Source organism: Zonotrichia leucophrys, chromosome 1A (genome assembly GCF_028769735.1).
Source record: "Zonotrichia leucophrys gambelii isolate GWCS_2022_RI chromosome 1A, RI_Zleu_2.0, whole genome shotgun sequence".
Taxonomy (NCBI): Eukaryota; Metazoa; Chordata; class Aves; order Passeriformes; family Passerellidae; genus Zonotrichia; species Zonotrichia leucophrys.
The window spans coordinates 40,394,610-40,535,809 of NC_088170.1; the positions used below are offsets into that span (position 1 = coordinate 40,394,610).

The following is a 141,200-nucleotide window of genomic DNA, read 5'->3' on the forward strand; positions in this document are numbered from 1 at the left end:
GCAGAGCAGGCACAGGGGTAATTGTGGGACACTGGCAGGGGCTGAGAGACCTGCAGGACCCATTACTGCAGCTCTGCAGGGGCCGTGGCAGAAACACAGCCACAACACCAGGCTGCTGCCTCAGGCCCGTGCTGACCCTGCCCCCAGAGCCCCTCCTGACGCTGCCAGCTCGTGAGGAGGGCAGGATGCTCTCACAGACACCTGGAGTTTTGAGAACTTCAGTTTCTAGGGCAGGATGTGGCTGTTATTCCCACATCCACTTACACTTATTCCTGGAGATGATCCCCTCCATGGAGCAGCAACATCCCTCTCTTATTTTTACATCCAGGGAGCACTGTGAGGACAAAAGGTGCTGTTTTTTTTTCCTGAGAGGAAACAAAGGGGCCCTCTTTTGCCCCAGCACTGCTTGGGGCATCCAAGAAACACTGCAAGGTGCTTGGCACATGCAAAAACATGGGGCAATAAAATCACTGGAATGAGAGACCTATCCTGGCCTATTCTTTTGGGGTCTAGGCCAGCCTTCTCTTCCTTCTAGCCCTCCACAAAGGCTGTCCCTAACCAAAAAATGGGACAATGAAGAGCAGAAGGCTCTAATTTACAGCCAGTCTCTCCCATGCCAGCACCCAACCCCTCCAGACTTCCAACTCCACAACCACACACGGAGTGCACCATGTGCCTCTCAAACCCAGCAGCAGAGGGATGCTGTTGGACCCCAAGTGCTGCAGTGGGGCCCAGCCCTCCTGTGGCGCTGCCACACTGAGTGCACAGCACAGCCCATTGGGATCCCTTGGTTTTCCCTCTAGGAGAAGGAGGCAGCGCCACGAGCAGAGCCACAGTCTGGCATCCTCGAGGCTCTGGTACCCTCTGCTGGCCCTGAACGTTTCTGTTGCTGTTGAAACCTCTCCTGGGGTTTTTCAGCCTGAAAGCAGCCACAGGCACCAGCCTGTCCACCACGGGCAGCAGCTCTGCTCACCCAACACTGCTGCCTTCCAAGGCCCCCACCACTGTCCTCACAGGCTGCTGGGAGCAGGGCCCTACCAGCACCATACACCTTTGTGAGAACATCTGAGAGAGCCAGTACTGATTTGCTAGAAATAACAAAAATCTGCCAAGTTTTCAAGTGCAAGGTTGTGCTGCAAATGCAGAAGGGTGAGTAGCTGCACAGGGCACCCTGGGGCAGTGTCCAGGAGAGGCTTCTGGTGTGTGGGACAATCTTCCCCAAGGCCACTGGCATAAAGGAGGAGGTGGCAGGGACCACTTGGAGGGCAGCACACAGGTCATGGGGATTATCCTTCATCTCCATCCTCACTGGAGCAAGGAGGGAACTCTGCCCATGCCTCAAACAAGACTTTCACACAGCCCTTTAACACTCCAGGGTAAAGGGTGTCCCTGCTGCAGCCCTGGAAGAGAGCAAAGAGGGATTAGCAAAGAGCAGGGAACAAACAGCAAATAATTTCCTTCACTGCCACTGGCTGAGGGGGAAGGAAGCAGCAGACTGCACACAGGGAGTGGTAAAGTGCCTCCTGCACTGCTGAGCCCAACTGGACAGCTTGTGCCAACAGGCTTCATGCCTTAACAGACAAACCCTGAGTGAGAAATGAGTTTCTGCCTTCAGGGCTGCTGGTGCTGCCCATGAGACTGGAGCCTGAATGAGAGTAAGTGCATAAGGGAGGGAAGCAGGAGGGACACCTTTCTATCCAAAATCCTGCACCCCCTTCAAAGAAGGAAGGAGATCCATCCCCTCTGCCCCTCAGGAGCAAAGATCCCAAGTTACCAATATCAGGTTTTATTTTAATACAAACTAAAAGCTTTTAAAGTTCAAAGAAACACAGACATGACACAGCAACAGAGCACACAAGGGATGCCCTGACCACCACAAACCCTCAAGATGGAGGCCTGGGGCTTTTGGGCTCCCCGAGGAAAAGCTTCTTTCAGGAGCAGGCCCCAGCTCCCAGGGGCACTCTGCCTGCTCCTGGGCAGTGTCAGCAGCAGCAGTTCCCTCCTGGAGCTTGGGACAGGGAGGTCACTTGATGCGGTACAGGACCTTGCGCTGCATGCGGTGCTGGATCTCCCCCCGCCGCATCATCAGCTGCAGCACCTTGTAGATGGCGTGTTCTGGGTACTTCTGCAAAGGGGGACAGTGGGGGAAGGTGAGCCAGCACAGAATAGCCAACAGGAGCTCAGCAGGAACCTCTGCCAAAGCCTGGTTAGGACGCTCTAAAGCAGCAAGCCCAAGACACTGATGCTTCCTTCCCCTTTCCCTACTTCAGATCTGACTGCAGCCAGTGTCACAAATCAAACAGTTCTGGTTTCAAGGGTAGGACCCCAAACAGCCTCAGAGCTTTTGCAGAAACTTACCTCAGTCTCCTTAAACTCTGCAATCACATTGCACACCATTCCCTACACACAATTTCTAACGCATGACCAAAAGGTTAACCAGTCTGCCCTTGAGGAAGGGGTTTCATGCCCCCAGCAGCAGCCTGGGGTCCCTGGTTTCACAGCCCAGCCCTCCCTGGGTCCCTGACCCACCTGGCGCATGAAGTCCTGGACGATGCTGTGCTCGGACACCTGGGAGCCGATGGCGAAGCGGCGCTTGAGCTGCTTCTCAATGCGGGACAGCATCTCCTGGTCCTCCTGTGTCGTGAAGCCTTCTGCCCCTGCAGGGAGACACTGAGTGAGCTTTTGTGCTGCTCAGCTGTCACTGTCCAGGACACAGAGCCCAGCTCCTGTGTCTCCCACCACACCAGCACAGCTTACAGACTTTAGGGAACCCATGAACAACTCCACTGTAAAAGGCTGTGGAGCTCCAACCACAGAACTCAATGAGGACCTGGCTGCTGGAGCTTTCTTCAAACTCTCTGTTCCATGCTGCTGCCCAAGGAAACATTGTCTTCACGCCCATAGGAAAAGATCTTAGAGGATTAATAGGTTTGGGGAACCACACCTAGCACCAGATTCCGCCCTTGGGACCACAAGCGTCTAAACCAGCCCTCCCCTGAGCAGCACAGTGTCTGCCTTTGCTCTCCCTGTGAAGCACAGTCCCACGCTGGCCCCTTGCTGCCCAAAGCACTGCTTTGTCTTTGCTCAGGAAGGAGGTCCAGCACCTGCCCCTGAGAGCCAGGTCCTGAGAGAAGATCTCGTCTCTCCCTGCCCTGAGCAGCCAGGCCCAGCATGTCTCTCCTACCCCCAGCACAGAGCATCTCCTCCTCACCTGACAGGCTGCCTGACATGGCCGCATCCAGCGTGGACACGTGGAAGAGCCGCAGGGCCTCCTCCACGTCTGCCTCGGTGGCAAAGGGCTGGAGCCTCATCTTCGCCAAGGACTCGGCAATGCGCACAATGGCCTCCAGCTGCCTGCAGCCACCAGAGACATTCCCTGCTTTCTACTGCCGCTTCAAGGGCATTTTCTTCCCCCCAGCTCCTGCCATCCCCACCTACCCCACTCCATGCACCTCCTGCCTCCCCCCACAGCACTTTCAGGGCTCGGGCCACCCCCTCACAGCCCAGCCCCTTCCTGAGCCCAGTAACACAGCCCAGCTCCAGGGGCGCTGAGGCCGAGGAGGGGGTGCTGCCCACCGGACAGTGATGGGGATGCTGGAGCGGCGGTCGCTCTCCTGCTCGTGCTGGCGGGTGCCGCTGCGCATCAGGACATAGCGGTTCTTCAGCTTCTCCGCCGCCCCTGCCGACAGCCGAGGGCCACACTTCCTGCAAGGGGGACACAGCTGGAGCCAGCGCCCAAGGGGAGGGACCCCTGGGCAGCCCTCTCTTCCCTGGGCGCTGCAGCACCACTGAGAGCTCCTCCTGCAGCCTTTTCCCAAGGCAGGAGTTAAGACAAAGCGCACCCAGAGTGCCGGGTGCTTTGCCTCTCACCACTGCCTCCCAGGTGCCAAAGGCACACCCGACAGACACTCACGTCCGACAGAAGGAGATGAGCTTCTTCAGCTTGTTGAGCTCAATCTCGCCCTCCACGGCCTGGGTCTGCGTCAAGGCACTCACGTGCAAGGCCATCACGTGCTTGGCCAGCGTCTGGGAAAGCAGAGGCAGTCAGAGAGCAGGAAGGCCCCTGCCTCCTCCTCCTCCCAAAGAAGGGGCACCCTGAGTCCAGCTGCACCCGTGACTCCACGCACCATGTCTCGCTCCTCATTGTGCTCATCCTTAACGATGAAGATCATGTCAAATCGGGACAGGATGGTGGGCATAAAATCAATGTTCTCCTCGCCCTTGGTGTCATCCCAGCGCCCAAAGACGGAGTTGGCAGCTGCCAGAACTGAGCAGCGAGAGTTGAGCGTGGTTGTGATTCCTGCCTGTGGGTGAAGGCAAAAAAAAAAAAGAATTGTGTCAAGACCCCCTCCATGTCACAGCAAGTCATTATTCAGTGAAAGGTTGAAAGCCATTTTCAATGACTCACTGTCAATCACTTTCATTTATATAAAGCCCCAAAGTAGCACCCAGTTGCTCTGTAATGGTGGGACAGGACACACATGTCCTTCTGGAAGGGGACCGGCTTCAGCTGAGACTTGAGCACCGAGTAATTTCATTTAAAACCTTTTGTCGAGGCAGAGACAGGGGAGACCTCACCCCAGGTTTGTGATCTGAGACAAACACTGGGCAGACAGGGCTGAGTCCTCCTGGGCAGCTCTGGCACAAAGCATGGGTTTGCAGGTGCAGCCTGACAGCCAGCAGCAAGGAGAAGCCATGAAGTTCAGGCTGCCCAAAGCCTCCAGGCAGGGCTGACTGCTCTCAGTGACACCAGCAACAATCAATACCACTGCCTGGGCTCTAAAATGGGCAGTTCTGGCAAAAGATGTGTGGCCACTGGTTGCAGGGCTCTCAGATTCCCACCTCAGGGCAGCATGCTCAACCCACAGCTCACCTTGGCAATGGAGATGGTCTGCTGCTCCATCGCCTCATGGATGGCCACACGGTCATCCTCCCGCATCTTCACATCCCAGTGAGAGAAACCAGGCAAGGAGAAAAAGTCACCATCAGTCACCTCTGCCACACACTCACTGAAGTGAGCCCCAACATAAAGGTCTGAGGACCTCTGCCCAAGCAGGCGGGATGTAACTGCATTTCCTTGCAACCCCATCCCCAACCTTCCCTGGAAGGAAGCGAGGGAGTCTCAGAGGAGCTGCCCTTCCTCCTGCAGCTCTGGGCTCTGCTGGGACAGGCTGGCACCCCAAGGGCTCTCCTTCCCACTCCCACAGGCAGCCCCACAGGCACCTTGTCAAACTCATCGATGCACACCACTCCTCCGTCTGCCAGCACCATGGCTCCTCCCTCCATGAAGAAATTCCTGGAGACAGGGTCACGGATCACTGAGGCTGTCAAGCCAGCAGCGCTGCTGCCTTTTCCTGAGGTGTACACCTAGGATGTGGAACAAGGAAAGGGACAGGACATCAGCTGCAGCAGCACCCAGGAGGCCACTGCTCCAGCTGAGAGACAAAACATCCCTGGCACCACAAAACCCGGAGCTCCCGAGGGAAGAACCTCCAAGAAAAGCCCTCAGCACATGTAAAAAGCAGATGTGCTGGGGGAAGAGCAGGGCTATTGCCTCATCCCAAGCCTCAGACTAAGCAGCTGTGACACACCGGAGGGCATGCAGACACAAACACAGATATTAAGTACAGAAGTGGGAGTGATTCATTGTTTGGTGGGCTGCTGCATTAGCTCTGTTTGCCCCTGGAGGGAACAATACAGTCAGAGGCTGAGTTTAATAGAGACTACAAAAAAACACAGCTGAAAACATAATTCTATGTCTGGGCTCAAGCTGGAGGTCCGTGCCTGAGATGCAGTCAACTTAATTTGTGCTGACCAGCCAGCCCCTCTGCTGATCAGGTCTCAACAATAAACAGCAGCACCAGGCACGTCTTTGGACATTTGCTAACAGCCTGGCTCACAGCATAATAAAAGGCATGACCTTCTTCACCTTCCCTCCCTCACTGCCCATCCCTTCTAGGCTGGTACTGGAAATGGCAGCTCGTGCTCTGCCAGCCTGTCTGCCTGCGGATGCACAGGCAGGTGTCTGCCATGACCACAGTCCTGACTCTGGGGCTAGACATGGAGCAGAAGGGAGAAAAGGGGTGCGCTACACGTGGGCACCTCAAGCCACGTACCCCAATGGGCGAACACTTCTCAACAAACTTCAGCAGCTGGGATTTGGCCGTGCCAGGGTCCCCCAGCATCAGCAAGTTGATGTCCCCTCTGCGGGTCAGGCCATCCGGGAGCCTGGAGAGACGGGGTTGGGAGGAGAGAGGGAGGAGAGACGGTGAGCGTTTATTTTGGTAACAAAACAGTGCCTCTGGAAACCAGGGCTGACCCTTCCCCACCTCTTGCGGGAGCCCCCAAACAAGAGGCAGGCGATGGCCTTCTTGATGTCAGTGCTGCCGTAGATGGAGGGCGCGATGCTCTTGGCAATGGTCTCGTAGATGTTGGGCATGGCAGCAAGGCGACGAAGTTCCTCCTCTTCTTGAGGGGTCACCGAGCCACTGAAGCTGTGTCCTGTACAGGGATGAGGGGAAGGATGCAACAGTGAACAAACAGAGGTCTTAGAGGAAACTGTATCACTCCCCCCATGCACACTGCAACCAAAATCCCCTCTTGAAAATCACGCCAAGTGCCACCAGGTAGAAAGGGTAAGCAAGGGCAAGCATCTGCTAACCCAGCTAGGCAGGCTGTGTCCTTAGAACCTGGTAAGAAAAAGCAAGGATCTTGGGCAAAGCAGCTCTGCAGGAACCAGAGGGAGAATTAAGTCAGGACCACGTTTTAAATACAGTCTTAACCATGGACTTCAGCTGGGATCCTCAGGGATTGCTTAGCCCTGGAGGACCCAGGCTGAGACCTCCTCATTTAACATGACTGGGAACAAGCCTTACAGGACATGACTTTAGAGAGCCCAGGACAAGTCAGACCCTGGAATGGCTTGAACCTTCTGCTACATAAACAGCAGAGAAGGATGAAGGCTGTGATTTCAAACAGTTCTTGCTGAGGGATCACTTCCTTGTTCAGGAACAGGGTGGGAAGTGTCTCCCAACACCAGGCTACCAACACAGATCAAATGCACACCAAAAGCAGCCCTCACCTGAGCCCTCTGTGTCCACCTGGATGCCCACCACACGGATGTAAGCGCTCCGGATGCCCACCCCCACATTGTAATGGCTTTTGTTCTTGCTCTGTGCAGATTTCTTGATGGAGTAGATCCCCATGATAGTGACTCTGTTCCCTGGGACAACTTTGTCACACAGGTACCTAAGGGGAGACAGGCAGAGCATGGTGGTGGGAAAGGATGGCAGCAGCGCCAGCCAGCAGGGGCAGGGTGGCAGGGCTGTGCCAGTACCTGTCACAGTAGAGCTGCAAGTGCCGGGGCATCTCCCCGTGTGGCACGGCATCTGGAGACTCCTGCAGCTTCAGGACCTGGAAATCCACGCACTTGCACTTATCTGGCATGATAAAGTAAGGGTCCAGAGGGCACCTTGGGCGGCCAGCTTGTTCTCTGTGCAGAGAGATCAGTCAGGGGAGGCTGTTAGCACTGAGGAGCCACCCCTCGGAGCGCACCTGAGGAGGGGACAGCAAAGGACAGCTGCCCCTCCAAGCAGTGCCACATCAGCAGCTAAGGGCAGACACACAGGGCCAGACCAAAGACCAGCAAGCTCTCTGTCCTGTATTCTACAAGTGCCAAATGTGTACATGAGAGCAAGCCAGAGGCAGGGTGACACTTGTCTGAGCACTCTCCTGCCTCCCACCCCTCCCCTGCCAGCTCTAATTCATTAATTACACAGAGGGCAGCAGCACAGACTCGGTGACACTGCAGGGCGTTTTTCTTTACAACCTCATGCACAAAGCAAATGTTAAGTGCTTTCTGGTGAGAAAGCAATTAGCAATGTGACAAGGCTGGCATCCACCTCCCAGTCTCTCCAGCCATATCTGCCTAGCTAGATTACAAGTTATCTGAGACAAAGAGCAGCTCCACATTCTGCTGCTGTCTCAGAGTGGCACGACTGATGCCTGACTCCATGCAGGGCTTTCAAGTAGGGCAACACCAGAGAGCAGATGCACTCATGCAGTCAGGGATCAGGAACAAGGTGCTTTACAGACCACACACATTGGGAATGATCCCTAGCCCAAACTCCTCTCAAGCTGCATTAGAGTTCAGGTGCAGAAAATATATACTGGCAGGTATGAGCCCAAAGACACAACCCACTAGGACTGGTTGCCTCGAGAGCTGCAGCACAATGGCAGTCTAATGCTCACAGTTCTGAGAGGCACCAGGAGCTGTAAAGCAGGATAAAAAGGCCAGCAGAAAAGCATCCCTAAGGAAGGTAATACAAAACAGCCCCCTCAAGAGTGGGAATGTGCAAGCAAGGAGCTGGTTTGGAAAAGAGGAGAGCAACTTCACAACATTACGGGACAGCTGGAGGCAGGAATGATCCTTTAGGCACAACAGGTGAAACTCCCTATGAGTAAGAAGAACTCCCTGGACACGGTCACTCAACGCTGCACGCAGCACTGACCGTGCAGGGTCACAGCCCGCACGCCCACAGAGGGACAGCTGGAACCTGCCAGCCAGAACCGCACACTGGCTCAGGGGCAGCACGAAGGGCAGAGGCAGAGCTGTGCAGATGCTGCTGCCTTGTGGAACAGGGATTCTGCAATGCATGGGACGCAGCAGGAGCAGGAGGAGGGAATGCAGTCTTTCCTGGCCCTGCAGCCTGTCAGTGCTTACGTGTTGCACTTCCTGGGCAGGGCGTAGCCCTCCATGCCCGGGCGCACGGCGATGTTGCTGATGGTGTTGCGGCAGCTGCGGCACTGGATGGTGATTCTGGTGGCCTTGGCTCTCACGGGGGTTGCTGCAATTACAATCCCAGGGATCTTCACAAGGTGGGACATCTGGTCAGACTGAAAAGGCAAAAGTGAAGGGAAGGTAAGAAAACCATCAATGGAAGATGGATAGGAATCTACAAAGCACGAGAGCAAAGGACAGAACACTCTGTGCAGAGCACCACCAACAGCAATAACGTCCCTGCAGCAGGAACCAGCAATAACAGCCCTCTGCAGTCAGATCTGAGCTGCAGAGTAACACTCCTTGTAAATTAGTGAGTGACCTGCTGTGGTGCTACATTTTATTTAAATGGTACGATCAGTCTCACCTCTTGAAAATGTACAGTTTATTCCAAGCCTGTGATCCTCCCCTGAAGTATCATGTAAGTATCTGTAATCCCATTGGCCCAAGGCTTATTCTGTGCTCACTTTGAATCTCCCTGTAAAACTGTGCGAGGGAGACGAGGCTCTCTCTTGGCCCTTTTCTCCCTAGGCTCTCCCTCTCTTCCCCTTTCCCCATTCTCCTTCAGAAACCACGCTGCTCCTGGGGGTGGGACCCCCAATAAACCCTCATCTAATGAGCCCCCTCAGAATCTGTGTGGAGTCTCCTTGCCTGCCTGCTGCTACCAGGGAACTTACAGCTTAGGGGGCCCCTGGGGACTCCCTGGGAACCCTCAAAGGAACAGCAACAACCTGTCCTGAGCCATGAGACCAGATTCCCAAAGCTGCCCTGCAATCACACCACAGGCTTCACTTCACTCACCTTCAGGCTGCGGATGTTGGCTGCGTTGGCATCCGACCTCAGCATCACCTGGATGTCCTGGAGAGTCTCCTCCCCTGAGGGACGAGGACGAGTGACCTCATCTGCAACTTCTTTTGCTGCTTCTTCCAACTAGAGAGGGAGCAATGGGCTATCAGTGGGTCTGTCACAGCAGAACATCAGAGCTGCTCTCGTGACAATATTCTGGGTTGCCAACCCCCATCCTTACCAGCTGCAGGTGCTCTGTTGGCTGCTTGTACAAATAGTCTGCAAGATCTTCATCAAAGCTGGCCAAGTCTTCCATCTCCACCTCCACCCAGTACTGCCCCAGGTTGTAATGCCGCTTGAGCTCATCCCTGCAAGGCAGGAAACAGCAAAGCATTGCAGGGCAGAAAGCAGCAGTCAAGCAGGGATCAGAAAAGGCAGGCTCTGCAGGGAGTCCTTGGTTTGGAAAGCAAGCAGGGAAAATCAGGTGAGTTCCAGGAGAAGCACAGGGGAAGCTGGGCAGCCTTTCACCAAAGCCCACTTTGAAAGGTGACACAAGACCACAGGGACACCAGTGCTGCAGTGGCAATGTGAAGTATTTACTGGAGTTACATGACCAGATAAACAGGGAGAAAAAATTTGCACGTAGGATAATAATTACTATACATAAGATGTGGTTTAAAGCAAAGGAAGTAATAACAGAACAGGTAACATTTTCCTTAAAAATGCCAGGCTTAATGAAATTCAGAGGTGAAAGCCTGTCCTAACCCTTGATTATGACGTATCTCCATGTTTTCTCAACGTGTTGAGCTATGTCTCTAAACTGCATAAGCAAAAGGTAGCCAAAGGAACTTCATGGAGTTGGAAGGCATACGTGCAGAGTGGTGCACTGATTTAATGGACACAGACAATTCTCTAAACCAGAAAGCACTACAACATCAAACACAGACCTTGAATCTCAGAACTAAGTGCAAGCCTGGCAGTGTGGATCCCTCTATTGCTTCCTTTTCCACTGGCTGGCTGCCTAAAAATTTGTGACAACACCAGACCTCTGCTTTTCTGTCAGGTTAAACACAAGCATCTCTTAATACTGAGCTTTTTATGGCCTACGAGAAGAGACAGAACAGCTATTGTGTTTGTGCAGCGTGCACTGCAGGAGGGAGGTTAAGAGCGGACTAGATGCGCAGGTGGGGACGGGCAAGGTTCAGAAGGAGAAAAGGGGCCACAGCAGCACCTGTATTTGAAAGTGAAGCCCGTCCGGTCCGTGCCCACCCGGTACTGCCGCAGGAACTCCTTGAACCGCTTCTGCAGCTGCGACTTCCGAACCTGCCCCTCGTCCACGGACGCGTCTCCCCCGAAACTGTCGCTGTAGTAAATCCCGGGGTCGTCGAAGCCGGACATCGCGATCGCTGCTCCGCTGCGGGGCGGGAGCAATGCCTCAGCCCCGGCCGCCTCCCCCCGGGCGCACCCAACGCCCCGCGGGATCGCCCCAGCCGAGGGTCCCGCGCCGCAACCCACGCGCGGGGCGCGCTCCTTCCCCGCAGTGCCCCAGGGACAACCCGATCCCGATCCCGAATCCGACCCCCGACCGTCCGTACCTCGCTCCCCACCGGAATCCGCTCCCAAAACTTTTTCGCGGCAAAAGCGGCGCGCGGCGGAAACCAAACCGGGGCAGGGAGCGCGCGCTGCCTCCTCCGCCGCGCGCTGCGATTGGCCCGCCCGCCGCGCGCCGCCGCTGATTGGGCCTCAGCCGCCCCCTCGCCCCGCCCCTAGAGGGAGCGCGCGGCGCCGCTGCAACCGCTGATTGGCCGGAGCGCTCCGCCCCCTGTCCGCCCCCAGCGTTTGGCGCGAAATCTGGGAGCGAAGGGCGGGGGGGGGAGGCGAAATGGCGGGCGGGCCGCGCCATTGCGGCGGGGCGCGGAGGGGGAGCGGGCGCTACCATCGCATTAATCTCTGCTCAGGCTCCTGGAGCAGCCGGCGCCCCTCAGTGCTCCAGGGCCGCAGCACACGAGTTCCCCGGGATGGCTTCCTCATGGCTGTGTGTGAACCTGGGGGAAGGCCGGCTGGTCGCTGGGTGCGCAGTTCGGCCCTTCCAAAGCCTGGTAATGCGCGCCCGAATGCAGAGTGAGCCGGGAGTGCACGGCAGGGGAAGGTTCAGCCGCAGCCCGCGGGAAATGAAGAGAGGCCATTGCTGCACAGAAAGCAGGTGTACTCATACCGATCATAGACATGCACAAACAAAGCCTTGGTCTCCATTTCTGCGGGCTTGAGGCTCAGTCTGGAATCTCCTGTGCGTGACAGCAATGGCTGTGAGATATCCAAAGCGCCATCTCTCTCCTGGCGTGAGCAGGGAGGGTATGATGCCTGTCAGAACCTGTGAAAAATGCATGTATTTTATGATTGGCTTTTCGCAAAAATTAAAATGAATATTATATGTGTTGTGTTAGAAAGCAATGCTGTATTAATTTTCTTAAGTACTGTGTTATATGTTATAAAAATTGTTAAAATAGAAACTATGCTATGTAAGATGATTTGTTTAACAGAAAGGGCTTGCAGCGAGATAACAGCCACAGGACACCTAAATCTTTCAGAGAAAGGGAATTTATTGCCTTCTTATCGGAAAAAACTAACTTCTTCCCTCGAAGGTGCTAATAGGATTAGAGGGAAGAATTTGATGAAGACCAGATGGAATCCTGTGTTTGAATGGAATTTATGCATCCTGTATGAGGTGTATGAATATGCAACACGCTATTGTTTTTAAGGGTTAATCCTTTGTTAACGGGTGTCCTTTTTCGGGCTCGTGCTGCCCAGAAAAGGTATCCAGACGTCCATAACTCTTTGTGTTTATTGTCTCATATTGTCTTAATTCAATTTGTCCAAATTGTTATTACTCTAATTGTGTTACTATTTTTTTAACCACTTTATTACTATTAAACTTTTAAAAATTTTAAAAACAAGTGATTGGTGTTTTTCACAGAACCCATATTTCCCAGCTTTGAGGCTGCAGTCAGGCTCTCTGAGGAAAGGCAAGGGCTGAGTGTGGTGCAGTGTGTTTCTGAGCTCATGGGCATTTGTTTGTCTCTTTGGGATCTGAGCTTCCTGAGCATGCTTGAATGAACAAAATGGTTTAGTTGGGCTGGTTTAGAGTGGCTCAACAGGTAGAACTTAATTCAAATCTGAATAAACAAGTTCTTGTATTTAAATAGCTATCAAGCAATATTCCTGCTCTTCAAACACCCAACTATCTTTTTCAAGAATTAACTATTTTTTCTGGCAGGTGGATCCAAAGAGAGAACAATTAAAGAAGGGATGCAGAGTGGAAAAGAGCCTGAGAATGATGACAGTCCTGTTTCCCACTGCTCATTCTCAGCAGGACCTGCCTGCTGATTCTTGTTCTTTGAGCAGGTTCAGTGCTGATCATTAAAACAGATCAGTAGGAACACGTTTCTTTGGGATTAGGGTCACAGCCAGAACAGGCACATCATGGAGACAGGTTGATCACAGAGGCTTTCTGGAATAACGAGAGGACTCTGAGGTGATAACACGGTGCTTTTGTCAAGTACCTGCAGTGCCATACCCACCTGCAGCCTCTCCTGTGCTGGGAGAGCTCCTGGAGCAGGCAGGGCCTGTGGCTGGGCACAAACCCAGCCCTGCAGATGTGCCTCAGCAGAAGGCAAGGAGAGCCAGCAGTGTGCACGGGCTGCTGCAGCAGTGCTGTGTGTTTGGGGTGCCTTTAGCAAGGCCACCTGTGTGCCAAGGCCTGGGACTGAGCGTGAGGGCAGTGGTTGTGGGCTTGATGCCTCCCTTTCAGCCACCTTGACCTTGACCTGGGGTCCCTTTATCTTCTGGGAGGTGAAAACATGCCTGGCAATTCTGATTCCCTCCGAAGCTGTTGCAGAGGCTGCCTGGTAATGCAGCCCTTTGCTGGCAGCTCAGGGACAGATTCCTGGTTTCAACCAGCTGAGGGTCCCATCACCTTTTGCTTGTGACAGAATAGCAACCAGCTCTTATGGGCCACTTCCACCCCTTAAAAATACTCTGCACGCTCACTGAATTTCGTGCTGTTTCTAGAAATAGACAGAGCAGTGTGTAGGAGCTGAAGGAACCTGCCCCAGCTTAGAACAGTTTATTGTTAGCGCTGAGTGGGAGCAGAGTCTGGCTCCCACTTCTGTCTATTGTTGTGTCTGTGCAGGCAGCAGCTCCAAAAGACACAAAGCCAGGAGGAAGAAAGACACCTTCTTTTTCCCCAGGTAAGGCTTTAATAATAGCAAACGCCAGGCTCAAAGACTTTACATTGAAATTTATTATGTGTATAAATTATACAACCAGACAAGAATGACACTGTATGCCCAACAGCTGTCTTTTGTTTTTCAAAGACAAAAATGATGGGAAAAAAAATAACAAAGACCTAGTAATGTCATGTAAAACGAACCCATGGGAGCATGTGGCTCCACAGGGAGAGTGATCACAGTATTATCTAGCAGTATAAAAAATCTGAGCAAACAGAGCTCCGAGGAGCTCCATCTTTCTGAGGAAAGACAGATGCCAAACCTGTGTTTCTGATCCTGTAGGGTTTTTGTAGGCACTCTGTAAAGCAATGACAATTCCTGGCCATTGTTTTTAGCCTTTTGCACCCTTGGTTTTTGATGATAAAGTTAGTCTCTGGGAAGAGCTCACACCAAGCACAGGAGAAACGTTGCCTGAACCCCCTTACAGCACTCTTTGATTTCCAGGAAGAAAAGTCTCCGAGTATTAGTGGCAGAACCAAGATCACAGTACCCAGTCAGGGGTAATTTCTCTCACGAGGACTGGGGAGGGTGGATTAGTTCAGGGTGAGGGAAGTCACGAAGAGAGGCGAAGGTCCTGTTTTCACATGGCAAACAAGCCCACGGCGACGGTCATGGCGAGGCAGCTGAGCGCCACGAGCCAGCGCAGCAGGGAGGGCGCGCCCGTGTCTGTGCTCCTCGGCCGTGTCCTCTCGCTCTCCTTCCCCTCTGCTGCCCCTGCGCCGCATTGGGAGAAAAACCAAATAAAGACAAGTGAGAAGAGGCTGGGGCAAGGAGCTGCTAAGGAGCAGCGTGTGCTCTACCCAGTGCCAGAGCACAGCCTGCTGGGTTTGTCCAGGGGAGAGGGAGAAAGGCCAGAGCGCAGCTGGGAGAAACAGTGGCAGCAGGTTCTGCTCTCCCAGTGCAGAGGGGAAGCAGCAGACTTGACCTGGGAATCACAAAGGCCACAGCCCCTCTGCCTGGAGGTGACCACCAGCCGCTTCCCTTGTCTCCTTACGGGCTTACACATGCACTGCCCAGCTCCATCGAACCCCTGATATGTGCAGAGGACAGACAAATACTGAAACTAGGATTTTAAAAGGCATTTTGTGTCCTACTTCTCACTGATTTAATTAGTTAAGCTTCTAAAGACCTTGAACAGTCTTCAGCACTCCAAGCAATTTCTGCAGTACAACTTTAGGATGGGATTCCTCATCCAACACCAAATTTTTCTGAAAATCTTACTCGTATGCATGTATTGGGAAAGGAATGGCAACGTTTCACAGACAACCTTTAATGCCTTTCCCACAGAAGCTGCTTTAAGCTTCACTATCCAGAGATGCTTAAGGCAAGGTTTGCTTTTCATCTTTGCCATGGAAAAACTGTGGTTCAATCCAGGATGCACTGAAAACAAATCTCCATTTTAGCTTCAGAATGGGTAGGCCATGAAGGGTTTTTATTTGAATTGTGTGTCCTCATGGAAACCATTCTGCTCTGCAAACATCTGAGCTCACTCCTCACTCAGGCACAGGCCTGATTACGTTCCACCATCCACAGCAGTGCTCACTGTGAACACAGCACACTCTCTGCAGTGTTTTCAGCAATACTTCTGGGAGGCAGGAAAATGATCAGAGGGAGATCCAGTCCAAAAGGACAGGCTGCTGGATAGGACTCTGTCCAGAAGAGCCTTCTGTCAGCATCACAGCACCACAGCTGATCTGCAGCACCCAAAACTGATGCCTTTGCCTCTGTGAACTCCAGGTCAGTTTTCTCTGTGGTGAATGAACCTTACATTTGTTAAAGCCCTAGAGGTGGAGAGAGGAGTCTCTTTTTGTAAAGCTTCCTCCCCGACACACTTTCTGAAAAGCCCACATGTGTTATCCTTGCTCTGCCATGTCTAGAAGAAGTTCTGCACACAGCAGTGCCTCTCCTTGCACTGCCTGCTGATGGCTGGAGAGGAGATGGGGCAAGTACCTCATGCTAGTTTCCCAATAGCTTTTACAAACAAGGGCAGAGGAGGGGAGGAGCAGGGGAGGGAGGAGCACTGTGAAGCACCTGCCCCTGGAAGTGCCTTACCGTGCTGGTGTGGTTTGTTGACGCTCCTCGTGCGAAGCTGCTCTGCCTGTGGCTGCACAGGGCGACCATTCTCCTGGCCCTTGGACACCAGCTCCTGCAGTGCCTCGAACACCTGGGGACGAGGAACCCTGTCTCGTTATGTGGCCTCCTCTTGCTCTTTCCCTGGACCCCCTGCCCCTTCCCCAGGCACTTTAGGAACTAGAAGAAAACACGAGGCTTCAGTCTAAGTCTCCTGGCACATTTTGCATGGAACAAAAGTTGCCCGTGAGCTCAAGAGGATGTCTTTCAAACTCCTTGTTCTCTTTGCAGGTTCTCCCTGAAGCTTTCAGCTAAGGAGAAGGCTGTTGCCCACCTTCTGTTGGGAAGGAAAGCGAGGTGCCTGTCACCTAGTCAGAGTGCACAGTGGATCTGTGTAAAGTCACCACAGAGGCAGGACAGATACTATGTAGTATTAACCCTCATTCATATCTGAATAGTGGCACATGGAATGACTGAATTCAAGCACCAAGGGAGGGAGAAGAGCTTTACAGAGACCATTGTTTTATTTGGCTGCCAGGTTGGAGAAGCATGGCCATCCAACTCTGACCAGCTCGCCCTGATCCACAACTTCTCCTAAGCTGCCCAGTGCAAATACTGGCCTTGCATTTCCCCTGTAGCTATTTTCTTGTTTGAGAGAGGATGTGGGCTGGCAGGGCTGGCTGGTTCTTACTCACCCGTATATTTAACAGGAATGCTTTCTTGGCCTCCTCCGTGACTCTTTTCTTAGTGGCAAGGTCCATCTCGAGAGCATTCATGCGGGAGCGATAGAGCTGCTTGAACTTGGTGGCATTGGAGACCCCATCAAAGGTGAAGAAAGCCAGCCCCTCCCCAGTGCTGGGCAGCTGGAGAGCCTTCTGGGCAATTTTCTTCAGCACCTGCCCCCCAGACAGGTCTCCCAAATAGCGAGTGTAGGCATGGGCCACCAGGAGCTCTGGCTCGTTCTTGCCTATGTAGTGGAGCCTCTCGACGTATTCCTGAGTAGCCTCAGGACAGGGGAGCTCTTCCCTCCAGTTTCTGCCATAGAAGTACTTCAAGTCTTCCTCCAGGGCAGCTTTGCGGTGCAGCTCGGCCGGAAAATACAGCGGGGCATAAACGGGATTGTTCTTGTTGCGTTCAATCTCTTCCTCCAGAGCAGAGTAGATGAAGTACAGGGATGCTGTAACCAGCTGAAAGAGAAGAAAGAGGGTGAGCTATAGGTGCATCTGTTTGTTGCTTTCAAGTCTGTGGGACAAACTGTACTAACAATAAAGGTACTCGTGGGCACACCCACTGTGAGTCACAAACATCTGTGATGTTGCAGATTTCCCACGTGGAAAACAGTGCAAGGTACAGGGAGACACTGTTTAGCCCTTCCCTTCTGCTTGAGATAGCAATCAGGTGAGCCCTTTCCAGCAGGTATTGGTCTTACTTGCTCTGAAGTCACTGCCTTGCCTTCCAGTTAAAGTCTGGCAGCTTGATGTGATGTAAACTGGAGCCCTGTTTAAGCATTCCTGGTCCCTTCCCGTTCCCTCAGTCAATAGGAGGGTATTCCCAAAGGTATCCTTTCTGGTACATTGTTCAAATTTGAATGCTCCAAAATGTGGCTTCCCTTTGTGGGGCCTTGTGAGATGATGACACACCCTGGTTATTTTTCAACATTTTCATCCTGTCAGCATCCCACCGTCCTGGGAACCGAGGCACCACCACTCTGCTCACACTGGCATGCAAGTGGGGTTGCCTCCTTGGTTGCCCCAGGGAGACAAGATAAAAGGGATCTGGAAGCACAGCCTGCCTCTGAAAGATGCCTTTGTGAAGGAGTGCTGAGAGGCTGTGTTCTCCCCTCTATTTTGAAACCATTGTTATTGTTGTTTTTCCCAGCTTATGTGATACTTTCTTCTATCTGCCAACTTTTCCACGTGATCTGAGACAATATAGCTGTGTTCTTTCCTTCCCCAGGCATTCTGTTTTCAGAGGCTCTTACACCTTCACCACCCCTTCCTTACCCTGGGACCCCTTGTGAGCAGCACATGGTGAAAAATGAAGGTGTTGCAGCAGAGCTGAGTGAGGTTTGGGTAGGGGGGATTATGTTGCTCACAGGAGAGAAAGCTGTTTACTTTCTCACAAAGCAGTCAGTTCTGCAATGAGAGAGTTCCTGTTTCAACCTTGCCCCAGTGTGCCAGAAAATAGGACTTTGATAAGCACATGGGCAATGACTGGTTGTGGAAACAAATATCCACCATCTGGGGGGTCATGTAGCAGGCCAGATATATAGGTCTGCCAAGAGAGTAAGCAAAAACAGTTTTTTAAACAGTAACCTGTTACCCAGCTTACCGGAAAAGAAACAAAACATGGCAACACTGCCTTCCAAATTAAGCAAAAATGTAGCTCAGCTGATTGTTTTCAGAGGCAGGTAGTGGTTTAATGAGAAACACGGCTTTTAAACACTTGTTAATTTTTAAAATCCATGTCCCATCTCATTCACCTGACAGCATGTAAAAATCATCTAAGAAACCAAGATCTATTCCTGCAGGTCTTTTTACAGCTTGCCTGTCTCAAAGATCACTGCCTAACCAATGCCATATTTTGTACAGCAGGAAGTCAGCACCTGAGATTGAATTTATGCATGGCTAAGTATTCTGAATGTCACCTATCAGAAATAAGCAGTCTCTTTCTTACTTCTGTGGATTTATTTGCCAAGGAACAATCCAACAACAAAGTAATTAAGCCACAGGTTGAATCGGTAGCTGTTGTTTGCAAGTCCATGTGTCACTTCCTATAGCCTCTCAGGAATTTCTGGCCCAGGTGTTTGTTTTGGTTTTGCTCTTTGTTATGTGGCTCAGATCCCAGGAATTGTATCTAGCCAGGTCAGGTTAATATGTGGAAATGTTCCTCTTTTATCTTGAAGAAAGCAACAGGCTCCTGCTTGTTAGCAGCAGACACAGATTGCTCAAACTCAGTCTGGTTTTGAGTTATTGTTCATGATCTCAGCTGTGGTATAACTTAAGTGACAATGCAAAGTTCAGCGCCAGCAATGATCCCACATCCTCACTTTCTCACCATCCCATCATTATTTCTAGCTGCAGCTGCCTGGAGTGTTGTAAATACAGAATTCTCCCTCTTTTGGGCATTTCAGCTGCTCAAATATCTGAACATAGTTCTATCTCCATTAACTATGAGTGGCAATAATAACATGCAGGCATTTTTGAAGCAAGAGAAAAGCAATAGCATTAGTCCCATCAACCTCTTTGTCCTTTTTCTCCTATTTGAGCTCAGCTGCCCATTGTGATATTTCAGAGTCCTTCCCCACCTTCTGCAAGGGGAGCCAGTGACACCTCAGGCTGCAGAAGTTTCATGTTTTCCATAGGAGATGCTGACACATCATGTCCCCACACTCCTCACCTGTACTGGCCCCATCCTGCCCCCTTCAGTCCCCTCTCAGTCTCCATCAGATCTGTCTGGTGAGGAGTTCCCATCCCCAAGCAATGCTGCTGGAGTACCTTGAACTCCTGGAGCGACACCTGTCCCTTCTGGAAGTTCCTCATGAACGTCGTGTTCTCTGCCTGCTCGTGCACCTCCTTGGTGGCTTCCTTCAGCAGCTCTGACAGGTCTCTGGACATCCTGGGGAAGAACAGTGAAAGATGTAAGCGCTGGCTCCTCTGACAAAGCAGATCTTTGCTCTCTAGGACAAAAGGGGGAGCCTGGGATGGCAGAGAAAGGAGCAGAGCGTTCCCGGGAGATGGGGATGGGACCCAGAGGGCACCAGCTTTCCAAACAGTGTCCCGAGCAAGGAAGGCTGCCAGACTCCATCCAGAGGTGGAGGCAGCAGCGTGCCTTTCCCTGCAGAGCAGGAACAGGAACAGCATTCCTAAAAGCAAGGCGAGAAGCACAACGCTCCTCTGACAAAACTTCCCTCTCGCTCCCGTGCCGCTCTCACCTCTCGGAGCTGTGGGACTGGGAAGTTTCCATGTTTCTCCACTCCTGTGCTTCCCTGCTGGTGCTGGTGCTGGTGCTCTGCTCCTTGCCGTCAGCTCCAGGACAGCGAGGCTCTGAGCTGGGCTCTGTCCCAGCCCGGATTTATAGTGCCGGGCCACGTGAGCGCTGACCTCAGGCTGCACAAACTTTTCTTGCAACACAGCAGCGCTTCCCTCGCTGCCACCCCTGCCGGCCCCAGCCCCCCGAACCAGGAGGAAGTCACCAGATGCATCCTGATAACTCAGCAAAAACAAGAGAACGTCCAGAAACTTCTCTTTTGAGGGTGCCTGGCTCTGTAACCCTTTCAGTGCTGTGAAAAACTCCAATCATTTGTTTTTAAAATTTTAAAAGTTTAATAGTAATAAAATGGTTATAAAAATAGTGACACAATTAGAGTAATAACAATTTGGACAAATTGAATTAAGACAATATGAGACAATAAAAACAAAGAGTTAAGGATGTCCGGGTACCTTTTCTGGGCAGCACGAGCCCGAAAAAGGACACCCGTTAACAAAGGATTAACCCTTAAAAACAATAGCGTGTTGCATATTCATACACCTCATACAGGATGCATAAATTCCATTCAAACACAGGATTCCGTCTGGTCTTCATCAACTTCTCCCCTCTAATACTAATAGTGCCTTCGAGGCGGGAAGAAGTTAGTTTTTTCCGATAAGAAGGCCATAAATTCTTTTTCTCTGAAAGACTGAGGTGTCCTGTGGCTGTTATCTCGCTGCAAGTCCTTTCTGATAAACAAATCATCTTACATAGCATAGTTTCTATTTTGACAATTTTTATAACCTAAAACTATATTTAACACAGTACTTAAGAAAATTAATGCAGCATTGCTTTCTAACACAACACATATAATATTCATTTTAATATTTGCGAAAAGCCAATCATAAAATACATGCATTTTTCACAAGTGCCTTGCGCGTGGCAGGCAGAGCCCGGGTGTTGCCAGAGGCGCTCCTTGTCCTGGGCACGGCGGGTTGGACAAGGAGGGTGGATGTACAGAGCTGGTGCCTGGGGCACAGAGGGCAGCCTCTCGCCCTGCCTGGAGAGCTAACCCAGCCTGACCCTCCCCTGCTCGGGCACAGCTCAGCTACGGCCATCCCATCTCCCGTGGCTGTGCTCAGGCACCACCAGCTCTGGCCTGCAGGTGCCACACCTGCCCTTGTGCAGCTCCCCTTGCCCTGGGCAGTGAGCCCTGTCACTTTGCAAGGTGTGCCAGCACCCATGCACAGTGAAACCTTTCCATGCTCTCCTGCTCATGGAAACAATGGCATCAGATTTGTTTGATAGCTGGCTCCTGTCGTCACCACAGCAGCGTGCAGGGCAATTCAGGAAAATGGCACACCCATGTCCCAGATTCCCCAGGAGGCTGGGGTAGCTGAAAAGATATCATACAGGACTTGAGGGACACTGGGGAAATCTGCAGAGACTTTTAAAGGCAAATAATTCCTCTGATTTGGGAAAAGAGTTGGACATGCTGCTTCTGCCAGTAGCTGTTGCTCTGCTGGGCCTTTTTTTTTTTTTTTTTTAATAAAGTGGTCAGTGAAGCTGCCAGCAGATGAAGCTGGGCCCTTCTTTCCCACCTGTAGCTATGCTGGAAGCTGGGCTAGCCGGAGCAGGTGATGCACTGGCTGGCTGTACTTTGGAAAAGCACACATTTGTGCTCAGCCCAGAAGAGCAGGGCACCCAGAGCCACCATTCCCCTGCAGCTGTGGGTGCACCTCAGGGGTGCAGGGGCTGGTGGGGTGGTGCAGGGGCTGGTGGGGAGCAGAGCCCGGGTGGGAGGAGAAGGGCTGTGCCATCTGCTGTCCCTGTACTGCTGCCCCCTCTGTGGGTGCTGCCACCCGAGCCAGCACCTCGCCTGCCTCCCTGTCCCTGCACCCACACCAGCCCCAGCAGGGCTGGGGGCTGTAGGTTAAAAAGCTATTCTAGAAAAAGTATCCTTCCACTCTTCTTTTTTTTACTCCAGCAGACATCTGGCATGCAGTGTTCAGGAAGGATTACTCAGCATTTCCATCCTGACTCAGCCAGACTTTTCCTGTCTTGCTTTTGTCTTTTAAAGCAACAGTGCACGCTGGCAAAAGCTGATGTTCCATTCTTACCCCCATGCCACTGCAGACAACTTGCTTGCTTTTCTAGAGGGTAAAATAAATTTATCAGGATGTCTTGAATCTTCAAAGCAAATGTGACAAAGCCCCGATCATCTCCTGAGAGTGCAGAGTCCATGTGTAGAGCAGACAGCCCCAGGGCCAGTCCCTCCCAAAAACACTGAAACCACAGGAACAGCCCTAAAATGAATGCTTCCCTCTGGCATAACTCCTTAAAACTCTTGTTTTCTGTCATTTATCAGTGAGTCCTATTCTGACAGGGGAAACTGGAGCACAAATTGAACCTTTAGTTCTAGTGAAGTAGGGAATATATGGAAATTACATGAGAATAAGAATTATATTATGAGAGTCTATTATTCATTTTGTGAAATACTATGAAAAAAATCCAGTCCTCAAGCCCTACCCCTCCTTTCACCTGCAGCTTTGGCAATGCACCCAGTTCTTCCCAAGGACTTTATGGGTGCTTTCAAGCCAATGATTTTGTCCCCAGAGTGCCCACCTGCCTTCTTCCAAGAGTCTGCATGCTTGGAGGCCCTGTAGCAGATATATCCCAAAGTCCTTTCCCTTTGTGGTAGGTCTGAGTCAGACTGGGGGAAGAAAGGGAGGGTCTCTAATCATGTTGCTATCATTCCAGGTAGGTTTTCTGGCTTGTAGCCATTCTGTCCCAGGACGTGGAGCCCTACCTCCTCTGGCTCTTGGGGCTTTACCTTCCCCTGGGCAGGTCACAAGAGATGCAGCTCACCTCTGCCAGGAGATTTGCAAAGGTGAGACAAGCAAGCCATGCCCCCTAAGTGATTTATGCTGTCTGATTTCTCTCTGATTTGGGTTCCTTGCCATGGAGCAGTTGTGAGACTCAGCCTGGCTCTCTGGAAAGGCCCAAATGCCCTGCAGCAAGATGGAAGGAGAACTGAAAGTGGGGTGTCATCATCTTTGCAGTTGCTGGCCTGGAGCATTTCTGCCCCCCCCAGTGTTGTGCAGCAGGGGCTGGGATTGCTTCTGCTGTGCTTTTGCTTTGTGATGGGTGGGAGGTCAGTGTGCCAGCAGGGATTTGTGAGGGGCCATCTCTGCCTCAAGAAAACTCTGGGAGCTGGCACTAGAGAGCAATGAGCGGGGGGGGAGGGGAGTGCTTTTGGTGGAAAGAGCAAACTGCCCCCAGAGCACAGTGGGCCATGGGAAATCAGAAGCCAGCCCACATGCAGGTCACTAGGAAATTCGGCTTGAATATCACTAAAGTCTCAGAGCTGTGGTCTCCGCTGTGCCTGCCAGAAGCCCTGCTGTCTCCTGCCCTTCCAGGAGCTGTGCCTGGCTGCTGCCAGAGCTGCTCTCTGTGAGGACACCAACAAAACTGCCCAGGGGATTTCTAGCAAAGATGAATAAAGCAGCCTCAGGCAAGGTGTTTGTAAAAATTCTTGCTGGGCTTAAAAGCCTGTCTGCACATCCCAGCCCCTGAGAAAATGCTTAGTCACGAGATGGGAGATGAATGGTTAAAAACAACAGAAAGTTATTGAGGGGTCAGTGTTTCCACGTGGAACAGGGAAGTGAGGAATTTTCTCCTCTGTACATTAACAGCCTGTTTTGCCAGTAGATTTATGGCCAGAGATGTCTAGTTACACAGGTCACGGGATGCCAAGTCAGCTCTCGAGTCCCTTGTGGGCAGCGCTGTTCCGTGCTGGGCTCTGGCAGCGGCTCCCAGCGGCTCAGCTCAGGGCACAAACCGGCCCTGGCCAGCTCCGAGGGGATCACGGGCTCTCTCACACCGTGACACAGCAAAACGCAGCTGCCTCGGAATGCTGAGTGCAAACCAGGCAGCTGAATCAGCACTCCGGACCAGGATTTGCTGTGTAATGCTAGGGGGAAAAGGAGTCACAGTAACTGCTTAAAATGACTTGCTGGAGGAAGGAGTCTGTGCTGGAGTGTACAGGGATATCCTGTGTGTTAGTTGGTGTTTACCAAAGGGAGATTACCTCTCCCAGCCCCACCTCGGCAGAACTGACTGTGCTCCCTGCTCTCTCAGCATCTAAAAGTCCCAGTCTAGATCAAAGATACAGGTGGAGAAAAAGGAGGTCGAGAGTCCAGTGCACTGGAAATCCCTATGGAGAGCCCAGGCACTGTAGCTGTCCATGGGGCTGGCACTGCTGGTAGCTTTGAAGGGTTGTATAGACAGGCATGGCTGTGCTAGGCAACCCCCCACACAGGAGCCCTGGAAAACAGTGGGATGGGAGATGGAGGCACAGGCAAATTTCCCAGGATTAATGAACCAGCATGACAAAAATGGGACATGCAGATTACAATAAATATTTTGATAGATGTATGGGTATATGTGTACTGCAGCACACTGGTGTCTCCAGCACATAGCTGTGAGCAAGGAGAGAGCCTGGGCTGTCTGGAAACAGAGCAGGGAGAAGGAGGGAGAACAGAGCAAGTGCCCTGCAAGGCATGGGCCTGGCCAGAGTCAGGCAGTGACCTTAAGCACACAGCAGGTGATGGGTACACTGGGCTGGAATTTTGGGAGAGGGTGCATAGAGCCCACCATGCTTCCTAGAGTCTTGGTGGTCATGGGAATCAATCCTGTATCCAGCTAGGAGCTGCTTTGGCAGCCAAAGGGAGGTGTGGAAGGGAATGGGGCAGAGTTTGCAAATAAAAATCCCATTTGTGCAAATGTTTCGGTCGGTGCTGCTCCCTCCTTTGTTTCAGTGCCACAACCGTGGAAAACAAAGTGTGCCCTGACTGAGACAGAACCAACCATGAAACTTTGGATTTGAAAAATCACACATATGCAACAAAGAGGACCTTGTACCACACTGCTCACACCCTTTTCTCAGGAGAAGGAGGAACGGGAAGTCAAGTTTCGCACAGAAAGTGAGACCCAAGTCCCCCCTCCCCGCAAGGTTTCCAAAACACCTCTGCGTGGTTCCCTAGCCCAGGGTCCAGGGAAGGGCTGCGCCGCAGGAAGGGGCTGTTTCTGGAGATTTCTCCAGCGTTCCGGACCCTGGAGCGGGGCCAGGAGCAGCAGCTGCAATCTCAGCGCAGGGAGGCGCCGCCCGGCGCGAACATCCCGAGCGCAGCGCTCCGTGACTCAGCAGAGCCCCTCGCTCAGCTGACTCAGCACCGGCCCGGCCTGACCGTGACTCAGCAGCACGCCCAGCTGGGAAAAGGTGACTCAGCACCGGCGGGAGCCGGGTTTGGGGGCTCATGCCCTGGCTGAACGTGCGGCATCACTTGCAGCCACCGAGAGTTCCCCTTTCATCTGTCCTTCCCAGAGCTGCCCCGGGTGAGGCAGGAGGGTTGGAAAAGCTGCTGTTCCAGGCTGGGAAAGCTGGTGTTCCAGGCTGGGAAAGCTGCAGCCCTCTCTGATCTGGGGATGCATAGGATTGCCGTGTCCGCCTGCTGTGGGACCGGGACAGTCTCCGCTCCGTATGGGGGAATCAAGGCATGGGAACTCTGAGGTGCCGCATGGGCACCCGGCTTTCACCTGTGCTGGTGCAAAACAGCAAACCCAGGAACCATGTATGGGAATGAATCCATTTTAGAGACTGGCATTCGGGATGTGCCAAATTTAAGTGACTCGGGACACACACAGAGTGTCTGTGGCACAGACTGTGCTCCCTCCTTCACTCATTGTCAAAGGTCACTCCAGAGCAGGCAGGCAGGACCTTATTTACTCCACCGAGCTGCTCTTTGTCTTGGGAGGGTGACAGATACATGCTGAGGAAGAGAAATAAGCCAAAGAAGGGTTAGAAAGGGCGGATATTACTTCAAAGACCTTAGTTTAGGGCAGACTGGGCTCAGCATTGGAGAGCCCTGTGCACTGTGGAGCTTAGAGACTGCAGCTGGTACAGCAAGAGCCAGAACCCCCTTTGGGAGTTCTGAACCTTCCTTTTGGGGGGATGCATTTCCCAGCATCCCAGGCACCGAGGAATCAGGGCTTTGGGCTCAGCCCTTGCCCTGAGCAGTGCTGGGCGCAGCAGGACCTCGGGGCGGTGGCGGCAGCTCTTTAGCTAAATAATCATTAACAAGGCGACGTGGGATTTGAAATGAAGTGTTCGATTGCCGGGTGTGGTCTGGCAGAGGCCGAGAGGGACCAAAGGTACTCGGCAAGTGGTGAGACTGAAGGTGCCTGGTGTGGGGTGAGTCACCCCCTGACTGCCCGGCTGCAGCTGGTGGTTCATGGTGTGCATGCCAGCACTAAACGTGTCCCTGCCCAGGGGCAGTGGGGCGCTGCTGGCAGATCACCCACACCTCGACTTTTTAAATTTTCTTTTTTTTTTTTTTTCTTCTTATTTGGACTACGACTGCTAAAGTGCTGAGAGAAATTGCCACCTCCTTCTCACTGAGACTGATCTGGCATTTAAGCTTTTTTTTTTTTTTTTTTTTTTTTGTCAAGCAGCTAAAAATACCAGTGAAGTGCCTCGCAGCAACCTTTCTAAACACAGATTTTCCTACCACTCTATGCTGGTGAAAGAAACTCCCCATAAGCCACAGGAAAGCCGTGTCCTTGCCTCACCCTGCTGTCAAATGTGCTTCGTGCCTGATCCACGCTTTTCTGCCGAGACTGGCCAGGAGAACAAGCGCCTGGATACAGGCACACACAGCTTTTCTGTGCTGAGGGGGAATTCCTGATCCCCCAAGAAAATCTCTGCTGCAGAGCCCCAGGACTCTCCCTGGCAGGGCTGAGCCCCCAGTCTCTCTGTTGCACAGTGTAGCAACCCCTGCAGCCCCATCCAGCCCCTGGCAAGAGCCAATGTCCAGCCTTGCAGGAAGGCTGCTGGAGACAGCCCTGCAGCACACTCGGACTCATGGGGATCGATCCTGTCAGTGGCCATCTCTCTTCCCTTGCTCCTCAGCACTGCAGCACCTACTTTTCCTCTCATTTGTTTGTATCATCTTCATTCACCCTTAGCAGCACCAACAGTAATCTAAAGGAAAGGGGAAGTGGCTTTATTCTTATTTTGTGAAGGGAGGGAGATTTTGTTATTCAGAATAAGCTTTGAGGAAGTTTTGACACGGCAAAGCAACATGAAAGTCCTGTGAAATGGAGAACAGCTTTCCCAGTGAACTGGCTTGGGACACTTCTATGCTGACTTTGTGAGACAATGCTGTGGGAAATCAGGACATATTTTTGTTATCCCCCTTAAAAAAAAATTCATGTACTATTTGGAGGGGTAAAAGAGAAACATGTAATTTTTTGCCTGTATGAATGTGATGCTGGCGTGCCCAATATCATGCTACCCAAACATCATGGAAATTCTCATTAACTTTTAGTGTATATTTAGTTTTTAGAGATGTCAAGCAACTCTGACCCAGTACAAGGAAGTTATATCTTTCTTCATCTGGCATAGCAACAGCTGTTCTGGGTCATGCAAAATATCTGTCCAGGTCAGGATCCTGTTCCCAGAGTGGTTATTAATGGATGCCTAGGCAGAGCACAAACACCCCTTCCCATCCTCCGTGCAGTCACAACGTGTGGATGAATCCACGTTCTGGAGTGGTCGCTGTGCGGGGCTGCACAGGGCTGATGGCTGCAGCATAATATTAGACTACGGAAAAACTTTGTTTTGTTTCTGTCCCCGGAGGTGGCAGGGCCTTAAGCAGGTCACTGCCAAGGGAGGGGCTGTTCTCTGTAATCGGGAAGCCCGGGCTGGGTGTGCGAGGGACCACAGCCATCTGGTGGTCACAGAGAGCAGCGCTGTTCTTTCTAAAACAACATCAGAAAACTTAAAAAGGGAAAGGCATTTAAAAGAATTCCTTAGAGTGCTGTCATTTTTTTTTTCTTTTTCGCAATCATGAAGCAGTTTTTGCCAATGAGAAGTGCCCAGCCTCTAATTAAAATGACCCCTTGCAGAACTAGTAGGTTTTTGGGTTTTTTCCCCAAGTTCCTTCTCAAAAGAAACCTTGCAAAATTATTCAAGCTATTACTGGTATAATCTATAACAAGTATGACAGTATAATTTGTAATCTTTCCATGCCTTCATCCTTGAAAAAGAGCTACCTTGTCACTGTTGGATAAATCTCAGTGGAAAGCACTGTGACCATGGCTGGCTGCATGGTCGAGAGGTGACAGGCTCACCCCAGGAGCCACAAGCAGCAGCTCTGAATTTTCACCTGTTGGCCATCGATTCTAACTGACCTCACTTGGCAGACACCAAAAATGCTTTCCATCTGTTTGTCCCTTGACAAAAATAGCAGCAACCCCTTTCTGCTGCACTCAAGTCTTCCTTGGGGACAGCTCCCTCTTGCCTTTGCCAGGTCCTGTGCTGGCTGCTTGGGGAATTAAAAACAAGGTGAGGGTGAAGATGGGGTCTTTGTCCTGACCTGGGCTCAGGGCCTCCCAGAAGCAGTAAGGAGGAGTTGGAACTCCCCATACTCAGGATATTCATTCACTCAGGATGTCTTTGTTTCTCCTTTCAGGGAATTTGCAGGGAGTGCTCTGAGGGAGCTGGAGGCACTGAGAGGCATGAACCAGTGTTAAAGCATCACCAGTGTGAACAGGCTGGTACGGTGCACAAATGCTGACGGGGCACCAGGAGTCCTTCCTTCCCAGCTGAGGCAGGCAGCCCAAGGCCAGGAACTGGCCAAGGGGCTTGGCCTTGCTTGTTCTGGAGGTCCTTCTGGCCCCACACTTACAGAACCAGCCTGTGTTCCATCATGACCCTGCTCTTGCTTCCTCTCCTGCATGTGCTCCAGCAGGGGAAGATCAGCCCTTTTGCCTTTTTTCAGATGACATTTTCAAATCCACTCAGCTTCCTTTAAAGGATCCCTCCCACAGCTCCCACTCAGCTGGACACTGGAGAGGTGGTATAGGAACAACTGAGGATGACACTGGAGAGGTGGTATAGGGACAACTGAGGATGTCCTGTGGATACCAGAGGGCCTTTTAGTAGCAAATGTATTTCTTGCATGTCTTTATAAGTGACTTATGGGCTGCAAGGTGGGTATTCAGATGTGGTCACAAGACACAGAGGGAAAGGAGAGGAGCTAGCTCACCCTCTTGCTATTTTGAGACAGCCTGTAATCACCTCTCCACAAGACTGTAGTAAAAAGCAGGGAGCACCCTCAGCCCCCATGCTGTTCTCCTCTCAGCACCAGTGCCCTTTCCTTTTCATAGAAAGCAAATGTGGCTGCATGGTTTCATCCCTCTTCTCCCCACAGCAGCCTCCCCTCCCCATAGCAGCACTGACAGTACACACTGTGCCTTCAAGGGAGGCTCAAGTCTTTGCTCCTTTAATGTGCAGTAAAAAAAGACAACTCTCCCACGCTCAACAAGAAATCCCACGAGCAGGAGCCCTGAGCTTGGCACCCTCCTCCCTGCCTTTCATTTACAAGGGGGCAGCATGTGCAGTTTGCTCTGAAGGGTTTTTCTCCCCATGTGCAGATGAACTTCTGGCTGCTGCAGGGCTGTTCTACTGACATGAGATGACTGATGTCTCACTTCCCCTCTGTGCTCACTAGCTGAACAAGCTTCTGCAGCAACAGCACATTCCCAGTGGTGTAACAGTGCTGATGGAAGGGCCTCCTGCTTTAGGGGGAGGCAGCTCTGTGACCCTGGCACACACAGCCATCCCAAGGGAGTCTGTAGCATTGGCCTGGCTCAGAGGGACTCCCCACACCACTGCACAATGTGGTGGAAGGCATCAGTGAAAGGGAGAGAGGGAGGTAGGATCGCACTGGGATAAAAGTAGGATAATGGAGAATTAAATTAACTGCAAATAGTTTGCTGAAGGTACATCCTGCCCCGTGGGAGAGAGCCCCTTCAGCCTGGGGTACCGCTTGCAGTCCTGTGTGCTGCCAAGGGCTTGGACAACTGGCTGCTGTGCAATGGAAACATCTGGGCTGTGGGCAGGATTCTGGATAAACTGATGGGGAAAGGGAGGCGAGGAAGAGGAAGAGAAGGGGTTGTGAGTGGGAAGGTGTTGCATACCACAAGCACTTGTGCAAGAGAGGTTAGAGCAACAGGGTCCCTCTACCATTATTAGTGTTCCTCCTCGGCCACCAGTAATGCTTCACATCCCCGTGCTTTCCAGTCTAACACTGGCAGGAAGAGGGCTGGAGATACATTCTAGGGGAGGGGTGAAGAAAGAGGCAGGCAGGAATGATTTCAGTAGCAGACTGCAACCTCTCCTGTTTCTTGGGCAAGATCTCTTAACTACCTCACTGGAGAGTAGGATGGGGGAGCTTCTTCTGGAGCTTCTTCTGCTTTGCCCACTCTGTACCATAAAAAGAAAAGCCCACTGAACTCCCACATTCTCTAGCAGCTTTGAAACCCCCTTTACAAGTCTACTGTATGATATCCCTAAACACAACAAAGATTATCTGAAGTCTGAAAGCAGCTTAAAAATAAAAACAACTCAAAGGTAAAACAGGAAGAGAATGGAGGAAGGGGACAGAGTCCTTCCTCTGCTGGCCCCTGGCTGGAGGCAAGCAAAACAGCACACACAGCCTCTTGCTCCACAGCACACCAGTCCTTAGCATTCACAAGGCAAACATGGCATCATCTTCCTTTGCTTGCTTCGGATGATGGCTGGCAGCAGGAGGGGAGAGGGACGTCCCTGCTGAGGAGCTGGACAAAGTGGGGAGGCGGTCTGCAACTTTCGCTCGCTCTTCCAGAAATTTGTCAAACTCTGAGGGCAAGAGAAGAGCAGAGCATTAGCAAAGAGAGAGGTTTGTGGAAGAGTCAAGGTGCTGCCAGGAGCAATTAAAGACAAGGGCTGGCTGGCACATCTCACCTTCACTGGTGACACCTTTTGGATCCTCTGATTCTCCCTAGCAGAGAAGGAGAAGGGCATGTTAGAAGGAAGGTAGGTAAAGGCATCTCACAGATGTGATTCTTTGCACACAGAGAGACAGGACAGTGTTTCCCCCACTTCCACAGTACAGACATGTTGGAGGGGCTCTCAGTTCATTAGCTGTGGCTCCCAGAAGGCTGATGATGCTGTTGTGGTATCTCAAAGCCTGTGTCCCTGGCTTTTCTTTCCCTGGTCCCTCCCAGCAGTCTGTGCCACACATTCAGCAATGACAGTGCTGTTATACACTGCCTGAAGTCCAGCCCCACAGGAAACTCCAGCAGGACTGCTGGCTCCAAGAAGGCAGCCCCTCACTTACCACGTCAGTGGAGAGCCATTTTTCTATGTCTTCCATGAAATTGGCTTGAGGAACTGGTACCTGGGACAGATAGAAAAAGGGCAGTGAGGCCAAGAAAATAGAGGATGTTCCAGTAAATCCACTGGAATGGATTTGCAATGCAAAAAGAAAGCCCAACTCAGAAGCTCAGCCTCTCACTCCACTGTTCAGTCAGCTCAGGCCCATCCAAATCCAGCTGGTGCCAGCTATCAGTGCCATTGCTTACCTGCTTCCTCTGTCCCATCCATGCCAGACACACAGTTTCCAGGATACATGCCATCAAAAGCATCTGTGGTTTGGTGGTTGGCTTTGGGATTTTAGGACTGGACCAGACTTTGCTTTTTGGTGAGGACCCACTAGGTGGAAGTTATCTGCTTGTGTAGGCAGCCAGAGAACAAGAGACATGCATTTCTCTACACCTTCTCCCTCTACAAACCAGTGACAGTCTGATGTCAAAGTCAGCAATGCTGAAGATACTGGAGGTGCCAGGTCTGACAGCAATCAAAGGGGGAAAGACACCTGCCAAGAACTGATTCCCTGGTGTGATCATGGAGCACAGCAGGATTTGATGTCACACCAAACTACTGAAAAGGACCCATCAAAGAGGAAGTCATCTACAATTAAATTTTACTTCCAGTAGGGATGAGGCTAGCTCAGAAGAATTCATAGCCCTGGTCAATTTAAACAGCAAAGAGACATATTTCTAGCGGACAGAGGTAACCTTGAAAGAAACAAAGTCTGATTCAAAACCCCAGATCCTTTTCTTCAGTCATGAGCTCCTGAGCAAAGCTGAGCAAGAAGCAGTCCTTGCTAGAGGCTCCCCAAGCAGAAGAATGAGAGAGTATTTGTGGGAACTTATTTATTAGTTTTCTAATATATATAGCTCCCTTGCCCTCAGGAAACACCAAGACCAAGAAAAAGAGCAACACCTTCGTACCAAAGACAGATTTCCTCAAACCAGGGAACAAGCACAGATAGTTATCACAGCTGCCAGATGGATGAATGGGAACAGAAGAGGATGTGTGAGATTAGGGAAGTTCCAAAGCAACCTGGCTTTGCCTGCCCAGAGAGGATCTCTTTGGGGTACAAGTACATTCAAGCCAACTGTACAGCATGTGGGGAAACTTCCTAGAGCAGACATCAGCCTGGGCTGTGCCCATTACAGGAAGACAGGCTAACAAGCTTCAGACCCAGGAGCTGTCAAAGCCTCTGTGTGCCTGAGGGAATGTAATTGCAGGAATTTCTGCTGCCGAAAGACCAAATTCAAATGCCTGAAAGCTCAATCATTAGTTACAGGAGGAGGCCTTCAACAGGGTTAAACTCAGAATGTGCTTTCCTTCAAACAAGGCACCTTGTGTTAAGAAGGAGAGGCTGCAAGGAGAATGAATGGCAGCAGCCACCCTCATGATGCCACCAGCTATTGCCTCTGCCTCAGACACCCACCCCAAAACAGGCCATCCTCTAGCTCAGAGTGGCACATGCTCTCTTGGCCTCAGAGCTCCTAGGATTTTTTCCTACACATATGTTTACTTGAGGAAGGACTGGCACATTGCCTGCTTCCTTCCCAAGCCTAGTCTCCACTACTGGCCCAGCCCAGGGCTGCTCCATTTCAGTTAGCAGTATCTGCTGATGTCTGCTGTGCATCCTCACGTGCTGTGCCAGTGATGCTTCTGCTTCAGCAGCCCCAGCCTCCTCCCTCCCTGCTGGCCCTCCACCACCTCAGATCTCACCATTCCTTGACGCATCATCCACTTTGTCAGCTGGGCTCCATCACTAGAGGCACCAGACTCCCCCTGGATGACAGAGAGTCTGCATTGCAGTGTGAGGGAGAGGGGAGGCAGCGGGGTGAAGGTGAGGGAAAGAATTTACTCATACTGGTGGCCTACTTCTCTGATTGCGGAGAGAAGGTGACTGGACATGGAAATCTACTGAAGAGGAATAAAACATACTTTTCCAGGTGGAAGTTTCCCTGGGGAGGGACATCCTTCAACTGCCTGAGGCAACCCCAGATTTTCACAGTTCCTCACCTCAGGGCTTTAAAGAATGAGGTGTGCAGCCCAGCTAGGAAATGCAGGTTGGTGGAGACTGGGAGTTATCATCACTTGACTTTTTCCCAACAGACAGCATCCTTACTTCCTTGGTGAGCCAGGAGGTTACTCCCATTCCTGGTGATGCAGTAAAACCTGTGGCCACTTACCGCTCCCGTGTTCTGCTGCCGGGCATCCAGGGCACCAGCAAGGCCTTTGGTAGCTTGGGGGTCTTCATATTTTACCCTGGAATCAGAGAGGGGGAGAACAGGCTGATGAGATGCCTGAGAGTGAAGAGCAGGAACTCCTAAATGACTGCATAACTTTTCATACCTTGTCATTCTGCTACCAAGAGCTTCTAGAAAGGTATGCAAAGCCCTTGTTATAGGTGTAGCCCACCACAAAACAGACCAATCTACTCACTGGAACATCGTGGGATACAACAGGACAGCCCTGGCACAGTGACAGAAGGATGACAAGGACTTGTATGAAAATCAAGACACAGACTTACAGAGCTAGGTGCATTAACCACAACATTTACCTTCTTTGGGGTGGACTATAAAGAGAAAAAACTAACACAGACTGAACAGAATATTATAGATATTTCAGAAAGAATTTGAGCAACAGCTCCTCACCTACATACTCACCTATTTTCACACACACAAACAGCTCAAAACCAGCTCTTTAACTAATACCTCGTGAGAAGTGATGGTGGCAGAGGTTCACTGGCTATGCTACCCATAGGTGAGACTGGATGATCAGAAGAGCTTAGTGTTGCTTCCAAGTCTCCAAATGCACCATTACAGCAACCTCTTTCCACACACAGACATGTCTCACCCATAATTTCCCTCATCCCAATCCTGTGTCCCCTCTAGGCTGCTACTGCACATGACAATGCCACACGTCACCGTTTGATCCATGCCGAGTGGGGAAAACTCTTCATGCTAGCAAAATGAAGCCTTTCACAGAAACTCTCCACAAGTTTCCTCTCCAGCTGCTCCCAGGCCCAATCCCACAGATCCAGCAGATCATCAAGTGGAGCTGTTTTTGTTGGGGGCCAGGGGCTTGGGCCACCGCCGCTCAAACTTCTCAAAGAAGTGCTCATCGGTGAAGGGGCCGCTGTGGACAATGGCATCCAGGATGAAGTACAGTGCTGCTATCATGCCACTGATGAGGAAGAATGGCAGGAAAGGCTTGAAGTGCCTTAAGCACTCCCTCACTGAGACACACATGAAGCATGGGGGTCAAGAACAAACCCCAGAGGCTCTGCCAGCACGTCCTATTCGGGAGCTGTAGAGCAATGGGTCTGTTCAAGTGGAGGGAGACGCTGAGAGCAGAGGCTCTCAGTGAAATGTGAAGCCAGAGCCACTAGAGGTTACCTGGCAGGAGTGCAAGTGCAGGCAGGAATAAATAGAAGATGTCTTGTTACTTGTGCAGAGATCATAAGCCTTGGCCTGTTAAGGACTGTGCTGCAGCAGAGAGGATACAATTCCACCTCTGTCCAGAACTCCAGCACTGAGCACATACCAGTGGCTCTGGTTTCAGCCCCAGACTGGGTGCTGTGTTGATACAACTGTTTTTGTGCTGGACTGCCTCTGTCCTCAGGCAGCACAACCCACAGTAAAAGAGACGGGAAACCCAGGGACAAAACACATGAAGTCATGTGTGGGCCATGGGTTTCCCCACCACATTTACCAGAAGCAGTCTGAGGCAGAGGAATGGAAGCAAACATCATCAGGAGACCTTAACTTGCCACATGTAAGAGACCTTAACTTGCTATTGGCCAGCTGCAGAACAAGGGACTCCAGTGGCTGCAGGAGTGCAGGAGCACAGGCCTTGGAGGGCTGGAGGCAGTGATGGGCCTGTGGGCTCTACTGCTTGGTACTCTATGGAGAGCAGTGAATGGCTCTGCCAGGCAAAGCAGCGTGAGATCAGCCACAGTCTATAAACCCAGGGGATCCGGGGAGCACAGCTCTTGCCAGCTCCTTCAGAACAAGGATTCAGGAATCCACTCTGCAATGGAGAAGGCCTCTTTAATTCAGCCAGCACTATGGAGAGTAAAGCACCAGCTCTTAGTGCTTTACACCAGGAGCTCTCAAATGCACCATGGAAGAAGAAACATCAGTCCCACTTGCCAACAGGGAAGCTGAGGCACAGAACAGTGCCTTCCTGCAAGCCACAACTGACTGCACTCTTCCTGCACTCCAGCTCAATACTCTGTCTTTTAGGCTGAATCAGTACTCAGCAATTCCCAAATTCAACATCACCCCAGTCAGGACAGATGACTTCAGAGGCAAACAAGAAAACTGAGCCAGTCCCACTTCACACCTTCATTCCCAGACACTGAATCTCCCAGAACATGTGGGAGACCAATTCCTTCTCCCCATACCCAGAGGATGCCATGAAGGGGAGATGATGGAAGCAGGAAAAAGGACTGGGAGCACAGAGCTCATGCTACAAACACTGTGTGTGTGAAGAGCATTTCTGTTTCATCCTGCTGTCTCCCAGGAACTGCTGCTGGTTGGGGTGTAGCCCTATTTTCCCTGAGCCCTTGTCCTTTGCAAGAAGGCAGAAAGGACAGACTCACCCTTTGCGCTGTTCAGCCAGCGAGCTGCCACGGGTCAGGGCAAACATGTCAAAGTCTTCCTCCAGCTTGCCAGAAGTGTCGAGGGAGTGCAGCCCTGCACTCACACTGCTTGAGCCCAGGTCTGTGGGAGACAGAGCAGGGTGAGCAGGCAGTGCAGAACAGTAAAGGGAGGACTGTGGGCTTGGAGAGTGCTGGATGGAAAACTGTCATCAGAACAGGCTAAACTACCCTAGGCCCACTCCTCCATCCCGCTCCTCAGCTGCAGCACAGTCTATGCATGTGTGCAGTCGTGGGTGAAGTAACAGAAGCTATTTCTTTGCCCACTCAGTAGATATTTTTGGCTCAGTTTCAGACAGAAGCAGCAGCATCAATTTACTGATGCTGGAGGCTAGATGTTCCTGACCATTTTAGACAACTCTGGAGGGAATTGCTCCATAACCTCTGGAAGAAAATAACCTGTGCTTCTGGGTAAGCACCTCTGAGACAGATGAGTGGATTTTCATGACTCAGGCATCATCCAAAAAACACTTGACTTGAAAAATATCTCAGCTGGCTTGTCTGTAAAAAGAGTCTGGTGCCAATTTTCTGCAACTGCATCCAGGCAGTGCTACATAGGCTGTTGGTATGTCTTGAGGAACTCCCAGGACCCCTCAGGTTTTTAGAGTAAACAACCTGTCAGATCCTGGGTCCTGGGCCCAATATGCTCATGGCTGCCTTTGCAGCATAGCTTCAGCTGGTCTGCTTCGCCCATACCTTAGTGGTGAACCTGACACCACACACCAAGAAAGGCAAGTAGGCAATGCTGCCAGGCATTGCAGAAGGAGCAACTTTATCCCCAGTCTTGCCAAAGGCCAGGTCCTTAGCCACAGACTAAAGCTGAGATCCTTCTTAAGTCATGGCCACCTCCTGCACTATGTGAAGTGAGGATGCCAAGACAAATGCTTGAGTGCCTTGGGGCATATACAAGTTTCTTCATGAGCTTGTTAGTTGAAAACACATGGCATTTCTCTAGGTTACACTAGGAATCTGACTAAATAATTTTGGGAGATGATTCAAGGGCAGGAAAGGATTTTCAAAGCAGCACAGGAGAAAGACTGAGGGGAAAACCACATAGCAACACACTCATTCCAGCCAGCTGAGAGGAAAGGTTGCTGCTGACTTCAGGCTGTTTCAGTGCTGAAGGAGTATGGGGTCCCAGGTCAATCAAGCTGTTCTCTGCCTCATTTGGTGCCTTTGGAAGAAGAAAAAAGAAGGTGATGAAGAGTTTCTAAAGCTTGGAAACCCTGACCCTACAATCCTAGCTCATTGATACTGGAGAGGAAAGCCCTTCTGCACCCATTGAAAGATATCAGAAAGATATCAGTGAAGAGGGAGAAGAGGGACAGTGATCAGAGAACTGGCTAGGAATAGTGTCCCAGGGCAGCATATGCCTGGGTAGCCAGCCTCCCAGCTCTGCTGGATGTCAGTAAGTAGGGTGAATACTGGTTCAGAGGACAGGGTAGTGCTCAGAGTAGGCTCATACGGGAATTGGAATCTCATTATTCAATAACTATAACTGCCGCTGCTCTGCTCTTGCTCTTTGGGCAGGGCAGGAGAGGTTTGCAGTGGGAAATGGAGTGTCCTATGTACCAGGTGCTCTGGTGCAGCTTGGCTGGGAAAGCAAAGCCTGCCATTTCTAAATGGGGCAGACTGAACCTCCCTGCAAGTCAGCAGGGCACTGCTGGACCTGCAGGATGCAAACTAAGCTGCAGAGAGGGGCAGTTGCTCTGAGTTACCTTAACAGGCTGTCCTGTCCGAAGTCGCTCAAACCTGCAGGAAAGGTGACAGCATGCATTTCAGTAGTGTGGGCTCATTCACCCACAGCCCAAGAGATTTTTTGTAAGACTTGGCACAGTCTGTCCTTTCCTTCCCACTAGGAAAGGGGAACTATGGCTCAGTGACCAATTTCCCCTCAAAATACCATAGTAAGACCCATAGAATTGATGTCTCCTGAGAGGTGTGTGAGAAAGCTTCTTAGGATCTTCCACAGTTCCTTGTAACTAACAGCTCTCCTTTACAGTTCATCTGGGGATGAACTAGCAAAGATGTGTTTGTTGAAATGGAAGAAAAAAAAAGCAGTGCTGATCCCATCTGGGCAATTTCTTTCTGTCTCCATCTCTCTCAGAGCTAGAAAACCCAGCTCTTTCCATGCAGTTACCATGCAGTTATACCCCATCAGGAATTTACACAGCAGCTTTGAAGGGGCAGGACTCAGCAAAAATTGAGGACATTTGGCTTTGTTCTCAAAGATGGATGATACAGACTGATACATCTTGAGTATTACACTCTTGGGCAGATCAAAAGGGTGGGATAGGCAGCCTTCAAGGGCAGTAAAGTCTTGTGGGAGAGCAGGGAAGAGAGGGGAGGAGAGAGGTACCTTTCATGGCGCAGAAACACGTTATTGAGGTTGTCATTGATGAGAAGCAGCTCCTCAGTGAGTTGCTCATGGAGGACACGGGGAATCAGCTCCAGGACTCGCTGCTGCATGGCTCTGCATGTCCGATTCAGCTCCTGTACAAAGCAGGGCAAGTCACCACCCACAAAGGTCACACTACGGCTGAGCACTCACAAATTTGGAATTCTGACTGGAACACAGATTCCAGAGGCTACTGGGATCTATCAGGAACTGCTGATGGGCAACAAATATTTGGTGTGAGAGGTAAATTGAGTCTAAGCTTTACATGGAATAATTGTATGGTTTTTGTATTACACATCACCCAGAAAGAAAGGCCCTTGAGGACTGGACTACAAACTCCCTTGTGAAATAATTCCAGCCTTGGCAATGCAATTTTCATCCACCATTGAAACTCTGCTGTCCTTGTGTCTCCCTTACCCCTTCACTTCCTGATAAGCCCCACACTGAACTGTCCAGTTGTTCCCCACCCCTGGCATGCATTGGGCCTCAGTCCATCAAGTCACTGCTAAATTGTGCTGCCTGTGCCAGCCCTCCACCCTGCCCAGCATTCCTTACTTGCAGCAGCTCCAGGTCAGAAGGCTCGGCCTGGGATGGCACCAGCTCTGTTAACATCTCCGACATCACCTTTGTGTTCCCATTCACCACTTCCAGCTCACTGCGCAGCTTCCCGATCTGCAGAGGCAAAGTGGAGTGACAGCTCTGCCAGGGGAGGCTGGGGACATGGCTGAGGTAGCTCTGAAGGCAGGGAATGGCACCACATGTGCATGCCTGTTCACAGCCTCCAGGGAGTTCATTTGTCACCACTCATTTTAGCTCTCAGGAGCTCCCAGCAGGAAACCCCTCTATGACTTACCATCAAATTCATTTGCTGGTAGCAGATGCCAGGCCCTCACCTGGGATCTCAGCTGCCAGTCTAGCTTTGATTTTTAATGGCCAGCACAGGCTGCTGGTATGATTCAAATCTCTCCTCAGCTAACAGCTCCCATGTGGTAGCCATTTAAATGGTTTAATTTCCAAAGTGGTGTAAGATAGGGGAAAACAATTAATTCCTATTCAACAGGAGAGCCTCAGCTAAGTGTGCAGTTGAAGCTTTAGTCCTCTGGTTTACAAGCTGCCGCTGAGCCTATTTAGAACAGTTTCTACCCTCTGTTCTGCAAGGGAATGCAAAATACTGACAGCTAGGGGTTTGGTGCTGAACATGGTGTCATATGAAGTCAGGGTGAGGAAGGAGAAAAGAGGATGGGGAAACAAGTGAGGAAGCACAAGTCTTTGGAAACCACATAGCCAGATAGGCTTGATTCATATAAAGTAAGCAGTGAGGCAAGATAAACAAAGATTATAAGGAGGCATCAAGTCTCAGCACCCCACTTTCCTCTACCTGAAAGCAGCCCTGTCTTAGGCAAACGTTAGTTGCAGTATCCCAGTTCATCACTGTGACCACAATAGAGCTCTGGGGAGCTCTCAAAGGACTGTGCCTTAGAGGAACAGCTCCTTGAAGACAGAGGCTGGGGCAGGACCAGTACTGCAGTCCCAGAGCAGTGTCTGTGAAATAGCTTCAAACACAGGAAGGGTCAGCAACATCCTGGGACTTGTGTCCAGCTCACCTGCTCGGGTGTGGGTGTGATGGGCGCGTCGCTGGATGTGCCTCTCCCGGGGGGCAGGGTGACAGGGTGGAGGATGGACTCCATCTGCTGAGGGGAGTTGACTGCAGGTGAGGTCTGTCCAGATTGAGAGTTGGAGCTATACACAGTCTACAAAGGTGGGGAAAGTGACAGAGAGAAGGAAATGTTAGACACACACACTTGGCAGGACAGTGCAACTAGAGGAGAAATATTGATGGCAGCTCCCCAACTGGTCCCAACAGCTCTTGGCTGTCCTGCAGCTTCTCACATCTCACCACCCAAACACCCTCTAAATTCAAGACAGAGTTCCTAAAATCCCCTCATTGCTCCAGAATGGCAGCTGCCCAACATTCTTCTCTTCAGCAATGCTCCCATACCCTCTGTGGTGTGTGGATAGGTGACAGCATGTCCAGATCAGTCATGGGGAACTCCAAACCCTTCCGTCTCAGGTCTTCATAGACAGCAACGACACCAGTCAAGTCTGGAGAGCTGCGGAAGGCGTCCGCCCAGGACTGGGGAGGAAGAGACAGTACAGCCCATCAGCATGTACAACAGCCTTCTGTTCAAACACCTAAAGACACATACTGTCTGCATGGTGCAGGTGCTCACACTTCTTGGCTCACCTGGATGAGGGTCAGCACCTTGTCATGCACTATGGCAGGTGGATTGTTCTTTGGCAGGATTGTTCTCACCAGGACACCTTCTACAAAGTCCTGGCTGGACACAAGGACGTGGAAACGATGGCCACAGTTCTTGACGCAGGTCTCCAGGACCTTCAAAGGCAATAAAGCATTAGCTGTAGCCTTCTCTGTCCTCATGTGTTTGCCTTATTGGCTTTAGCTATATGAGTTTGTTCAGCATGTATGCTAAAGCCTGTGTTCAGCACTCAGCTTTACAGTAGGGTATCACAGAGCAGAGAAAGAGCCCTGACTGCTCACCGTCAAAGCCAGCATAACTTCATGGAAGTTCTTGTTCCCTACAATTCTCTTCTTAATGGCTCGGAATGCATCTTTGGGCCTGAAGGAGAAATGAGATGAAGAAAGATCATCAAAAGGTTGAGGCAAAGCAAAACAGCCACAGGTTCTGGTTCCACCTCATACTCAGCAGGTGTCCCTCTTCACCATGTTTTCGGCATGGCTTGAAGCAGTGATTGGTAAAGCAGCTTTTGCTTGTGGTTCTGCAAGAGGAGCGAGGTTGGCTGATCATAGAATCATTTAGGTTGGAAAAGACCTTTTAGGGTCATTGAGTCCAGCCATAAACCTAACACTGCAAAATCCACCAATCCTGTCCCTGAGTGCTATTACTGAAATCAGAGGCCTCTGTGCTGATGTCTGCAACAGGGTAAGGTGTTCAGGACACAAGAGAGAACAGAGTAAAAACAATGCTAGAAACACACTCCTGGGGGGTAGAGCAAAATCCCATGGCAGAGAGACTGGAGAGGGGGAGGTCACAGAAAAGCTTGGCACGGCTTAAAAACAGGAAGGAGAGACCAATCTGCAGCAATTCCTGTGTTACTCAAGGAGGACTTATTTAACATTTCCCTGGAGAGAAGGAGGCTCAAAAGCTGCAGGAGAGACACACTGGCAAAATCTTGCTTGTATGGCGCAGGTGGATAAGAGAGCACAGTATAGCAGGCCCTCATTAACCATTCTCAGAGGGGAGAAAAACCATGGTCTCAGTCCACTGTGGTCTTAAGGGAGCACAAACGAACCAGATTCCGAGCACAGGAAGAGAAGCTGAGCTGGAAGAGCAGCGGTGCTGGAGGAGAAAAGTGGGGTGGAGACACTGACTCAGTGAGGAGGGCAGAAGTGTATTGGCCTGTGGGGCAGCCTGGTGTCAGAGGATGGGCCTTAGCAGGACAATGGGAGAGCCTGTCCAGCTGTGTATCAGGTGCCCAGACCTGAAAGCAGCCACAGCTCAGGCCTGAGAACTGTGGACAGAGACAGATGTATTTGCACCGTGGGGATAGTGGAAAAGGAGTGGTGACAGATCTGTAAGTAGAGGTGTTTGACTGTTTCCATAGATGTGAAGCTGAAAACTGGGCTTGCTAATCCTCTGTCAACATCACTGTGGGGTAGGACAGCAGGAGTGAAACCTACATGTTTTATTCCATGTAGCACTTTCTTTTTTACATGCTGCTCCTGATATCTCCACTGTGAGAAGGAGCATTCTCCCTTGACTTCAGTGGCAAATCCCCAGCTCCTGAGTTAACAAGTCTGGCAGACTGATGAACATCTCCCTGTAGGGAGAGGGACACAAGAGCTCCCCCACCCACTTTGTGTGTTTTTGAGTGACTGTACATGAAAATACCTGAGAAGAAACCCAAGGACTGGCACACTAAGAGGACTGAATAGCAGCCTGAGATTTCCCTCTCTTCTCTCAGTCACCAGCCTTTAGATTTTTACATTCCCAGAGGAGAGAAAGAGAAGGTATGAAGGGGGAATAAATCAAAGTGGAAGAAATGCAAATATGCCTTCTGGAGATGGGAGGCAGCCTGACTTGAACAGAGGGTTGTCTGGGGACCCTGAAGGCCTGTTTGAATGGCTCCTGGCACTCACCAAGATTATAGAAAAGCATCTAATAAATGCTCTGACATCTTTGCTACATCTCTAGGTCTCCTAGCAGAGTCCTGTCTCAGAGATTGCTGGGAAGCCTAGCTTATTACCTCCAGCAGTGCATGCTACTACTGCAGCCCAGGGATGTGGTGTTCCAGGGAATTCAGGGACCTGCCACTGTCTATGGGCCCTTGCCAGCTCCCTTACCCTTCTTCAGTCTCATTAATGATGTCACAGATCTCCATGTTGAGAGCCCAGTCCTCACTCCGCAGGGACCCATCGGTGGCTCTCTCTGGAAAACAGAAACCAAGGTGAAGAGCAGCCCTGGCACTCTTAAGCTCCCACAAGACCCCAGCCCCCAGCCTGCTTCTCCCTCACTGCTGCTACAAAATACAGGGAGGCAAATTCATATGCAAATTGTGGGTCACCAAGTGCTCCCCACTAGGTGTCACCATGGCAGAGCACACTGCTGGGATGGTGGGTACCCAGCTTTGCCCACCAATGCTACTGACACTACAAACAGACTCTGTGTGACCTCTGGTGTCCTGTGCATGAAGGGAAGGGGCTCAGCATAACTTCAGCTCCACAGCTAAGGAAAAGGGGGTTTATTTGCTTTGTTCCTGCAAGGCCAGAAACTGTTGAGTTCAGCTCACTCACCCTGATACAGATCTAATGCCAATTGCTCCAATTCTTGGTTTATACCACATAAGGAGACAAAAGAATTAGTCCCCTTTTTTTTTGTACACCAGCTCTATAAAAACAAACAAGCAAACATAGAAAACCAAAGCAGGGTTTCTCTTGTTTAATATTTACACCTTTCCCCTGAACTTCTGGCCTCTAGGGAGTGTGGGCAGAAGCAAACTGCAGGCTGAAGTCAAAGCAATATTGTTCCAGCTTTGATTGTGTCCCCTTTAATTAGGAATTCCTCAGTCAGCCTTGATGTTATTTATTCAAGACAGAGATTTGGGAAATGAGCAGCTATTACTGGGAGGACCAATGCCTCCACCCTGTAATCATCCATGTCTCAGTCCTAGCCATGCCTTTGACAGATGCCTTCAGGAACACCACCAGTAGAGAATGGCCAGCGGGGCCAGAAGGACCCAGGCACTCCCAAGACCACAGGGAAACACAGACACAGCTAATGGCAAGCAGACGACAAGAACCATCCTTTCCAGCTCTCTCATCCTTCAAAACTCTTGACTTAGCACTGGGGCAAGAGAATTAAAACTGGCCAGACCTGTTCAGCACTTACCAGGTGCTCTTCAGGAGAGCTCAGTCCTAGTGAGGTACTTACAGAAATGCCTGCATTTTCAAAACTGCTGTCCCTGCAAAATCTGCGGCTCAACCTCGCTGCTGTGGGTCCTGTACCCCTTTAGAGGTCCTTCCTCTGCAGAGCTGTCTTTTTCTGCTTTTGACCCAGCAGCTAATGATCCCTGTGTAGGAATGAAATTAAATGCCCATTCACACAGTAATGAGATAAGGCCATAACACAGGAAGAAGATTTTTTAACTCTTGCCTGGGTAAGCACATCCATCATGTCCTGTTTAGGGTCAGGCACAGAGCTATTCACAGCACTGTGCAATGCAGCCTCTTACACGTGTCCCTCCCACAGATTGCACACCACACTGTGAAGCTATCTGCATCTTATCACAATCCAGCCACCACCTTTTCTGTTGGCTACAGAATGCATTGATTACACAGTGATTATGGTGATGACATTGTGGCCACAGCCAGAAGGAAGAGGGCAGACAAGGAAGGAGAGTGGCAGACTGTTCTGGATGCTCTTCCACCTTTCCAAAGGTCTGGCTGTTACTGAAATAACCTCAAGGCTCCTTGATTCAGGTAAACTTTTGTCACTTTGAGTATTAACTTTACATAGGGATCCTTATCTCTGGCAGATCCAAGCTTCCTCAGTGAGGCACAGGAGGGAGGATTGCACTGGGTGATCTGGTGGAGAATACATCCGGGGCAATAGGCATGTCTGGTGCACCAGGGCATGTACCAGCCAATGAGGGAAACTGTGATAACACATGAGGGAAAATATTTTCTACTGGTGTTCCTTTGGGATCAGGACACAGTACAGAGCTCCAGGGTTCTTCCTGCCCTGGGACAGCAGCTGGCAGGCTGATTCTAGCTCAGGTCAGTCTGACGGGTTTGGATCATGTGGTCACAAAGCCCCCCTCACTTGCACTCTCCTCCAGGATCCTCTGCTCATGACACATCATGGTTTGAACAAGTCAGAAGTTTCCCTGCACTGTTTGCTGCACTGGCAATGAATCACAGAAATCCACTACACATGGGTTGCTCTGCCAAAAGTGAAGTCTACATCCACTCTTCTCACTGCACATGGAAGGAAAAACCCATAACTTGGGAACAGGGCTGAGCCTGTATGGAAGCTCTGAGCTACAGAAAAAACAAAGGACAAAATAAAACCTGCATTTAACCATCAATCCTTGCTGTTCAAATCTCCCCAACCTTCCTTCGCATTGTACACAAACATGAATTTAATTTGCAAACTCCCTTTCCTCACTTCCCAATGTTTGGAGGCACGCTGTAATCTGCTCCCCACCACCCTTTCCCTCCAAATGCACCAATCCTGCCAAGGTCAAGCAGCGGGTTTGCTTTTCAGAAAGGAATGTAAATAAACCACGTGTGTTCCTTCACCTGCCTGGCCATTTAGGGGAAAACTGGGCTTCCTCAGAAGTGACACACCCTGCCCCTGTTACCCCACAATATCGTGGCCATCCTGCTGCCATCACCCCAGCTCATACACTCATCAAGGGAGAGCTGCAGGAAAGCCCCAAACCTGCCATAAACACAACACAGGGTCACAAAATGCAAAGCTGGAAGAACAGTATTAGAGCATATGGAAAACAGGAATCTGACCCTGAGGCAATTCCAAGGACAAAAGGCTTGAATTTACCCAGTACAAATTAAGGCCTGGCCTAGCTGGCATTGAGAAAACTGGAGCTAATGCCCTTCTAATCCTCCTTGCTCTCTTCCAAACTGTAAGGGGCTGTCCAAGCCTAGTAAGATATGGAGTTTTCTCCAAAATCCTGAACTTTGCCCTTCTGTAAAGCCTGCAGAAGGGAAGGAAACAAAGTTTAATTAGTCACATGAAGGATCAGGGTGGCTGGCCCCATTTCATGAGCTGTAATTAGCACATGAGCTGTCTGCTCCGAACGAAATCTGAGCCTGGGATGGCTGGGGACAGCGACAAGTCCCTAAAAAGAGCGAGCACAGGAGGCAGGGCACTGCCACACACCCAGCACTCTGCCTGGTGGTCATCAGGCAGCATCTACTTGTGTGTGTTACCAGCTGAGCCTGACCTGCAGCAGAGAATTCCCCTGGCCGAGGTTATTGTGAGCCTGGGAATGCCATTCCCCCTCCAAGGCCCAAAGCATTGGCTGCTGAACGTACAGGAGGCCCTACATGGGGCTGCTCCAAAGCCACATTGTTCTGGCAGCCGGTCCGGCTCCCCGGGTGTGACAGCATTGGGGTTTGTCTGATTCCAGTCTGCTGCCTCACAAATTGCTCAGATGGACCCAGAACCGCGCAGGACTGTGGTAGGGGTTGGACCAGAGCATGGGCTCTTTTCCTGCATGGCACTGGATGTGCTCCTGCTGACTGCAGCTAGGTGATAAAAGTTATTTGGAACCAGCAGATAACAAAGAACTCCAAACACTTGGCATAACTGGTGCAAAGGATCTGTACACTGCTTTGTGCTATGAGTACATTTCACAAGTTTGCTTCTTTTCAAGGTTGTTGTGTGTGCCCTGGTGGCAGGGGAGAGCGCACTGTGCAGCTGGGGATCCCACTCAGCTGTCCCTGCAGCAGCACACTGGCACTGCAGAAGTGTGGGGAAGTACAGGAGCCAGGGACAGAAGGTATTGTGCAGGCTCCTGTCCCCTTTGCTGCCCACCCCACACCTGAAGCACCCATAACCAGCCAGATGCTGCTCAGAAATCCCTTGCCTGTGATATGCTCTGCCTCTCCTTCAAGTGAAGCCTTCAAACAGTGCTCCCTGCAGTGTTCTTGCTGGCTCTAAGTTCCTCAGCAAAGCATCAAGCACATTCTCACCCATTTCAACAGGTGTTTGAGGACACCAGCAGTTCATGGCATGAGACAGCTTAGGCTCAGCAGAAAGCAATGCAAGATGTTCCTTCTTCCAACTTCATTTCAGTTCACAAACTCACAGGCCCAAATCAGCATCCTGTACAAGCCTCATGCTTTTACTTCCCTTGAGGGAACTTCAGCACCAGGTCTGTCAGGACTTCACCATTTAGCTGTACCCTTCCCCCAAAGCCTGAGAGCACAGCGTGCATTTTAGAGAGACCAGAGATACGGCTCCAAACCTAATTCAAGGATGGTGATGGACACAGCGGTGTGGGTATGTGTGTCTCTGAACTCCTGCTCCTGTCCTGTGAATCAGCTCAAATTCTCAGGGATCAAGTGACTCTTCAACTGCTGTGTTTACCCCTTTTCCTCCAGACAGAGGAGGCACAGAAGACAAGGCAATGCCTTTTTGAGAAGCACAACCTTGCAGGGACCCACAGAGCCCACAGAGGAGTGCAGCAAGGTGGGATCCAAAAGGTTGTGGTGATTTTTCTGGTACACTGTTTTGCATCTGCCTCTCTTCCTCACCCAGGAGCCTTACTTACTTGCTCCTTCTTTACAGCCTCGACTTTTCCTGGTCCTCATGCTTAAAATAACCCCCATCCATAAAAAACATCTGTGTCACCTCTGTGCTACACCGTTACGTCTATCCCTTGCCTGTCCTCACTCACTGAAATAACCTGCCTGTGTCCTGTCCTCACTCACTGAAATAACCTGCCTGTGTCCCTTTTGGTATTGCTATAATTACTAGTTATTTTAGACTTACAGGGTGAGGAGAGAGCTCACTTGGTGGTTTCTTCTCCATTCTCTCACTTAGAGACAATTCACCTACTTGGAATTAGATTTTCCATTTTGAAAATGGAAAAAAGCTTCTCTTAGCTCCTAGATGGAGGCATAGTGGATTTCCCTTTCCAGAGGGGAATCTGAACTATGATGCTTTATCACTCTTTGGAAATTTTCCCAATGGTGTTTAAAAAAGCCCACCACACAACAGAAGCAAATACAAAAAACCCCAAACAAGTGAGTCTGTATTCCTCCTGGGAAGAGACATCACAGTGCAAAAACAGGAGAGGCAACTTTTGTGACTAAATCTCAGAACTGTGAGTAAGAAACTAGAAAACCTACTCCTCTGCAACTGACTCATTCTGTGACAGATCACTGAGATTATCTGAGCATTGCTTTCCTAGTCAGCAAAATAAATGGGTCTTACTAGATTAACATTAATGAAGGAATTTGAGAACGTTGCTGCAGTGGCCACAGAGGACTTTTTTTTCCCCTTAGCCTTCATCTAAAGCTATTTTAGACTTTATAAGCTCTATCAAGCGTACGTGACTTTGCCCAAATAATTTGCAAGGACGCAGCATTATCTTTCTGCAGACAGCCCAGGGCAGCAGCACTGTGCAGGTAGGTGCTCAGGCTCAGCGGCTGGACACGCAGCTGACACAGACCTACCAAACGAGTTTGGGGAAGTCATGTTTGCGTCCCAAATTAAGCAGGGGAGATAGCATTGATCCACATCCCCAGGATGTTGATAGGCAATGTTCATATTCGTATTTTCAATCACCTCCCCTTTCAAGTCCTCCAGAGAGCTCCTTTCTCATACGTTGTAATTCCTCCACTTCTTTGGACTCCCGTAACCCCAGTAAACCCCCAGTCAGTAAGAACTCCCCAGAATCACACCTCTGCTTCTCACATCCTCTCAGACACTTTTGAAATATCTTTTCTTTTTCCCTCTTCTTTGCTGTTGGCCTGTTGCTTGGGAATCCCTTATTTAATTGAAACAAAGCCTAGAGGTATAACCCACTTACAATCTGGTTACTAAACTGACCAGAAGATCTGTGAGGCAACTTTCAGATTGCCTCTACCCAAACACAAGGGCATATCTGATACACTCACTGAGGGAACAAAGAGCATTCATTCAGGAAAGGGCAGGAGACGGCTTCTCCTAGAACATGGGATTAAACATGTGATGTTCTGGGGGTATGTTGAAGATCATCTGGAGGATTTTGACAACACAAAATCTTCCCTGATGATCCTTCCACCACCTGGCTGTAATGGATCTCACCTACCTGTCCCAACACCAGAGTGGCACATCACAATGCCCCTGACACACTTTGGGACAGTTTTAGGGTAGCCTCTAAAATCATTATAATAAAAGCATTAATTAAAGCAGCTGCTTGCTCTGTTCCCACCCCAGGCACAGCCTCCTATTCACTCATGCAAGGACACCAAAAAGACTGAATGTGGGACCAGATGTTCACAGCAAAAAAGCAAAGGTCTGACAAGAAGTGAACAGCAAGAATGAGCAAGTGTATAAACTCACAAATGAAGTTTAAATAGGCATCAGCCTTCAAGCACAACTTCAAGGCTCTTAGGCAATACAACACAGGAACAGAGAGTCTTCATTCTAAGCATTTTAAGAACTGCATCCCTGCTCTGACACCAGTGTGGCTGTTGACGGTCTTCTCTCTAACTGCGGCATCTCTGCTCCACTTTCTCAGGCCACATCCTTCTCCCATGTTCCCCATCTGCCCTGAGCACAGGGACTGCAGGACACCCACCATGTGCCCATGGGCCTGCCAGGGCACAGGGTGGGTGCTGTGTTCATTGCTGGAGCTGGTGCTCCACGCTGTGAGCCACAGCCAGATGGAAGAGCTCGTGCTGCAGGAGCCACAGCATGGCCCTGCCAGGCTCCACTTGTCCCACAGGTCAGTGCGGGGAGGCTCAGGGCAGGCAAACACCCCCAGCTGCCCAGCGCTTGAGTTCTTCGGGTAGGGGACACTGGTCCCACTGGGTGAGCCCAGCGTGAGGCTGCTGTTCCCACAGCTGTGTTGTCCCCACAGCCCTGGCTGATCCCATCCCACAGCCCCGCTGTCCCCGCAGCCCCGCTGTCCCTGCAGGCCTGGCTGACCCCGTCCCACAGCGCCACTGTCCCAGCAGCCCTCACTGACCCCGTCCCGCAGCCCCGCTGTCCCCACAGCCCTGCTGTCCCTGCAGCCCTCACTGACCCCGTCCCGCAGCCCCACTGTCCCTGTTGTCCCCACAGCCCCGCTGTCCCCGCAGCCCCGCTGTCCCCGCAGCCCCACTGTCCCTGCAGCCCTCACTGACCCCGTCCCACACCCCGGGGTCTCGAGGCCGCCCCTCGTGCCACCGCGGCTCACGCGCCCCGTTCCCGCCCGGCCGCGATAGGCTGCCCTGGCTGGAGCCCAGCCAATCAGCAGCTCCCCGAAGCCCCCGAAGAGGCGCGGGCGGGAATGGCCCCAAGCCAATCACGGGGCTCGGCGATGCAGGGGGGCGTGGCGCGGACCACCGGCCTGCGGCCCCTTTAAGTGAGCAAACTTCACCTCGCCACCCCGAGACCCCCTCGCGCCCGGATTGGCTGGCGGGGACCCCGACGGAGCCGCCTCGGGCTGCGAGCTTGCTATTGGTCCGCAGCACCCGTCAGTCAGAGCAGAACTCTCTTCTGATTGGCCAGCGCGCTGCTGGTCCCGCCGCGGAGGCGGGGGCCGGCGTTTCCCCGAGGAAGGGTCCGGCGGGCGCCCCCGGGGGCGCCAGGCCGGACGGGCGAGCCGGGGCGCGGGTAGGGTTGGGGGGCGCGGATGCGGCTCTCACCGATGCGCTGCCCCACGGGGGAGCTGAAGGGGTTCCCCAGCAGAAAGTCCATCGCCGCCGCCGCGCCGCGATCAGCTGACGCTGCCGCCGCCGCCGCTCACGTGACCGCGCGCTGGCCGGGGCGGGCCCCGCCGGGCCCCGCTGTGACGCCACCGGCCGCCGCCCGGAGCGGCCCCTCCGTGCCACGGGCTGAGGGAGGCGCGGGGCGGCCGCGGTGCCGGGGTAGGGCCGTGTGCAAGCCGACCGCTCCCTGGTCTCGCTGGCCCTTAGCCCCGGGCGCAGGAACCGAGGGGCTCCCGCCGAGAGCCGCCGCCGCTTTCTGCAAGCACGCCGAGCTCGGGCAGGACACCCGCGAGCCTGAGCGATGCCTAAAGCCCGGAGAGCCTGGGCGATGGGCTTTTAGTGTTCCATAGCCCGATGCGAGTAGGAAGGACTCCCGATACTCCCGGTAGGAGTTAGGAAGAAATTCTTTACTGTGAGGGCGGTGAGGCACTGGGACAGGTTGCCGAGTTGTGGATGTCCATCCTTGGAAGTCTTCCAGGCCAGGTTGGATGGGGCTTTGAACAAATTTTTTGTGGAAGGTGTCTCTGTGGCAGGGGTGTTAGAAATGATCTAAGGTCCCTTCCAACCCAAACCATCCTGTGACTCTACCCAGGTGGTTGGCACGTTCTGGGATGTGCTCCTGGCCTAAGCAACTGCCCTGCCCAAGCTAAGGCTGCAATCAACCAACACCCATACCTGGAAAATGGGGATGTGTTAATAACCAGCACAAATCCTGCTCTAACGCTGCCACGCCTGACTTCCTGCATCACACACCTGAGTCCCGTGTCACCTGAACGCCAGGAAGCTGAACTGAGGTGAGGCAGCAGGGAAGACAAATGCCCTGGTGTTACCCACACTGCTCCATGCTACATCTCCCTTCTGGGTGTCCCAAGCAGTCAGGAACCTGAGTGATAATTTGGGTGACTGGTGTTGCTGGAAACAGTACAGCTTGCCTGCCAAGTGAGTGAGTTTAGGAGGGTTAGGATTGGATATGTTTTGCTGAGAAACCGTAAATACAAGTAGTAACAACAGCTGTAGAAAACAGCACATGCCAGAAATAAATGACAATACTCCAGAAGTTTAAAAAAAAATTATATTGTAAGTACAGTACAAAAGTCTGTGTATAATTGTAATGTAATCTGGACCAAACAGCAAAGAAATAACAAAAATATAAAAACTGCTAAGTCTTGACAAAGTTTTCCTATAGTACCAAATACCACAAGATACAGATTATACAAAGTGTACAAATTTTAATAAAAATACAATACACCAGGGTGTGTGTTTTTCACTCTTCAAGAGTTTTCAGTTGTACAGAGGACAAAGCTAAGGTTGATCCCCTTCTGTTTCTTCAAAAGCAGACCTACCCCTTCACCACACTGCTCTCAACTGTGAAGGGCTGGAAAGAACCAGTTATTCTGTGCTGCTTGCAACAGCAGATGCTTTAATATGGGCCAGGATCTGAAGCAGGATTGGACTGCCTCCTTCCTGGCCCTTCCTATTTCCAGGCTCACTGGGATTTGTCCTAAGCTGTTAAAACATATGTTCTGGCCTGGTGGACTGAGAACCTTCTGTGCCTCCTCTGCTGAGAAAACCCCTGACTGCACTGAGGAAAGTTCTGTAAGAGACAGACTACCTTGTACAGGCACATCTGGGGAATACGTGGCAAAGAGGCATGGGGAGAAAAATCCTCCACACCCCAGGATTTCATTTACTTCTGATTTGGGACTCAGCCACAGTGAAGGACAGCTCACTTTCAACTGTCCTAAAAAACAAGCTAGACTTACTTGGAAGTAAAAAATGCCTCGTCTCTAATTTTAAAACTTTCCTGTTATAGAGTTGATAAGGCCTGAGTCAAATGATATTTCAGTTGTTCTGCCCACCTTCACAAGATAGCCTGTTTCTACAAACTCTTAGAATCTTCCTGGTGTTTCTTTACACAATGCCCATGCTTACTACTATGTATAGAGTTGATTCCTGCAGGAAGTGAGCTGAGACAAACTTGATTCACATTTTTCACACACTGTTGGCTGAGGGAGGGATGTTTGCTTTTAAATTATGTATATATATATAAATATATACACACACACAGAGAAATATACAGGATAAATTAAAATCTGTTACAGATATTGGTAAAAGTTAAATACATGTGATATGAACACCACATACACATACATACACACAGACAAAAGCCTAAACAGGAATCAAGTGTTCTCCTGCTGCTCCTCTTCCAGAGGAGCAGAAAACCAAACTCCAAGTATGTGGCTGGAAGGAAGGGGAACCAGTCCAATCAACCCACATGTGCCTTACTTGGCCATAACTGCCTCAAACTGGCCACTGGTCGCTGCCTTGCAGCAGCACCACAGCTCCTGCAATAGTGCTGGTGAGAGAGATGGTGGATGAGCCATTTCACAAACAGATGCAAGATGGGCAGAAGCAATCCAAGTTTTTCCCATCTGCTTCTCTACTCCTTTCCATCAAAGCAGGCTGACCATGCCGTGGAAAAATCAGCAGGAGGTTCATTCTCTCAAGCCAATGCAACGGGTTGATACATTGTGCTAATAATGATTTGAGTCCACAAGGAAAAAATAAACTTGTTGTCATCTACTTCACTTCAAATACCAGCTAGCAGACCAGCCAGCCAACACTGGCAAGTTTCAGTTAGTACTGACTGAGGCATGGGGGTTGCAGAAAGTGACCAAGAGGCAAAAAGCTATCCAGCTTTTCCCTCGCGTGTGTTTTAAACAGAAACAGTTACAAATAGGGCTGGTGAAGAATTCAGTTCTATTCCCTGGTCCAAAATGTATCATCTCTACCTGCTCATAGAATATCAGAACACTTTAGTTTAGGCATGGACAGCAGATCATCTGGTCCATCTCCCTTCTTAAAGCACGTCCAACTAGAGCAGGCTGCTCATTCAGTTTTTGAATATCACCAAGGAAGGAGAGTCAGGAACATCTCCGGGCCGCCTGTTTCAAAGACTCCTCTCACGGTGACAGCTTTCTTGTCTTTCTTTCTCTTGAACTTTATATTGAAAAGTTCATTCTCTGTTTGCTTCCCCCACTGAATCTGAATTTAAGGCAAATATCTCAAAAGCTTTCTGAATTCTTCATACAAAATACTTTCAGACTGGAGGACATTTCACCCACCAACACAAAAGGGTTTTTTCAGCTTAAGTTCACAACGTTTCATAAAACAGAAGTCAAATAGTTACAATCCTATGTATATACTATACACATATAAAACTTTAAAAGCCTCCCCATGGAGCCCCTCAGGAACGTTGGCGTAGTGCACATACACAAGTCAGTTACACAGAGGCTGAGTACGTCCCAGGATCTTTTCCCATCAAAGTCCAGGCATGATGTAGGCAATGTTGTCTAGTGTGTTTGACTGGGAAAAGAAATTCGGTGGTTTTAGTGTCAGGTAATAACTCAACATCTCTGAAAAATGGCACAGGTGAGGGTACTAAGCACAATTACTTGGGGTACAAGTTATCATAGGATGAGACAACCAAAGCTGCCCATTGATCACGTCTAACAGGGTGTCAGATGGCAAAAAGAAGAGTCCTTCAGTTTTTCTTGGAAACCACAACAGAATTCTGAGAGTAGGAATCCTTCTCATGCCCATCAGAAAAAAAGACCCAGCTGTATGTTTTTCAGATGCAGTGTTTCAGTAAGCTCAAGCCTGTGGCTGGACAGCTGAAGGAGGCCTTAGGAGCAGCACCTTTAAGCTGGAGAAGCTTGAAGAGAAGCTGGATCTGCACCAGTTGTGATTCTAGAATTTAGCAATGCCATCTACTGTCTCAAATACAAATTGCAACACAACTGCTGGGGTTTATCCGTGTCTCAGAACACCACTGTTGTTATGTACCTGACTGTGAAAATCAGATTTATTATCAGCTCCTGAACAGGGCTTTCCAGAAGTGAAGCATAGCTGCCATAATTCACCTAAAGCTCCATTGCTCCTTGTAACAATAAGTTGATCGAGTTTCTAAGAAACGCACCACTGCTCATGTGGCGTCACTGCTCTGAATAAACTTGGCAAGCAGGAAGGAAAAAAAGCATCAGGTTTTCCATGGCTTATGATGGGAACACCCCACTGACTCAGCTTTTGTGCATAGAGGCAGTTTGTGGGTGTTCACACACTAAATTTTCAACTTTGTTCCTGTTGTTGACAGTCCATTCTTGTAATGAATAAACGTTTGGGCTGCCCTATTATGACATGTCAATTCATATCACATTTTCGTTGCCCCTTCTGCCAGATTTGTTTTTAATCTCTTCAGTTTTGCAGACTGTTGTTTTTTATTTTTGCTCCTCTCCTTTGCTGCTTTATTCACGTCTCCTGTAGGAAGTATGACTCTTGGTGGCTGCTGCCATCTTAATCTATGTCCACACCAGGCTACACAGATGCCACGAGCTGTTGCTAAATCAGGGCTCAATATTAAGAGTAGCTTAAAGCAGAAAAGAAACTGTAGTTATGCAGCTCCCTAAGAGAGAGACTATTTTTCCTTTCTCAGAGAAGGTTTCAGGCACTTGTAAAAGGTCCTACACCATCACATTAGGAATCCTGAGATCACAAATTGGTTTTTATGCTACTGAAGGAAAACCAGCTTGTGTGATAAAGAGCAGCTTGAAGGTGATTTTATTTTTATGGAATATTAGAACTTTCAAAAATACTGGTTTACTTTTATTTGTTTTAGATTGATTGACTCCGTCATGACTAAAACAGGACCTACCCACACTGCAATCCATGCTACAAATATTAGGTCAGTTGCCCATGGGAGAAAAAAAGGTTGCACAGTGTTGTACATCAGTAATATCTGTAAGAATTTCAATAGATATTCCTCTATAAAAGCCCATGACCAAGACAGATTTTCTTACTGCATTGGAATTATAGTTATATTACACTGATTAATCAAAAAAGCTCTATTTGTAATCTACTGAAATTAACAGTGCTAGAAAGAAAATAACCACAAAGAACTCACCAAAACATGTTTTGGGCAGCCATTCAACTCAGGCAGTTGTGTGGTCAGACATGCCAACGGGCCCAAAGCACAGATGATTGAGTCTAGGAGTACTGACAAACTTCCAGAAACAGCCACCATTCCCTGGTAATGAGGAAGAAAAAGATTGGATAGCGATGAGGAGTGGAAATTGCACTTCTTTCTCAACTGTATCCACTCTCATGTAGATACTGTATCTTCAGCTCCTCCAGCCCACTTTCGATATTTACACAGTAACAAAACTGTGCCTCATTCTTTAGAGAGACCGCCGGCTCGGCAACAAACTGGTGCAAGATAAAGGTAGGAATCAACAGAAAACACCACAAAGTTGTCAGTTGCATAAAACAGTGATTCCACAAATTTTTGTAATATTTTTTCTGTTCCATTTTGTACCATCTATTTTGTTAACTACATGAGTCCTAATAACAATAGTTGTTTTATTTTTGAAGGTAAAGAAATGCTAAGCCTGTAACAAATGCTTTAGTCATTGATATATTTTCAGGAAAGGGAATTTGTCTGTGCGCTTTTCTGGGCTCTGGCTGTTCCTCCCATGATCTCAAATCAGTCGTGCCAAAACCAAAATGCAAGAACATTCATTTCACCGTTGATAAAATAAGCAAGCATAGTGGGGAGAGATTATCATGCTACTCATAAAACTCAGTGATATTATTTGAGACAAAAATATTTTCTTCTTAGAGGCTGGGCTGAGCTCTCTGTGAATGTGCATTCACAGAGTCACTGTTATTTAACAGCAGGAAAACATTAAAATGTGACATTATGTTACCAGGTAAGTTGAAATAATTGTAGCTCCTATCCAAAGCACTGGCAATCGGATACTGCCAGAAAACTAGAGGACATGCAAGAAACTTAGTGGGAAAGGGTGACAGTTCTGTAAAAAGTAGAACAGTAACAGAATCTGACCACAGACTGACTAAATAGTAAGGAAGTACCAAATCCAAAGTGAACATACAGCAAGAAAAGACTGAAGAGTTTGCTGAACTACAAACTGGTTTCAAAGACTAGAGCTGCAAAGCACCCGTCTTTCATTGATGCCTACTGTTTACTGAGGCCTTTTATTTCACTAAAAATTAAGAGTGATGCATCAAAGAAACAGGGCATGCCACCTCTAGTTTCTCTTCCTAACAGAAAGCCACTGGTTAAACTCTTAAGAAAATAAAACAATCATCCCCTTGAATGTATTGTGTAGATTACAGGACATCACTGTGACATTGCTGGTTACAGGCTCACCTCTGTTTCCTGCAGTCTGTGTCCAATGAGGCTCAGAGATTCACCCAGTAACTGTAAATGTGCAGCTACATCAATGGGATCTGTCTCAGGGGCTTTGGCTGGTGAGGAAGGCACCACCACGGTGCTGGTGGGGGATTTTTTGTGAGGAGAAACCACCCCTGTTGGAGAAGCTGGAAAACATACTAATTAAAATTCCACATTCCTTGCTTTCACTCTTTTACTCACAAGCCTATTTAGTTACTGAAGTTCAAATCTCATAGGCATGAGGTGCTTGAATATTTCTGTTACCCCAGTCCCATAGTCTCTGGACTCTTGAAAATTTTTTTTACATGTACAGAACCTATCTACCTCAGCTGAATGCAGCTGGGGAGATTTGGTATCAGAGATGCTAAACCAAGAACAACCCATCTTCTATCTAGCACCAAACTAATCCCACTAGAACCTCATTTCTGCCTCTTCTTCTTTTACATTTCGATCCTTAAACTGCCAAAAACAATACCATTCTATGAATCAGACAAGGAAATCTTTATGAAAAATGCTGGCATCACTCTCACTTTTACAGAAAAGTTGATTTTACTAGTGATTTAAATGTCATGCTTTAAACGTGATTTAAATATGTGAGAAAGCAGGTAAGGAGGTGAAGCAAGTAAGGGCCTTTGTTTTTTATTCTACAGGCAACACTACCTTCCCCAAGGTAAAGAATTTGTCTTAAAAAATTTGTCTCATCCAAGAAAAGAGATGAGACAAATAAAGTGCAACAATTACCTTTCATTTTTGGAGCAGCATCTGAAGATGATGCCTTTCTCTTCACAGTGGTGGCCTCTGCTTTATTCTGCTTGTGTTGGAGATACTGAGCTTTCTGTTTCCAGATCTATAGTTACCATGGTAAGAAAAGAAAGATTCATAACATTAGGTAATTCTGTTACCTGATGCCAGGACCTGGAGGCAGAATGATGTTACATAGCTAGGAGGTGAAGCAATCCCATGAGAACAAAATGAATGCTTTTATGTTTGCAAGGGCAAGACTTCCATACTTTCCACCTTTACATGCTTTAAGGATATAGGTAACATATTTCAAGGCATTGTGGCAATGCTGCCACCACATTCTTCATCTAAGCACCTAGTTCACAGAAGTAATTTTACAAAAACATCTCACACAAACACTCACCAACTTATCTTTCTCAGGTAGCTGCTTCCACACTTCTGCCAGTTTTTTACTTAGCTCTCCAAAATCTGGCAGAAAGAAAGAGAGAAAGAAGAGAAATGTTTAAAACAAATTTGATAATAAAATCTGGAGAGAACATAGGAAATTTACCGGCCCCTCCACACACATTCTACAACTGCAACTCTCCACACCATCCTGAAAATGTGCATTCCTGTTACTCTTTAAAATAAAAAATAAAAAATAAGAAAGCTGATAGCAGGAAGATGAAGTCACAGTGTATTTAGGGGAAAGTGACAACAATGAAGGTAATTCTTTAAGTAAAGAAAAAGTTAGCAAGTTCTTTACCTAGATTCACAACTTAGTTAAAATAAAATCATAATACAACCACGAAATCCACTCCTAGCCCCTTTGCCATCTCTTATTCTAAGTAACATTGGCAGATTCTTTGCATTATGCAAAATTAAGAAGTTGGTCTGAAATGGAGACAATATGTTCTCCTAATTAATCTGACTGGTGTAAAATCAAGAGAAGAGAAGGCTGGATTATTCCCTTACCTATTCCAGGATGCTCAGACACAATATTTGTACGATATTCCTTACAGAACACTTGATAAGCAGACATGTTTTTCTTCTTTGGCTAGTCAGAAGAAGAAAGGAAACAAAGATTTTTAATTATGATGAGACCTTCTCCAATTTATTAAGAATTTGGCATTTATTAAAGACTTAAAGAAAGATATGGTACTTAGGTCAGGAAACTTAAAAAGCAGTCCTTTACATCTCCTGGCTGAATTTAGTCTTTATGAAAGCACAGGAATCACCCAGAAACAGTCTTAGTACAAGGCTTATCTTGCAAAACTCAACACACTACTATTCTAAATTCAGGATCAACATACAACTTTGTTAATGTATTTCAGCTTTAAAACCTATAATAAAACCCAGTATCTGTTATTCTATTCATAGTACCTATTATAGATCTGTCAAAAGGATTAAGTCCTCACGATAATGTTTTGTTCCATTCCTTGCATCCTTACAAAGTACTTCCATTTGGCAGGAAAAGAGACTGTGCAGTACATTGACAGCAAAGGTATTGCAATTGCTGAGCTATGATCAGGAAAAAATTCCAAAACAGAAGAGGATAATGGCTGAAGAGATTTGGGCTCTGTCTGTCCATTTCCTCATACAAAGCATTATTTCTCTAGCTGAACATGCATAAGCTCTTTTTCCCCCTTTTTTTACACAGCTACAGTTATCTCATTTGTAAACTTGTTCACATACTAGCTACCACTTCTGCAACTCATATCTTTATGCAGTAACCATGGAAAACTGAATGTATAGGACAGGACAAAACTGGGAACATGGTAGTCTATTAGAATTAGAATTTCATTTGAATACAGGAGTAAATGGGTAAATATCTTCAATTTTCAAGTAACAGCTAGATTCCTTTTTACAGGAACTTTGATCACTAGTCCAAAAGTGTGCCTGGGAATAGCTAGAGCCAGTGACATTAGAAAAAGATGCAGATGTGCTTGGTACATGACCCACACCAAGCAAAATTAAGTATAACTTTCCCAGAGAACCTCTACTGGCTAAAGATTGTACCACAAAGCCAGAAGAGCCAGAAGAACATATATTCCTTCTGCCACAAACAGAAATCACAGTGGCTGACACGTTTTTCCAAATATGCATAATTGGTATCAGTTTTCCTTTGTTTCACTTTAACATGCCTTTGTAATGGAGTGCCTAATTCAACATTACCCACCATCCAATTTCTATTTTCTGAAAAGAAATTCAAATTTTCCTTACTTTGTCTCTTTCTCTTTCCTTTTCTCTCTCCTTTTCTTTTTCTCTTTCTTTTTCCTTTTCTCGTTCCTTTTCTTTTTCTCTTTCCTTTTCTTTTTCTCTTTCTTTCTCCTTCTCTCTTTCCTTTTCTTTCTCTCTTTCCTTCTCCTTCTCTCTTTCCTTTTCTTTTTCTCTTTCCTTCTCCTTCTCTCTTTCCTTTTCTCTTTCCTTTTCCCATTTCTCAGACTTGTCCTTCTCCCTGTCTTCCTTTTTCCTCCTCTTCTCGCCTTGACCATCTGAGTGAAAAACAGCAGGAGGAGGTGGAGGGACGCCATAGGGGGTACTGGCAGGTGGTGGTGACACTCTTACTTCTGCTACTGCCACAGGAGAGTGCCCAGAACTCTTTTTAGACTTGGAGTGCTTCTTCTCTCTGTGTTTCTCCTTGTCCTTCTTTTTCTTACTTTTTTTGGACTTCTTCTTCTTCTTGATTTCCCGGTAGGAGTCATCTATCACCAGCTCTCCAGCCTCCAGCTCTCCACCAGAGGAAGAACCAGATTCTGGTGGTGCCTCCATGCCTGAAACCTCGTACTCGCTTCCATGGCTCTCTGAATGAAGGGAGGTGTCAGCACCAAAACTCTCAGAAGGTGGATGTGAGTCTGGAGGTGGTTTGTGCTTTTTCCGGGATGACTTCAGGAAGCTCTGCAGATCGTGCCCCAGCAGGAATGAGCCTTGCTCATCTCGAGCTGATTTCTTTGAAGATTTCTTTGCAGCTGCTGGTGCTGAAGAGTAGGATAAAGAATCATCATCTGCTGCACTACTTTTTTCTTTTGGTGAAAGGATGAGCTTCATCTTCAAGCCGTCAGGTTCACGAAGAGTAAGTGTCTCCGTGTTCACATAAAGAGGTTTCATTTTTTTAGATTTGTGGGAGCTGCTGTCATCCACTGAGTGCTCCCCACTGCTCCCACTCAGCTTCTTCTTGGGATGCTCCTTTCTGCTTTCAGAATGGCCAGAGGAAGAATGAGATGATTTTTCAGAGGTCCTCTTTGAAGACTTTGAGCTTGTGGCCAAAGGTGAGTTGATAGTCTTAAGTAAATCCATGGTTGTATCAGTTGAGGATGGACTAGAAGCTGCTTTTTTCTTCTTTTTTGATGGTAGATCCAAAGGCGAGACACCTGAAAAAGATCAAAAGAAATGTACATTGAGATGATTCTCTTAAAGATGGCAAAGAAGGGAAGTGAGAATCCTGTGGGCCTCCTAATTACAGGTGACAGATTTACATCCTGGCTTAAAAAGAACCACAGCCATCTCAGCACAGCCTTACTGATACAATTCAGAGGCTGTGACACCTGAGCTGGTCAAATAATTTAAGGAAGGGAGAGACTGCAGGGAAGTTCTTGAAGTTTTGTGAAACTCCATTTGTGAACTTATGAAATAAAATATTTTGATGAAAATACATCTAATTGAAATTACACCTCAAGTGCAAGGTTTTTGTGACATTTTTAGCCAAGGTAAAACCAATGAGTTGAAAATATGAGCTTTTTTATTCTGGAGACAGATTTGAATGAAAGATGAAATTTCAGCTTGGCTTTCTCCTTCTCCTGGACCAATAATAAATCCTAAATGTGTTAAGCTTCTACGAGCTGAATTGTCATTTTCCAGCCAACTTATTAATTGTGAGAGTACCTGAACTGAGACGCATTTCTTTCCAACCTCAGACATTCTATTTTTTTAAATCCAGAGGAACTTACATTATCCCCTTAAGTATAATTAGTTTTCAATGCAATCAGTAAACAAGAAAAACAAATGTCAAATGTGAAAGCATGAGTTAGCAAACTACAACTTGTCAATGAAAAGGGGATGGAAGATCTCTACCCCCCACCATGGCAACTTGTTAAGCCAGACTCTGAAAATATAATTCCCTAATCTTCTGCTGTCTGGTGCTGATCAGTGTCAGGTTTCTGATTAGCTGTTCCAAAGCAAGTTGATGTATTCTCCATCTTTAAAATGCTAACCACAAAGCTTGATGACACTGGTTTAAGACATTCCTTTCCTTAAAGTCATGATCTGTTAGCCCCTTCTCCTGCTTGATTACTTCCTTACCTCTGTAGCAGAACTCATCGGAGGAATGCTTTCTCTTCTTTTTGTGAGCTTCTGTCCCTGGAAAAAACTCACTGTCCTGGAATAAGAAGAAATAAATTGCTGTCAAAAAGGAGGGAAATAATATGAGAGTCACATGGACTATTAACAGATAAAAATTTATAGGAAGTATCAAGGGTTATTTGTACTGCTACAACATCAAGGATCTGTAGGTATGAACCAGGATCATCTTTCTAGGTGCTAAAAGAAAACCTACTCTGTCCCCCAGAGCACACAGTGTAGGTTTAAAGTAAGATGAAACACATGTTACAGATAGGTGGGAGAATACAAAAATATCATTAGTCAGGATTGGTTTCAGCACAATGGTCACCTAATTGACACAGAGCCTTCTGTAGGCACGGCAGCACAATAGGGCTCCAAGGAAACTGAAAGACAGATCTCTGCAGGGAGACCCCCAAGAGAGAGGAGCAAGATAAAAGAAAAAGCACATTTGCAAAGTGTTGAGATACGGGCAATGCAAGCCATCACTTGAAGAACAGCTGATAAATTGATAAAGGACTGACATCTACCCTTTAATAAAGCTAAGAAATAACTTCAGATATATAGACTGTCAAGCCTTGAAAACAAAGGAGAGCAGTTTATGCTTACCATGCTGAAAAAGAAGTAACAGGAGGTACAAAGAGGTGACAACTAGAATGATGGGACAAAAATATGTCCTTAATATGCCACGTCACCTAATTATTATCTGTGGTTTGATCAATTTATGAAATAGAAATTGAAACTCCTCTAAAGAATTCCAACCGCAGGGTAGAAGATTTTAATTTTAAACAAAATTTGCTTTTGAGATGGAAAAAAAACCCCAAATCACTAGATAGCCACCTCTGAGCTAACAGCAGAAATTGTAGCTCAAAGAGGAAAGAAGTTTCTGAAGAACCTTAAGTTGCCACTATGTGATTTCAAGAGTTAAGGCCCCAAAGAGGTAAATAGGGCAAGTTCATTCTTCTCAAGAACTATCGTTTCAGGCTGTCTGCAGAATCAGGAAGACAACAGTGCATCAGTTAATATTCTGTCCATCCTTTGCTGACTATTTCCACAACCACATTTTAAAAAATGTGTGTAAGTTATTAAGAGCATTTTCTTACTTGCAAGGTATGTCCCATCAACACAGGGACAACACTGCTACTATCTCATTTTCTGTGGCCAAAAAAATTGGAATCGAGAATTGATTCTCTCCTTTTCTCCAGGAAAGTTACTGAACAATACAAGACATGACTAGCTGCTCTTGTTGTCTTCTACATGCATTTCTAAATAAAAAACATATTTAAAAAAGGAAAAGAAACCCATCCCATCACTACCTTTATGCATATCCATACACCCTGAACCTTTTCTCTGAGGGCTTCTACCTGAGTTGCTGTCTCGTCCTCCTCTTGCAGAAGATCCTTGTACGAGCGCTTTTTCTCTCGCTGTATCCTGCCAGGTGCCAGCCCGTCGTCAGCACTTCGGTGACTCTCTAGGGACTCTGATTTATGGGAAATGGGAGAAAAGGAAGAAATGAAATACCACATTAAGGAAAGACAGACAAGGGGACCAGTCATAAAATAAGCTAACAGAGGATACTGGCACAGAGTGATGCACGAAACCCAACAAGCACAGAGGCTTGAAAGGTAACAAACAGTCTGTACTGTCTGACCAGAGGGATGGGGCTTGGTGCTCTAACACAATCATTTCAGATTCAATCTCTAATGCCTGTATGCTCCTTCTAAAGACAAGTGGATCTAGAAATGTTACCATGACTAAATGTATCATTATCCCCTGTCCCATTGACTTGTCAGGGAGAAGAAAGGCTGCAGTGGCAGAGTTCCCAATCAGGGTGTCTGCAGTAGGAAACACCACTCATTTCTCTCAAGTTTTAATCCCAGTACTTTACACCTGAAAGTCAAGGGCTTGGGATCCTCCGGTAACTTGGCCAGGTTAAATTTAAGGGCTCCACAGCACCCTAACCTCTTTCCCACTCTGACTGCATGGCCTGGCAAGGGCTGTAAAGGGCACCCTTTAAAAAAATTATTTGTTGATTCTTTTTGCAAACCCCTCTGAGATTATGAAGCAGTCATACCTTCTTTCTTCTTGGCGCCATCATAAGCCATGGTGGTCCTGCAGGAGCCTGTGAATGAGCTGCCACGTCTGGGCTCCTTCCCCCGTTCCCATCTATAGGAAAAGGTCTGAGAAACAGAGAATGAAAATAACCCTCCCACAAAGAAGAAGCACTTTGTAAATGGGGAAACTTTCTCTGAACCAAATAAGGATTCTTTGGGAGACAGTGGGAAAGGAAATGAGTGGTCACTCTTCAGGCTTGATCCATTTGGGTGTTCTAATCAAAATGGATATTGTGTTACTCTAAATAGAGAAAATCCCACCCTTTCTTATAAAATATGTGAATCACTGAACTAATTTATTTACAAAAATAAAAAGAGGGTGAGAAGACAACTGAGTTTGGTTTTCATGACACACAAAACTACACCCTGTGTCAAAGCCATTTTTTGTCAGGAGCCACTGTAGCAAAGAATGGGATGTTTAAAGAGATTTCAAACCCTTGAGTCTCAGATGAAGTGAAGGATAAGAAGTGACAAGGCACAAGGAATTAAATTACAAAAGAATTATTATTGGGGTTTTTTTTTTTGGTTGGTGTTTTTTTGTTTTGTTTTGTTTTTTTCTAGAGGATCACACATTTTGTATTAGAGGTGTGTATCCTCCTGATGTGCTTCCCAATGCTACCACTGCAGCCATTCTGAATGCCAGCCTGGGAGAGGGGATGAGCACTCCTTTTAGCTAGGCCTGCAGCAACCCAGCCTCTACCTCCCAGGTTTCAGGCCTCCTCTAAGTGAGCCACTGTGCCAGCTAGGGGCATGCAGCAGGACAGTGCTACTGTGGAACGGCCACACTCTGGTTCTCTCAGAGCAAACAGCTTTTGTTCCTCAGCCAGTGACCAGCTCAGCAAGATCAACGTTCTGCTCCTACGGGATTAATCCAATGGCTGCCAGCTGCCTTTGCATGTCCATGCACATGTGTCAACACCCAGGCACAAACACCAGGCAGCCTGCTCACCCCAGCTGCCATGGTAATCTCGTCACACTGAAGCTATATGGGAATACTCTGGGAGCAGGGAACTGGTGCTCGTACATTCCCCATGCAACTCGATTTTATAAACAACTGGATGAGGCTGACAATGTACAACTCATTCATCCTACAGTGGTTACTTAACTGATGCAACAAAATCTCAACTAAATCAGGCTTGTGGGTACACATGAGATGCTTCTGTTTAAATTCATAGGAATACATGCTATTTCTTCAGGTTTTGGGAAAACACCCACTGCTGAATGTCAAGACAGTGTTCTCACCATTATATATTGCTGGTAGCAAACACAAGGATTCCACCTAAAAACAAGAGCACTGCCTATGTACATGCAGAGAACACTGCACTCAGCAATAAAAAAGAGCATCTTGCCACTTGTAGGCTAGTGATGTTAAACCAGACGTTTTCAACATTTTGTGCTGTTTGTTTGCCAGACAGACTTCACTGAGAGGACACACAACACCAGAGTATTATGCTCAAGAGAGAAAGGGTCTAATACAGACACTGCTCTGCAAAACAAAGCTGAAGACATTCATTCATGAATGGATGACATGGAGAGCCTAAGATTTCTTTGTGCCTATATGCATACCTTTTAGTCTCTTTTTAGATCTTATCTGCTTGGCAAGAACAAAGCTCGGTAGATACTGCCCAAAGGTGCTCACAGCCCAGATCCGGCAAATACAAAACAGACCCTTAACCACTCTCATCTTGTAAACCTCAGTTAGGTTCCCCTGCTTCAAATTCCCGGCTTTCAGCACCGATGGCACAGGCTCAGCGGGGAAGCTCTCCCTGCACGTCTCCCGCTCCTCAGCGCACATGCCCGCGGGTTCAAGGCCCAGCCTGGCTCTTCGGCAGCCCCGGGGCTCCTCGGTCCCGGTGCCGGCCGGCTGTGGAGGCGGCCCCCTCACCCCCGTGCCGCCGGCGCTCCGGGCCGGGGCCGTCAGGGCAGGCGGCACCGCCGGCAGCTCCGCGCGCAGCCGAGGCGCCAACCCCGGCACCGGCCCCTCCGCGGGCACGGACCGGCGCCCGGCCCGTCCTGCGCATGCGCCCCGACACCCCCCGGAGCCCGGGCCCCGCCACCGCCGCCTCCGTTCAAAGCGGGCTCGTCCGCCCCGCTCCCGCCCGCGCGTCCCCTCACCCGAGCGGGCTCCAGCCTCACGCCAGCCCGCGGCTCCGCCCCTGCAGCAGGCCCGGGCGTGCCCCGACTGCGGGGCCGCCCAGCGGCGACAACGCCCGCCGGCGCCAAGCCGCGGCCGCAGGGTGGGGACGAACCGCGGCCGCCTCACTCGGCCCCGCCGCTTCCCGCCGCGCCGCCGCCCGCGGCCGCCATCTTGGACAGGGAGACAAGGGACCCGCGCCAGCGCCGGCCAGCCGAGCGCCGAGCGTCTCCAACGCGGCACCCGCGGGGCGGGGCGCCGGCTTGCCGAGCTCATCGATGAGCGGCGCGGCCCCGCGGCGCTGAGCGACACCCGGGGGACACACCGGGGATATCTGTGCCCGGCTCCGACCCCACCACCACCTGTGCAGGAGTGCCCACGTTCGCCGTAGCTTGGCACAGCCTCCTCTTGGTGTGTGCGGGCGCTTCGCAGTCCCGGCACAGCTTCCCCTCGCGTGTCCCTCCCCATGGGAGGCAGAGGTGGCCGGGCTCGCAGCCCGGGCTGGCTGTTGGCCGTTTTTCGCTGCCGCGGTGGGTCAGTGGGAAAGGGTGAAATCCTGTTATTAAACATTAAAAAGCCTGCACTTTCGTGAGGTTAGTCACACACACACATGAATGAACACATCTCCCTTCAGACTGATTCCCCGAGGAGCTGCGTGGGTGCAGTGCACAGCTGGGGCAGCGATAAGCGCGACGGCACAGCTCACTCGGGACTGCTGCCCGCGAAGGCATCGCCCACCCCTCGCACCCGTTCTTATCCATTGCCCAAAGGTGGCAGCCAAGAGAAAGGCAAATTGCTCACAGCATTTTCTAAAGGGCTCATTCATTATTGCAAAGGCGTCAAGACAGAGGTTAAAAAAAGCTCAGGAAACAGCCAGGTCAGGAAAGAATCCTTTTCCCCACTCGGTTAGCCCTTCTTCACTCTGACCTGATGGGAGGTTTAACAAACCTCATTTCACCGTCACCCTAAATCTCATCATCTCCACTGATGCAAGAGGTGCCGTCTGGCAGAGGCTGCTCACGGCCACATGCTGTCTGTCTGTCTGCAGAATGCTGCTCCCAGCGCTGGGTCAGCCCTGAGCCATCGCACACAGGCCATCCCCACAGACCCACCTTCTGCTCCTGCTCATGCTTCTGTGTCCTAACCAGTACAGAACGATGACAGTATTTATTTGCAGTCCAGTAGGGCCTGGAGGAATTTGAAGAGAAGAGAGGCCTATGCATGTTATGCTGTGTGAAAATGTAGTTTGATCCAAAGTCAGGGGTACAGCCTGCACACACAGCTCAGTGTCTGCAAGTGCAGCAGCTGTAACACAACAGGGCCAGCCCCCAGGCTGAGCACAAAGCCTGTGCTGATGTTCTCAGGCATGTACACGTGTGCTATTGGCAAAACCAAAATCACTCCTTGCCCTCCAGACCATAACTGAAGAAGGAATCACCACGGTGTGTTGCGGTGTGTTTTAAACTTTCAGGTCCCTTCCCCAGGTGTGCCAATACCCTCTTCCCCTCCCCCCCTCGTCCCTTGCTGAGTGAGTCATGTCAATCAGGCTTAACATTCCAACAAGGCGTTGTGTGGTTGGTCAAGTTCAAAGGATGCCCCTCAGGCCTGGGGGTCATTGGCCTGTCTAGCTGTCATTCTCCCCTGAGACCCTGCCCCTCCCACCTGGTTGGTGGCTCACCTGTCCCCTCCCCTCCCCCTGCCCCGGGAGCTTAAAAGGTGAATCAGGCCATGCGGCCGCTATTGTGTTGGAGCTGTTCCTAAGATTCAGACCTCTGTAACCATGGAATAAACCTCTGGATATAACCCTCCAGCAGAATCCTCTCCTTTTTTCTCTTCACCATCACCTGAAGCTTTCCTCCTGAGGTAAACGGAGTTCCTAACAAGCCTGGACTTGTTTAGTGCCCAGCTGCAACCACCAGCAAGCTAAAGGTGTCTCTGGGGTGATACACCACAGCTGCCGCCTTTGGCCTGGCAGCAAGGGTCAGACTGGCCCACAATCTAACTGGTAATATTGGGATTCATATTCCAATAACGGTGGACAAGTGCCTCCGCACATTTATGACCAGGATCTTGCCAGAGCTGAACCTGACATGACCTACTCCTTTACGTTTGCTTATTGGTGATGTTTCTAGGGGTCTCAGTAATAGGTTCATACCCCATTTGACAGTGCACAGCACAATAAAATCACAGTTCCCATGTTTTTATAGTCTGCAGCTTTCTTGCTTGTGCTACAGGCTGTACAAAAACATCTTTGGACATAACGGAATCATCAGTCAACTCCTGGGAGCTCCTGGCCTATGGGTCAGGTGGAGGCAGAATGGGAGCAAGTCCGAAGAAGCTGTGAGCCTGGTTGGGAGAGGCTACATGCAGCCCAAAGAAACAGGGACTCAGATTGCTTTGAAAATTGAGAGCTTAAATTATCCTGGTATTTGATGATAGCAAGCATTTGGTAATGATAGCTAGTAAATGGGTGGGAATCATATGCTTAATATTCTGCACCTTAGAAAGAGAAAGCATTTGAGCTCCCCCACAGTTTAATGTTTTTAGTGCTGGATGGTTCATACGTATTGAATTGTGTCAGGACTGTGTGTATATGAGAGAGAATGAATTTGCAGGTGAATTTGCAAAAATGAACATCTAGCAGGATACTTGCACATAAAGCTACTGAAATACCAATCATTCAGACTTCCCTTGCTGAGATCCATCCAAGTTTCTTTCCTCCCACAGAACAAACATAATAATAATAATAATAGGAATTATAATAGTAACAACAATAACATACAGTCCCTTCTACTGCACTTTTCATCAGGGAAGAAATGCTCAGAAAAATTCATTTCAATCATTCCCATTCTTCAGAGCTCATAAAGGGAACAAGCCAGCACAAAATATTGGCATTTATTGGGTGCTTTCAGACAGCTTAGCCTTTTGCTGTTCTAGAAAATCCAGCAATCTCTTTATAGTATACACCTAGATTAAACAGGTCAGGTGGGGAAAATGTCAGAATGCTGATAGCAAATTTAAGAGAGTCACCACCCCTTCAAATTCTTAACACTTGACAGAACTGTTTCTTTGTACTCTGGAGTATAAGAGGTCATAGCAAGGGAATCAGAAAATCAAACAGTCCCTATAGCTTTTAAAACCTCAAGTGCAACTTCAGTCAGTCTCGGACTGAAGTCTGACTGTTGTGAAAATATTGCTTATTCCTTTTGCTCAGAGCATCTTGCATTCTTTTGCCTACATCCCTGGGAAAGAAACGGCAAAAGGGTACATGGTATGTTCCCTCAGGTGTCCTCAACTATTGTATAAAATGCTCTTGGCAGTGCAGAACATTTTAGGATGTGTGTATAGTTCCCTATGCTTAATGCAAGATTAGCATTGTGCTAAGGATTTACTGCCCATGAAGCCACCCAATCTGACCTTGCTTTCCCCTCTTCATTTCCACCATGCATCCTTGTCTGCTTATTTTCTCCTGACTGAATAACAGTCCAAGCTGCTAGATTTAGTAGCCCTCTTTTGTTTCATTGGGTTTTAGTACTTAGTTTTGTGGTTTGTCAAGTGCAATGAGTGTAAGAGGAATGAGTAATGAGCACGAGCTTACAACCAAGTTATGTACTGAATTAAATTCAGCACTCATCTGTGTGAACAATTATCAATTTTACCTGTCATAGTTTTGCAACTCATAAATCTCTCTTCACTCCTTTCAGTTTCTCATATTTTCCCCCTAGATTCTGAGATGATTTGGTATTAACTGGAATGGGACCTGGTTTAAAACCTCTGCTCTCCACCTATGGAAGAGAAGCAGCACACAGGCAGTGCTACTTTTGTAGCCCTCGTTAGTCCTGTTGCTTGTTTTGCAGGGACAGTGTTGTTCTTCTCTGTGCACATAACAGCACTTGTGTATTGTGGCTGTTACCAGCTACCAAGCTGCCATTAAACAGGAAAGGTGGAGGAAGTGACCACGAGGTCACAGTGACTTTTGGTGTAATGAATCTTGCTTGCCTGCTTGCCAATTGTCTCACCCATATAATTTCCTTAGTCTTATGTATAAGCAATGCTGGTGACTCCTCTTTGGATACAAGGACTTGCTTCCTTAGAGAATCAAAACTTCAGAAGATTTGTTATGTGCATTGTTTCGGTGTTGGGGCTTTATTTAAATTACTTCCCATTTGTCTTTGCTTTTTTTGCAGGATGCATTCATTTTCATGTCTCTTCATCTTTCAGTACAGTCATTAATGAAACCACAAAGGTGTGTGCATTCATTTGTAATGTCAATACAGCAGCCTGAATGCTCCCTGGAGCCACAGCATCTGTCACAGTGGGGACACACCTTCTCCCCCTGCTCCTTGTGCTGCACGCTCTGTATTCATGCTGAGAGGGCTAAGGTGAGATGGGAGGCCAGTGTCCATCTGGAAGGGAATAGTATGGTAAACTATACAGTAGGATTTGTGGGGTCTGGAGAGGAAGAGCCTGTTCCTGGAAGTGGTTAAGCAAAGGGGAAAGGACCATACCGGGCTGATACACAAAAAGGAAAGACTAAATGCAGGCAATCTGTCAGCATTGAATTTGCCACTTTTCACTGACTTTGCTGTCTCCCTTCTCACCAGCTGCCAGGGAGGTAGAATTGGTTTAATCTGAGTTTCATGGAGCCATGCAAGGCCTATTGCATTGCTTTCAGCACTCTGGTTGTCCTCCATGCCTGTACCCTGGACACCTTGCTGGTGTCTGCTCATAGCCCTGGTCCCATAAAACAGCAGGCATTCGGCTCTATCTGTATTCTTGGTTTGCCTTTTTTTTTTTCGCCTTGAATCTGTTAATGTATTTAAATTCCTCCTCTCATACCTTGATTCATTATAGTCATCTTCTGTACAGGTCAGACTGACCTGCTCTTCTCTTTTTAGACATTGTAGCACGATCCTTAACCTTTCGGAAAAAAAGCCTGTAATTCTGGGGTGCTTCATTCCTGCAGCTTTCTTTCTGACAGATCCAGAGCGTTGACATCTGTCCTGTACTGGGTAGCAGAAATTACCTTATTACTAATATTTCTCTCCAGATAATGTAGGTGGCTCATGGCTATTTCTGTGGACCAAGCCTGCATATTGCCTCTGCTTCTGGCTACAGAAGCTATAGCTGGATATCAGAACTTTTGGGAAAACCAGGAGATTTCACTGTTACCTGAACAGCTCGAAAGTGGCAGTGGAGTTTGCAGAGGCTGGCAACAGGACAGTGTTGCCTGCAAAATTCTTGAGATGCCAGCTGAGGTAATGCCAAGCTTGTGACTGTAGTGTGCCATGGTCTGTGGAGCTGCTGCAAAAATATGGGCAAGAGACAACATATGGAAAGGGTTCCAGACTCACCGAGGGTGGAGTCACAGTAAAGGCAGGGGGAATGTACTGATGTGATGAGAGCTGAGGAATAACAAAAAGTTATGAATTGCAGAGTGGTACGTGTTGGGAGAAGCTGGGGGTGTTGCAGGACATTTTATGTGTTTTACATAACAGGTAATTTTCAGTGCTTTCAGGGTCACTGGATAAGACAACATGATCTGGGTCATCAAGTGCTGTTCTCTGCTATTGTAGGCCCACTGTCATTCAATCCCTTATTGTAAGCTGATCAATCTTTATCCTTAAAGTAATCAAGTCTCATTCACCCACAATGCTCATTGGGAGACAGAGTCTCTTTTGTCTGATGGTTAGGAACCATCTCCTAATTACCAGCTTAAATGTATACCTGGTTAGTTTGCATTCATTTGTTCTTGTGCCAACATCTTATTTTAGCTAATATAATCATTATAATTATTGTCTTTTGTTGCTGTTTTTGCTCAGAAGTATTTATAGAGAGTTGTCATACCTGCACTCATTCTCATTTTGCAAATAGAATATGTCACTCAAAGAAAAGAAAAACTGTACTGTTTGGAAACATCAACCCCTCTTTCCCCAAATATATAAAAGCAGTTAGCCCTTGGTATGGAGTTAAAGATAGCTGGTCAGGGATACAGTGACTGTTTTTTGTGATTGCACGATTGTTTGTTTGCAAACTTGCCTAAAGAAGCCTCACCTCCCACTGTGCCACAGTCTGAAATAAAATTAAGTCAAGCTCACTCTTCTGGGTTACAGGAGAACCTAAAAATAATGACCTGTGGCATGGCAACCTGGTACAAGAGAGCTATCCGATGGGCAATTCTGCAGTCTAGGCTGTGGCTGAGCTCATGCTGGGAAACATGGAAAAATGAAAAGCCTCTATAAAATGAATTTTAGCTTCCAATTTTGCACCAACCAGACAGAAGAGTCATAAAGCTGAGCTTAAAATTTTTGTGTGAAGACAGTAATGGTCTGAAGTATAAGTACAAATGTGGGATAAACTTGAAATGAGAACATTTTCTTTGTAATGCACATCGGAAACCTTCAAAAGAAGTTAAGGTACTTCAAGATGAATCAGAGTGGAAGCTCCTTCAGCTCATTGCTCACTGTAACATGCAACAACATTTTGAAATTTCTTCTTTTCTTTCATCAATTGCTCTCCAGATGGAAGTTGAGGATCTTCCATATTGTCTGGGGATGCTGAAGCTGTGACAGTCTGAGAAGCAGTTTAGACCAGGCTCCCAGTGGTTCTCAAATCCTTATCATGTGCCTGGGCCGTGTACTGATCACTTGTACACAAAGGGATAAATTGTCCTCCCAAGAAGTACTGGTCCTAAATAAGGCACATGGGTCTGTGTGCCTCTCATTTATTTTGATGAGAGGTCTAGGGAAGAGTTTGGTGGGTTTCAGTCATTATTTCAGAATGGGGGAATATAAAAAAAAACCCAAACAAACAACACAAAACCTGTTTGTTCCTATTCAGGATGTAACAGTGTACTTACATAGAGAGAAGTAGAGAGATTATATCAGATTATATCCCAGCCATAACTCATTTCTTTTCTTAACAGTACCAGCCAGGGAAGGCTATTGAGTGTTGGTGCTGCACTTGGAGCACAGAAACATTGGGATGTTTGACAGTCCTGGATTCAATTCATGGTTAAATGTCTTGGGTAATGGAAGCGTTTACCACATCACGTGAGAGCATTCTATTGTCTGCTAGGTTTCATAAGCAAGGAGTTTTCTTTTTTATTTAGTTGAGCTGCTTGCTTTTTCTGAAGAAATAAATGACCAAATAAAAACCAAATCTGAAAACCCTCCCCACTGAGTCTATTTCAGTTGTTGCTGTTTTCTTCACATTTTCCTCCTTGAAATGCATTAGTTTCCAGTTGAAGGAATCTGAAGAAAAGATGATTATTACCAAGAAATTTGCAAATTAGCAGAGCTCAAAACACCCCCACAGCAGTGCTCTAGTAAAATAAGTGAGCCTGGGCCAAAACCTCTATATATTTATTTGGATCTTCTATATTTGGATTTAGCAATCCTATTACTGAGCTAAAATTTAGGACTCTTTAGACACATTTGTTCTGGAAACAGCACTGGTAAATTACAAGCTCTGACAGGTGGGAGGATGAGGACAGTGTCTAAGATCTAACAAGGAGAAAAGTAACAGACATTCTTCCATTTCTATTAAGTGCATTTGCATATTTTCAGCACATTCGACAAATGAATAGTTATGTGCTTGGACAAAATTAGTGGCTAAAGAGAAGCAAAATGCACCAAGTCTGGTGTGTGGGATATTGCAGTGCTATTATGCAAATTGGTGCTATGTCTTTAGCAGGAGTTTTCAGTTCAATTTATATCTACTCCAAAGGAGGAGAAGAGTGTGTTTTAGTCAGACCACTGGGATGAGACTATGCATGAAAAAACTCCCATATAAACAAAGATTGAAACATCAGTGAAAAGATGGAGAAGGGATGAAAAATGTACACCATGTAAGGTAGAGTGCAGAAGATGTGACCACTAATCACTGAGGATATTTTGTGAAACAAGGTGAAAGGAGAGCTGAGTGGAGAGGGAAATGACTGGTAAAATGAAGCTTTGCACTATGACAAAAGGAGGCAGTGGAAATCCCTGCTTTCAGGTTTCTTGGAGTACAGAAGCACAATTTTAAATAATGCTGGAAATTTCTGTGTTAATTTTAGTGTAATTACTGTAGTTGAAAATACATTTTTTATTTTAAATCTTCCATTCTGGAAAGCAGACCCCTGCCATATTCCAGAACAGAAGGCGAATTTGAATTCTGAGAACCTGTCAAGAAATGCTTATGGGAGACAAATGATCACATAAATGTCAAATGCATCATTTCTTAAATGTTCAAGCTCTGGTCATTGCTAGCAGTCATGTCTCAGCACTATCTTTTTGGCTGAACGTGGATCTACACAACCTTATGTTCATTATGTGCTAAAGACATCCAGCACTGTATTTTTCACCGTGTTCCTCTCTTCAGCTCAGGTAAATTCACAGTTTATGTCTGTATTATTCTGCACTGCTAAGTTAGTGCCGCCTGCCAAGATGTACAGCATCTCCCCTTAAGCTCAAACAGTTACAAAAATCACTAGATGGCAGCAGTGCCATTTCTGGGCTGCTGTTGCCCTGAGCTCCTGGTCTCAGCTTGTGCTCTGGGGTGCTCCTTGCTGCCAGTTCCCAGCTTTGCAGGGGATGCAAGGGCAGCCATATCTACCGAGAAAATACTTGTCTCTTCCTCAGCAAGAGATTTGTGTTCTCCATTTGGTGCCTTCACAAAGGCTGGGTTTTAATGGGTGGTTCCCTATTTTTTCTTTAGATTCCTTGTTTTTCTCTGAAATGGCCCCAGTTTGTAGCTTGCAGACACTGGTATATACCATGCTAATGGCTGTGTTGTTATGATATGTTATATGCTTCCAAGGTAGTGCAGGGTAACTAACTTAGCTTTGCCTGAGAGCAGAGAATATCCCTGGAACCAGCAGAGGTTCACTCCATGGCTCAGGTATGAAACTGGATAACAGGAATTTGTTAATGGCACTGTTTGTTGTTGTTGCACTGTTGCAGTTGGCTTTCCTCAACAAAATGCTAAAAGCAAAGTGCTAAGAGGAGAGAAATACACTGCAGAATTAAAAATCAGAATCATTTTGGTCTTGAACAATCCTCAAGTTTCCCAATTCAGGAATTTTCTGGGAAAAGGGATAATTCCAGTCAGTTCCCCAGCTACAGCCATTAGACCCTAAGGCTCCATAGCAGTGTAATGAACGGGTGCACAGCCTGGCTGGTGGTGTCAGTGTTGTTTTGCTTGCTTTTCAAGTAAGTCTCACCAAATTTAAGCAGTCTCCAGGATCCCTTCAGATGTCAGTGTCAAAACCAGGAGAAAGTTTCCTCTGATGGTCACAATCTGGTTTTTGTGGGTTCAGTAGCTCCTTCCCTGTCTGCTTCAATGACAAGCTGAACTCTGGGGCAGGGGCAGGAAGAAAAGGTTATTGTGATTCTTCTGGCTTGCTTTTCTTTAACAGATCCTCCCCCCCACTCCTGTCCTCCAACCAAAAACCAACCCACACTTTTATTCCTCATAAAAAATAGCTATTTTCAATGGAGTTTTAGGTCTGGAAATGGACCAAGGCAACTGTGTGCAAATGTACTGGGGAGAACATGGCTCTTGGCTCTTGTCACAGATTTTAAGATCACCTTCACCAAATTCTCACAAAATAAAAGAAGTGCTGCTGTGCTCTGCGAAAAGGCAGATGGGAGTTTCAAAAGTGAGGGTCATCAAACATAATTCTGGAAAGAGATTCTTCCAAGGTCACCTCCTCTGTAATTTATGAAAGTACTGATTTATTTTTTTGAATTGATTCTGGGGGTTGGAGCATCTGGAAACTCTCACAAGGTTAAGGGCTTAATTCTTATTCCCACAAGTTCCTATTACAATTTGCTGGTGGAAAGAATCTTCCAAACTGGTGCTAATCCATGCATTTTTGAGGCTGTCTTTACACAGCCAGAGTTGTGGAAAGGTAAATAGAAAAGAAAAGGAGACAATTTTATGTGTTTGCACACCCAAATACACATTTTAGGCTACAACTTTTCACTTTCTCATTCTCCCTCCTACTTCACTTGCTCCATGCTGTCCTTCAGCAGGGGTTGGGATTTTGAAATGGATTTAAAACAAAAATACTTGCTCTGTTTTATTATGAGCATATTTCAAGGGGAAAATGGATTGTATTTTTATTGGACTGAATGCATTCAATTGCAGCAACTTTTATTATTTTGAAGCAAAGTTTTGTTATTCAAACAAAAGCCTAAGTGGTACCCACTATGCCAACTCTAAGCATTTTTCTACAGCTCATTTTTGAATTAGCCTTTAGGATTTACTTGACTAAATCAAGCCTCAGGAAAGAGAAGCTTGCAGGGGGGAAATCACTGCATTAGAGGTGATAAAATGAGAAATGAGAGAGACGAACATCAGTGTGAACTCATCAGCATTAGAATAAACTCAGAAATAGACATTCTACATTTCCATAATGCTGTCAGCTGCCACTACAGAGACAGGGATCTATTACTTCTGTTTATACTGCTGCTAACTTAATTTATAGCAATTTATTGTATAAAAGTAGACAGTAACTTGACTGGCTGGGAAAAAAAATCCCCTTTGTGCTGAAAATAAAAATGATAATGCACATAATAGATTTCTGAAAGTAATTTGAATGGCCGGTTGAAACACAAGGTGAGTTAGATATATTTTTAGTAAATCTCAGCACGAATTCCCTACTTTCATATGCACATTTGCAGATGGATCGATAAAGGGCAGACATGGGGCATTTACTTTGTAAGATTGGATGGGCCCAGGTTATTCACCACTTGTAGGCTTCTTTATTTTGCTGTGGCTGCATGGGGGGATGAAGCAAGAGCAGGAATGGGCACAATGCCCCCAGGGCTGAAATCAGGTGCCTATTCATGATCAGCTTTGTGAGAAAAGAATCTGACACAGCCTTGTCCCAGAAAAAAATGGGCAGTTCATGTAATTTCTGTCCAGATGGTGGAGAGGATAAGAAACACCAAGCTTTCCACAGCTTTCAATCCAAGGAAGTATCTATAAGATATTTTTCAGGCAGACCTGATTTTGCTCCAAACAAGCTGACACAAGCTCCAGACTGGAGGCTTTTGTTAATGCCTATGCCTCATCTCAGTGTCTCAGCTCGGACTTAGCCCTGTGCTCACCACCACTGCTCCATGTTGGGTCTGGAGCTGATGGCGCCCTGTCAGATTGGCTCCAGAGCAAGCTGACATTGGTTTGCAAGATCCCATGAAGATATACCTAGAGGTGGTGGGATTTCAGCCCTTTGTTAAAGCCTGTGGCCTGACCCTGTCAGACCTGTCCTGCTCTCAGGCAGTGGTCCTTGGTCTCTTCATTCCCTGAGCAGGAGTCTGGGCCTTCTCTGTAGCAAACAAGCCTCTTGGTGAGAAGCTTGCTCTTCTTAAGTACCTTTCAGGCCCCCTTAGAAGTAGTTCATGAGTCTCTAGGGGTGCATAAACCAGAGACAGAAAAGCATGGCTCTGGCAAGTCTAAGGGATATAATCATCAGCCTGCAGGTAAACATGTGCTTAAATGTTTTGCTGATCAGAGACAAACTGCTGAACCGGGGCCTTGGGAGCTGCCTTGCCACCACAGTTACTCCCTTTATGACAAGAAGTTGATCTTCAAACTGAGGTGGAATGCTTTTTTGTTCAGCATAACCTGGTTTTGCAGGGAAAAGGAAAGGGAGGATAGGACTGGCAATAGTTTGTGGCAATCTGTGTTCAGAATTAAAATATATGGGAGCAAAATTAGAAGTACTGTCACTGCTGTGCAGACACTACCCGGGTTTGACTAAAACAGGGGATGAGGTGGCTGAGAACTGGGTTGCATGGACCAAGCCACAAAAGGAGAAGTGTAACACAGAAACAGCCAGGTCTGGCACATCTGATAAGGACTTTGGTGGAGAGAGGCATGAGGAGTTTGCACAATGTCAGCTTTCTGTCTCCAGAGAGTGCTGGTCCAGAAGAACCTCACATCTCAGGACATTTTCATGAACAAAAAAGCCCCTGTCACATTTGGCACAACAGTGATCCCGCTGTCTCAGTGGCATTCCCAGTGGCATCCCCAGCATTTCCAGGATTAACAGTTGTGTTTGCCCTCATGTGGATGTCACCTCAGAACTGCAAGGACTCCAGTGATAGCCTGTGTTTCTCAGCCCAGCTCTTTCCATGTCTTCCATAATCTGGAAGCCTCCAGTGTGCTTTCCTCTGAGTGGCTGCAGGTTGTCACCACATCCTCACCTCCCACAGCTGTGGAAATTTCTGGGGTTTGTGCTGCTGTGCAGGATCAGCTTGGGAGAGGACTGGCAGAGTCCCCTCACAAACAGCCTTTGCATGGACTCTCATCTGGCATACACAGAGCACCCAGGGGGGCCCCCTCTGAAAGTCCAAGCTCTCAGGCTGGGACCTCCTGCTTTTCCTGGCACAGTGCCTCAGATCAAACCAGTGGTTGAACTACTTGGTTGATGCCTGTGCTGCTCCAGTTGTGAGCTTTGTACAAATAGTTGTTGACAAAACAAAACTGGACTATGTTCAAAAGTCAAGCTAGTTCTCTCTGCTTCAGGCCCTGGATCCCTTCATTTGTGGCTAGTGGAGGCTTATCCAGGCTGCTAGCCACAAACTCTTCCTGCTGCAGGACTATACTCTATTATATGTCCCTGCTCCACTCAAAGGGAAAAGAGGAGCCAAGGGAAGCGCTGAATTTAGAATGGTTTTTGATTTAATGTTTCAAATCTTTACAAAATACTCAAGCAGGGGTCTGTGTAGACTCCTCATTCTAACTGAAATTTTAGGTTAAGAAAAACAAGCTGTTGATTCATTGACTCAGGTCTTTAGTTCTGCAAACCAGCAGGGAATTGATTTATAAAAGGTGGGAGTCTAGGACAGTCTGGAAGCCCACATCATGAGTAAGCATACAAAAGGATTTATAAGAGTGCAAAAGGATAATGCTTCTGGTCCTTATTGGTTTTTAGCTGCTTAAATACCACAGTAGGTGTCAGAAGATTAATAACTTTGAGGATCTGCCATCTTGCACATCATTGAAAACCTCCTAATGGGGTTAAAAGAGCACAGACACATTTTCTGAAGTTTGGCGTACGTCAGCACCTGTTACAGTCTCTCCAAATTCATACAGTCAAGCAGACAACACTGGCATGTGCAAGAGCATTGTGGGAAGGAAGGGAAATGTCACAATGTGTGGAAAAAGGTGACAGGTCTAAGACGTGGTGCCATATGAAGCAGGATGCCAGGCTGGTTGTTGGAACAGGGAACTAGACAGAGGGTGAGGAGTGACACTGAAGTAGTGAGCGCTGAAGTGCAAAGCCACACACGTGTCAAGTTGAAATCTTCTCACTGTACAGGATGTACCAACACAAAAAGAAACATTGCCTATGATTTTAAGCCTGATTGCTGCTCCTTGAGGGTCTCAGCATAACAGTTTATTATCAATGTGAAAGCAAGAGCTTCCTAGTTAATTAAAGATTTGAACTTTAAAAGCTTTGATCATAGGGATGATTTGTGCTCACTTCAGCCCAACTTACTTAATATGTAGAATAGCTCATGACAGCATTTTTGATAGTAAACATTTACAAATCATTTTCTGACCACACATCAGAAAGAAGTTAAGAGTCAGTTAGCAGTGCAATGTAATGCATCCAAATGAAACACATACCACACTACTCAGCCACTCTGCAGATTACAAACATCACACATTGCATTTGAATAGCTGCACTCAGGTCTGCAGAACTCCATGAGGTTTGCCTTCACGTGCCATCCTGCTCTGAAAAGCAGGCTCTAAAAAGCTCATTTTGTGGCTCTGTGTTTATTCAATTGTTCTAATTCTTGTCAGATTACAGTGGTTAAAATAAGATCATAGAATCATAGTGGTTTATGTTAGAAGGGATCTTAAAATTCATCTCATTCCAACCTCCCTGCCATGGGCAGGGACACCTTCCACTAGACCAGGTTGTTTAAAGCCCTCTCCAACCTGGCCTTGAGCACCTCCAGGGATGGAGCATCCACTGTTTCTCTGGACAGCCTATTCCTCTGCCTCACCACCCTCACAGTAATTTATTCCTAGTATCTAATCTATTTGTACCCTTTCAATTTAAAGACATTAGCCCTTGTCCTACCTCTACATGACCCTGTAAAAAGTCCCTCTTCAGCTCTCTTGTAGCACCCTCTAAGTACTTACAAGTGTGATAAAGTCTTCCCAGAGCTTCTTCTTCTCCAGGTTAAACAACCCCATCTCTCTCAGCCTGTCTTCATAGGAGCAGTGCTCCATCCCTCTGATCACCTTTGGCCTTCTCTGGACTTGCTCCAACAGGTACATGTTCCTTCTCACATTGGGTGCCCCAGAGCTGGATGCAGCACTGCAGGTGGGAACAGAAGTCCAGAGCAGAACAGAGGGACAGAATCCCCTCCCTTGCCTTGCTGCCACACTGTTCTGGATGTGGCCCAAGATAAGGTTGGCTTTCTTGGCCTGCAAGTGCACATTGTAATGGAAGGATGCTTCCTTCTATTCAAGAAAGATATCTTTTTCCTTCTGTTTCTCAGCTCAAGATGAGTTCAGAGAAGAAAGGTAGCTTGTCCTTCCATGTCAACTCAAAGAGGATAACTGATACACAAAAGATTCAATCTCATGTTTTCCACCGTGTTTGGACAGCTCTTGTTTTCTCACCTAATAGCACTGCTGCTGGAGCATTCACCATGGTATTTGCTTTTTACAGAAGCCAGCTTTACCTTCCCTGCCCAGCATCATTTAGGCTGAGTTGCATTTCAAGGTAAGGCAGATCATAGGTCAGCTGTGGTGTGGCCTCCTTCTGGTGTCTGTTCTCAAAGGTCTGCCCAGCCTTAGACTCCTGGGGATGGATAAAAAGCACCATCAGACACCAAAGGGTGCACATCTGCTTGTGTGTGCATGAATCAACATCCCTAGCTAACAGATGAGAGGGAAGCCAAATGAAGTGAGACGTGGGGTATTGAACACATCTGTCAGAAACATCTGTCAGAAAAGCTGAGCACAGTTTCACTGCTGTACAATGCTCATTCCTTTTCAGTAGTTACTGACTGGGTCTTCTGCGTCTTATTTAGCTCTCCTAGGCACCTGACTCCTACCTGTTCTCCTTTCTTTCCCCTCCTTTTGTGGAGGTTTTCCTCTTGTTTCAGCAGGCAGGCACAGATGGACATGTGCTGAGACTTTGGCCCTGTTGTCAAGAGAGGGCTTTCCAGGAGGCAGGGGACAGAAGGGACCTGTCAGGAGGAAAGGTGCTGTGAGCTGTGAGCTCCAACACAGCACAGTGTCCTTTTTGTGCTTTTTGGGGTGATAAGTTCCACCTTGAGGTCTTTTGGTTGGGGTGTACTCAGGAGTCTCTTCCTTATGGATCCTCTAATCCCTGTGAATCTTGAGTTCACTCTTGAATGATTTTTTTTCAGCTGTGCTATTCAAGTATTCACCACTCAGACAGCTTTTGTCCACTGACTTATTAGGAGGTAAAAGTCTCTGGCCCTCTTTGTCCAGCCAGGCTGGACTCACAATCAGCCTCTTCAGAAGCCACTTATGGGAAGGGAGAAGGACTGGAACCTGATAGTTTTATTAGATTTTTTTTTTAATTAACTTTGTTTCTGTGGGAAAGCAAGGTAACAAGTACACATCCAGTGAGTTTCCCACCCTCTAAGAAGAACTTATGCATCTGGTTTCTTCTGACATGCCTGTGGGTCTCATGGTCTGCTCTGACAATCTTCTAGGAAATGCTGATAATGAGCAATCTTGGTTTTTCCCAACATGCTTGTTTGTTTTCTTCCTAATCCACTCTATAGTAAGGACAAGATCTCATGTGGGGTCCTATCTACACTATCTTAACAGAAACAATTACACTTCTTGCTTTAATTAACAGTGAGCTTGACTTTCCTTTCTAGAACCAGAGGATGAATTTTCCTTACCTGTAGCTGTGCAGCTTTCTCTGACTTGGAGATCAGACAGTGCATGACAGGAAGCACCCAGCTCCTTTCAGGGTTCCCACAGGTATCACCATGGGGAGAGACTCTCCCTTGCTTTTTCTGAGAATAAACTGCTCAAATCCCTCCATAATCTCTAAGGGAGAGGAATTAACTCAGACATAAACACTGCCTTCAGATACAAGCTGCTTATCTGAGAGCTGAGCAGGGCTTTGTACGGGACCCCCTTAGGAGGCATTCCATCACAGGCTTCCCTTCCAAAGCAAGCAGTCAGATGGTGAGCCCCCCCAGCAAGAGACAGTGATACAGCTTAAACTACCCTGTTTAGCAGCCCCAGCAGCCTTAAGCAGGCTCCCCAGGCTGCTGGCGCTGCTCTGACACAGGGAGTCTGACTTTGCTGTGCTGCCTCACACCCACAGGCCACCTTTGCCAGCATCCCCAGCTGCATGTGCTTGAGTTTTGGTAGTGGTGCTCCCCGGCCCCCCTGCTGGCTGTGAAATCCATAAATGGCCCTTGATGACCTCCATTGTTGTCCTTGGGCCCTGACAAGGTCTCATCCCTGGGAGTGGCTGTAGATTAGCAGATTAGTAGTAACATAGGAAGAGGAAAATCATCTGGGAAGTACCAGTCATAAAGCAAAATACTTATCCTCTCAAGGGCAGCTCAGAGGAAGGTGAGAACAGAAGGTAGTTTCTTCCTTTTGTATCATTGCAAGAGAAACAGGGAAAACAGAGCCTCTGTTATGCCTAAGCATCCAGAGGGACAACTGAATGTTGGAGGAGCACAAGTGGAAATTCTGTCCTTCCCCACGCCTAGAGGGAGTGGATTCAGTGCCTGGAGGAGACTGCTGGTGGCCCAAGGTGTACTGAAAATCTGCTGTAAGGGAGCCTGTAAGAGGCAGGGGAGGAAAGGAGGGAATAGTTGATAATGAGGGGAACTAATGAGACCTGAGTCAAGCCACTCCAACTGAAACTTTTTCTGTGGTTGGGGCATTTATAAGGTTTCCTATCCATATGGACTGTCCTGAGTCTAATGAGCTGTGAGTTCAGCCAGCAGATTTTCCATTATTTAGGACATGGAGACTATGTCCTCTACACAGACATCCTCTTTTTTTTCTAAGAAACCTTTAATTTATGCCTGTTATTCCAGTTAAAATCAGCTGAAATTGCCCAGTGAGCTCGGGGGAGTGAGGAAAAGAAAGGCAGACAACTGAACAGACACATGTGCATTAGCTCATCTCCACAAAGCGTAATTGTTTGAATCCCATTTCTATAGAAAATATCTGATTTTTCAGCAAGTGGAAGACCATGAGAGCCTTAGGGACACGAAGGATTGTGCAAATGGGATGCTCAGTTTTTATTGTCCAACTTTCATCACTTTTCTAGAGAAGGAGAAATGCCACATATGATGCCTGAAATCTTCAGCCAGAATCTACCTCCAGCTTCTGCCCTGCAATTATTTTCTCTATGAAAGAAAATGGTTTCTCTGCTCTCAATCTCTAACTCATGCTTTCTTCTTCTCCTTTTTTTTCCCCCATAAACATCATGAAGTCATTATCGGGAAAGAGGGAGAGATTAATTAATAAGCTTGTATTCCAGTCTGAGGCTTTCACTGGTAATCAGAAACTGCTTGAGTTGTGCTTTCAGGGGTTTGTAATATGAACAAAATCTCTGGATAAGGAGACAGGCTGTAATTAATTTCTCTCTTCAGGACAATTACAGATATAAATAGTAAAACAAAGACTGACAAACATCAGCAGAGCTGCCCACATTGTATGTACCCCATTGTAATGTGGCTCAGTAGCAGATTATTTTCTACTCAAGGTCAGTGATTCACAGCATGAAAAGGATATGGCACAGGATTTCTAGGATTTCTAGCCTTTGCTAGCACACACCTGATAATCATCACTTCAGCCACTTCTCCAAGTGGCAAAGAAACCAAGCATAGAAAAGAAATCCATCATAAAAAATAAACTTTTTCTTCTCATCCCATCCCTGCACTATCCTGTCCTCTGGAGAGCTGGCAGCAGAAACCAGTTAAGCTGGGATAGTTTGAGCCTGAGTGCAATAGTATTGTGAGCAGTAGGAAGCCTTAACAGGGAGATGAAAGGGAAGGATTGACAGAAGCCTCTAGCTGCTTTTCAGCATCTTAGGTTTCATGGAAAAAAAATAAGTGCCCGGCTGCCAGGGCTCTGCAGCAAATTGGGAATGCAAGAGCTGGCCCAGTGTTGCAGCACTGAAGAAATTTGCAGAGAGCTGCAGGAGCAGCTGTGGTGTGTGAATGGCACTGGTTTGTTTTGGTTTGTTTCCTCACAGGCACCGCTGACACTTGCAGGGTCCTCAGCAGGGAATGTTTTGTTGCTGCCCCAAGAAGCCTGGGGAGAAGGTGAAAGCTGAGCTCACATAGGTTCGTGTGCTCTCCTCAGGCAAGCCAGGGGCCTGGGCAAAGTTTTGGGCTGTAAGACAGCAGTGGGTAGCACTGGGGGAGAACATGGCCTTGCTTTCATATCCTGTGAGGATAGGGAGATGGAATGTTTTGGAGGAGGGGCCCTTTGTACAGGCCAGTCCAAAACCAAGGGAAATTGCTGATGTAGGATAACAGCCAGTTCTTTCTAGAGCTCTTCATTAGCAGCTATCAATGTTCTTGCAAAGCAGGTCCACAGCATCACTGACTCTTTTATAGAGAGGGACAAAGAGGCATGAGAGCACACAGACCAAGGCACTCACAATTTCTGCTAGCAGCAGACACTCTGTTTTCCAAGACCCATCTTGAGCCCTACTCCAAAACTACAGCTTATTTTAGGGGCAAAAAAGCCCCAAAGAGCTAAACTATGAGCAGCTTCCTAAGCCAGTCGATGCCATAGCAATAAAAACTGCTTCTGTTGTTCTCTCCAGGCTTGTCAACAGCAATATCCAGCTCTGGGTGTATGTTAGGAGTAGAAATGAGGGGATAACTCACTTTGAAAGCTTTCTTCTGAGGTTTGTGTAAAGATTTTATCAACTTGTTCTTTCACTGACAATCTGCCTAAAATGAAGGACTTTGCTTTGAAAACAGGGACTCCAGTACCTGCTTTCAAATAAGCAGAAAGCAAGCAATAGTCAGAGACTGGCTGAATAATGCAACAGGCTCCTTTCAGAGGACAACAGGAAGGATCAAGCTGATGAGAGGTCAGAAATCATTGTTTGTCAGGTGAAGAAAAATGTAGAAGATATTGAAAGGTCCAGAGAAGGTCAGTGAAGACACAAGTGTCATTGAATTTACAGATGATGAGGGATTGCAGGGACTCTTTAGCCAGAAATGATGACTGGAGGGAGCCTTGTCTGAGACATTCACGATGATTAAAGATGGAAAGTGAAATTGATTGCTTCTTCCTTTCTCTCCTTTTTTTTTCTTTAAACTCTGTCCTGCAACACAGGAACAAGGGGTCATCTACTGAAATTAAAGGGCAGCAGCTTTAGAGCTGATTTTTTTTTAAATGCTGCATGTAGTTTATCCATTGAATGTATTGCCCCTCTCCCTGAGGTCATGGATGCAAAGGCTGTGGCTGGATTTTAAAGAGGCTGGACTAATTTCACAACCCTTTACAACATACCTAAGGCAAGGCAAAAAGGACAGGTATTGGATCACATGCTTTGGGGTAAAACCTGAAAAATCCTGCTCCTGAGGCAAGATGGACATCTCTTTGTCAGAGCATGGCAGGCAGTTGAAATGGGCTAAAATAAACATGCTCACCCCTGCGCCACACTCTTTTGTGAGGAGTTTCTGCCTCCCTCTGGAAGCACTTAAAGGGAACATGAGTCTCAGCTTCTCTCATTCCCAGGACGGGATCTTAACAAAGATTCACCTTCTCAGCTGCTGTAAGCCATGAATTAGTGTACCCCATGCCTCAGCTCCACCACAGGAGGCTGCAGATGCAGGGTGACAGCAATTCTGCAGCCAAGGAAGAGTCACTGTAGGATGGGAAGAACCTGAAAGGCACGGATGGGAGGGAGGTTAATGATGCACATGCTGCTTTGAGAAGCACTTGTGAGAATCAAACATTGTTGTCAGACTGACAAGGTAAGCCTTCTGTCAAAGAAATAAGTATATGCCAAGCCTAGTGCATGGCTTTTGAGTACTCTCCAGAGTAACTGAGTTCAGAGCTGAAGGACAGACTCAACTCTCAAGCTCATTTGGCCTTGTCTTTTCTTGAGGAGGATACCAACCATCATGTTTAGTACTTCGGAAAGAGATGGTTTCCAAAGAGATTCATTGGCCATGAAACTCCATCTACTAAGGAACAAAGGACAGATAAAGCTGCAAGTCTGCTGTGACATGAGTCCCAGGGTGATTCTGCCAAGGATGAAGGACTCTCCATTTCACCACCTGGGCCCTACAGGTAAAATTAGAGCCTTCTAAAGTGCCATAGATGGCTCACACAGAGGAAATAATGGGCTTGGGGTTATATTTGGAGGCTGGGATACAGTCTTGTTTGCCATTCTGTTTTCAAGGGAAGGTGGTGATGAACATACATGTTTGTTTGAAAAAGAAGTGCCCTATGGCAAAACACAGATTAGGATTTATTAGTGGATCCTTCTCTGGAAATATCAGTGCTTACATTCCTGTGTCTTGGAGAGCCATCAGACATTTCTAGTGTTAAGGGAAACACAGGGCTCTTAATGCCCTTTCCCAGAATTTTCTGAATAAGGATTACATGTCAGTGCCCCTTGGCCCTTCTCATGCCATTGATTTTTTTTTTCTTTCACAGGAGCCATGACTAATAGATTAGGTTCTTTATTGCTCTGCTGTGCCACCAGACACAGTTTTCCCACTTCACCAGTTAAAATAGGATATTGTCATCCTATTGACAATGCTGTCAGCTCACTAAAATGTTGCACAATGCCTTTCCAGTGAGGACTTTAGCCAGGCAAAGCTGTTATCTTCATGGTTTCCTGCAGAGTTTTAGGGTGAAATCTCCCTTCATCTGCACACTCTTCATAATGTGATCTTATCAGGATAACTTCCTGATTAGTTCCATTAAAATAAGTAAACCCTTGTTCTCTTCCCTGTCACTTCACCTGTATCCTGCATGGCCAGCTGGAGAAGATGCTTTAGAGTGATGGACTGTCTCTCAAACTGACATAGAAGAGCAGACTTCTTGTGAATTTTTTCCAAATCCCCACATGGTGCCCTCCACTGAGATTGCTGTTGATCAGGTGGAGCTCTTTTCCATCTGGGCTACAAACATGCTCATATACACAGAGGAAGGATTATTAATAATGTAGCAGTGATTGTGATGAACCGTGATAGGTGGTGACAGAAACTGGGAGATGAATATATTCAAATCAGCGTGCTTGGCAGGTATGTGAAATATTATTGTGTTAGAGAGAAGACCTTTAGCACTATCATGCCAATACCTCAGGCAAGAGATCCAGAACTGAGGCTGTCAGTCAAATTTGATTTTTCCTAGGTTCCTCTCACCCATCACTGAGGTGTAGGAGTTCCTTTTATCAAGCAATATCAGTGGTGTCTGTCACTGGTTCTTTCCTCCCTTTTTGGCTCCAGGAGAAAGAGAGCTAAATTAAAACAAGCAAATAGAGAGTAGGAGAACTGGTGCATCTGTGGGACCTGTGCTACAAAGAGGACTGGATGATACTACAGGCCATTCAATAGATCTATCCAGGCTCCCAGTGCTAAAGCAATCATCAGATGTGAAATCATTAAGAAAGATATTCCACTGCAAGGAGAATCACCCTCATGTATGCAAATGTGATTACTTTTTGAGACCATGAAGAGAAAATGTGAAGTTTTCCAAACAATCCATTGATCAGGCTTATGCTTTTCTTGATACTTTAGACAGGAAAGGCTGAAAATAATTCTAAATTTGAACCCTGCCTTCATTGTCTGAATTTCATCTCACAGAAGAGCAAAATGTCCTGCTCTTTTTTTTCTCTGATCCTTCTTGCAGGAATGTTTCCCCCTTTTCAGTCCTAAGAAATCAAGGCTGAAAAGAACAGTGTGGTTGACAGTACTCAGTCAAATGCAGTGACACATTTGGCAGTATGTGAATGTTGAACTCTTGAGTGAAGGTCACATCAAATGATCTGTGTGCAGTTAAACATGTTTGCACATACTGCTCATCAAATCATTTTGAATAATGAGGTGCAGGTGCAAAAGTCTTGATGTGTTTGCAGGAGCTTCATGACCAGAAATAAGAGCTTAAAATTTGCCATCTTAAGTTGCTCCTGACAGAATAATCAGCGTGCTCTGATGTGCCCTGTGGTTGCACCCTCTGTTCTGCACCTGAATTACAGATAGAGGAGATGCTCTTAGCCCTCCCCATCTAAATGTTTTAACAAGCCCATTTCCCCAGTCTGCAAAGCAAGGAATCTCAAAAGCAGGCTCACTGAAAGGTAGGTTGGGTCTGAGGAATTCAGAATGAAAACCAAAACTGACTTGGATTCAGAGGAGAGTGGAGGTGACCAAGGTTTTATGAAATGAGGCCAGTGGCGTTGGTAGCCAATCCTGTCAGCCCTTGGGTGCTGTTTCCTCATTTTACACACAGCATTCATGCTCCACCCAGCTCTGTTCTGAGGAGAGATGACTTGGCCTGGGCTGGCCTGCTGTGAACCAGTGAGCTGTGCTGGTTCACATCCCCAAAGGCCACATCCAGAGGCCTCTATGATTGACAAGTCTCTGGGTTTGGGGTGATGCTTTATTGACTCCTCAGTCGTGGGAAGAAATACTTGCATCTCCAATTGGACACCGTGGCCAAGAGCTAGGCAGGACTGCTGCCTAGGCAATCCCTTGCCTCCAAGGGACTTTAGCCTTTAGGAATACTTCAGACCACTTAATACAGCTTTCCTGACCCTACAAAATCATGTCAACAACTTTTGACAGCCAAGGGTCAGCAGACATCATGTGCTTCCTGAAGGCTGGGAGAATTTTTGGGAGACATTTACAGGCAGGGATTGACAAAGCCTGGCCAGAAATCCTGTTTCTTCATGGGCAGAAGGGACTGACACTGCAAGAAAAGTTAGTCTGGTCTTTGAATTTGTTCTCCCCCTCACACATACCCACATACTTTTCTATGATGGCAATGTGTCCTAAGATAAGAGCACCAGGTGGGTATTTCAGGAGGAACTCTCTGGTTGCTTGAATAATTAATGCATTCCAGTGGTGGGGAAGTTGAGATGTTTTCATTTGACTTTGGTGCACGCTAGCTTGCAGAAGGGCATAAAATACTGCAGAAGCCTGGAACAACTTGGCAAATTGGCCTCCCAAAGTTGCAGCTTGCAGGGTACATCCAATCTAAAGGCAGGGAACACTGACTTTTGGACAGATGATTAAAAAGACTAATATCTGGTCAAACACAGAGATAAAATCCTAAAATAGCTACACAGGTGCTTTGTTGTTTTGTAATTGAGAATTCATCAGGGCCAAAGACTGGAAACATGTACATTTCTAGTCAAATCTGCTTATAACCCTTCAAACTGTTGACAAAATTGGACACTAAGTGGGCCTAGCTGCACCTAGACTTCTCTGAGAAGTTTAGACAGCAGGGGGGTCTTACTGAAACTCATGACTCAACAGGAGGGACCTTGACCTGATAATACTGTAATTAATTCATTGTAACACATGATAAAGCTGTTGTTTGGATACTGCATTGGCAATATTTAGATATTATATTAGCAATAAATCTCATCATAATCTTCCATATAATCACTGTGTCCTACTTCTCACACGCAGCTGAGAGCTTTCTCTCCACTATGCCACAGGGACTGGTTTGACTCAGACATGAGGATGGGACTTTGAGGTTGAATCCATTTCCCATCACAGCTGGAGAGCTGCATTACCTCCAGCTCCTGCACTGCCATGGCTCTGTCATGGGACAGATCCTACATTTGAGCTGCACTTGAACAGTTTCTGAGTCTTGACTCACAACCACAGGCTGGTGGCTTCTGATTTAAGGTCAGAGGTACAGACATGAGGATAGATGTCACTGTTTGGGTTACCCTAGTGCTTGTAACAGTGCTGGTCAGTAACTATACAATGATCTAGAGCAGCTGCATCTCTGATGGATAGGATGAGGCTCTCTGAGAGGGCAGCAGCTTTTCCTGAATTGAATCTGTTTTGTTTATAAAGGACAGAGATCTTTAGGGCTGTTGGTTTGGCATATTACAGGGGTCCTATATGTTAATGTAATTACACATATTAAAACCCCCTGACAAAAATCCAAATAATTCTTAAATTGGCACAGAGACTATACTGTTAAAGGTGGTTCAGCCTGCTGGCCATTCCATTTCAATTATCTTTATGTTCATTTGGTGCCACTGAAGTGAAGCCATTTTCACTGATTAGTGCCAAGAACTGAGAGATATGGTATTCCTTTTTGTTTTCTCTTTTTCAAAGTTGTTTTTAGTACTGGTGAGCAGTGCCAAAATTACAGCTCTGCAGGCTGTTTTATTCAGCCAGGGAACTAATTCTAGCACAGTATGAGCAAAAGATGCTTTTCTCAGGAATGGAGGCACTGAGAAAGCAGGAATCGAGTCAGCTGCACCTTCTCTTTTAGCTATGTGGTGCATACTCCTAATGCTGGGGATGGAGTGGCAGCTTTGTGAATTTTCACAGCCCTAAATCAGCTTCATGAGGCCCATTTTGACTTTCCTGGGAAAAGGCACCATTTTTGGACTAGAGGGAGTAGGTGGAAGGGGATCCTACACTTGTGCAGTGCTCAGACACTTATTTAGTGCCTGACTGTGGTAATGAGGTGTGCATACAGGGAGCAGCAGAGTGAAGAGAGTCAGTCTTCTTCTGTCAGAGACAGCATTTAGTTGAGCTCCCTATATCCATGTAGCACATTTCCATGGGGATAAGGTTGTGAAAATGCTGCAGCCCAGTTAGCAAGGGTCTATGCCTGCCTGCATAAGGGCTGCTCCTTGTGCCTCGCGCACATTTAGGTTGGAAAGGATCCTTAAGATCATTGAGTCCAACTATTAACCTAACACTACCAAGCCTGCCACTAAACCATGCCCTTACTGCTTGGATGGAAACTGTTGGTGCTGATGTCTCCTTGGTGTACTCTCATGGAGCAGGTGGATGAGCCCTCTTGTACCCCTGCTAAAGGGATTGGCAAAAATCAGGTTGCCCAAAGCACAACACAAAAGGTGGGATAACAGTGGTCTCCAGCCACTTGCCATGCACCTGGGCACATTGACACACACAGTTAGTCTATGGTCCTTTTGGTGCCCTTGTAGGCAGGGAAAAACAGTCACATCAAGTCTGGGATTGGCTTCTTGGTTTGCTTAAAGCACAGCCAAGCAATGCAGGGTCTTCAGGACAGGCCAAATATTCCCATGAGGAAAAAGAAATTAACTCCCAATGCTTTTGTACAACATCACTTCTCATTTCCGTGAAGCTGCTCAGTGCATACTAATGAATGGCACGGGCCTCAGTCACCAGGAATTCCACAAACAACCTTGCTGCTTGCATCTCACCCCCTTCTCCCCACCCTGCCACCTCTCTTCCTGGAGCTCTAGGAAAAAAGAGGAGAAAAGTGGGTATTTATGAACATGTCAGGGATAAACAAATGGCAGGTGTGCTTCAAGCCATACTTTCCCACTGACATTTTGTTATCATAATTATTATTTCAGTTGTCTATGGAGGATAATCAACAGTTGTCTCCCCATGAATGTGCTTAGTAAAAATGTGTCAAATGCACATGAGAATCCATTTATTGCTTCTGTGTTGCAGGAAGCTGAAATTACTGCTTAAATAACCTCTCAGTTCAAGTGAGGGTAAATCAATGCCGACCATGGAGAACAAAGAGTGCAGCTTTTACTCTTGTGACCCAAAGCTGCACGCGATCACAATTCATCTGATCTTCTCAACTTGCCAAATGAAATTGGAGGTGAATTACCTGTCTTTTTCCAGCTGGTATCCCAATGATGTGGACAGAAGCTGCATTATTACAATAGTTTAAGGGATTTTTTCTCTTCAGTTGTCTGCTTGTACATTAAAAAGGGAATAGAAAAAACCATGATGCTGTCCTGTTTAATGTGCTTGTGTATATTGTCTCTTGCTTAAGGTTTTCTCTAATGAGTAATTTAAAATCTTATTAAGCATCTGCTTTCTCTGTTAAATATTTCACACGATTATGAACTGAATATTACTTTCAGCCTTGCCTGAGCCATCTTCCTAAGTGCAGTGGGAAATGAGGTCAAGTCCTTGTCTTCTCAGCCATCCAAATATATGATTGCTTGTATTGCATCTTTATGGCCAACAAAGTGCTAGTGCCTGTCAAATCAGTTTTGGCAGAATGTGGCAGAAATTGGTCTGGGATGCTGCATATTTTGGATGCCATTTTTCTACAGTTATGTTCATCTGAGATTTACCTTCTTATGCTCTTTGAGGTCCCTGGATTTTTGAACCATTTGTCCAGCTGTGCAACTTGGCAGACATTTAGCCCTGAGTTTCACTGTTGAAGCTGGAACTGTAAAGAAAGACATTTCTCCATTTCTGAAAATTTAGTAAGTAGCAGGACTTCCATCATGATTATTCTGCCAGTTTGATTCCTACAGCAGGTCCAAAACAACAGTGAAGAGCAAGTGTACACAAGATGCCTATGTGTTCCAGGGATATTGTAGCACTCAGGGGTTGTCTGTGAATAAATCTCACTTCCAGCTGTTTGCTTTAGCTTCATAAGGCTTCCAGACCTTTATAAGATCCTTCAAAATGCTTGAAAAGAGTCCTTGAATTTGTTAATGGGCTGATGAGTCAAGGAATCTTATAATCTTCCAGACAAGGACCTTTTTTAGAACAGGCATTTTAATTCTACTGTATATTGGTGCAAGAAATGGAGGGTGAAATTTATGATCTGTCATGTGCATGAGTGAGATTAGTGGACTATAATGATCTCTTCTCTGACTTTAAATTCAATTTCCCTTTTATTTTTAATTAAAGTTGTGTTTCAATGATTTTAGTACTCACTTAAGCAAGGGGTTTAAAATGTGGAATATGGTCATGTGGAGAGGGTCCTGGGAAAAGCCCTGGAAAAGCTGTTAAATGAGCAAAAATTCCTTAGTGTGATGCAGGCACTAAGAACTCACTTGTTTGTGACCAAAGAAGGGGTCACAGAAGGGTTCCTACTGCATGTCTTTGGAATATCCTGTCTCTGGTCACCACTGCTCTGACAGCAGAGCTGTGGGCAAAGGAAAATTTGCAAGACAGAGAGATCTTTCCAATTTCTACCTCCAGTTCAACAGAAAGAGAAAAATCAGTTTCCATGGATACTATCTACATACTTAGACCCTCCCATGCATTTGAATTAGTAAAACCTATCTCCAGACTGTTGGATGATCTTAGTTAAACTAAATTAATTATTTATTCAAATAAAATAAGACATACCAAGACTCTCCAGGGAGGCTGTAAGGACAATAATGCCTCTTATTAGGAAAACATGTCAGTACCTCACACAACCTGGGTCCATTTTATTTGCATGGGATCCTGTTGTCTGGAATTCTTCAGGACTCAATAAATTTGCATTTGCATAAGGTAGGACCCCTCCACCCCTCTTGCCATTACCCTCTTCCTACTGTGTGTTGTGGAGCTGCAAATACAGATGGACGTCTCTTTTCCTGAGAAGCTTCTGGCAGACTTCACACAAACTTTCAGGATCGTTGATACAGAGAAGAGCCTAGCAATGCCAAGAAGATATTTCTTTTCCATGACACATTGTGAGTGATTCTTGCATAAAATTACCAAAGCACTTGACAAGTCATAATCATAAACTAATGATCCATAAGGCGATTGCTGTAATTAGTAGCATTATTGATATTACCTTACTAGAGTAATTGGACTCACTTAACCTTTGTTTGTAGCAAGAGAAATTGGGATATTGATGCTGACAAGGACTGGCATCAAGTGGACAATAAACAGTCTGTACAGCACTTATTTGCTAACATGCCTGCAGCCTGGTCTCTGCTGCTCACCATGGCTGTGTGATTGGCTTGGAGCTGCAGGAATGTGGAGCAGTGCAGAGCCCTTTTTTCACTTGAGCCTGCTCTGACCTATCAAGGTCAGACTGAAAGGTTAGGAGTGCTCTAAGTCCCATGATCAGTGGATTAAGCCTAATGTGTCCATATTCTTCATGGAAAGAGTCAGTCTGAGGTATCTGCTGGTGTGCTTGGCCCCTTGCACGGAAGTGAGTGGGGAGATGCATCGCTGCAGTACTCTGGACCTAGAGGAACATCTGCAGGGGATGAGGGGGTGCCCACATGCTGTGCCAAAAGCTGGGCAGCCCAGTGGTGAGATGTGCTTGTTTTCCCCCAGCATGGAACCAAGCTGAGACAAACCACCCATCAGATGGTGAGAGCTCTGGCTGCTGGGAGGTTGGGCTGGATTCAATGTGTTGTCATGGAGCAAAAGGCTGGCTCAGACTTCACTAGGAAAGCAGCAGCCAGAAAGATGGGTTTGCTCAGACAGCTTGGCTCCAGTGAGGGGGTGAAATGACAGATGACAGATGATGGTCATGTGGCACAAGGTGCCAGCTACTTTGAGCTGAAGTCCTGTAGTAAAGCCTTTGGGGAAATCAACTCTTTCTCTTCTTAATGACTGCGATATATTATATTGTCCTCCTCCTGTTTGTTTTAACAGGAAACATCCACCAAACCTGTCCATCTGTGCACAGGCCTCCTCTCTGAAGGTTGGTGATGAGGAGGAACGCCACCTCTGTTCCCACTGACCATTTCAGGCAGGCTGGGTAATGATGAAGTTCCTCTTGGCTTTGTACCTGAACAATTTATGGCAATAATGATGATGATGATGATGATGATGATGATGATGATGATATCTGGAGAAAGAAACTGTGTCTGTATGGAACCCTTACTTTCCAGCCTGAGCCCCATTTTGAAGGATGCAGTGGGGACAAAGGCAGAAGTGTAGAGAGGGGTTCTTTGTGGAGAGCTGTCTTTAATCTTAGCAAAGCCATCCCTCCTACCAGCTCACCCCAGGGCATGGGCAGGAGCCTCTCTGGCTGCATGGCTGCATCCACGCTCCCAGAGCCTCACAGGGTTGGGTGAGGGCCAGCCTGATGGCTCTGTTTTCCATATTGGGCCAGCTACCTTGGTGCCATTCCAAAGTTATGTCCTAATTAACCTTGACACAAGCCTTAGCTTTTCAAAAGTCTGCTGGACGTCTGAAAAATTCAATTTTTTTGCTGATGAGATAAATTCAGATGAGTTACAGTGTATCAGGGCCAACAAACAATCTCAGTCCTTTATGTGTACAGGTGAGTGCTTAACCATACTTGTCCTCTTCATCATAAGGAAAACCTGCTACGTGCCCAAAACTTAATTTGCTGATCTTTATAAAATCTATTTATGCAAAAAAAACCCCAGCAAAACAAACTACAGAAGGAAAATTAGATTGAAAACTGACTCCAGACACCACTTAGTAAGAATTATTTAATGCCAGTATATGTTAAATTCAATATCTATTCCACTCATGCAGTGTAGTTTATTAAAATGAACAGCATCTCAAATATGCATTTCTGCATTCAGTTACCTCAGCCTAGTCATGATGGATCTATTACTGCTGAAGGATACAAATTTCTGTCAGCTGTGAGAGAGTTCACGGCCATTTGATGGTGAAAAAAAGGGGGGAAAGTTGAAGGCAAAAAGTGCCTCAGCCTGAAAATAGCAGTAAGAACTCACCAGCAGGAGACCCACCTCAGAGCAATCTATAGGCTGTCTGTGGCCTTCCTGGTGACAGAGCCTGACTGCCACATCACTGCTAACATATGGCTTACTAGGCCCATTTTCCATGAGAGGGAGGCATTTTTCCAGGGCAGTCTCAGGAGGTGCTGGTGCTGAGGTTCTCTCAGCAGCCTTCAAAAGCATCCTAGGTCATGAGGGCTTGGTTTGTTTGAGCCAACAGATGAGGTTCCTCCCCAAACCCAACCACATCTTTATGTTACCAGCCCTGTACCAGCTCTGCTTCTGGAACCTGTCAGCAGGCACCTCTCCACCCCATCCCTGACACACCTCTGGCTGGGTCTGCTCCTCCCCTCCCGAAACAAAGCTGTCCCCACTCCTCACCCTGACCTCCCTGCACCTGTGCAGCACCAGGCATCCAAGTTTTTGTTCCTCATATCATCTGGATGCTTAAAATGTCCCTGTCCCAGGGACAAAATTCAGTGTGCAATGCACTCCCAAGGGGCAGCTGTCATAAAATTCTGCAGGAGTAAACAAAATCCAGAGGGACCAAGACAGCAAATGAAAAAGAACTAGGTGTGCTGGCTGATTTAAATGGGTGATCTTGGCTTCTCTGTCTGCACACATTTTCACTTTTCTAAATTTCTTGCCTTCACCTCAGATGTTTTGCTATATTTAGCTTGATAACTAACTGCATTTACCGTAGCCTGGCAAAGCATTTTGAGCTAAACGAACATCGAAGATCCTACCAGAAATAGTATGATGTGATTTTGTCTTACACGTAGGCATTTGCCTTCCTGGGGTGAAAAAGCTTGTAACACACATGTGCCTGGTGGTTTTAGAGTGCTGCTTGAGTGCTCATTACATGTGTGAATAAGTACCTCGATTAGCTTTAAAGTGAGGGGAAAGATGAGGCTGATGGAGGAAGAGACCTGCTAAAAAAAGTCAGCAGAGAGTCTATGGCAGAGCAGAGGCTGAAAACATGGACAGTGATGTGTGTTAAGTCTGATAAATCGAAGCTCTCAGCAGTGCCTGCCCTGACTCACATGATGAGAGACCTTGCACCCACCCTTTCTGGTGCATACTGAACCCCTGACTCCTGAAAATCAAGCACTTCTCCATGGGTAATAAAAACAAATGTACTCCACACCATTAGCCATCATGAGAAAAGTAGGGAAGGGATGGCTCTGGGGTGTTCTGTTACAGCTGGGCAGTGGTACCTGACATCTGCTACAGGCAGAGATGTGCTGTGTGCTGGAACACACCTCTGTGAATTGACTCACTGAGACAGCTGGTACTGTATCCCCATAAATTAGGACTTCCACAAAATGCTGGGTAAGGACATAAATCAGTGGGTCACTACTGCACCAGAGATGTCTTTAAAATGGATCCATTTTCTCCAGCATTAAATCTTCCCAATCAGAGGCAGCCATTTGGAGTCTGGCTTTGTCGTTCAAGACTAATTGACAAACCTCTGTGTTCTAATATTATCCCTGTCACCCCACTGAAACGCAGTAGTAACACTGGCTTCTATAAATCAGCCAGATCTTAAAAAGGAGAGTTAAATGAGCATCACATTATAAACCACAAAGCACATTCATCACTCTGCTACAAACTATAAATATGACAAGTACATCCATCAATTCAGCACCTTTCTTTCAGGTCTGACTACACGGACGTTAGTGACTTAATGGCTCCAGAAAGCTTTCCCTTCCTAAACACACTGTGGAGCCTGGTCTTTCATTTACTGCAGCTACCAGAAGTGGAGCTCAACTGTCTACAGTCATGTTGCTGTGCTGGGAGCTCCTGCAAGGGAAAAATCCACCTCTTTGGAGGCTGCACCTAGTGTGACTCCCTTGGAAACTCATGCTGGTGCTACACTGCTGGTGCTTTCACTATACAAATTGAGCTAAACAAGGATGTCAGTCTGCTATAGACATGGAGCTACACAAACTAGAGAATAGTCCAATGGAAAAAGGATAAACAGATCTAGAGATAAGTTTTCAATGATTTGCTGTCAGACTGTAAAGATTTATTGAGTGGGTGCTTTATAATACCATGCTTTCATTAAAACAGCTTGGTGGATGGGCTAGGGGATTATTAAATCTGCAGCTGAGGGTGAGCTCTACACACATCTGGAAAGGGCTCTATGCATGTCTGGCAGGCAGGATTTGAAATGCCTAATGGAAAAAGTGACCCTGAAAAATAGTTTATGGTTCAAGGACAAACAGCACCAGTTGGAAGACTGCTGGGTCCTCTTTTGGACGTGCTATCACCACACTCCAAGAGTTCTGAGGTGACATACAGATAGAGAGCATAGATGGTGGAAAACATGTTGGGGGGAAAGAGTGAAAGAACTAGGCTTAACTGAGAGATGACTGAAAACAGAGTTGACAATGGTTTGTAAAAACACAAAAAGCCTCAGTAAGGAAACAGAATTCTTTTTTTTTTCCCGACTGCTTTGGTGAGTGTGAGAATAATGGCTATACATTGCAGAAAAAGAGACTTAAGTTTGGCATGAGAACAAAGCTTCCTGACACCAATGGCAGAAAAAGCAGTGGAGAAAGTTGCCTGGAAAGGCAGTGACATCTCTGTCGTGGGAGGCTTTTAAGAGCTGACTAGGCAAACAGCAGATGGTGCCTTGTGGAATTGGGGTGGACAAGATGTTGTTTGAGCCCTTCCATCCCTGTTTTTTATAATTCTATGTTTGGCTAGCACCAGGGCTGTTAATCCTGTTTGTCCTACAGGATGTAACAATCCATGCTCTGCCTGCCCAATTTGCCATGTGCAGTTAGATTTTGGAGGAAGCAGAACTAACAGTTTTCCACTTGCATCTTTCCTACCTCCTGCTGAAGAATGGGTCCAGACGAGTTGTTGCATCTTCCTTCATTTCTCTTGATCCTTTGGGGTGAACAGCAGTGGAGCCCAGCTTCTCTGAGGAGAACAGATGGACTTCAGAAGCAGCACACGTGTAAAACCTCATGGAGGCATTGCAACCAGAGTGCTGTATGCCCCCAGAAACAGCTTTTAAAAGTCAAATCCCAGGCACTGCTTTTGGGTAGAGCAGCTGACAGCATAAAGACTGGAAGTAAAGTATCTAATCCTCCAAGGAGAGTAAAGCTAAAAAACACTATGCTATGTCCAGGGTGCCATAGCTAGATTCTGGGGAAAGGGATAGGTGGTTTGGGATGTGTGGAAGTATCACCAGAAGAGTTTTGGGAGAAAATTTCAGGACTTCATATTGCTTACTTGCTGTCTGTGGTTGTGAGGGTCTGTGTCTGATACTGTGAGGCTGACAGTGTTCTTCCAGATCATCAGGCATGAGACCCTCTGACCCTGGTGCTGACCCCCAGCTCCTCCCCTCTTGTCTGAAGAGGATATTGCTGCCTTTCTGTCCGAGCATCCCCCTCCCACTGCATCCAGCCTCTGTGCCACAGAGCACCAGTGCAGCCATAACTCCCCACAATGGGGTGAACTTGCAAAGCCAGCAGAAGAACAGCACCTTCATGGACCTGGCTGGGAAGAGGAGTGGGTCAATCCTGTCTGGCTAGATCCCACACTCTGCAGCAAATGGAACATTTCAGTGGGCCTTTTTCTACCTCATCCATTAAATATCTTTTGTAGTCACCACAGAATTTGTCAGCCTGAAAAAAACCAACCCCCAAAAAAATCAGTATATATATTTCTTTCCCTTCCTTCCTCCCCTTCCCTGCCAAACTGCTGCCATAGACAGATGCCTGGAGAAGAATAAGAACAGGGCAAGCGTATGTGCTGCTCGTTCTAATAAACATCACTTGGTAAATAATTTAGGTCAAGTCAATACACAGAAATCACAGCAGCTGAATTAAGTGGGTGCTGAGAAAGCTGGAGTTTTACTCTGTTTAGTTCAATGTTGCACCTGAAGCCCCAGGTGGTGATCCCTACCCGGGCTGTGGACAGTGCTGCAGACAAGGAGCTGGTGACCATGTGAAGTGGAGCTGATTCCAGGGGCAGACAGGACCCCACCCTGGGCAGAGAGGGTCTAGGTGGGTCTGGAACCCGTGAGAAAGGTGCTGTTGGTATGTTTCTTGGCCTGATGAGCTTGCTCACACGCTGTCCCATTAGCTTTCCTAAAGGCTTTTAGCTATGAAAGCACTTCTGGTGCATATGTTTGACATGCATGTGTGCAGCTTTAGAGAAGGTGAACTTACATGCAGACTCTAAACTACCCAGACATTTAGGGGTAGTAGGCTTACCTAATTAGATCTTTGTCTCTTTTTAAAACAAATCATGCCAAAGATACACTCAGCATCTTAAGGCAAATACCGTGGATGCTGAAAACATGAAATAGATTTCTCTCCATGCTTCAGCCCAGCCTTTCATGCCAGTCCGCTATGGTGCACTTATTGATTATCATGATCACCTATTTTTTCCAGATGCCTCTGTGCACCATTTCTCATTACTAAGTTTAGTGACCAGCTGCTAGCAAGGTACACAGGAAAGCATAGATGGTAAAAGTTGATATTCTGGCGGTTTTAATAGGCCAAATTTGAACAGATGCAGCTGGGCACAGCAAATTCTGCTGCTTGAACTCCTCTCCTGCAACACTTCTAGTCTGTGATGTACAGCACAGAGGTGCAAATCTCTCACAAGCTCCATGTAGGCTTTTTAATAATGCAGAGAAATGGGAAATTTAAATACAGATGTTGTGGTAAGATACAGATGAAATGGCTATAGATGAAAAGGATTTAGGAAAAGAAAAGGGAGTGTTATGCAGCTGCTATTCTTTCCTATGACCAGGAGAAGCATGTTGCATCAGGCAGTATTTAAAGAGGAGGGAAGAGTCTAAATCCTTCTGAGAGGTGTAACGCTCTTTCAATCTGAAAATCTTGGCTCAAAACAAATCTGAATACAAGAAAATTTAACCTCTAGAGCCAAACTTTATGGCTAGCACACAGCTCTTAGGTAAATAATGACACAAAATCATATTCTTTTCCTTTTAAGTAAGGTCTAAATAGTTACAGACATCTGTGTTTTAGAAAAAAAAAAAAAAAAGACAATGCTAAGCATATCTTAATTAGCTTCCCTCTTCCCAAAGGAAAAAAATTAAATGAGGTGGTATACTTCTTAATTCACCATGCCAGAAAAGACCATCTTTGAATGCTACAGCTGCTATAGATGTGTCATTTTTTAACATAACTGAGCCTGGCTTAACACAGTTTGACAGGATATCATAACCTGGTGTGGCATGTTAAGAAGAAAAAGTCATCCTTTGGACTGGGCTTTAGATCAAATAATATTGACATAGCAAAAGTACTGGGGAAAGAAAAGAAACCCTTACAAGTGGATTGTAGGAATGAGATGTAGCCATTTGTCAGGTGGTGTAACCTGATGCTCCCAAAGGTCAATGACGTGTTTTTCAGTAGTGTTGAAGCTCCTGTCAGTATTCAGCCATTGCTGTTCCTGAAGTGTGACAACTGAGGATCCTTGAATAATTAAACTAGATAAAATCTAGCCATTATCGAATGATTGCTTTGGTTTTTGTTGCTGCTATAGGTATTTCAAAGCAATTATAAGATGATCAGGTTTCTGGATGGCCACAAAGTTGTGTAATTAACAGTGATGCCAGAGGTCTCACCTGGCTTCAGCCATCCAGAGACTGCGCATGTTGTGAGTATTTGGTGATTGATCAAGTTTTCTGGCAGGATGCCACCTAGGCAAGGTTCTCCATCTTCAGCTGGGCTGGAAGCATATTTAGAATCTGTGTTGTACCCTTGAGGTAAATAGAAGCATGAGTTCTTTGGCATTCTATGGTCCAATCTTTGATCTACTGAGAGGCCTTCATCATTTCACCTTCACTGTGATGCTGTGAAACAGGCTATCCCCAGTTTACAGCTGGGATGTCTTAGGCAGAAAGCAAGTCATGTGGCATGGCCAAGGCTCCCTGGGAAGCTGGTGTTGGGATTGGAAGCAAGGAGACATCCTCCCATTGCATGTGATGCAGATCAAGGCCCGTTAGTCATTAAAGGGAGCTCATCCCAGCAGATGGCACTGCTCCACCTCCTCCTCCAGGAGCCTGCTGCAAAGCCAGCGGTGACATTGGAAAGGCTCCACTCACAGATGGGCTCTTGGCCAGCTCTCTGTGCTCTGCCGCCAAACGTTTGGATTTTCTTGCAGTTTACGATTTCCTCTCTCTCCACTTACCCCCATCAAGGGCTTGGCTGAATGCATCAATAAGGAAGCAAGGAGGGTCAAGTTTATAAATGACTGTGGGAAGTTTGGTTTCCATGGCTGCCAGCAATTACTGTGCAGACTCAGATGAGTGGAGATTACAGCCCAGGGCTGCTATTTTGTGCGCTGGAAAGACACAATAACAAATGACAAACTTAATTCACTGCTGCAGCAGGGAGGAGGCATCTCACTCTGTGAACCTGGGGCTTATCTTACAGGAGAAGCAGCTCTAAGTGGATTTCTCCTTTTTTTTCTGGCTGTGCTGATGCCAGCTAATGCATATTCTTCAGTCAGTAGCATCATTTCACCTCAGAGATCTTAAGCCTATTAGTCAGCCACCCTTTCTATTTCTGGACTGGGGAAATGTTAATCAAATAAGAAAATTTAGCCCCCAGAGTGGGCTTAGAGGTCAGTCTTATTTTTAATTTCCTTTTTCCACCAAAGGATCTGATGAGCTTTTTTTCTAATTGAAATACAAAATAAATAGTTTCTTGGCCAAGATGCAGGGTGGCAGCTTGCATTCTACAGGGGCTGGGAGATCACCTCTCTCCAGAACATTTCCACATGCTGCCTACTGTCAGTACAAATGCCAGGGACCTTATTTATAAGACTACAAGTCCACACTATGGAGCCATTTATTACTGTTAGCAATCAATTAATAGTGCACAGCCATCTGCACTAGCTCACCTTGGTATCATGGCTTAAACCACAGTACAGGATGTGGACTTAGGCTGTGCATGGTGCACATTGGTATTCCCAGCAGGAAGGTTTTGTGAGAGCCTCTCTGGCTATTTTGAGCCTTTCCTGATGCCTCTGAGGCAAAGGAAGCCATTGGGGCACAAGAGAGACTTTGCAGTCTGCTCAGTGCTGAGCAGACTCAATAATAAAATGTATGGAGCTATATGGGGAGCTGGCACTGAGGCAGTGCTTTTCAGCTGTTATCTCAGTTGTTGTTGCAATGTCCTGACAAGCAGACAAGTAATGGTCCTTACTTACAGGTACAGGAGATAAATACTGGGGGTAGAGTTATTCATCAAGGACCAGCTCCAGAGCAGGTATCACTCAGCAAGTAGCTACCCCACCAAAATCAATAGTGCTTTTGCTATTGATGCTTTCCTCTCTGTTGGAAGCCAAATGATGATGGTCAGATCACCCCCACAGCCATCACCCTGGTAAACTGAGCAGTTTGGCTCTTGGAGTCATGCCTAGAAAGGCAGGTTTGCAAATCCCAGGAATATTGTCCAGGATCTTCTCAGAGCATCTCCATTTCATCAAACTGTTTATTGAACTGAGCAGTCTGGGTCCCTGGTGTGGTAGCAAGTTTCAAATGAAAGGTGAATTATCTTCTTACTGGCTGCACAGGTGGCCCTGATCAGGTGCTCTACCAGACCTTTTGTTGACAGTATTACACTGGATGTTTATGCATGACTAATTGGGGTTCACAACTCATTTTTGAAGGCATTCCTGTCTGTTCCCTGTCCCGTAGGTATCACCTACATTTTCTGTTCTTAGATATGCTTACTTCATGTTGGACTCCACTGAAACACATACTGTTCTACCATACTTGTTCCTCCAACATCACCAAAAAATTACAAAGTTTTTTGTATCAGTGACATCTCCTCACAATTTTTTAGTCTTCCAATCTCAGTATGACAGAATTGAGTTACAGATTTCAGTAGACCACAGGTATGAAAGCAAAATACCATCATGCAACCCACTTGACCTCGTGGAACTCAATCCATTAGACAATAGCCATGATGACAGCTTTCTGGTTTCTGTCATATTTTCAGAGTCAGTGACTTTAATTCATTTACCACATATTCTGTTGGCTTTGTATTGTTCTAGGATTTAAATCCAGCTAGTGTGTGGCACCAAGTTGAACGCTTTGGAAAATCTTAATTTTTTTTTGCCATCAACACCACTGACTTCATCAAGTAAACTTGTAATCACAACAAAGAAAGATAGTAAGTTCATTTGACAGGGTCTGTTTTCCATAAGCCCTTGCTGATGGGCATGAATTATATTTCCCCTATTAGCTGCTCCATTATTTTACCTGGGATCGATGTCAGCTTGACAGGCCTATAATTACCTGGGTCGTCTCCTTTACCCTTTTAAAATATTAGCACAACACAAGATTTCTGTCAGTCCTGTGGAAACTCCCTGCTGCCTTCAGGAGTTATGGAAAATGACCCTTTGCAGTACACAGAGCTGTAGCCAAAGCAGCACAGGGCAGGACAAGGCTGGCTTCTCCCACTGCCTGCCACCTGCCATATTCAGAAGGTGTCCCCCAGCCTCCCTGGTGTCATGACACAGAGTCAGGAATGTTACCCTGATTCCTTGAGCACAGGACCCACTTTTCTCCCAGCTCCACTACACAATGCCTTTTTTCTGCCCCATACCATGGTCCTGTTCTTCACTGAGTGGGCTTTTGGGACCACAGCTGGTGTCTCTGGCAGAGCCATGCTCCTGGGAAGTGCATCCCAGCTGTGGGTGGCAAAGCTGAGGATTTCCTCATTGCTGTGGCTGGGCTGCTGGGACACAGGAGGTGATATTGTGTCTGGCAGCTCTGCCTCCTGCCTGGGGTGCAACCCTGAACAAGAGATTCCCCCTTGGATGATGAGTTTTCTGGCAGGCAATACGGGGATGATTGTTTCTTGGCAGGGAGCTTTGTGGTCTGTACATGAGAGCAGGTACATATGAATATATTCTTTGTCTTTGGATGTTGTGTACCTGTGAATTATTTTTTCTTTTTGCTGTCTCTTCTTTTCACCTGTCTTCACCACAATCTCTTCTCCACTTCTGCCGGCTTCTTAACCCCTGTCTTTGTCTGGGCTTCTGCTGCTGTTATCGTATCAGGCAGGGTCTGGCTAGAACAAATGCATGTGCACGTAGGCACAAGAACCCACAGCCTATTGGAACACATGATGAGTGCTGTGTCTTTCATGCTCTGGAGCTGTTCTTGTGTGTGTAGGCTGCAATTTTAACCAATGTCAAGGTCCCCTGGGTGAGAGACAGACATATTTTAATGTATAACTAAAAATTGGCATGAATAGCTATAACTCCTGTAAGGAGGCAAGCAGATTTATGTACAGGGAAGAGTTCATAATCAATAATATCAATAATATCATAGAGCAAATACACAAGCTCCTGCTCTCTCCAATTTTGTGAGCACAAAGATCAGTCAGCACATACACACAGAACAAGGAGATATGGAAAAGGACTGTCCATGTCAGGCTGGGCTGGATGTAAACCATATTTTAGTAGCTGATTCCTTTTTAGGTATGTTTTCAGCACTGTACCATCTCATCCCAAAGTAAAGAAATTTTTATTGCAAAGTTCTCATGGATTTCTTATGCTAACCTCCCTCAACTTTTTTGCTGGTCTTCTGACAAAAAATGGATCTGGCATGCATAGAAAAAATCTCAAGAGTTACTGGTCTTTGCTTCCAAAAGTGGTCAGAGTTAGGCAATGAGGAAGGGTAAAAGAAAGTTATAGACCAAGAAATTAGGAAGGAAATACGTAAGTGCAGAATATTTCCTCACAGGTAGCAGGGAGTGATCATCCTGTCAGGTCAAAGAGATGGAAGACACAGGGAACTCACTCAAATTTATGAGGACCCATGTAAGATGCTAAGCACGACTTGCATTTGGATATTAGTTTGCAGGGAAGTGATGTTTCTCTTCCCAGCACAGGCCCCATGGAATAGTAATAAGGAAACGTTAAGGTCTGGAACCAACTTAGGGTTATTTTATTAGTGTATGTGGTTATCAGGGAAAGCTTAGCACTGGGGATCCTGTTACACACCACTGCTTCCTAGTCATTACTGCAAGCTTATGAGAGGAGTGCATTTCCCTCCTGGGGGACTCCAGATAATTGTTGATTTGGAGAGTGAAGATGAATGGCAATGCTGAACCATGCATGGACACACACACACACACACACACACACAGAGTGTCAGACTTCACTCCCAATGTTTTAATGTAGATGCTTCGAGGAGAGATTGAGTCATTGATTTCTCTCTCCAGGATGAACCCTTAAGAATAGGTAGGCACTGACACACAATTTGTTTCTCTCTTTCTGATAGTAAATAAATGAAGCAGCACTGAGAGTAGAGCTGAAGCCACTCACTGACTATAAAGCACCCCCTAGCACACAGTGCCCTGCAGAGAAGGGGGTATTGTAGCATTAACTCTTACTTGCTCACAGGAAAACAAGCCTGAGCTGAAACTGGGGTCACTTAGTAACTTCCCCCAGTCTGAGCTGAAAGCACCGGTATTCAATGAAGACATTGGAAGGCAGGAAAGTCTTGAAACTTGGCACACCTGACACACCTGTCCTTATTTGCATTGCTTAGAGAGGAAGGAACCACTTGTATAGTTTAATCTAAAAGTTATTTAACTTATTTGTAGCTCTCCATGTAGAGCAGACTCCAGGAAAAGTTTCTGTAGGTGCAGAGATGGGTGAAAGGGCTGAAACAGTTTATCCATGCAAACTCTGGGAGCATAGGCAGGTGAGTTGTAGCTTAGTCTGTAGCTCACTGTGTAGCTCAGTGACTTTATGGAGGTCACCTGGGACAAGAAATTTTATTTCCTTTCTGGACTGAGCAATGAATACCTGAGTCCCATCTGCTATAGCAGCTCAGGTGATGAGTAGTAATTTCATTTCTGGTGCCCACTCTGCCACAGACATACTGCAGATATACTGCTCATCCCACCACTCTTTTAAAGGAGAGGGAATCAGGACATGTGAAAGTAAAAGGGGAAGAAGAAGTTTTTGTTGGTACCCACAACCCCTGTGGGCAGTGGGGTACTGGCTCATTAGTGGTTCTTCACTGGGAGACACAGGAGGCTTTTTCCTTCTCAGATTAGAGGAGCAGTGCTCAGTCCAAACAAGATGATCTGATTTTAAGAATTGCAGAGAAGTAAGCCATTTTTTCCTATGACATTGCTCCATTCCTTATATTTAACCTCCACTTATGGGCATCAAAGCAGCAATGACCTCCTTCTGTCACTAGCGCCTCCCAGCATGTCCAGGGACCACTTTGGCCCTCAATGAAAGGGCAATCAGCTCTAAGTACTCTCCAGGAAGGCCCTGGGAGCCTTGGATTCTGCCAAAGCTACACAGCTACTGGTTTCCAAACCTGCCAAATTCTGTCTGGCAAGCAGTGATCCCTGCAGCACAGACATCTCCAGATGGGCAGGGCCCATCAGGGAACCCCTGTTGGAGGAATATTCACATATGCTGCACTATCTGGCTGCAGGACCCTGTAACCCTAATTGTGCCAGTGGTTCTTGTAAAATGCACAGGCAAGGGCCAGTCCTCCATTTCTTAGGTCCAGAACAGGCCATTTAGCACTTACAGAGTGTGTTCAAAACATGACGTCCAGCAAGATATTCACTTCTACAACCATGTCTGACAATGTACTCCTGCATGTTGAAATCTGCAGAGGCCTGGAATTTCCTGCAGCCCCCATGGGAGAGCAGCTGTGATTCCTGCTGGTCCATCATAGCCAGCACCTCTTTAGTGACCCTGTAATGACAGGATAAGGAAGGAGGAAGGTTCTCTTGCTGCCTTAATGCAAGCAGCAAAGAAAGAAAGACTGAAAAATTGTGAAAAATCACGTGACAGCTTGTCTTTAATTACAGAACATCAGCCCTGTGCATTGACCTGGACTAAACAGAGTGGTCCCTCTGGGGTACAAATGTCTCCTGCTCTCCATGCTGTTTGTCTGGGAGCTAGAAGGGATGCCAGTAAGTCATCAGAAAATACCATGTTCTCACAGACCCAGAGGTGCCTTAATTTCCATAATTCCATTGTTTTATTCTTAATTATTAATAGTCTTCCTAGATGAATATAGTCTTTAAAAATGTATTAAGCAGAGCTGTTCTGCCCTGAAAGAAAGAATAATAGTAAAACTTCTTCTTACAGCTGCCTGAAGGTTTTATCCCACAGTGAGATGTTTGAAGGAGAAAGAATAACCTAACAAATAAGGCATTGGATAGAAACTTCAGGAGCCTCACTGCTGTCCTTGACTGTGCTGTGGGTGTCCACTGTCACCTCTGTTCCCTCTCTCCACACCTGTGGTGCAGAACAAGATGAATTTGTCTGGCGTGGCCTTTCTTTTGAGGCTTTCATTTTCTTGCTTTTGGCTCTGCAGAGGAGGCAGTGGTCCAGGGGATTGGTGTCACATGGGGAATTCAGCTGCTGTTGAAATTCATAAAGTAATGTAAAGAAACATTGGTGCTGGGAAACACATGTAACTACATTTGGGAGGTGGGTGTTTCTAGACATTTTTCAGGTGATCTTGGCTGTCATCAGTCTCTAAGATAATATTCCAGTGCTGTCATAAAAATAAAATTAAGCTCTGAAGGTAAAAAAATCAATGTCTCCCAGCTGTGATCTCAGACTTGTTCATGTACGCTTTGAGATAGAGGATACCTGATGGCAGCCCTCTCCCTTAATATTCCCTACTAGTCCTTTAATGCCAAGATCCATGTGAGGCATGAGAGAGCCAGCACAAAGGCTATCCTAAAGGGAATTCTGTGCTGGCATTATTATTTATACCAGGCAGTAACATGGTACATAGCTCACAGACTGTCTGCATGGTTCACAGAGAGAAAGTAGGCAAAGAGTTTAAACAATTTACTCCAGAGAGCACAAGTGCCAGGAGCAGAGCAGGAGCAGCACTTGGATGAACCTGTGTGCATGCACTCCCCTGGGCTGGCTGTTCAGCAGTGCAGTTTGTCCCCTCAGGACAGAAGGAGAGAAGAATCCCCCACCAGGATTGTTTAAACTTTGCAAAACTAATCTATTCCAAATGACTACCCAAAGTAATCATTTACATGCAACCAAGTATTGTCTCAGAAGTAATTTACTACTGATTACTCCTATAATGTGCATGCTACTCGTAGCAGCTGCACAGCATTACATGATAATCAGCCCTAGGCTTCAGAGGGGAAAGATAAGCGGCTCGACACAATCCAGCCCCTCTCGCCAGTGAGAAATAATCTGATTATTCTGTAAGATCATAATTTTTCCTCCACAGAAAGTTCTAATCACCTGTTACTCCCAAGGACATCCATTATCCCAGCATGTGTGCAGCAGGCCACTAGGTGGAAGTGTTTGCTCAGCAAGCTGAGATGACAAGCTAAATAAAAGAGGAGAAAGTCCTGGGTATCCTGGTTTGCTTTCTCTTTAGGAACACCTGCGCTAGCAGCCCAGCTTCAGACTTGGTGAAAGAAACCATTGGAGAAGGTGCACCATCATTTTGATGATGCATTGTTTTATGACTTGCTGTTGAATTAAAAAAAAAAAAAAGGAGAAATTACAAATTGAGGCTAAACACCAGATTGAAGCAGACCCATAATAAGGAATCCAGTTCTGCAAAGTTTCTGCTGAGCTCAGTAGTTGAGAAAAATACAAATGTTTCTTTAACTGCCTTAAAAATATAAAAGCAACCAGCCCTAGCTTCTCAATTTTAGGGACTACCTGCGTCATTTCTGCCCTGCCATGTTCTCCTGGTACCTCCTTAGGCCCTATTTTGCTGCAAGTCTAGAACTGTGGGGAAAATGAGCTTTTGTCCAATGAGCAGGAGTTTGGCTGGAGAAGAGTTGGCACAGGATGGAAGAGCTGCAGAGATGTGCTGCCTCCCTGACCCCCAGCCGTCCTGAGATGAAGGGGGTGGCCAGGGGGTGCCCTGCGCTGCCTTTGGTGGCGCAAGGGACACCACAGGGATCTCCTCAGGGAGGTTAAGCATGCGGCCTGCCCGGCCCCTCTGGGTGACATATCGCTGGCAGAGGAGGGACTTGAGGCAGGGTGGCAGCTTGGCTGCTGCCCTTTAAGACGTTCTAAGAGTGCTGCCAAACCTGCGTGCCACGAAGATTTCTTCCTCCGGGATGGCTGAGAACGATAGAGGCTTCTTGCTTCTCGGAGCGTGCGTAGGAGGGGGGCAGCGGGAGTTTCTCCGCAGCAGAGAGGGCAGGTTTACCTGTAGGTGGAGGCCTTCCTGCACGGGAGGCTGGTGCTTTACCTCTGTGTTTACTCTCCCGACTGTTGCCACTTGATTGAAGAGCTCCAGCAGCAATGAACATTTCGGTGTGCGGTGTGCTGTGATCTGCCCGGCACAGAGGGGCTCCCAGGGCTGCTCGGTGCCCAGCGCGGCCCTCAGCACACGCACGGCTTCCCCATCGCCCCCGTGCCCTGAGCATGGTGAGCTGCGGCCTGAGGGGGCCCGAGTGAATCTCCAAAGGGGGGATGGATTCCTATGGGGACACAGCTATGGATCCTGCAGGGTGACAGCTCCCTAAACCCTCCCGTGCAACCCGCTAAAGTGGAGGGCTGGATGCTGAGAGTTAAACAAAACACCAGGTTTCTGGCAAGAGCATGTCATTGCATGCTTGAGAGAAGATGGGGATGATCAAAATAAATGAATGCCCTTAATAGTACTTGTCTTGGAATTACAAGAAGTGTGACTTAAAGGGACAAACTATGCAGTCTCACATATGAACCTTAGCACTCATGCAAGCAGGAGTTTATTGGGTTACCCTGCGGCACAGAGGGACAACCTCACTGCTTTTACTGCCTATGGAGTTGTTGCCTTTTGGGTAGCTCTTTCAAGAGTCTTTTGGGGGACTGAGCTGGCCTTGTCACTGCAATGTCCCAGAGGCCCAGGAACTGAAGCTAAATCAGGAGGTCAGGGCAGCCGGTTTTAGGAGACTGCAGCTTCTTCTCAGAGCTAATATACTGTGCTATTTCATACAACAGAGAGGTGATGGGTTGGGATATGGCCAGCCATCAAATAGTGACACTGCTGGATAGTATTTTGGATTACTGCTTGTTTCTTTTCTCTACATGCTCCTGTAAGTCAAAGCAAACCTTAGGTTAGCCCCTTCAGTTTACATGTTAGGAAACACTCATTAGTACATACTAATATACCCCTTTCAAAAACTTTATTTTTCCCCATGCTTTTTGCATTTTCATAGTGCAGTCTTCGGTGGATTAATTCCTTCTTAGGAATGAGGAGAAGCCAGTGCTGGAGGCTGCACAAAAGAAGTGCCTGTCTTTCCACACCATCTTCTGTGCTTCTCTATAGACCATCTGTTGAAGTGCAGAAGTGCCAGACCTCCCACTTGCTGTGTTGAAAGATGCTGCTGGGGCCATCATGATCTGGCTCATAATAGTAGAGCAAAGTACCCCTTTGTTTTCCCCACTCTCTATGTGTCAGGGTCCCCAAGGAAATTAAGTTGCTGGTGCACCAGAGCTGGTGGCCTGCAGTACTTCTCTAGTGTTGCTTTTATTTTACATGGTGTTGTAGTCCCTGAAAAAGGGATAGCTGCTACCAGCAGAGCAGCCCCTGCTGTAAGTGGGGAACAGTCCAGGAACAAAGGGACCAGTAGTGCTCCTGTAGTGGCTTCATCAGAGACTCATCACTGAGGGCCCAGTGGATGAAACTTTGTCCAAGGAGCAGAGTCCTGCCAAAGGTACATGTGGCCCAGCCAGTGATTTATTCCAGCTGAAGATACACCCCAAGTGCATGTGTTTACTGTGCTTTTCCTGCTCCCTCAAAGCAAATTCCCTTGTTTTCTGAAACAGCAAGATTAATACTTAGTGCTTGCTAACCACTTTCCATGTTCAGAGCACTATACAAATATTAACTAATGAATCTCATCATGACATAATTAAATCTTATTTTACAGTGATTGAATGTTATCTTACACTTTATACAATACTGTAATTACAAAGATAGGGGGAAAAAAGCCTAATAGATCTAAGAGTGAGAGTGATTGACAATATTATGGTTCCTTCTTTCCCCCTTCCTTATATCCAATATGATTGGAGAATCTGGCAGAGTTTTCTGAAGGCCAGGACTTGTGAGCAAATCAGTTCAGAAGATGATCAGATCCCAAACCCTGTAATGGTTAATTTTTTTTTTTTGAAAGTCTTTTCAATGCTAATATTTTACCAAATTTCTGAGACATCAACACCATTCTGAGCCCAGTCTTGCCTGGCTTTCTCTCTGAAGGAGCCAAAACTAAATGCAGACAGCAAAGGGTACTTCTTCCCCTGACCCTGACTCCTGAGTAGGCTTTGCTTACTCAGGAGAGCACAGATCCATCCCAGCATCCTTGGCTCCCCATTCACATTCCGTGTGTCAGACAACCCACCTTCCTCCCTCCCTCCAGGACCTGCCACACACCTCTGCAGCTCCTGGCCCTGCACTCCTTGGCCTCACAGAAGCCCTGGAAGGAAGGATGCCAGGGGTTCCATGCAAGGAAATGTGAATCAGGACACTCAGACTCTGAGGTGCTGCTGTGTGGGGTGGCCTGGTGGCAGTGCCCATCCATGTGAGGTGACCAAAGCAGCATGTGTTTGCAGAGTCCCTCCTGCATGCTGCTCCCCAGGCTGGGGCTAGGAAGAAAGGAGGGAGAGGGATGGAGAAGATGGTGAATCAGAGGGAAGGACAGGCTGTAACATGGGATCACCCTTTCACAGCCTGCTCCATGTTATGTGCTGTCTGTCATAAAGACAACTGTTGACTGTGAGGGGTTATGAAACTGCTTTCCAAAGGTAACAATTTCCTTCCTTATCTCTCCTGCCTTGTTTGCCAGGAATAAAGCTCTTCTGAAACTCCCCTCAGGACACAAAGCAATCCATGTTGGCACAGAGCAGGCGGGGCAAATTGCTGTTGCCAGGGCAGAGTATTTGCTCTGAGGTGCCCTGCATGTGAAATACAGAGATGGGCTACAAGCCCTTCTCACCAGGACAGCAAAGCTGAGGGCTGCTTGCAAATAAAGCAGCTCCACAAGGCCAGGGGGGCAGGCTCTGCTCAGCACAGGACACAAGGAAGAGAATACCTGACTCCAGAAAACCATCTGGATAGCCAGAAAACTGCTCTGCCATGCTCCAAGTATCCAGCGCTCCCAGGAGAGCAAGGGGTTTCTGGGATGCTGAGGGTCGGTGTGACTTCCACTGTCAGAGCTTCTAGAGACCCACAAGTCTGTTCTGGCAGCTGTTTTGTGATGGGCAAAAAGATACATCAGCACATCAGGGATGTGGCAGGCAGTGTTTGCCACAGAGGTGAAATAAGGGCACACATACGTGCTTGTAGGAGGCAATAGGACTAATGTAGTCTACAACAGGAATGTTGATAAGAGGAAAAGCTCTAGAAGGGAGGATGAAGAGGATGCTGAATGCGATCAAATGGGAGTAAAAGCAACAAAGTGGTGAGGAAATGACCCAAAAAATTGTTCATGCAAAACCCCGTCTAAGATTTCACTGAGAAACAAGTGACAAGTAGCAAACAGGGGAAGCAGGCAGACAAGCTCTGGATGGCTTTCTGGTTCATGGGACCCCAGCCCTCCTCTGCAGGGTGTGCTGATGGCTGTGGTAAGTGAAGGCAGCCAGAGACAGTGTCCATTGGATCTGTTCTGAAAGCAGAAGAGGTCCAGATGCATCAGAGTAACCTCCAGAGGAGCAAAGTGGGAGTGAAAGGAGTCTGCGGTAGTGCAGCTGCCCTGGTGCTAAGAGCAGACCAAACCTCATTCAGGGCTTGGGTATCCCCACGTGCCATAGGTTTGGTTAGAGTTCCTGCTGTGCTGATGAAGGTGCAGTGGCAATGTTCCTAGGAGGTGTAAAAAGGGGTGAAGGTGATTGCAGTGCTATCCAAGATACTGAATCAAGATTTCTCTCTCTATCTATGAGCGAAGTCCATGAAATTCTTGGCATTTTTTGGCATGCCTGTTCTGCAGCTGATTAGTGTTGGCAAAACTTTTGTTATCTGGATAACCCTGGTGGTTTGTTTGTTTGTTTGTTTGTTTTTAAACTATAAATATCTTATTTATATCTGTTAATATCTGCTAATAACTGTTAATATCTGCTCCTGCTTGCCACAGACCTGTAGACAGCCCAGGTGCAGTGCAAACCCGTGGCAGGACACTTGCTGTAGGAGGGGTGCATTGGGCATGCTTAGAGGCACTTTTAACACCTTTTCCATGGCCTGTAAGCCCCTCACATGTGTCTCCAGGAACTCTGCTGATGTCTTTGTGTGGCTTCCCACTAACACCACTGCACAGCATGGCCGGGAGAGTGCCTGAGCTCCGGCATCCTCCAGCTTTGTGTCGGGCTGTGCTTGCAGGCTGTGTGTGAGCAGTGAATCTGCGTGCAATAGCGACTTGGAGGTGGTCCTCCAGATGTGTGTGGACACAGCTGGAGCACCAGCTGTGTAAGCAGTCTGTGGCACAGGCAGAAAGCATGCAATCATGAGCTTGCTGCATTTAAGACGATTTGAGTCCATCCCTAATGCAGCAGCACAAGCACAACCATTCATACTAATCTCTTGTTAGAAGGTGAGTTTGAGTTGTTACACTGAGATAATGGGGAAGCAGTGATTGCATGGGGAAGAGATGCCACCCGAGTCTGTAGGTACAGGGACACAGAGAGGAAGGCTATGTCCCCTCTCTCATCTGGGCTGTGGGCTTTTTCCCTGGGTCCCCCTTCCCTCTGCAGCAGAAGCTCTGCATGATTATGAAACCGTGGCAGCAGACAAAAACCACTGACTGAGGGAGAGAAGCATAGTGGGCAGTCACATAATCTCTTGCAGATTTTCCCCAATGAGAGTCTGTGGCTATCAAAGAGAATTAAAAGTTGCCACAGGCTGTTTGTGGGGTGCAGAGCAGGTATCAGTTTGGCTAAGATCAACATTGTTTCCCTGCTAGGGATCATTCTGTAATGCCTAATGAAGGAAGGGTAGGAGCTCCTGCATGGATTAGCTGCAGCCGCTCTATTAACCTGTGCTATCCCACAGAGATGATAAATAATCAAGAACATCAGAGCATAAACATGCTGCCTTAGCTCTCCCCAGGTCTATTCCAGTGGAGCAAGCATTGTGTATTCCACACCAAGCTAATCATGGGGAGGAAATTTGCTGCAGACTGGAATCTCATCAAAGCAAACAACAGCAATCTCAATGAATTGCAGCAACCCAAGTGTCTGCTTTAATCACTCACTCATGTGTTTCCTTTAGTAAAACAAAAGAAAACACAACACATGTAAACTTGATTGCTCTTAAATGAACAGTTTAATCCTGGCACAGCTCTTGGTTGTCTACAAAAGGAAGGGGATTGACTTTACAGACAGGCTTTGAGATGCAGCAGCACTGATGTGTGTGTTTTGCATGGTGAGGGTAAAAAGATAATAAGCAAGGGAGGATAGTGATGCTGGATTTTACCACATTTTTAATCTGGTGTCAGAGAGATTAAGAAAAGTCATACTATAAGCAGAATGGACTGGCCTAGTGCTTTGGAAATCAGGAATGTGTTACTGGGTGCCACAGTGGATGGTACATTTGCAGGCCTTGGGTAATGCTGAGGGGTCACCAACCTTTTACTTCTGGAAGTAACAATTAAGGCTGCTATAGAGAGAGATTTAGAAACAACAGAAGCTGCTGCCCAAGTCAATCTGCCAGATATGGGTTAGCTCCTCAGGCCAAGGAGAGGTTGCACCACTAGCTAGACTTTGCTACCTGCTCTTTCTACCACTGGAAGATTTCTACTTAAACAGAACTTATACTTTTTGCCCCATGGAATTTTGCTTGGTTTTCTTGCATTTATGGTGGTGGTGTACTTCAGCTCATTTGAGAAATAAATGCACAAAGCCATTCATCACCCTCTCCTCCTTTTGCAGCAAAAATCCAGAGCAGCTCCATTTTAAGCAAGTAGAAGCTGGACTTTTTCTTTCAACAGTGTGTAATTGATCCATACATTATTTCATTTACTGTTTTGTCCCACTTAGCCATCATTCCTCACTTTCCACAACCCTGAAAATTATTTGGTTTGATTCAGGATTGTGTTAATAGATTTACCCCAGGGCACTGGCATTGACTGTAGTGGCATAATGCCTGATTTACATCCTGTGTGAGATCAGACCAAGCATGCCACCTCTAATCCTAAATCATTTTCTCACTTTCATATTGTAATATTGATCTGTCCATTACAAAGTAGTCTAGGCATTCATCTTGTTATCAGATTCTTACAGGAGCATAAGGCTATGTTCAGTCAATGATTTCTCAATAAATGCTCTATTTTTAAGCAAAAAATAAAACACCACCCAAAAGCAAACAAAAAGAGTTAATCCTTAGACTTGACTACAAAACAAAGCTGAGTTAATAAACTGTAAGATGGAGTGGAGAAATGGGGCCAATTTTCCCTGTATTCATGTTGGTTTTAATTAGGGATTTACCCTGGGATAAAGCCCCTGAACTCAGCAGAACTTGCTGCTCAGAACGATGTTACTGAGCTATAAAGAGGCCTGCCTTCCCACCATGAAGCTCATGGTGCAGATGAGCACTCATGTCCCTTGGTCACTTGCATTAGGGAATGAGGAATGTGGATTTAGAAGAGAGTGGATGGTGTATTGGTCTATCCAAAGGAATACTCCCTTAATTTACCTGAAACCCTAAGGATTCCACTGGCTTCAAAAAGGTTTTTCCAGGTTTATACAATTTGAACATCATAGAAACACTCTCCAAGTAGCTGAAGCAGCCCAGTGCAGGTGTTGATAGTCCTGTTACACGCAGCTGCAAGGAAGGAGCTTGGTGTCACTTTTGCTGTTGGGGAATTTGCATTGAAACATGGGAATGAACCCAACCCCCACACCCAACCATCAGGATTGATGCCCAGTAATGCCCAGTACACTGCAAGTTTAATGTCGTTGTAGCTTCTCTCTCATCCTCACTTCTGGGTTTTCTTGTGTCTTTAATCAATGCAGTATTTCATCTTAGCCACACTCCATTACATTTTCTAAATGTTAATCCTTGCAGGTCTAGCAGTCCTCATAGCAGGTGGTGAATCAGCTTGTTTACTGCTAAACCTTTGAAAGAAGGTGGAATAATCATTAAAGATATTTATGATGAAATATGGTTTTAGCAGGATGGGACATAGTAAGTAGCTACACTTACAGTAGTGAACCAAACAGCGCCCAGAAACACCCCTGGATGCTGGCTATTATTTGCTGTCCTGGTGGAACCTTCTTAGGCAAACTGCTGGCCTATGCCAGCTCATGTTTGCCTATGGGATTTCTGGGCATGGTTTGGGAACTGGATCTTTCACAGACTCCTCCCCAGTGATAGTTTGCACACAGCTCCCTTCCTCTGAGCATTGGGCAGAGCACTGAGCAGCCCCAGGCTGCTCCATGGACTTGGCCTAGGGAGTGTGACCAAAGAAGGGCAGCAGAACTGGTGAAGATTCTTGAGCACAAGATTTACAAGGAGCAGCTGAGGGAGCTGTGTTGGTTTAGCCTGGAGAAAAGGCTCAAGGGGGAATCTTGTAACTCTTTACAATTACCTGAAAGGAGGTTGTAGCCAGTCAGTCGTTTCTCCCAGCTGACAAGTGACAGGACAAGAGGAAATGGCCTCAAGTTGCACCAGGGAATGTTGAGATTAGGTGTTAGGAAATTTTCTGGGGAAGAAATGCACCAGACAGTAATGGGCAGAAATGGATCCTTCAGCTCTGTTACAAGAGTGTTAAAAAAATCTTAACTGTGTTGAAAGGATGTTATTGCACACCAATAAACTGGTGCTTAGCTCTTCTTGGCCACCCCATGCCTGCTCCCCCCAAAGTCCAGCTCCAGCCATGTCACTCTTGAGATGGGAAACCTCGTGACAACATGCTAGTAGCAGCTATTAAGCTGAAAGAAGTAGAAACCTAATCCTGGCCTGTTGGTCCTATGTATAACACCCAGCATGAATAAACACACTGGTCCCCAGGTATTCACCATGTCTTTTTTCCCATGAAATCTGCTACAGCAGTAAAGAAACAAGTGCATAAAGAAAAACAATTTTTATAAATAACTTCAGAAAATTTATCACATTTTGGTGGTCTAAATTTCATCAAAGTTCCCATGCTACTCATAGGGAGGGGTTAGGACCTCTAATAAATTATTTTGGGGTCTTAAATAAGGTGTGAAACCAGTTAACATGAAGTACCAACTGCCAAAAAGTATTTCACTCGTGTGCCTATGGCCAAGTGTTGCCACCAATTCTCACCCTGTCACAGGTCTCTCAGCTCCACCCCAAGCTCTGAGATGACCTCTGAGATGGCCAAGGCAGTCACAGCAAGTCATTTAGCAAGTCACATCCCCATCTCAAGCAAAAGAGCTGAATAAACAGAGGCCTTTGTTGCACCAGCCCTTTGTGCCAACATGCATGGCTGGTCAGGGCAGCAGGCAAACCTCAGAGCCAAAACCTGCCCAGAACTGCAGGGACTGTCATTTCCATTGCTTCAGTGTGAGTGAGACTGATTTCATGCTGCATTACCTTTTAACATGCTGCAGATGTAATTTGAAATACCTGTGCCATTTGCTTTGCACTCCACTCCACACACGTGTTGCAAAGTAGGTTATTTTGGTGATGGTTTTGAGGAACACCGCGGTTACAGCAGTGCTCCCATCTGAGCAGCACCTAGTGAATAGTGTACAATATATAATCAAACAGCCTTGGCAATCCCTTTTCATTAGTGGGAGTAAATGCTTGGCACTGCATCAATCTTCTGCTCCCTCTCCTCTTCCTCTAGGAGTGCCAAGTCATTTTAAAGACACATTAAATTGCCAGAAGACTCCCAAAGAAAGCCAGTCAGCTCGCTGCTCGTTTGGATAAAGTTAATTACAGCAAAGATTAAAATCTGTGGTTCTTGATTGGTGTTGTTGAGGCTTACAGAATCACATTGTCCTTGGGGAGCTGCCTGCCAGCTCTCCTGTCTCCCTCTCTCTCCCTGTGTGTGCCTTTTCTCTGCTGTTTTCTATGGTGGTTTTGTCACCTTCACTGAGGTGTAGCTGATCAGGGGCTGTGGTGGGGGTGTGATGCCTGGTGCTGGTACCTCACACTACTGACTGAGAGAGGTGTGGAGGTGCCCAGCCTTCATCACCATCAGCATTGCATCTTTTCTTGGTTGCTGCCTTGAGTTAGGACAGGAGGGTTTTCCAAGCAAAGAGGAACTGGGGCTGATGGTGGTGCATGGAAGTGGAAGGAAGGGCAGCCTCCACAGACCTGTACTGTTACTTATAAGGCCCCCCCGAATATGTGGCTTCTGGCCAGGCCCATGACCACTCTGGATGAGCAGTGTAGCTACCACCTTTGGGGTTCTTCTTGGGTTTTTTTGTTTATTATATACCTAAGACCTGCCTTTCTCCAGCCAAGATTTCCATTTATAAAAACAAAATCAATAACAAATGGTTAGTAAGAAGGATTTGTGATGCCAGAGAATGCTGAGGTCTGACACATGAGCTAGCTGTGTGTGCTCTGTCACTGTTGCTTTTGCATCTCTCATGCGGGATTAAAGCATTTTGGGGAAGGAGAGAGAATAAGCTTGCTCTGTGCTTACATGGTGTCCTTAGCCCTTTCCTGGACTTCAGTGTGCTTTTGGAAATGACTCGTGTGAGAGGTGTCGGAAAAGTGAAAGCAATACAGTGCTGAAGAGACATATGAAGGGCCCTGCATGTGTGTCTAGTGCTGCACCCTAGCAACTTCCAGATAAGCCACAGAAAGTACATTTCCTCTGCTTTAGAGGAATAGTATTTCAATACCTTTATAAAAAATCACAAACTTTTATTTTTTATCAAGTGGAGAATACAAGAACACAGTCACAAATGTATTTTGGCTTTGTTGGGCAAAAGAGGGTTAATGACTGGTTTTCACTGAGCAGCAAGAATAATTATTTTTAGAAAATACATAAAACTTTCAAAATTTTGGACCATAATTTTCTGAAAAATTAATAGCTGGGAATGTCCCTTAAAACCAGGGTTGACTGGCTTAGGAGCATGTGGGATTTGGCATTCCACCTGCAGAGTGTAGGATGGTGAGTCATATGAAGCCAATGTGGATCAGTGTGCTGGCACATATGTAACATATGTGGAGGTTTAACATATTTTGGGAGAACAAGTTAAAAGTATATTCTTGACTTAATACATCCATTGCCCTGAAGTCCATTCTTCTTATTGAAGAATATTGCAGGGAGGTTCTATGCACAGATTAGCTGCCGGCAGGCTCCTTATTTCTGCATTTCCCTCAGCTATATTTAAACTGACTTTTTTGACTTTCTCTTCCATGCCATCAAGACAAACTCTATGCCTCAGTGTGCATATGTATGAGAGTGGGGGCTGCTCAGTAGGTCCAGGTGGTAAGGAGGCAAGAAGGAGGACACAATACTAAGTGCAGAATCACTTTCATGCTGCCTAAAGCCATGCCTGTTCTTTGATGGGTAAGAATACATGAGGGGATACAGAGTATTTGCTTGGCATGTGTCTCCAACCAGTAGATAATGGAAGAACTGCTCAGAATCACTGTGCAGTAGGTTTTCAAAGGGAAAAATGATGTCTAAATATCTTAAGGAGAGGGAGCATCACAAGATTTTTTTATAGAGGACTTAAAGAAACCAGCATGAAAGCAAGTACTTAGACTAAAAGCAAGTGCCTCTGCCAACTGCTTTGCTCCTTTCTCCTTGAAATTCCATTCAGAGACTTAAAAACCACTGCTGATATTTTGCAGGACATCTCCACTCTCCTTCTCACTGAGCCTGGACCTTCCTTGTGCATTAGGACATGTAAAAATAAACTGTCACCACAAAAATAGCACCTTGAGCAGCTTCCAGGCACTTGAGGTGCTGTATCCTGACAGAGCAACTTTAAGCTGTGTGTACTGGAGGGAGGAAACAACTAGGCAGTGATGAAAGGCTGTTGGAATGGGGGGTGATTGCTGACTCAGAAGTTATTTTGTGCATGCAGGGACAGAGGCAGCAGCCAGAAATGTTACATGAACTTGACTGACTGGCCACACCAGGCCTGGCCTTGAGGATCATTGGTTTTGCTGTGTCTGTCTGTTCTGTTCTTGGTATTTGACTTCTAGCAGCTAATTCTCTAGAGACTCCTACACTGCTTACATTGACTGAAAGTCTTCCTGGAGTAAAGCCACTTAATGAGGCTCTGTCCTTGCTGCTTTGCTCTTTTCCCTGAGGGTTCATGCCCTGAGTGGACTAAAATTAAGCAGGTGTCCACCTCACCAAGCCCCTCTGAGAGACAGCCTGTCCACTATGGCCAGCGTCCTGGCTAGCACATTTGTCTTGCTCCTGCTTTGCTGGAGATGACCCAGTATCTGCCTATATAGGGAATTTAGATTCTCCATTGTCTTCTCCAGGTAGGATAACCCACACAGGCATCAACATGTTGGGCATTTGGTAACCTTGGAGTCAACAGGGTTTTGGGTACCTACATTTTCTTCTCAAGTTCAGTATGGCCTTAGCGTCTTGAAAACCATCCTGAGCTTATAAAACTGGGCCTGAAAAGGAGCTGTTCCCTAGTCAATGAAACTGGCTTCTGAATGGGAGCTCTTCACTCTGTGCTTCCTCTTTTCCCTGTGCAAGAAGTGAAGATGATAATAAAATGTTAACATCAAACCTTGCTTTGTGGAGCTCTTTGATCCACAGATGGAAGGTTATATAAATGCAAAGTGCTATCATTATTTATAAGAACACACAGTCAACAGCTCCTTGCAATCTGGTGCAGTGGAAATAAACAGGAAGGCACAAATTTAGCATGATGACTGCTGGATCTAATAAGATGCAAAGACAGGCTGGCAAGACGTGAGTTTGTTTGAACACATGATGCTGTTTTACCAGTAACTGAGACATAAAAATTATGAAAAATTAATGAAAAAATAATCACAGGTGATGAAAACTGGTCTGACCCCTCAGTGCAGCAATCTCTGGGAGTTTGCCTCAGTTTAATTTCCCTTATTATCAAAGCCTTTCTTCCAAAGAAATGTGTGTTTTAGAAGCAGACTGCTTTACTTCCAGGTATAAATTAATGTGGTTAAAATTACTCCTTTAAACCTGTGCTGACTTAAAAGTGCTGGGTATTATGTTTAGTTGTGATGGAAATGCATTTTAACTAATAGCAAGCTGTCAGCTTCAGAAACTGAAATCCAGGAGTTATGTTTAAGAGGAACAGGTGGGAAGACAGATGCTCCTCTTCTGCTAGAAATGAAAGAGCAAATTCCTGAGCTTCTGCCTGGCTTTAGAAAACAGCTTTCCCTCTGTCTGGTTGGTGCTGTGGGATCCCTCTTTTCCCTGTTTTGACCAATGTTTTGCTTCCAGTGAGTAGGAGCAGTACAGGAAGGGAAATACAAGCTCTCTGTCAATGTGGTTCAGCTTTTCCTTGGGGAGATGCCAGCCTGGAGAAGGAAGGGGAACTCACCAAAAGCTTGCTCACCTGTTGGTTCCCTTGGGGCTCAGATGCTGCTCAGCTTTCTCCTACCTGGGGATCGGTAATTTGGTGCAGACACTGCAGGGGGAGGGCTGTGTGTCCCCTCGCTGACTTTGCTTTGGGCACTGTGAGATCCCTGTCAGGCAACAGGGAAGGTGGTGCTGCCCACAGTGTTGTGTAGCCCCTCCTCTCTCCCTGCTCTCTATTCCAGACAGACTGCTCAGGGAGGCACTGGCTGAGGGCTTCCTCTCCTTGCAGTGCTCTTCCTAAGCTCCAAATGAGATGCAGACATGGTTTGACCAGTGTTTGCTGGGGGATAGGGTGTTGTTTGGGCTGGGTTTGGAGATGCAAGGTGGGTTTTGGTGGCTGCTGTGAGCTGACCTGGTTAGGGAGCTGTTTTACAGTGCCATCATGCCAAGCCCATTTGGACCGGTACTGCCTGGAGAGATGAGGTGAAACAGTGGCAGGGACACTGCATCTGGCTCCAGTCCCCCTCAGTGCCCACACAGGAACTTGAGGCAGCAGGGAAAAGTACATGGGCTAAGGGATGTTGGTTTTCACAGCACATCTTTGCTTAGGATTGGGAGACAGGTGAGGTACCTGGGGTAAGAGAGACCTGCTCAGGCTTACTGATTGCCTGTTGCACACAGACAGGCAATCACCATCTTATTTCAAAATCTTCTTCCCTCATGCTGTGCAAAACCTGCTGTCTGCAGACTTTTCTGAGCAGCTGCATTACTCCCTCCTGGCACAGGGATTTACTTGTGCTGAGCTCAGCAGGGCCAGGCTACCAGCCATGTTCACTGCCATGTTGCTGAGGGCCCAGCTGGAGCTCAGCCTGGGAGGAGAAGATGCCTTTGCCTGCCTCCTCCAGCCCTCCAGATGGAGGGCAAGAATGAGCTTTCATGCTGGGCTCTCACAGGTGTGAGAAAGAGTAGAAGTTCAGCATAATTTGTAACTTTGCCTGCTGTTACCAACACTAAGATAGGGAATATGTTCAGAGATGGAACAAACATCAGGTTTGCTCAAGGAATGACATGGATACAGAATGAGGTATTTCCCAGAATACCTCATTTCAAGAGTACTTGGTCTCAGGGTGTTCAAAGGATTTTGACCTGTCCCATATATCTTCTATTCCATGGCCAGTCATAAAGGTGATGTGAAATGACATGCTTGGTTAATACTTTTGGACTATGCTTGAGCTGGATGGAAACTATAGGTTTTGTGAAGTTGTGATCTTGTCTTTCACGGAGGTGTACGTTCTCTGGATTTTGTGTCATGCTCTGGAGGAATGAATTGGTTGGATATCCAAATGAGAGACACTTTGCCTAGTGCTTTGATGCACAGCATTTTGGACATATATTATGTGCAAAAAAACCTTGTCTGACTTTTTTATGCTCATTCTTTGTCTCTTCATCTGTGCCTCCTGTTCAGTGAATAAGTCCTGATACTTTTCCAGAGTATGGAACTAGCTTTCTCATATGGGCTTTGCACTGCACACATGCTGTATTTCCTATGAAGGTGTTCTTGCTTCTTAAAGCCCTTTGCATAAGCTGATAGATACTATAATTTCAGTGAAACATGAGCTCTTTCCTCTCATGGCTTCTGGATGCCTTCCAAAGTCATTGTTCTGGTTAACTTCTCTAATTCCCTCAAGAGGTAATGGTGCGCCTTGCTTGGTCTGGGAAAGGACACTGCCAGCCATAGCAGCGTGGATATGTCTCTGTGTGTACAAGTGGAGGGATCTGCCAAAAGGTCCTCCCTCATTGGGTGTCTGCAGTGGCAGAAACCAGAGCAGGGGGCTGGGTACCTGCTGTGGGTGAGGGATAACCTGGGCTCTATCTATTACATATTCCATAATCCATAATCCTATTAAATATTCCAGTATCCATAATTCCAGTTTCCATCTCAGTGTTCTCAAACAACCACACAGTTTTTCAAAAGGAGAGAGGATATATAACTCAATGGGCAAAATCACAAATATCTCTGCTGTTCTATGAGAGCTGTGATGTGACTGGAAAGCACATATAAAGTGAGTATCCCAACCTTCTCCTGCTGTTATACTTTTGTTTGCTGTTCAGCTGGACTGAAATTTGGGAACACTGTCAAGCAGAGGAGGGTGGAAATGTCACAGAAGTTACTTCCACATTCCATTGGGCATCAGCTCATGGAGAAGCACCTGTGCAAAGTGGAATCCGTCATGCTTTTGCCTGCTTGCTTGCTCATTCTTGCCAACAAGCAGCAAGCTGAAATGAGCAGTATATGCACTCTGAATTGTTTTTCATTGCCAGTAAGCAGGTCCACAAATAGAGGAGACTGGGAAAAGGTGCAATATATCTCCATGTCCTCTGGAATATAGAACAGTTGAATATGTAGCAGGGTAAGCAAATCCATGGAACAACTTTTGTATTGTTGTTCTTATATCTGGGCAAACTACTTTATCATATGCTCAGGGCAGAGTTGTAGACACACAGCATCAGCTGTAACACCTTGAGCTGGGGTTAGCTAAGCCAGAATACTCCTCCAGAAACATGTTCTGGGCAATTTCCTCTGGAGTCCAGGAGCCTCCACAAAACATTTCTGCAGTGGGATGACAACTGAGATGAAGGTTGCTAATACTGGCACAGTCTGAAGAGAGATGGATTTTACTGCTGCAATATTATATAACTGCTTTTGTCAGGCAAGATGAATCTCAGTTCTGGTGAAGTCAGTGTCTTTATTATGGACAGTGTCACAACTGTCTGTAGTGTCAATTCAGAGGAAGAATGACCTTTTTCATCTGTTGGGAAGTGACACCCTTGTTTAATGGTGGTAGGGGCGGGGAAGAGAGGCAGCCTGCTCACATCTGATGGCTATGACAGCAGCACATCTCTGTTAGGCAGTGGTTGCCTGCTCTTAGTAGCTATCTCTACTGGAGATTCTCGGTCTGGGTTATTCTCAGTCTGCTACTACTAATGAAAGCCTGTTGATGAAGAAGCAGTGTCACTTCCCTTCTCTCTCTACCCGCATGCAGAGGTGGCCGATCAGGCATCTGATGGCTTGACCTGGACATCACAACCTTCCCAGAGAGAGGTCCCTGGACTCTACCTATTACAAGAGGCAAGAGAGGCAAGAGAGACAAGAGAGGCAAGAGACAACTTTCTAGGAGTCTTAGGCAGTCCTTCTGCTGTAGGGTGACATCAGCAAGGGGCAGGCAGCCCAGCTCTTAGCAGTGGTTGCAGCTCTGCCTTGCGAGATGCACCCTGGCCAACACAGGGACAAGGAGACAGGAGCACCGTGTGGCTGTTGCACAGAGGGAGCCTTTATTCCAATGCCCGGAGAAGGAGGCCAGGGACAGCAGCTCTCTCCCAAACAGGGTAGAAACTGGGGGTTTTATGGGGAAAAGCAGGGGTGGTACAAAGAGGAAAAATAATCCATCCCAACGAATCTATATGAGGTTCCAAAGCATGCTGGGAACTCACCATGACCAAAGAGGATTTCGCAGTCCATGAGAGTTTGAGAAGATCTCGTCATAGCCCATTCAAGGGATACCTCTCCAAGCGAGAGGGCTGGCATGCCCATCTGTCTCCACATCCTCAGATCCCTTTTTGTTGACTGTGTCCTTCAAATCTTTCTCAGTTTTCTGGTGATCTCCCCACAGTAACTGTTGAGCCAAGCTAAACATATGTTCTTTTATTTTTTCCTTGTAAATCAACTCTTCTGACTCTTTTATCATGTTTTACTGCTCTCCTGTGAAATCTGTTCACTTTGGGCATGCTTCTGTCTGTTGGATGCTGAAAGCAGAATATAATCCCTCAGCTCTGGGTGCTGTGTGGCTGGAAAGGGCTATTACCTCCTGGAGCACCTCAGGGATTGGAAGAAAGGGATCTACTGCTGCAGGAGCTCTAAACTGTTGACCATCAACTTCAGCTTTTGCAAACCATGTAGCTGCTTTCATCCTCCTGGGCTAGCTGGTTCCCTCCACCCAAGAGGTCTCCTCTGTACAGCTGCAGCAGATTTCCATGGAGAGAGAAAACTGCCTTTCCCACTGCTGCTGCAGATGGTTTTCACCAGAACCTGTCCCAGCACTACGGCTCAGCCCAGTCCTGCTGCTGGCACCAGCAAGGGAGGCTGCAGGAGGAGAGGATGAGTTTGCATTTAATAGCAGCAACTCCTTGCCTCTGCAGCAGCCACAGCTGGAGGCAAGGTTCCTCCAGCTTTTTGTCCTTGCTGTAATTCATGGCCTGCTTGTGTATGAATTTATGATCTGTCACTGCTAAGCCTCCTTCAGTTTCACTGTTTTATGGGTTTTCCTCCCTCCCTTTGCATATCTTTTGTAGATCACCTATTTTTCCCCCTTCCATACTCTCTTTGCAATATTCATCCAAGGAGGAACTGATTTGTTTTTCATTCCAGACTGCAGTCTCTCCAGGTCTGTTGGTCTTCTTTCCCTCTCCCACGTTTCTGCTGCTTGCAATAGCTCTCACTTCAGGACCTAAAGGGCACAGACACAACTACGTAAGGGAGAGTCACCAGGGCAGCAGGAAGGCATGGCCAGAGGAATGAGGCTCAGAGACTGGCTTTGTACAGTGTGCAGCATCAGCTCAGTGCACAGCATCAGCACAGTGCACAGCCCTGGCTGCTGAGCTGGCAACACAGTCTGCTGCTGATGTGGTTGTAATGATGTCTCTTTCTGTGGGGCAGCTCAACTGCAGCTTGTCCTCTGAAGCTCTGTAAAATATTTTTCTTCATAAAAATATATGCTTCCACATAAAGGCCAGTATGAGAGGACTTAGAAAGTCTACGAGGTCAGGCCTATGGTTGCACAGTTTGAATCCTGTCTTCAGGGAAATCTAGTGCAAGAGCTGGAGATGCTGGGTAGCTGTGGGAAAGTTTAGTTTTCTGACTAAATGCAGTTGATGCTGGTGTTTCGACAGCTTTCAAAATTAGATGGTGCTTGCAAATACCCATGTCTCTTAATGCAAAATCTTTATGGATGGCAGTATCTGAAGGAAATATTCCCTGCAGGTTATGGTTGCAAATGATTGCTGATTTGTGAAAATCACGCCCCCCATAAAAAGTGGTGGGTAGGTGGGGCTCTTTCAAGTCTTTCTCCCTGGAAATTTGAAGTGATTCATTTTGTAATCCAAATGTTTGTCCCTGAGCCTCCTGCTAAGTTTCCAATCTTGCATTCCAGCTAACACCAGCAAACCCCCACCAGTGCCTCCAGGGCCCAAGGTCTCCCAGCCAACATAACATAAAAACTATCATCCCTGCTACCCTGAGATGGTTTTATTTGTGCTGCCTAGCAGGTGACACTGCACCTGAAACACAGCTGCTGTAGTGATTTAACCCCAACTGGCACCATGCAGCAATTCACTCACACCTTCCCAGGTAGGGAGGAGAATTGGAAAGAAAAGATAAACATTGTGGGTTGAGATAAGAACAGTTTAATAATTGGGGGAAAAATAATAATACTACTAAAAAATACTAATAATACCAATAATAATTGTAATGTAAAGAAGAGAGAGAGAAGAATAAAACCTGAGAGAAACAAGTGATTCTCAACCCAATTGCTCACCACCCAATGACTGATGCCCAGACTGTCCCTGAGGAGTGATGAGCCCCTTCTGGCCAACTCACTCCTCTTAATGTACTGAGCAGGATGTTCTGTGGTGTGGAATATCCCTTTGGCCAGTTTGGATCAGCTGTCCTGGCCATGCTCCCCCTCCCAGCTTCTGCAGCTCCTCACTGGCAGATCATGGGAAATTGAAAAGTCTTTTACTTAGAGTAAGCACTACTTAGCAACAACTATAACATGAGTGTGTCATCAAGATTACTCTCATACTAAATCCAAAACACAGCACTCTAGTAATTACTAGGAAGACATTAACTCTGTCCCAGCTGAAACCAGGACACTGTCCTCCAGAGAGGGGACAGTATAGCTGCCTGTGCAACCAGGCTGGTTGTCATGGTCAACAGGCTGATGAATAAGAGATGAACAATGCCTAAACCCCAGTGGTTTAGCAGGGAAAGCAGGAAGAACTTCTCATTGACTGCCACAGCCATTGTCAGATGTTGTGCACAGAACTGAGGTTCACAGAACAGTATTGAGGTAAGGTTAATTTTAATTTTCTAACTGGTGGCCTCTTGCAGGACTCTCAGTGTGTTGATGGGCCTTCACTGGCAATGTAAATACCCATGTATGCAACAGGCAAGCACACATGCAAAATTACACAGGTGCAAAACTGTGAGTTCATACCTGAGGGATTACACTATTCATCAATTTGTGGGTGGAAAATAGAGCTCTCTGCTCCTCTATTTCCATGACACAGCAAAGAGGTGTCTGCAGTACTTGGGTGACCTGATATTCTTCTGTGGCCTCAAGGATTTGTGTCACGTTAAGCCACTTGTCTCAGGGAGTGGCAGAGTGCAGGGCAGGATTTGTGGGAAGATAGTTCTGGGCCACAGAGCCTGTGCAGGACAACTCATGTTACAGCTTCTGGTGCTCCAAGCTTTCTGTGCATTTATAGAAAGGGAAAATGAGACTAAGATTTAATCAGAGCAGTTATTAGTGCTTTATAAAGAGTCAAGATGGAGCTACATTTTGTGTTTTGTGGGTATACACTAATTATTTGCTATTTATTTGCAATTCTGCCTTCAGATATGTTTGCTGTTGTCCCAGGTGTTCTTCAAAGGCAACATCAAAGATGGGATCCTGCCACTGAAGAACCAGCACATCCTTAAAATGGCCCTGAGAATTCTCCCATTTCTCTGATAATGCCTTTGCTTACTAGATCATGTTCTGTACACACAGTCCTATTAGCAGAACAGGACCTAATTTGTTTCTCTTGGCAGCAAATCAGAGCTACCAGAGTTCCAGGGTTCATGCTGAGTTAATGCTGAGTTCCCCACTCTGCCTGTAACTGAGCACCCAGTTGCTACTAAATTTTCAGACAATTATGAAAAAAAAAAAAGGAAAAGAGGGGGGATTATGGGGGAAGATTAAGAGAAAAGGAAATGACGTTCATATTTCCTGCATGACAGTTCAGATCATTATGTTTGGAAAAATAAATCTGCCTGCTACAATGGTGTGCAATCCCCTGTGAAATGGGGTGTGTATGTGTGTGGCTTCAGATTCCTGGGTTGGTTTTACAGATTTCTCTTTAGCAGCAGTGCTTAGCACCCACTGGTAACAGGTTAGGCATGTCCATTTTGAAACTGGAGCTGTCTAGGGAAGACTGAATGGAATAATTGATTTTTTTATCAGACACAATAATTGAGGAATAATGGAAAAGGAAAGCTCAGAGGAAGAAGGGCCTGGGAATTGTGGTAATACAAAGTAGAGGAACCCCTTGGGGACAGATCATATCAGCTGAAGTAGAAGAAATATATAGGCTTTTCTGTCCTTCTGGCCTCTTGTAATAGCAAAATGAAGAGGAGAGCTGGGAGTATGAAGGGAAGAATAAAGCCAACTTCTCTCTTTCACTTTCAGTTTAACCCTCTGCTGTCTTGTGTAATTGAAAGTAAAATGGGATGTCCTGCTTTTCTTCCTTGAATTGATGGGTTAGGAAACTGTAATGCTGCTGAAAAACAATAGCAGTCCAGCAGGTTCAAGGGTAATGGGAAACAGGCGGGCCTGGTGGGTCTGGGTTTGGAAGATGCTCCTTGAAGAACGTCTAACAATAAGAAGCTCATGCCACCTCCTGGGTAGCATTTAAAGAATGTGTGGATGGTCTGCATCAAGAAAAACAAAACAAACCCAAAATATAGATAAATGTTTGAAAAAACATCAGGAAAACTTGGCATTAGCAACTGTCAATTTCCCTACAAGCTGCCTACAAAACCTTTCTAGTAATTTATGGCACCTTACAATATCCCAGGTCACTGGGATGCACTGCCTTCCCTTGGAGAAACCTGTTATACCAAGTAGCATACTAATGTTTCCTGGTAAAGTTTTCTGAGACTTTCTAAATTAATTGATTTCTTCATCACTTCTTATGCTTCTCTTCCTTCCAGTAATTTTGCTGTCCCTCTTTTATATTTGCCTCCTTATCAGAAATGATCCTACTTACTTTTAGTCACTGCTTAGTGAACTCGTACAAACTTTGCTCTTTCCACCTTTTTTTGTGATTAGATGTCTCTATTCTGGTAATCAATATATATTGCTTTGTCAATTGCTTTTGGGTATTGAAATGCCCAGAACAGAGAACAATAGTTTAGGTGTGACATCCATAGAGAAAGAAGAGCATGCTTTGCTGCTGCATAATCTCTACAGTGCTTCTGTACACAAACAAGGGGCTTACATTGTTTTGCCAAAGTCATATGCAATTTGCCCTCTATTATAGCCCTTAGTGTTCCAGTGTTGCAGCTATCTTTGCCATTAAGCACCTGTGGTTTGGGTTATTTTCCTCCTCCCTCCCTGATCTCAGATAATTACTTTTTCCCCCTAAGCTTAATGTTTCATTTGGGTAATTTCTTCCTGTTGTTTCAATTTCTCCAGCTCCCAGTTTGTTATTTCTCCTCCTTGCTTGCCTTTGAAAGCAGACTCTCACATCCTCTCTACTCTTTCCCCCCAACTACTCCACATATCAAATGAAGATATTAATAAAACCAGAATAAACAATGGAACAATAAGAGCCTTGCTGCAACACCCCTCCTGATGCTCCCCTTACTGGGGACATGCCACTGGGCATGGCTTGCAGATTTGTTCTTGCTTTGTTACGTCCACATCTGTGCCTTCATGAATTTGTTTTGCCTCTGTAAGAACTCTGAAGTTGCTTTATGAAATTTCCTCCTGCATCTGGTGCATTTTCTTTCCCCATCATAATATTTTTAGCTAGTGTGTCAGGAATGCAAGCCAGTGTACCCCAATGTGCTCAGTCATTTCCCAATGCTCCTAACACACAGTGCTCCTCTATACCTTGCTTGGCAGCCCACTTGCTTTGCTTGTGCTTCTCAGCTTTGCTTTACATTTATCTCCAAACTTTTCCCAGTTCCCCAAACACCAATATACATCCTTAACCTGTGGTGTATGCAGCCCTTTGCAGTTCCCTTCCAAGCTTGCTGCAGTTTATAGGACCAGAGCCTCAGCTGCTATAAATTGTTATGGCTCCACAGAAATCAATTGAGCTATATGATTTGTTCACCAGCTGGACATCTGGCTGGGATTTTATGAAAGACCATTGGCCTGGACTGCAAATAGGGCATTAAAGGTCCCTAGGGCCAAGTGAGCTTGGGGAATGGAAGGGGGAAAAAGAAAAAACAAGAGATACTGTGGAATAAGCCAGCTCTAGCAGCCAAAACACCTGGAAAAGAGCCAAATGAGACAGAGAAGACCATCAGCATGGACTTCTGTACTCTGAAAATGTCATTAATTGTACTCCCTGCAGAGATCTCTCACCTCCTTATTTTGATGCTCTACCTAGTCCTTATACAAGTTCTTATTCTTAGTATTGGGTCATGCCCCATTCTCTTGTATTTCAGCAGTGTCTCTCCTCAGGTAGCAAGACTCTTACTGTATAAAGTGCTGTACATGCACAAAAAGACCAAAAACTTTATCTTAGAAAGCTGCACACCACCTGCTACCAGTCGATACAGGCTGTGAGCAGAATACTGCTATTGAAAAAGAGCATGGGCAACTTGAGAGGTAGTGAGCCTTGTCCTTAATGCTGGGAAAGTTGACCCCATGGGCTCCTGCTTCCTCTACCTTCTTCCCTCCCTTCCTCAGCTCCCATTGCCCCTTTTCTTCTGGCAAATCTCCTCCTGAAAGCAACAAATCTATTGGGCTGTATTGCTTAGAACATGATAGTAAATTACAGTAATACCATGATGCCTTGTGTCAGTAGCTAACACTGTGTGTCCTCCTTTTTCAAAGAGGAAAATGGGAAGCAGGAAAACCCCTCAAAAGAAAAATGCTTTCAGAAGATGTCAGGAGTGCTCAGTGCATAACCTGGCTGCTGCTAGTGAAATCTCAGGGCCACGGTCCTACAGAGTGAGAAATCACTCAGCTTGTCCTAGCTGAGCCACAATAGCTCACTGCACACCTTCCCTCAGCTCAAGACAAGGTGTCCTTGGTGAGCCCTTGCAGGAGGAGGTCTGAGCAGAGCTCAGTGCCCACTGGCTTGTCACCAGCCCCGTGTGCCAGCAGGCAGCTGCTGGTGACCCTGAGCAGAAACTCTTGCACTGGAAAGGGGCCTGTGCTGCTCACCTCTAAGAAACAATTTGTACTTGAGACAGAGAAAAGCTGAGGCTTCTAGCAATCATTAGGAAAGCACTGAGGTGTATAAGCTGTTGGGTTGTTAGTCATTTGGGCAGTCCCCAAGAGGCATTTGTGTGGATGGGAGGGTGAAAAATGTGCCTTTACAACATGTGTAAATGGCAACCAATTTTTCTTTTTTTTTTCTTCCTTTTTTTTCTTTCTCCCGAGTGCAAAAGGCCTATAAAACAATTAGAGCTTAAAATTGGACTCCTGGCAGAGAAGGAGAGAGGGAGTTTATGCCTTGTTAAGTGTAATCAGTCTGGTGATCAAGGGACAATTTCAGCTGCGTGAGATATAATTACATCATAAACTCCACATTACAAACAGGTCAAGCAGAGGTGAAAAGGTAAAGAGGGAATAAACTACTACGCCCTTTGGGGGACGTGGCAGAGGAGACTTTTCTGGACTCCATTCCCAGGGAAACTTCTCCAGCTGGAATGGGAGCTGTGAGCATGCAGGAGAGGCAGGCTGGCACCTCAGGGCTCCTGCCTGCCCTCATTCCGCCGGGCAGCTGGACAGGCGACAGACACACCTGAGGTTTCACATCTGCCAGCTAGGCTGGAATCTTACTTGGTTAAATATTAATCATGTTTCAGAAAACAGAGAAACATTTCTTTGTGGCCCGAAGCTGGAGGAGTGTTTGTGGCTTCTCTGCCAGCTGAATTTAGGATGACAGCCAGCTACAAAGAAAAATGAGGCACAAATATCCCTCCCAGGTGGTGGTGGCGGCACACCTGAGGCTGAGGATGGAGAGCCTGTTTGCAGGGGCAGGGGCTGCAGCACAGCTCAGCACCGAGCTAGGGAGAACATGGTGCCAGAACAGCTGTGGGAATGCTGCTCTGGAGCCCACTGCCCAGAGGTCCCACACCTCAAGCAGGATCCTCAAGGTATCTCATCAAAGGAGTGGTGGTGCAGAGCTCAGCACCAGCTTGTCCCTGTCCCAGGCTACCTGTGGCAGCAGTGAGAAAGGGTCTCTTCCTTTCATGCAGGAAATCACATCAGGCACAGGCATGGGACCAGACTTGCCCTGGAGGCTGGCTCTGGTTGGATCCACATGGGATACATTTCAGAAACACTTCTTAGAGCACAAATGGCTGCTTGGGTCTATCCAGAAAAAATAAAAAACAAAAATCTGGTTTAACCTTTGCTACTTTAGGTAAATACTTTTGGAGGTGAGGTTTTGAAATGAGGAAAACTGAGTAATAAAAAAGAAGGAACATAGTGAGAAGACATGGGTTTATTTAGGAACAGTTTTAGGAAATGTAAGATTTCTCAGCTTAGGGACTTGAATTATTGACAAAAGATCAAAATAATGTTGGGAAATTCTTCTTTCATAGTTTTCTGTCTCAAAAATATCTGAGCATTTTAAAAACAGTTGTGTCAGTAATTGTGGTCCTCATTTCTGGTTTTACTGCTTTATAGACCAGAGAACTCTATCTGGGATCAAGAGTTCCAGTTTTTACTTGTCACTGACATGCTTCATGTTATTAGATAAATCACTTAACCTTTCTGTGACATACTTCCCCATCTGTAAAATGAGGTTCATAATCATACTGCTTACTTCACAAAAGTGTTAGGAGAATGAATTATCACTGTTTTTATAAGCACTTTTATCTCTCTCTGGGGCAAAGACTGGAGGTTTTTCTGTGCTCATGCAACAGCACAGGAGTCCTGCTCTGTGATGGATGGTGGTAGGCTCTATTAGATATAGAAAGATAAAAATTAAATATAGCTTTTGACAATGCAGTAAACAGGGTTTGCAAGTATGACAATAAGAATGGGTTACATTAAAAGAGCAGAGCCTCTTTTTTTTTTTTTTTTTTTGTGCTGAAGGAATGATCAATTAAGTATAATGATAGTATCCTGAAATACAGCCCTACCTCAAAGCGGGCAGTGTAACCATTCTTCTGTAAAAGATGGAAAAAATTATTGATGTTTATACAGCCCTATGAATTGAATATTTTTACTTAGAATGCTTGGAGAATTTGGTCAAGACCATGTTGCATTAAGACCTTTACAAGCCCAGAGCTGGAGACAGTCCTCACCCAAAAGCATTTGAGACCAAAAGAGACACAGCATGAACTTTAGAGAAACTATGTCAAGAGAAGTAGAAATACATATGTCCAAGAACACACAACAGGTCACTGCCAGAGTTATTTTAAGTCACTCTTGTCACTACCTCCTTGTGACTATTGCTCCTGTGCTGTTCCTGGACTGCAGGCCAGCTCTATTCACACAGGCTTGGTGCTGTTACTAGGAGCAGAAACAAAAATGCAGACTGGCTAATCTGGAGGTTTAGTGACCATGCAGACAACTGAGAAAGCAGGGAATTGGGGAAGTTTGAACTGGCTTTTGCAGTGGGACCATCACCAGCAGCAGTCAATGCAGCCTTGGCTAGTGCCTGATGTCGTTGTCATGGAAGAGACTTTCATACATCAATCAGATCCAAGGCAGTCATAAGTAAGGAGCTCAGCACTTACTGACATAGCACATTTAAAAGGACTAATTAGTCCCTGGTGCTGTCTACAAGGAAATACTTAGGCTGCAAGGAGCTGAACAGAGTTTCACAGGATGGCAGTGAAGAAGCCTGGATTAAACCCTGCTGTGAATCATTACTGCCACAGCTGTAGCATCATAGAGACTGCTCACAAATATCTCTGTGTGAAGTTGGGCTGACACCATTAGGCATCTTTTTGAGGCATTCCCTTCATGACTGGCTCAGTCCTTCCTACTCATGCCTGTCTTTTTGGACCAGCACAGAGGGAGTAAGCAAGGGTCCGAATTTATGGAGAGAATTACAGCTCTGGCTGTGCTTTGGGACACAGAAGTGGCTCCTGGCTCCTAGCTGTGCCAAGAGCAGAACTCACACAGAATTACTGCTCTTGTGTCTAGGCCACTTGGTCACCTTCCTTTGACTTTGGGGAACATAGCTTTTGTCATTTTCCTGAAATAGAAGGGCCATAATTTCCAGGAGTTTTAGGGACCCTTCTCAGTATGGTTTTCCAAAGAGTTTAAGGAAGGCTCACACTCTGGAGGATCGGCCCCCTGCCCTCCCTGCCCAAGTTACCAGGGATGGTAAGGGCAGGGGTATGGAGATGAACAGCTGGGGCTTGAGGAGAAACCAGACAGGAGCTCATGGAGCAGGGGATGAGCCTTGTCCAGTCTGGATGCAATCACACTTGGACCGTGAGCCATCGTGAGACCTGTAGGACAGTCTGTGGCATTTGTCTGATAGTTTCCTGCAGTGCTGCCTGATCCTGAGGTGGGCTCCAGCTGCCAGATGAGGAGAAGCAGGCACTACAGGACCAGACAGGCTCTCCAGTCATGCCACCCACATACAAAGTATGCCTGTCTGAAGAAAATTTAGAGGGGAACTGTTTTGTCTGCATGCTTGCAGAAGCCAGTGGAAGTGCACTGTATTTTTATTCCCTATAGTTCTTGCCCAGCCTGGAGCCATCTTGGCTTGGCAATGTGGTGATGTCCCTGGGGCAGTGCTTGCATCAGGATTGGACACCCCTCCTGCCTGTGCTCCCTGTGCTGTCCTTTGCTGCAGGGGAAAAAACCCCAAAGAAATCTGTTAGCACACCAAAGAAATCTGACAGCAACTGGAAAAGAGCCCAAAAAGTTGAAACCTGCCATCAGTGTGGGAAAGGATGAGAGAGAAAAATTATGCCATGCAGTCCTGATACCACTATTTCTTGGCAGGAGACAGCTGCCTGTGCATCTCAGATAACTTCCCAGAGTTAGAAAGCACAATCATAACTCAGCATAGAGGAGCAAGGAGCTTGGAGACAAAGCCCCCATTCTTCTGCTGATCCTTGAGGGAAAATCGATGTCCTTCCCACCCATACTGGACAGTCTGACCAGCTTGGCTCCTCATGCTTTCCAAACCTTCTGTGCAGTGGTGGGCTCTGTCTTCCCACCCTGCTGTCTCAGACAAAATCACTGTCTGCAGAAGAAAATGCCTCCAGCAGCAGGGCTGAATCTGGCCACGATGCCATCACTTTCCCTGTGCTGCTGTGGTGAGAAATCATGGATGGGTTTGGTTAATCCCAGCTGGACAAGCAGCCCAAAATTTGGCTTTTCCCAGTTTCTAAGGACTGAGTTGCATTATCTGACCACACTTGGTGGTCACCTTATACCTGTGTCCAGGCATTTTCATCCTTGGAAAAGGAAATAGCTGACATATTGCTTTGATTGTAACTGTTAAAAGGAATCTGCCTTCCAGCTGAAGCAAAACTCCAGGAAATCCTTAACAAAACTCCCAGCAGTGTCAGAAAAGTGACAAGAGACTGAAGCAAGGGCTTAATAATGGAGTGACTCTTCCAATCAATTGGTGTGAGTTAATTAATTAATTGCTGCAGTTGCAATGACATTCCCTCTGGCTGAGTAATCGGGGAAATCAGCCACCTGAGGCTCTTAGGGAGTTAATTGCCTTAAACTTTGTTAAAGCAGAGTGATAATACCATTTAAAAAATGCTATCAATGCACATTTCTTGTCTTTTGGGATCTTCCAAACCCATTCTTCATTTTGCAGAGCAAAACCTTTAGAGTTTTACTTGGAACAACTGAGTAATGGAGACAGATGAGGTGGAGAAACAGGGAGCACAACTGTGAAATACAAGTTCTGTATCATCTGAAACAGGAGCCATGCTGGTGAATTTGAAATACCCTGAATCACTCTCCAAACTTTCACTGTCCATCCAGACTCCTGTCCCTTCTTAAATGTTTTTTTCTCCATCAGGGAGTAAACTTTCCCTACTCTCTTGGAGTCAATATTCTCTTTTAAGCCTTGTATGAAAATGCTTTTCTTTTTTTCAACCTGATTTTATCTCAAAGAAGTGTTGGTAGACATAGGAGAACTATTCTGGGAAGAGAAGAAACCCTTCTACTGCCCCTTTCACAGCTACCTATTTCTCAGGCTGAAGCTGAGCTCCTCTGTGCTTTAGACCTCCCTCTCAAGTGAACCCTTTGAGATCTTTGCAGGACATTTGGTCTTCTGTCAGTGGAAGTGGGTATTTTTGGCTGGAGCCCCTGCAGATGTCTTTTTAAGGAGGCAAAGTGGAGGCCTTTGAATGATGTCAAGCTGTCCTGAGGCAAAACTAGCCCTGTGCCAGCAGCAGAAAAATCCCTGTGAGAAGGCTTAGCCTGTGGTGTGTCTGGCTCTCAGGCCTCTGTGCTCTGCCTGCACTCTCTGCCTGTCAGTCTGTGGCTCCAATACACAGTGTACTCCAGGCAGCTGCCTTTGCTTTCCTGCCCAGGGCTCCCATCTGTACCCTGCAAGGTTTTGGCTCCCTGACAAGTGATGGAGCTGGAGAAAATTCTCTTTCCAGCACTTAGTTTTCCCTAGCCAGAGCCTGCTAGAAAGCTTCACCTCTTCTTGATATTTCTGACTGGAAACAACCCACAAAAATTAAGCTGGAATAAAGAAACCAAAAGAAGGAAACAGTTTTGTCTCTCAAAAGTTCATCATATGACAGACAATGAGTGTGTACAGAAGAAGTATTGAGAACTTGATGATATCAATTCCCATAATTTTTATCCCAGTTGTTTACAATGTTCTTGTCCTTGTTTTCCTCATAAAGCCCTTTGAGTCCTGCTATTATAGCACAGTCTCAGTTTGTCAAAAATGAAAGGAGAGCATAGCCCTTCAAAAGATGGAGGAGAGACTGAAATTGTTAGACCGACAGCCTCAGAAAAGGGAACAAAACTGAGCAATTTGTGTTATAAATGGTACGTTTAAACATTCCACAGATTTTATAGGGCCATAATAAAAATTTTCTTATTGCTTGAGGCTGGCAAAACTGGTATTTTCTTCTTTTTCCAGCATGAAGCATTCCTGGTCTCCAAGGGCCTTTTGGGGAGGTGATTGGGGGCTGAGTGTCTCAGATCTCCCCGCTGCAGCCCTGTCAGAGCTCCCAGCGAGGGACGCCGCAGCTCTCAGAGGCAAACCGCCGTTTTCTCCCTCTATCTTATCTATCAGTCACTTGGTGTGGGAGCTCATACACATATTATTAAATATAAATACAAACCCCAGGCACACATTTTTATCTTTAAGTAATAAAATCTAATGGAAGAATTTACAGTCATGGGTTGTAAAGCAATAATAGTTGTAAAATCATTTAGCAGGGTTCAAACACAGGTGAAAGGAGAAGTTCAGAAGTTCAGCATCTAAATATGTTTCCTTGCAGTTTCCTATGACAAACAGCAAATCCCCTATTGACATGGTACCAGTAAGGAAAGAGCAGAACTGCTCTCAACAGCTCTACTTGTATTTTTGAGTTCATGCTTGTTCAAGTTTATTACTTCTGAAGTGCACTTTCTACGGGTCAAATTATTCAGTGGGTAGTAGTGAGAACCGGCTGAAAAGATCACTGCAGAGACAACAGAAATCCAAATTTCTCTATGGTGCCACTCAAGCCCAGTGAAGGGTGAATAAATTTTTTAGTTGAGACATTATACACACAATGTACCACAGATGGAAACCACTGGCTTTACCTGGAGGGAAGTTCTTAACACAAGCAAGCCTGGGCTGTTTCCATTGGCACCTAGTGCTCCACCAAAAAGACTTAGATGCAATTATCATTAAGATACTTACATGCATATTGCTTATATTGCAGTTTCTGCCATTTCTAGCAAGCAGCACTTTCTAGCAACTGCTGTTTACTACATGTAGCCATTCTAAGTTGGGCAACAAATTTGTTAAATATCTTCACCATGCCAAAGCATAAAACACATGTTCGGTTCTTAAGAGATTGAGCCCACCTTCTTGTGCCTCTGTTGTTTATTGTCTAATATTGCTTTACTGTTTATTGGTAAGAATAAAAGCTAGTAAACCCAGGCCTCAGGAGTTGCACAAAGCACATCAGGTGGCTGACTTTAAACTCCAGGTCCTGCCTGCCATGTGATGCCAGCCCAAAGCACTGAGACAGGAACGAAGTAGGAACCCCACAGCTGTTGTTAGTTCTGCTTCTACTGCTGCATTACTTAACATCCCACCTGAACTTTGTCCTAATGATGGGGACAGATAAGTTATAAGGTTGCTCACTGGATAAGAAGATAACTTTGCCCTATGCATCATTTCGTAATTATTTTTTAAAGAACAAATTATTAGAAGGTGTGAGAAGTACTAAACAGAGTGTACCTTCTCTCAATAAAAAAGGACTCAATTTCTTCAGCAAGCTAGCAGCAATGTGATAACTGTGATGTATGCAACACAAGAACTTTAGCATTTCATGGTCTTTGGCACTTTTTAACTTAATTAACCTTGGCAATCTAAACTACTTCCAGCGAATCACAGGTGTGCTCCCACACAAGTCCCTGTTACCGCCCTATCTGAAGAAATGTCACCACTTCCTCAAAGCAAATCAAACAGTCATGATTTTTTCTGGGAATTGAAAAGATTCCCTGTAATAACAATATGCATAAAACATATCTAAATATCCTGAACTCTTACTGGCACAGGCTCCCATTCTGGTGTTGTGCTATTTCCACACTCTGGGATGCCTGGTGTGCTGAAGCAGGCAGGCAAACAGCTAATTCCCAGCAAAAAGCCCATTACTCCTTCTGTGCATACAAGTACATCATCCTTTCCCATGTTGTCCTCTGCACCAACAGGCAGCAGGAACAAGCTGCCCAGAGAAGATTTCTGATGGGCTACCAGGGGACTTAGGGGACACTGTGGTAAGACAGGGGCTTAGAAAAATGCTGAAACCCATCACTGGTGAAAGTGAGGATGGCTTCTCTATTCTGCTTGGTTCCTCATGTTGCCAGGCTGTTCTTTTAGGGTTTTGTTTGAGAAAAAAAATCAGAAAAATCTTTTGCTCTGGCAGAAGTTAACACATTATCAGTTTTACTTTTTCACCTGCTTTGCTCCCTCTGTCTGTTCTCTTTTCTTCTTATGCTCTGTGCTGTTTCTTTCTTCATTTAGTCCTAATTCCTGGTGTGATTTGCTTTCCACTGCCCAGCTCTTTCCTCAAGGACAGGTCACAGAAAATAAGCACAGGGTCACTGGCTGGAAAAAAAGGGCATCTCTGTGGATTGCCCCCATGCTGACCTCTTCTGAGAGTTTACACAGTCTTGCCTGCAAAGAAATTGTGCTGGACACAGAGCAGGTTTGCAAGGCAGGTTCTCTGGAAGGCAGTCAGCATTTTGGCTGCCTGGAGGGGCTTGGTGTCTCCCTCTCTGTGCTGGTCTCCCTTAGATGCCAGCCCCACTGGCTACAACACCTTCAAACCTTGTTGGAAGAGGATCATCAGCTGAGAGACACATGGATCAAGAATTGTTGCCTGCCCTGGGATGGGAGATCAGTGTGTTGGGCTTCTGGTGCAGCACAGTAAATCTAGAGAGGGCAGTTTACTGGGAAAAGATCCCAGGCCCAGTTTTCAGGGTTCAAGCGAGCTGAACAGTGCTGCTACTGATAGAACTGTGGCCTTCAAAGCAACAGAAGGACTGGCCCTGCATTTGTCAGGGATAAGGTTAACCCCAAAATTACTTGCTTCATGACAAGTAACCAAATTTTGGCATCTTTTTTCATACATGTCTTTACCCTCCTTCAGTAAAGTTTTGCAGCTGACTACAAGATTTGTCAGTGCAGTCAGATGCCCTGAGATGGACCCTGGGAGCAGAAGACAAGCAAAACTATCTAGAGTTTGCATCCTTCAGGGATCCCCAGGGAGCCTCATTTCTTCAAATGAACAGCTCCACTACTGCATGAGGCAACTGGGACAAAACAATTTCTTCAGCTTCAAAAACGGGCACAAAAAAGCACCACATGCACAATGGCTCACGCACTCAGGGCAAATGTTTATAGTACAAATTTAGCATTGACTGAAGCAGATTAACAACTGGCTGCAGAATTTTATCCACATTCTCCTGTTCCCCAGGACATCATGAGTCAGTGAGCAAGCTGTTGACAGCATGAGATCAGAACTTATCAGCCCAGCAGTAGTTCATACCACCTTGGGCATCAGAACCTGCAGGTGGAGATCAGTGATGAGAGCCAGGGCTACTGATGTTGTTGTTAGGGCTTGGTGGGGTTTTAATTCCTAGCCTGACAGATGTCAGACAATGGGGACAAAACACTGGCAAGGGGAAAACAAGAAAACATTACGGTTCAGAGAGCAGATACTGAATCTGCATCTGCAGGGCTTTTTGTGGTGGATTTGCAGTGGGTCAG

The 141,200-nt window shown here is 46.8% G+C and overlaps 5 protein-coding genes and 1 long non-coding RNA gene across 10 annotated transcripts; 2 read left to right on the forward strand and 4 right to left on the reverse strand.

Moving 5' to 3' along the window:
- Positions 1 to 1,745: 1,745 nt before the first annotated feature.
- Positions 1,746 to 11,301, reverse strand: MCM5 (minichromosome maintenance complex component 5). Its single transcript, XM_064732310.1, has 17 exons — positions 11,161 to 11,301; positions 10,797 to 10,979; positions 9,807 to 9,933; positions 9,581 to 9,709; positions 8,723 to 8,895; positions 7,337 to 7,492; positions 7,082 to 7,248; positions 6,330 to 6,501; positions 6,117 to 6,228; positions 5,224 to 5,367; positions 4,874 to 4,939; positions 4,128 to 4,304; positions 3,914 to 4,026; positions 3,577 to 3,705; positions 3,212 to 3,354; positions 2,530 to 2,657; positions 1,746 to 2,125 (listed from the first exon to the last, which is right to left on the reverse strand). Exons 2-17 carry the CDS (start codon positions 10,961 to 10,963, stop codon positions 2,024 to 2,026), a joined length of 2,205 nt encoding a protein of 734 aa, XP_064588380.1. The 5' UTR covers positions 10,964 to 10,979; positions 11,161 to 11,301; the 3' UTR covers positions 1,746 to 2,023.
- A 2,546-nt stretch (positions 11,302 to 13,847) lies between these two features.
- On the reverse strand, positions 13,848 to 20,145 carry HMOX1 (heme oxygenase 1). The gene is made up of 5 exons (XM_064702491.1): positions 19,856 to 20,145; positions 19,419 to 19,539; positions 16,617 to 17,108; positions 15,904 to 16,015; positions 13,848 to 14,565 (listed from the first exon to the last, which is right to left on the reverse strand). The coding sequence occupies exons 1-5, from the start codon at positions 19,885 to 19,887 to the stop codon at positions 14,432 to 14,434; spliced, it is 891 nt and encodes a 296-aa protein (XP_064558561.1). The 5' UTR covers positions 19,888 to 20,145; the 3' UTR covers positions 13,848 to 14,431.
- Positions 20,146 to 29,221: 9,076 nt separating this feature from the next.
- TOM1 (target of myb1 membrane trafficking protein) lies at positions 29,222 to 50,253 on the reverse strand. 2 transcript variants are annotated; one of them, XM_064702497.1, is made up of 16 exons: positions 50,108 to 50,253; positions 42,587 to 42,671; positions 40,763 to 40,841; positions 40,448 to 40,597; positions 40,202 to 40,336; positions 39,807 to 39,953; positions 38,758 to 38,874; positions 38,164 to 38,297; positions 37,523 to 37,556; positions 36,870 to 36,978; positions 35,748 to 35,868; positions 33,331 to 33,406; positions 32,864 to 32,926; positions 31,116 to 31,175; positions 30,740 to 30,776; positions 29,222 to 30,634 (listed from the first exon to the last, which is right to left on the reverse strand). In XM_064702497.1, exons 1-16 carry the CDS (start codon positions 50,157 to 50,159, stop codon positions 30,486 to 30,488), a joined length of 1,548 nt encoding a protein of 515 aa, XP_064558567.1. In that variant the 5' UTR covers positions 50,160 to 50,253; the 3' UTR covers positions 29,222 to 30,485. The 2 variants fall into 2 exon arrangements, with proteins under 2 accessions (XP_064558567.1, XP_064558568.1); XM_064702498.1 differs by lacking the exon at positions 32,864 to 32,926.
- Positions 50,254 to 50,276: 23 nt separating this feature from the next.
- Positions 50,277 to 51,421, forward strand: LOC135442573 (uncharacterized). Its single transcript, XR_010438685.1, has 2 exons — positions 50,277 to 50,555; positions 50,763 to 51,421. It is a non-coding gene; the product is annotated as an uncharacterized LOC135442573 (long non-coding RNA).
- HMGXB4 (HMG-box containing 4) lies at positions 51,295 to 65,900 on the reverse strand. 4 transcript variants are annotated; one of them, XM_064702493.1, is made up of 11 exons: positions 65,705 to 65,838; positions 63,550 to 63,655; positions 62,840 to 62,955; positions 61,440 to 61,515; positions 59,364 to 60,511; positions 58,116 to 58,197; positions 57,565 to 57,629; positions 57,162 to 57,267; positions 56,397 to 56,566; positions 55,131 to 55,253; positions 51,295 to 53,536 (listed from the first exon to the last, which is right to left on the reverse strand). In XM_064702493.1, exons 2-11 carry the CDS (start codon positions 63,578 to 63,580, stop codon positions 53,492 to 53,494), a joined length of 1,962 nt encoding a protein of 653 aa, XP_064558563.1. In that variant the 5' UTR covers positions 63,581 to 63,655; positions 65,705 to 65,838; the 3' UTR covers positions 51,295 to 53,491. The 4 variants fall into 4 exon arrangements, with proteins under 4 accessions (XP_064558563.1, XP_064558564.1, XP_064558566.1 ...); XM_064702494.1 differs by lacking the exon at positions 65,705 to 65,838 and adding an exon at positions 65,156 to 65,544; XM_064702495.1 differs by lacking the exon at positions 51,295 to 53,536 and adding an exon at positions 53,550 to 54,568.
- Positions 65,383 to 66,114, forward strand: LOC135458479 (basic salivary proline-rich protein 2-like). Its single transcript, XM_064733650.1, has one exon. The coding sequence runs from the start codon at positions 65,383 to 65,385 to the stop codon at positions 66,112 to 66,114; it is 732 nt and encodes a 243-aa protein (XP_064589720.1).
- The last annotated feature ends 75,086 nt before the right edge of the window (positions 66,115 to 141,200 follow it).

Excerpts from the sequence above, each read along its gene's own strand:
- LOC135458479 (XM_064733650.1), top strand. The coding sequence starts at position 65,383 with ATGCCCGCGGGTTCAAGGCCCAGCCTGGCTCTTCGGCAGCCCCGGGGC.
- HMOX1 (XM_064702491.1), bottom strand. The coding sequence starts at position 19,887 with ATGGAAACTTCCCAGTCCCACAGCTCCGAGAG. Across the intron at positions 19,540-19,855 it reads CAGTCCCACAGCTCCGAGAG|GATGTCCAGAGACCTGTCAG; the intron begins GTGAGAGCGGCA and ends GTTCTTCCCCAG. Across the intron at positions 16,016-16,616 it reads CATTCCTGTTAAATATACGG|GTGTTCGAGGCACTGCAGGA; the intron begins GTGAGTAAGAAC and ends CCTCGTCCCCAG.
- TOM1 (XM_064702497.1), bottom strand. The coding sequence starts at position 50,159 with ATGGACTTTCTGCTGGGGAACCCCTTCAGCTCCCCCGTGGGGCAGCGC. Across the intron at positions 40,598-40,762 it reads AAGTTATGCTGGCTTTGACG|GTCCTGGAGACCTGCGTCAA; the intron begins GTGAGCAGTCAG and ends TTGCCTTTGAAG. Across the intron at positions 30,777-31,115 it reads AATGGCTCTCCACTGACGTG|GGAGAATCAGAGGATCCAAA; the intron begins GTAAGTGAGGGG and ends CTTCTCTGCTAG.
- HMGXB4 (XM_064702493.1), bottom strand. The coding sequence starts at position 63,580 with ATGGCTTATGATGGCGCCAAGAAGAAAGAAG. Across the intron at positions 62,956-63,549 it reads TGGCGCCAAGAAGAAAGAAG|AGTCCCTAGAGAGTCACCGA; the intron begins GTATGACTGCTT and ends CCCATAAATCAG. Across the intron at positions 53,537-55,130 it reads GCTGCCCAAAACATGTTTTG|TCAAACACACTAGACAACAT; the intron begins GTGAGTTCTTTG and ends TTCTTTTCCCAG.
- MCM5 (XM_064732310.1), bottom strand. The coding sequence starts at position 10,963 with ATGTCCGGCTTCGACGACCCCGGGATTTACTACAGCGACAGTTTCGGG. Across the intron at positions 7,493-8,722 it reads CTGCCCAGGAAGTGCAACAC|AGAACAAGCTGGCCGCCCAA; the intron begins GTAAGCACTGAC and ends CTCTCTGCACAG. Across the intron at positions 3,355-3,576 it reads AGCATCCCCATCACTGTCCG|GCAGCTGGAGGCCATTGTGC; the intron begins GTGGGCAGCACC and ends TGGTGGCTGCAG.